Source organism: Myotis daubentonii, chromosome 12 (assembly GCF_963259705.1).
Source record: "Myotis daubentonii chromosome 12, mMyoDau2.1, whole genome shotgun sequence".
Lineage (NCBI taxonomy): Eukaryota > Metazoa > Chordata > Mammalia > Chiroptera > Vespertilionidae > Myotis > Myotis daubentonii.
Window position 1 is genome coordinate 14,141,386 of NC_081851.1, and position 144,179 is coordinate 14,285,564.

The following is a 144,179-nucleotide window of genomic DNA, read 5'->3' on the forward strand; positions in this document are numbered from 1 at the left end:
TGATCTCTTGCTCCCACGAGGCCGCTGGGCACACAGTGATGAGAAGAACTTGGGGTCCGAGGTCCCTTGAGCAACCTTGGACAAGCCTCGCTCCCTCCTGTTTACCTTACAGGCCTCTTAGGGAAGGAAAGGATGCCTTGTTGGGGGAGTCGCCACTGTGTGCGCAGGCGCAGAAAGGTGTCCCCACAGGCAAAGTGCTGCTTTCTCACACCTTTGAGGACAGCTGAGCAGCCCTGCCTGATGCACAGCCACCCGCAGCTGATGGATGGAACCCGCATGGCGACCCCGTCCACCAGCAGTGCCACAGAGACCTGCGCAGGGGCCCGCTGAGAAGTGCCAGACAGGACTCAAATGGTGACCCGTTTTTAATGTTCACATTAATAAATGTTTTAATCTGGAAAACATTGATTCCATGTAGTAATTGTGCTACTATTACTTTCCAAAGTAATAACTCCTAGGACTGTGCTGGTGATGCTATTACTTGGGGACACACATTAGAATCAGATGGGATCGTTGTTCAAGGCTGTCAGTGTGTTTTTGTTAAACATGTGTTAAATTTGTTTGTTTTAAATATGATTTTCAATTGATTTTAGAGAGAGATGAAGGGAGAGGGAGAGAGAGAAACATTACCAGGGTTTCCATGAAACCCCTCAGGTATGACGATTTACCAGAATGATGCACAGAACTCTATTCCCGCAACACGACTGTTCCACTATACACCCCCTTTAAAAACTTTTATTCCTATTCTACCCAAAGTATTTCTCTTCTTTTAATGATACCCTCCTGAACCTTAGGCAAAATTTCCTCATTCAGTGCTACTCTTGAACCTAGTTTGCAGGTCTTCTATTAGGCATTTTATTGTAATTGTAGGTTAGTTGCATGTGCCCCTTAATCGATCATTGCCTTCCTAAAATCAAGGCTTATAATATTTTTGCTCTTTATCCTCTGCAGTGTGTCTTTCATGCACAGGACATATACACTGTGCTTTTCATACACAGAATACATGTACTCCCACATATGTATGTGCATGCATGCATGTGTGTATGCATGTATCTATCTGAATATGTTTGTATGTATATACGTGCGTGTATAATGCAGGTAATTTTTTTGTCATGAGCAAAGGTGCATCCCCTAAAGGAGTCACTCACACATTTGTATGTTCCCACAATGCCAGATTTATTAGGATTAAGAGGATTATTAGATTTAAGAGGATTCTCCACACAGAGGCCTACTCTCCATGGAAAAAGTCTTTACCAGCACATCACCCCATCTAAAAGGAAGGGCATGTATCCATTACCCTCTAGTCTTCCTGTCTCACCTAAGGAGTGGGGAGCCATGAAACACACAGGAAGGTCACAGCCCAGGAATATAGGCTCACTAAAACATTGAGATTTAAGCATAAGATTACATAATGTTTCTCCTCTCCCACACCTTAGCACCACACTAATGGCTCCAGGATAGTAACGTGGATTACTGCCAAACAAGGTACAAGATGCAGGCTCCATCTAAGAGAGAGCTCTTAGGGCAGCTAGAAGTCAAGAGGACAGACAAAAACAAGGGCACTGAAGAAATGTGAACTCTCTGGCACCCACCTACACCAAACATGAAACACAGCCCAACTTTTAGACATATTAACAAAATCTCACACAACAGATCTATTTATCTCGGCTCCTATTATGCAATTAAATATGTCTGGCTTTCAACAAAAAATAATAAAGCCTACTGAAATGCAAGAAAAATCACAACCTGAAGAAATAGAGCAGCATAAAACCAGAATAAGATGACATAGATTTTTAAATCACAACACAGTAAACTTAAAATATCTATAACTAAAGAAGGATTCTGAGAAAGAGTAGACAATATGAAAGAATGGCCTGGCTGGCATGGCTCAGTGTTTGAGCATTGACCTATGAACCAGGAGGTCATGATTAGATTCCTGATCAGGGCACATGCCTGTTGTGGGCTCAACCTCCAGTGTGGGGCATTCAGGAAGGAGCCAATCAATGATTCTTTCTCATCATTGATGTTTCTATCTCTCTCTCCCGCTCCCTTACTCTCTGAAATCAATAAAAATATATATTTTTTAAAAGTGATGGGCAATTTAAACAGAGATATAGGGACTCTGAGAAAGAAGCAAGAGAAAATGATAGAAAAAAACAACAACACTGTAAAAGAAATGAAGAATGCTTTGATGGGCCCTTGGGTAGACTGGATATGGCCAAGAAAAAATAAAATCTGTGAAATTAGCATAGGTCACTAAAAACCTTCAAAAATAGTAGAAAAAAATGTAAAAGAACGGATCATTCAAGAACTGTGAACAATTTTAAAAGGTATAATACATTTTGGAATACCAGAAGAAGAAGAAATAAATAACAGAGCAGAAGAAATATTTGAATTAATAATCACAAACAATTTTTGTAATGACAGACACCAAACCACAGATCCAGAGGCTCAGAGAACATCAGACAAGATAAATACCAAAAAGTCTATACCAAGACATATTTCAAAGTGAAAAAAGAAAAATTAAAGGCAAAGAGAAAACCTTAAAAAGAGTCAGAGGTGGGTGAAACACCACAACAATACAGGAATAAGGATAAAAATTTCATTTGATTTATCAGAAACTATGCAAGCAAGAAGAGAATTGAATAAAAAAGTTAAAGTGCTGAAAGAATAAAACCATTCTTCTAAAATTCTATATCCAGTGAAATTATCCTTGAAGAATGAAGGAGAAATAAAAACTTTCTCAAACAAAAAGTGAGAAAAATCACCATAAGAAAGTAGATCTTGAAAGTTGTGTTAAAATAATTTTTTCAGGGGGAAGGAAAATTATATAGATCAGAAACTCAGACCTACATAAAGAAAGGAAGGATGTCAGAGAAGGAATAGATGAAGGTAAAGTTTTTTTGTTTGTTTGTTTTCATCAATCCACACCCAAGGATATATTTTTCTATTGAGTTTTTTAGGGAAAGGGGGAGAGAGAGAGGAGAGAGAGAGAGAGAGAGAGAGAAACATCAATGTGAGAGAGATACATCAATTATTTGCCTCCAGAACACACCCTGGTGGGGCCAGAGTTTGAGGCTATAACTGAGGTATGTGCCCTTGACCAGAATGAAATCGTGACCCTTGAGTCCGCAGGCAGATGCACTAACCAAACTAACTAGGGCAATAAAGTCACTTTTTAATTTTTTTCTTATTCTTACCTAGAGGCCTGGTGCACAAAAATTTGTGCACTCGGGGAGGAGGGGGGGTCCCTCAGCCCGGCCTGTGCCCTCTTGAAGTCTGGGACCCCTTGGGAGATAACGACCTGCTGGCTTAGGCTTGCTCCCGGGTGGCAGAGGGCAGGCCAAATCCCTAGGTGCAGCCCCTGGTCGGGCTCAGAGCAGGGCTGATTGGGGAGTTGGGGCGCCGCCCCCTGTCATGCACAGAGCAGGGCAGATTGGGAGGTTGCGATGCCACCCTTAGTCATGCTCAGGGTAGGGCCGATTGGGGGGTTGGGGCACCACCCTCTGTCACACTCAAGGCAGGGTCAATGGGGAGGTTGCGGCGCCACCCCCTGTCACACACAGAGCAGGGCCAATCAGGGGGTTGGGGCTCCTTACCCTGTCACGCACAGAGCAGGGCCAGTCAGGGGTTTGGGGTGCTGCCCCCTGTCATGCAAAGAACAGGGCGGATCAGGGTGTTGGCGCGCCACCACTGTCACACTCAGGGCAGGGCTGATGGGAAGGTTATGGCTCTACCCCGTCACACACAGAGCAGGGCCCGTGGGGGGTGGGGAGCTGCACCCTGTCACACACAGAGCCGCAGGGCAATCAGGGGGTTTGGGCGCTGCCCCCTGTCACACTGATCCTGGTGCTGGGAGGCTTCTCAGCTCCGCTGATCCCGGTGATGGGAGGCATATTACCCTTTTACTATATAGGATTTGGCCTGGTGCATGGGTGGGGGCCAGCTGGTTTTCCCTGAAGGGTGTCCTGGATCAGGGTGGGGGGTACTGCTTGGGTGCCTGGCCAGCCTGCGTGAGGGGATGATGGCTGTTTGCAGCTGGTCACACACCCTTCAGGGTGGGGGTCCCCACTGGGGTTCCTGGCAAATCTGGGTGAGGGGCTGAAGGCTGTTTTCAGGCTGGCGGGTGACTGAAGCTCCCAACCGCTCCTTTTTTTCTTTTTCTTTTTTATATTCTGGGCCAGCTTTAGCTCTGGCTCCAGGTCTTAGGCCTCCACTTCTGAAAGCAGTTATCTGGTTTGTTTAGGTTCTATAATGAGACTCTGTATCAACTCCAGCTCCGAGATCCCGGCCGGCTGAAAGCTGGTTTCTGGGGTTTTGTTTAGCTTCTATATTTGTTACAATGTTTCTTAAACTGCAAGCTCTGAGGCCGGCAAGGCAGGCAGGGAACGTTGGAGCCCTCCGTCACTGAAGCAAGCAAGCCTCATGTTAGCTTCCAGCTGCCTGGCTGCCTGCCGCCATCTTGGCTGGCAGTTAATTTGCATATCACCCTGATTAGCCAATGGGAAGGGTAGCGGTCGTACACTAATTACCATGTTTCTCTTTTATTAGTTAGGATTGATGTAAAATGTAACTGTTTAAAGTAGTAATAGTGAAAACTTACTAGGTGCTTATACTAGTAGCCTATGGATATGTGAAATGAATGACAGCAATGTAATAAGGAACTGGATGGAGGAATTGGGAATTCCCTGCTATAAGGAACCTGCACTACTCTTCAAGTGATGTAGAGTTTTTAGAAAGTGAATTTAGATTAGTTGTTAATATATATGATAAACTCTAGGATAACCACAAAATTAATTTTTGAAAGAACTGTAATTAATATGCTAACAGAGGAGATAAAATAGAATCATCCTATATAATAAAAGGGTAATAGGCAAATTGACCCTAACAGCAGACGACTGGGAATGACTGGTCACTATGACACACACTGACCACCAGGGGGCAGATGCTCAATGCAGGAGCTGTCCCTTGGTGGTCAGTGTGCACCCACAGGGGGAGCTCTGCTCAGCCACAAGCCAGGGTGATGCCTGCCAGCACAGTGGTGGTGAAGGGAGCCTCTCCCGCCTACTCAGCAGCACTAAGGATGTCCGACTGCAGCTTAGGCCTGCTCCCTGCTGGCAAGTGGACATCCCCTGAGGGCTCCCGGGCTGCCAGAGGGATGTCTGACCACCAGCTTAGGCCCGATTCCCCAGGGAGCAGGCATAAGCCAGCAGGTGGACATCCTCCAAGGGGTTCCAGACTGCAAGAGGGCATAGGCTGGGCTGAGGGGACCACCCCCTCGCCGAGTACACACATTTTTGTGCACCGGGACTCTAGTCCTATATAATAAAAGGCCAGCCACCATAAGCTTAAGGACTGGAACAACCAGAGATCACAACCACCATAGCCTTCACCCGGCTGGCTCTGCCCCCAAGCAAGCGGTTAGGGGTGGTCAGGCAGGCAGGCAGCGTGGTTAAGGGTGATCAGGTAGGCAGACCAGCAGACAGGGGCAATCAGGAAGGCAGATGGTTCCTCACAGAGCTGGCCCTGCCCCCCAGCAAGCAGTTAGGGGTGATCAGGCAGGCATGCAAGTGGTTAGGTGTGATCAAGTAGGCAGATGGCCCCTTGCAGGGATGGCCCCATCCCCCAGCAAAGAAAGAGGGAGGCTCAGGCCACCGGCGGCAACTCTGTGGCAGGTGGGCAGCCAGCCAGCAATTGCCCCGCAGAGGGGGGCCTAGGCCAGCCAAGACATTGCACCCCACACCTGTCCCCAGCAGAGGGTGGCCACCAGAGGGGGGCAGTGCTGCACAGGTGGCAAGCAGTGGCAGCAGCGGGGAGGGGGCCAGCTGCCTGCAGCCGGAGGAAGGAAAACCCCAATAGGCCCTGATCTCAGGCCAGGCCTATGGACTCTACCCAAGGGTTTAGAGCAGTGGTTCTCAAACTGTGGGTTGTGACCCCTTTGGGGGTCGAAAGACCCTTTCACAGGGGTCGCCTAAGACCATAGGAGTACACATATATTTTTGTGATTAATCACTCTGCTTTAATTATGTTCAATTTGTAACAATGAAAATACATCCTGCATATCAGATATTTACATTACGATTCATAACAGTAGCAAAATACAGTTATGAAGTAGCAACGAAAATAATTTTATGGTTGGGGATCACCTCAACATGAGGAACTCTATTAAAGGGTCACGGCGTTAGGAATGTTGAGAACCACTGGTTTAGAGGGTGCAGGCCAGGCTGAATGACCCCCCAAATTAAGGAATTTTTGTGCACTGGGCCTCTAATATTAAAAATATATATATATGAATTGTCTTGGAAGGTTTACTGTATTGTATCTTTTAGAAAATTGTGTTAACTAAGACATTCCACTAAAGAAATCATACGATAAGGGACAGAAGAAAGGTAGGTATTGATGTAGGTGTTGCTGTATCAATTTCATCATATCTATTGACTGTGAAATTATAGAAAGCTCAACCTAGACCATGCATTTCCCTCATTTTACAGGGAAGAAACTATGGGACTAATATGTGAAATGACTTGTCTATATTTAATTATACTGAGGAAATGGATCCACTACCTATATCCTCTTATCTTCCTATTTGCCACATATAATCATTGGGCAAGATTTGATTCTATTCCATTCTATTTTTGTTAGCTTGTTAACAAAGATTAGACATAGGTGCCATGACCTTTGTGGCGGGGTTCAGAATCTGAAGGAGGGGCTGACGCACAAATGAAAATGTTACACAAGAAATATGAATTTAGAAGGCATTGGGGGCCAGGTGGAGCCTCTTTATTGAAGAGACACACCTACTTCTGGCCTAGTTCGCCTTTTATTGACTTGAATACACATTTGCCCTTTAGCAATGCCTACAGGCATATCAAAGGTAAAGTTTGGTAAATAGTAAAAGGATTATCAGGTTAGGGAATTGCCTTGAGCCAACACTATCTCAACAAGAACAATCATGCTTAGCATCAGCCCTGCTAACGCCCAAGGTCCATTGGCCTTCCATGTTCCTTGGTGCACTCTCATGACAGTATCTGCAAGCAGTGGCTTCCCGCCCATAGGTTTTGTGTGTGTGTGTGTGTGTGTGTGTGGTGTGTGCAGGGGCATGATGGACAATCAAATTGTTGTGTGTGTTTTTTTGTCAAATACTTATTTTCTTTAATTTTTATTTACATTGTATTTTTATTTTATTGTTAAATACACACTTTTTTAAAATGTGCTATTTATATAAATCTGATATTAACTACTAATTTTTTCAAAAACAATGAATAAAATTTTCCAATATTTTAAAGAATGTTATTCATGAGTAATGACCTCTTTCTATCTTCTATAAATAAACACTTTGGAAAATAACATTTGAAGAAACATTTAAGCCTTTGGATTTTTTCTTGGTGAAGCTATTTTGTGATATGTGTAATGTAGTTCTTGTGATTTCTGATGCATTAAACTTTAAAAATAGAAATGATTTTCTTGCTATTACCCCCAGAGTAAGAAGGGAAAGTAGACAGCAAGAAGAATACATTAGAGCCCATGAGTGTCTCCCCATCACTATTTAAATGCCTAACAATGTAAGCACCTATGGCTAAAAATACATTTAAACAAATCAATAGAAAATTCTTCAGGTCCTCAGTAAGTATCACTAATTTCTCTGGTCCTGGCCTGAGGCAAAAAAAATGAATAGCTGAGTGTAGATTGTGAAGATAGGTCACAAGGAAGTAGAAATGTTTGTCAGCTAAAGATAATCATGAATACATGATTCAAATAAGAGTGTAAACTGAATGGAAGCTAAAAACCCATACTATATTTTTTATTACATTTGGAAACCTGCGACTATTAGATCTCACTAAAATATAAATTATTTTTAAACTAAATATAAGATCAAGAAAAAGTAGCTACTGAATGTTACCTATTCAAATGCATTTCATTGCAATAGATTATAAAATTATGAATATAGATGATGATTAGGATTTTGTTTTCTTAATGAAGCTTTGAAAGTTATAAAGCTGCTATTACACACTTTTTGAGCTTTCAGTACTGCCCTAGGTAAGCACTCAGAGGTTTTATAATTGCCTTCATGTCTAGATATTTCTTAAACATAAAATCTATACAAGAACCTATTATGCTAGTGATGATACTAAGGTTTATTTTGAATAGTCTTAGTCAACTGAAAAGTGACTTCATTTACATAAAACAATGAATACCAAAATAAGGACCAATGGCAAAAATGAAGTCTATGGGATAGACCAGAGTCCTACCGAGGTTCAGAAGGAAGAACAGCTAACCCTGGGTTTATAATATAACTATATCCTGTACAGGTACAGTATAGAATGGTGTGAGGCAGGAGCCCCTTTTGGGTTACATAGGTGTTATAAGTGGTTTTCTTCAGAGAGAGGTCAATTGTGTCTACTGACGTCGTATTACAGAATGGAGTTATCATCCCTGCATATCTTCAGGGATGGTAGTAACAAGAGGCTCTTATGTGGAAATAGGCTCAACTGAAACTAACTACTTCCTGTCAAGCAGTTCCCGAAGGTGGAATCAAAGAATTCAAAGGAAACTGCATTCAAGAGGTATGATCAATGGAGACAAGAAATTGCATTTGAACGGGGGAAAAACACCTGAAAGGGACTTGATGCCCACTGTCAACTTCTTGAGATGACTCCGGTGTTTTCAGTTAAATTTATCTAATTAGATTAGCTCTTAATTTAAATTAAACTCTCTAGAACGTTAAATATTTGATTTTGAAATGTATTTAAGTTCACAATTTACTAATACATTTAAAACACTGGGATTCACACTTGAAAAGCCATGAAATGTCATATAGCAGCCATAACATATTTCATCAGAGATCAAAGTGAGCAAATCTTACAGACTATAGAGACCTGAAAGTTAGTTTTCCAAATGTGGTAAAAAAAAAAAAGTGTTGTGTTTTAGCTTCATTCAGTTTATATTTATTATAACTTTAAAAATTAAAGTTTATTTAAACTAAAAAGCAAAAACAAAAAAGCAGTTTGCCCATACGTTTCTCCCAACCTGCCCAGGAATCAGAGGGTTACACAGAGTTCATCCCAGCCTTCCATCATGGTGATGCCAGGAAGGTGACACATGTCCCAGAGCCCACCACTGTCATGACCTCCAGTCTCACCCATGCTGACAGTACCTTCTCTCTTCTGTCTCTGCCCCTGCAACCCTGCTCTGGACTTGGCCCCACCCAAACATGACTCTTCTCTCCCTCTTCCATCAGGAACCTATTGTATGTAGATTAGGGACCATCAGGGCTGAGAAATGAGGGTGAATGACAAATTCAGTCCTTCAGACCATCCTCTCAGCAAGGACCAGAGAGGGCCCAGGGAGGGCAGCACTGTCCCATGGCACAAGACAGGCGAGGCCCCGACTGGACATGGTGTCAATTCTAGGGGAAGGCAGGAGGAGAAAGAGGGAAAGTTAAATGTCCTGGAGTCAAAGGATTTGTACAAGAGGAACAAGGTTCCCTCTGGGCTCTTTCATTGCCATCTAATGACCCTAGCTGGGCCAAAGTATCTAAATTGATTATAACACTTCATCTGTAAAATGGGCCGACATTGCTACTGATGTCTCTTCCCAATGAAGTTGTGCATCTGAGAGGGAGGTTGTCCAGGTCAGAGGGGTTGTGCAGGTCATACCCGGGACTTGTGAGGATCACAACCTGCTTTATGGCGTGAAGGGACAGAAACAGGCAGAGAGGAAATGAAAAGCTGCTCCAGTTGGGAGAGACGCAGAAACATAAAATGTGTGATTCATGCTGGAGGTGAGGCTGAGTGAGAATACAATATTATTTTCCTAGAGATATGACTCCTTTAATTTTGCTGGAGTTATTTGCTTTGTACAGTAAACCAGAGACTATTTTTATCAACCTAGGGGAGGAAATGAGGGCCCAATCTCTGGGTTGCTGACTGGGAAGTGATTTATTTGAAACAAAGTTTGACCCTTTGCTGATAACAGAGTCTGAAGGGGGCCTTGGGCCCTGCTCTTGTCTGAGCTCAGCACCTCAGTCCTCAGTGACATGGGGACAGCTGAGGGCACCTGGGCTCCACTAAACCAGGCCCAGCCACACAAAAGAAACCAACACCGGGCCGGGCGGGAAGGACATCCTCTCCAGCTTTCCTGGGCCACCAGACCTCCGGCCTGGGGTCACAGAGTCCTAGGTAGCACCACCTGAACTGCCAGCGAGCACAATGGACACTTTGTGCCTGACGTCCGCCCAGGCCTGTCATACACTTCCCATTCAGGGTCACATGGTGCAGGACTCATCAAACAGACCCATCTGCAGAACAGTTGTATTTGGATTTTCTCAACACAGCTCACACTGTTTGGAAGACACAACTCATCTCTTTGCAGATTTACTGTTTGATTTGCTGGAGTTTCCTGACCAAGAAACAGCCCTTCCCTATGGACAGCATGTCTGCCTCTTCTATTTCCAAAGCATCTGCTTTCTTAATTCCAGGGGGACCATCCAGACACCTGACATCAGCCTCTCCCAGAACCTCTAAGGCAGCCAGGAGAGGAGCTGCCATCCAGGAGGGGTAGCCGGGCAGCAGGCCAGTTAGTGGGGGGCTTTGGGAGGGGTTGACCCACACTACCTGACCCCCTCTCCCTGCAGGCTTGAAGCCAGGAGCAAAGAGCATGGGGCTGCCCCACATTCAATGGTCACAATTCCTGGTCCCCAAGTAAGAAATGAATCAGAGCTCAAGGATTAGGATCATCAGAGCATGCACAGCCCTGAGATGGGGTCCCCTGGCACCACCGAAAGTAGTACCAGGTGGGTGAACATGAGATGAGGTGTCAGGACCACTGCCAGTCAACTGGCCACCAGAGGCCTGAGGGCAGGCTAGTGGGGAAAGGTGGACAGGAGGCACATCCTAGTGTGAACCGGGTCTGCTGTCAGGATCCTCTCCCCCTCTGAGGCAGCTCACAGAGCAACTACTGCATTTCTGAACCAAAAATCAACACACAGGTTTTGACAAAAATATTTTTTTGTCATTTGTGAATTTAGATATTTGGGATGTCCTAAAGAGGTTTTAAAAGTCATATGTAGCCCTAGCTGGTTTGGCTCAGTGGATAGAGCGTCAGGCTGTGGACCAAAAGGTCCCAGGTTCGATTCTGGCCAAGAGCACATGCCTGGGTTGCAGGCTCCATCCCCAGCACGGCGTGTGCAAAAGGCAGCCAATCAATTATTCTCTTTCATCATTGATGTTTCTCTCTCTCTCTCTCTCTCTCTCTCTCTCTCTCTCTCTCTCTCCCCCTTCTTCTTTGAAATCAATAAAAATATTTCTTAAAAAATAAAAATCATATGTATTTATATGTAAATCAATCAGGTTTATTACAAAAATAACATTTTATAAAATCTGAAAAGAGCCCTTCACTCCCGAACTCATTGAACACATGTGTGCCCCTCCATGTTCCTCCCTGGACCTGGGTCTTTGGGGGGAGGGCCTTCACAGTTTACCTTTCAGGAGCTGAAAGGGGCTGGGAGACAGACAGGAGAACAAGAGCCACATTTTATTTCAGAAGATACCCAAAGCCATGGAGAACACAGGCTTGGTGATATGAAGAGGGGGTGACAGTTACTACATGGGCTCCTATTCCTGCCATAACAACTAACTCAAACGGAGTGGCCCTGTACTGGGCTGCATATCGGGGCACGCTGTACTGTCTGTTTCTGGAACAGACAGATAGGAAGGTACTGACATCAGGTCATTCCTTGAGTTATGGTCTCATGGTCCCTCCTCAATATACTGTGCTCTCTGATCCCAGAAAACATAGATAAGAAGGTGATAATGCTATACTGTGTTGGGAACAAATTGCGTAAACAAGGCTTTGTAACTTTGTAGTTTTTGCAAATAAATAGGCTGTAACGCTTGCAGTCATTGCTGCAGTTCAGCCTTTGCTTTGGCAGAGTGCTGGGACTGCAGACAGCTGGCCAGCTTAATAAAGTTTCCTAAATTTAAATTCTGAGTCGGTGGTCTATCTCGCTGAGCCAACCCATAACATTTGGAGGCCCCAGCGAGATACCCAGCAGGGAGGAGAGGGACCCCTTATTTAGGGCTGGAGGCTCTCCCCCGGCAGGGAGGAGAGGGACCCCCTATTCAAGGCAGGAGGATCTCCCCCACTTGTCGCCGGGCACTCAGCAAGATACCCCACACCTGTGGAGAACGACTACCAAGGAGGCCTCCATTCCACCCAAAACTTTCAATTCGGAAACGGAGCCACCTGGACTCTCGAGAGAGGTAAGGACCGGTCGTTAACAGGAATTGGGACGTCCCACGGAAGGACCTATACGGAGGGCTGGACGCAGCGGTATTCCTGGTCCTAACCCGCTGCCACGACAGTGGCAGGGGTCCCTGGTTAGTGCGGCTGTAGGCTGCACTGGGTTTGACTGTCTGGTATTTGTTTGTCTTGGTATTTATTGTCAAAAAGTTGTTTGCCTCTGTGTACACCCTGCTACAATGTTTTTTGAAAGATTTTCAGGACTTCAAGGAGCGAGCTGCAGGTTCTGGGCAAACTTAGGTTGCATTTGGCTGATTTATTTTGTCTTTGTTCTTTGTTGTCTTTGTCTTTGTCAAATGGGATAGGGTCAGTCATCTTCGTCGACCCCCTATCAATCAGGCCCTCTCCTAGTGAGTGGAAGGGGAGCTTGATCACCTCCCGGGAAGCCATAGAGCTCCCTTAGATAATTAGTCAGGAATTGGTTGGATTGTTTAAACTTTGAATAAACATTTGGTAGAAGTCAAAAACTCGGACTGTCTGGTGTATGAATGTAAGTATGAGAGTCTGTGTGAAGTGAAAGAAACTGAAGTTCTGGGGTAGATTTAAAAGTTATAATGTTAATGCTTTTTGATTTACAGCGATTCTGTGAACAGGAGTGGCCCACTTTCCAGGAGGGGTGGCTGGATACAGGGTCTTTTGATCTGACCACTGCCTACCGGGTCCATTATGTCATATACGGCCGTCCAGGGCATCCTAATCAAATTCCTTATATTCACGTTTGGGTTGACATATTGTCCATGAAACCCCGGTGGATGACGGCATGCCTCCCGAGGGGAAAATTGGGACAGAAACAGACAGTCCTCTTGGCTTTGGCCCAGAAGGACAAAACTCCCCCTGTTCTCCAGGGTCCAAGTGAGGAGGCACTCCCCAGGGTCAGGCCTCCCCCGTATGCTCCCCCACCCGCCGGCCCGACGGTGGCTAAAGACCCTGGCCCAGAACCTCTGCCACCTCCACAGCCGGTTTCTTTTCCTCCAAAAACACCAGTCCAGGACCTGGCTTCGTTCTCCCCTCCTCACACTAGGCAAGGGATAGTGTATGGAGAGAGAGAAGGAGAGGGGGAGAACCTGCAGGACCCAGCGGCATCTGCCAGTCCTGCAGTTCCTATGCTGCCACTATGGCAGGCAGGCCCTTTAGATTTGGTTTCAGACGGGCAACCTTTCATGGTCTATGTCCCCTTTTCTACCAGTGACCTGTACAATCGGAAGAACCAGAATCCTTGATTCCTCCAGAACCCACTCTTTTAGAGTCTGTGTTTTTTTTTTACCCATCAATCTACCTGGGATAATTGCCTACAGTTGATGCAAACTCTTTTCACTTCAGAGGAGAGAGAGTCAAGGCAGAAGGGAGGAGATTTGTACTGGGTCCGGATGGGCAGCCTACCTCTGACCAAGACAGATTAGAGGCTGTGTTTCCCTCCAGGCAACCTAACTGGAATCCCAATAGTGAAAGGGGAAAGGAGGCTCTCTATCAGTATCACCAGACTCTATTGGGGGCATCCAAGCTGTTGCTCAGAGACCCACAAACCTCTCTAAGGTGACAGAGACAGTCCTGACCCTAAAGCCCCGGAAAGTCAAAGGGCTGTCATTGTAGCATTTGTTTCCCAGTCGGCTCCAGATATTAGAAAAAATTGCAGAAGTTAGAAGGCTTTGAGGGGAAATCAATCTCTGAGTTGGTTGAGGTGGCCCAGAAGGTTTTTAACAATCGGGAGGACCCTACAGCAGGTTTAAACACCCAGATGGCCAAGGTCCTCCTGGCCCTAAATGAGGAAAAAGGCCCAAGGGGCCAGAGTGACAATAAAAATAAAGAAAAGACTCGTGGGAGAAAAGGAGTCCAACCCAGGCTTGGAAAAAATCAGTGTGCACTTTGCAAAAAGGAAGGACACTGGAAAAGGGAGTGCCCTGAACGTGCGGGGGAACCGACTCCCGTGCTGGTGGAGGAGGTGGATTAGGGTTGTCAGGGCTCAGCTGGCCCCCAAGAGCCCGGGATAACTCTGACAGTGGGGGGCCAAGAGGTGGACTTCCTTGTGGACACGGGAGCCACCTTCTCTGTCTTGCAACAGCCAGTGGATCCGGTCTCTAAGACCAAAATCGCCATCAAAGGGGCAACTGGAAAAGTGAAATCCTACCCATGGACTGAAGGTCGGATCAGCGACCTAGGAAACGGCTCAGTGACTCACTCATTCCTAGTAATGCCAGAGTGCCCTTACCCTCTGCTAGGCTGGGACTTGCTGAGTAAATTACGGGCCACAATCTCTTTTGAAGGGCCAGGGCAGAAGTCAAGTGCAAGACCCAGGGACTGCGGGGATCTATCTCCTGACATTGCCCTTACAGGAGGAATATTTACTACATGAGGAGGAGCCTGGGGAAGTCTCAGCAGATGCCTATCTCCAACAACTAAGACAGGCTATCTTGGGAGTTTGGGCAGAGGACAATCCGCCAGGGTTAGCTAAACACCGGCCTCCAATTGTAGTCCAGCTGACCAGCAGTAACGCCCCAGTCAGAGTCCAGCAATATCCAATGAGCCAGAAAGCAAGAGTGGGAATTGCCAGGCACATTAAGAGGCTGAAAGAGGCTGGAATCTTGATTCCTTGCCAATCTGCTTGGAACACTCCCCTGTTGCCAGTACAGAAACCAGGGACTGAGGATTTCAGGCTGGTGCAAGACTTAAGGGAAGTAAATAAGAGGGTTGAGACTATCCATCCCAGGGTTCTGAACCCTTACACTCTTCTCAGCCTCCTCAAGCCAGAACACCAGTTCTATACTGTTTTAGACCTAAAGGATGCCTTTTTCTCCCTTCCCCTGGCAAAGCAGAGTCAACCTATTTTTGCCTTCGAGTGGGTGGACCCGACAGAGGGAGAGTCTGGACAGTTAACTTGGACTAGGTTGCCACAAGGGTTTAAGAACTCACCCACTCTGTTCGATGAGGCCCTAAACCAAGACCTCCGGGAGTTCCGTCAGGACCATCCACGGGTGACTCTGCTCCAATATGTAGACGACCTCCTACTGGCCACGGAGGAGTAACAGGACTTTAGACAGGCCACTCGAGAGTTGCTGACCACCCTAGATCATTTGGGGTATCGCATCTCAACCAAGAAAGCTCAGCTATGCACTACCCGAGTAACATATTTGGGTTACAACATAGAAGGGGGTAGGCGAACTTTATCCAGTAGCAGAATAAAGGCCATCTTGTCAATCCCCAGGCCTACCACCAAAAGGCAAGTCCGGGAGTTCCTCAGGGCAATGGGTTATTTCAGGCTATGGATACTAGGTTTTGCAGAAATTGCAAGACCACTATACTCTGGAACGGGGAGAAAGGAGGCTGCCCTGGTCTGGACAGAAAAGGAAGAAGAGGCTTATAAAAGACTGAAAGAAGCCCTGATAAGCGCCCCAGCACTCGCCCTGCCAGACCTAACCAAACCCTTTCAGCTATATGTAGCTGAGAACAAAGGGGTGGCGAAAGGGGTTCTCACACAACCCCTAGGACGATGGAAACGCCCCGTAGCCTATCTCTCTAAGAGACTTGACCCAGTGGCCTCAGGATGGCCCAACTGCTTGAGAGCCATTGCAGCCACCGCCCTCCTGGTAAAGGAAGCCTCAAAGCTAACCTTTGCCCAAAATCTCCAAGTAGTTGCTCCGCATGCAGTTGAGACCCTATTAAGGAGCCCCCCGGAGAGGTGGATGTCCAACGCCCGCATTACCCAGTACCAGGTGTTACTGCTAGACCCACCGCGAGTCAGCTTCCTGAAAACAGCTGCCTTGAACCTGGCCACACTCCTCCCTGACGAGGAGGCAGAGCCCCCTTTGCATGACTGCGAGGAGACATTGACTGCCCTCACTTCCCTCCGAGAGGACCTTGTGGACCAGCCCCTGCAGAATCCAGATGAGACCCTCTACACAGACGGGAGCAGCTTCATACAGGAAGGTACCCGGTATGCGGGGGCGGCAGTGGTGACACAAAAGGAGGTTCTCTGGGCACAGGCCTTAGGACGAGGCACCTCAGCCCAAAAGGCAGAACTTACAGCACTCACTCAGGCCCTCCGGTGGGGAAAAGGAAAAAGAGTGAACATTTTCACAGACAGTCGGTATGCTTTCGCCACTGTACACGTGCATGGGGTCCTATATCAGGAAAGAGGCCTCCTGACCTCAGGAGGAAAGGACATTAAAAATGCTTCTGAGATACTTAACCTCCTGGCAGCCACATGTGGGCAAAAGAAGTGGCAGTAATTCATTGCCGGGGGCACCAGAAGGGTATTAGTCCTGAAGCATAGGGAAATTGACTTGCAGACCAAACCGCCAAGGACGTGGCTAAAAGACCAGTAGGGCCCCTAGAAGTTCTCGTAGCCCTGCCAGCACGAAGGCTCCCAGAGAAGCCTACTTATGTGACGGGGGAGCAGAGGCTAGCTGTGAAACTAGGGGCTCAGGAAGGAGAGGCTGGATGGCTAATCCTGCCGGTCGGGAGGCCTATAGTGCCAGAAGCCCTGGGGCAGACCATCGCTTCCCAGACCCACCAGAGCACCCACCTGGGGAAAACGAAGCTATCAAAACTACTGGGAAGAGAATTTTACATCCCAGGGCTCCAGAAAATATCCCAAGATGTGGCTAGGAGGTGCCAAGTGTATGCCCGGGTAAACCAAGGGCCCCCTGTTGTGGCCGCGCCAGGACAGCGATTCCGAGGACAGAACCCTAGAAAACACTGGGAAGTGGACTTCACCGACAAGGACAAGAAGGGTATAAATACTTGCTGGTTTTCATTGGTACCTTCTCTGGCTGGCCTGAGGCATACCCAACCAAGGCAGAGACAGCACAGGTAGTAGTTAGAAAACTCCTCACTGAAATTGTCCCCCGGTTTGGCCTGCCACTATACATGGGGACTGATAATGGCCCAGCGTTCATCGCCAAAGTTACACAATCCATAGTTAAGGCCCTGAGGGTTACCTGAAAATTGCATTGTGTCTATAGGCCACAGAGTTCTGGACAGGTAGAGAGGATGAATCGGACCTTAAAGGAAACATTAACTAAGTTAAAATTAGAGACTGGGGAAAACTGGGTGTCTCCTTCCTTTTGCTCTCCTCAGAGCTAGGTGCACTCCATACATAAAGGGACTCACCCCTTTTGAAATTATATTTGGCAGGCCACCACCTCTTCTTGCCCACCTAAGGGAGGAAGAGCTTGCCCGACTGTCTACCCGAAATTTGCTTAAGTCCTTACAGGCTTTGCAGAGCAGCGCCTCGTCGGCACGACGGGTGGTGAGAGCCGTACGGGAGGAGGACGTGCTGAGATCCAGTCCAACACAGCCTGCCTTCTCTCTGGGAGATCTCGTTTGGGAGAAGCATCACAACCCTGGCAGCCTGGAACCTAGATGGGCTGGACCCTACCAGGTGGTGCAGAGCACTCCAACCACCATCAAAGTCGCAGGAAAGAGGCACTGGATCCATCATACGCAGGTTAAGAAAGCGAAAGACAGCGTCGAGGGATGGCGGGTCCAGAAGACCGGAGACCCGTTGAAGGTCAGACTCACTGGGTGTTCTTCCTAACTCTCCTCATCTGCCTGCAGCCGGACTGGGAAACCCCCATTCGGCCAGAAATTAATCTTGGGAGGTCACAGGTACTATTGATGGGACTGTTATAGGCTCTGTTGTTGGAATAGGGGCGCCTGTCATCCCGACAGATCTCTGTAAACTCTTTGGAAAAAACTGGGGAAATTCCCGTAGCAAAACTGCATCCACTGGGTAAGGCTCCTGGGGCCATCCCCAGGTCACCAAAGCCAGGGGTTACGGGTGCGGAGAAATAACCCTAGAGCAAGAATTGTGGCACACTCGACATTATGTCTGCCCCTGGGAAGGGGGTAGTAACTGTGGAGGAGAGGGTGCCTTCTATTGTGCCTCTTGGGGTTGTGAGACCCTAGCCCCATGGAAAAAACCTCCCACCGACAAGCTCCTCCGTCCGAACAGAGAGGTTCGACCTGGGGCCCCGAAGAAGAACTGCAGGATCGGAAATTGTAACCTGGTCCTCCTCATGCCTCTCGCCTGGTGGACTGACCAATGGGAAGGAGGAAAGACGTGGGGACTAAGACTCTATGTAAGCGGCCGAGACCCTGGCCAGCTCTTCACCATTCAACGCCGGACTCTTCCCCGGTGGTTCAACCCAATTGGCCCCTTGCGTCCCCTAGACAAGCCAGAGAGGCCGAGCCAGCCACAGTACCCAGCCCCAGCTAAACCTCCTGGTTCCCCTGGGGCACAAAGCTCTGGGAGCCCCAGCCCTACTCCACCTGCAGCCATGACCTCGCCAGCCCTTGGGGACCTACAACAGCTTTTAAATACAGGCGCAGGAAAACCAAACCGGAAGCTACTGGGAACCTTGGACTTAATGTTTTCTTTCCTAAATCGCACCTCCCCAAACCTGACCGCGGATTGCTGGCTGTGCTTCAACCCTGAACCCCCTTATGTTAGGATAGGGGCAGGGGCCCAGCTCGGGAAGGACGCTTCTGCCATCAGGAACCTTTCGGCAGAAAGTCTGCCAGACGGACTGTGTATGTGGGGACACAAACACCAAGGACTTACTCTTGGGGACATCTTAAACCCCGGGACTTGTGTGTACCCTATGAACTACCCCCTTAGCAGTTCCACCTATACAGATCTATGTAATCCATCTATCATACTTCCAAAGAATTATACAGGACAGACCCCCACCTACTTAGTAGCTCCTAAGGGGACTTGGTGGCCATGTACAACTGGTATAACCCCTTGCATCTTCTCTCCAGTCCTCCAGAATCCGATGAACCCTGGACTATGCATTCTAACTCATATCCTCCCACAGGTATATTACTATTCGGGAGAAGGGGGCCGAGAACATTTAAACCTCGAACCCAGAAAAGTTAAAAGGGCCCCCATCCTAGTCCCCCTCCTTATGGGAATAGGACTAGCAGGATCCACGGCCATCGGAACAGCCGCCCTAGCAACTGGCCACCAGAATTATAAAAAATTAAATAAACAGATAGATCAAGATTTAAACTCTCTCGAAAATTCTGTTAGCCAACTGGAGGACTCCCTTGGTTCACTCGTAGAGGTAGCACTACAAAACAGACGAGGCCTAGATCTGCTTTTCCTGAAGCAGGGAGGCCTCTGTCTGGCCCTAGGGGAGTCTTGCTGTTTCTACACCAACCACTCGGGGGTGATCAGGAAAAGCCTTAGCCAGCTGCGAAAACGGCTGGCTGACCAAAAAGAGGCTAGAAAGGCTAAAGGCCATTGGTATGAGAATTCATTTTCCTGGTCCCGCCGGCTAACCACCCTGCTCTCCTCCTTGGCAGGACCAGTCGTTCTGCTCCTCTGAGGGCTCATCTTTGGCCCCTGCATTGCCAGATGCCTCCTCAATTTCATACAAAATCAAATACAGGCTGTAAAGTTAATGGTTTTATACACCCAATACTCCAGAATCTTACAGGAGGACGCTGAAGCAAAGATTTGATTCCCAATAAAACCAGTAGGGAATGTACTGGGCTGCATATCGGGGCGCGCTGTACTATCTGTTCCTGGAACAGACAGATAGGAAGGTACTGACATCAGGTCAGGTCTTGAGATATGGTCTCATGGTCCCTCCTCAATATACTGTGCTCTCTGTTCCCAGAGAACATAAATAGGAAGGTGATAATGCTATACTGTATCGGAAACAAATTGCATAAACAAGGCTTTGTAACTTTGTAGTTTTTGCAAATAAATAGGCTGTAACGCTTGCAGTCATTGCTGCAGTTCAGCCTTTGCTTTGGCGGAGTGCTGGGACTGCAGACAGCTGGCCAGCTTAATAAAGCTTCCTAAATTTAAATTCTGAGTCTGTGGTCTATCTCGCTAAGTCAACCCATAACAGGTTCACAAAGGTAGGTGAGCGGGGTGGATGCCAGAGGTGCCAGGGAGCTGACAACTTGTGGGAGGCAGGCAGAGCAGTTGGCCAGGCCCTGCCAAGACCCAGGGACAAGGGTGTTGGGGGGACCTGGGATGAGGACAGTCAGCTAAGAGGGGCTGGCACATTCCAGATCCAGACCCAGGTTCAGGGGAGCGACCACCTGTGGGAAGTGGAGAGAGGAGGGGTCCAGCCTGCACCCCAGGTTTTGGCTTCTGTGATTGACAGCTGATGGCCTTGAATAAGAAGGCAACCCAGAGGAGTCAGGGACAGTGGAGAAGCCTGCAGCCCGGGCAGGGGGTCTAAGGCAGCGACCTCAGGCCTGAAGCTCAGGAGCGGTCAGTGCTGGGGAGCAGTGGGCTCAGCCCTGCAGAGGGGCAGGGAGGGGGCTGCCTCCACGATGGAACCCAGGAGCGAGCACACAGGGAGCTTCAATGAGTGTTTGTGGAAAGGATGAGGGGCGACCCAGGGACCGGCCAGTTGCGCCCTGAAGAGATGTCCCAGACGGGAGAGAATCAGGGGACAGAGGCTGAGAGCTCCCAGGGGTGACCGGTCAGGTTCAGACCCTGCAACAAGCAATGGCGCAGGGGAGGCGGCCTGCAGGGGTCCACATGCTCAGTCTGGCTCCCAGCTTTGGGGAAGGCAGCTCGCGGAGGGGGCAGCTCCCCCAGGGGCAGGGCCTTGGAAAGAAGGGGAAAGGAGGCCACAGGAGGCACCTTACAGAAGAGGCTGGTGAGGGAGCAGGGACACGCAGGCGGCAGCTGGATGGGCCGCCATGAGGTCAGGTCAGGGGGGATCTTCACCTGCCGTCCTCCTCCCTCCTCAGCCTCTTCCTAGTTGAGTGGCCTTGGAAAACCCAAGGATCATTTTAAGCTGAGCTCCTGCTGTGATATAAATCCCAAATCAAAATGGGATTCAACTTAGAGGGACTTAAAATACACCAAGGCCTGGGAAGATCGGCTGCCTGGGAAACAGGAAACCTGGCTTCCCATTCTCTGGCCTCCTAGCCAAGGGATGTCTGTGTTCCAGGGGCCCAGGACCCGGGGGCGGACGTGGGGAGCCCGGAGCCCGGACATCACTGCCAGTGTGGAGCGGTGAGGAAATCCAGGACTCAATTCTACTCCAACTCATTTTATTAAAAACCCTTCCTTGTGTTCCAGAATCAATAGGTATTTAATATATGTGTCAAAACACTCAGACACAGAACACATTAGCACACCCAGTTCTTACTCAGCACATTAACTCCAAAGGAAAACCTCTTTATAGAACCCCAGTCCCCAGGCTTAGCCCATCCCAGGAGAGCACCTTAGTAAACACGAAACCATGTGTCAGGAAACCAGCCAAATTCACACTATAGCTGAGACCCCAGGAGAAAGATTGATGTCAATTGATGTCAATATAGGCTGTTTCCCAAAAAGATATAGAGAGGGCAGGCTGTTGATGGACAATGAGTCCCCATTGAATGTAAATATAGTTTGTCCCCCAAAACAGATACAAAGAGGTCAGACACGTGATAGAAAATGACACCAACAGAATGTAAATATAAGGTGTCCCCCAAAAACAAGTACTAAGAGGCCAGACACATGATGGACAATGATACCAATGGAATGTAAATATAAGGTGTCCCCCCAAAATGGTATAGAGAGGTCAGTGAGGAGTTTGGCTCTGGTTGTGAAGGACACAGAAAAGGGTGTCACTCCCAGAGGACTGCCAGGACGGAAGTTATGTTATGAGGCAGGTGCCAGTGACACAGCCCCCAACTCTGAGGGCCCCAGCCAAGTGGTGGGGCCATCTGAGCAAGTCACTGCGGTGTGGTGCTGACAGAGGTCGAGGGCACAACCCCTTGTCTCCTGAGGGACATCTCCATCGCGTGCCCGCCACCACTTTGAGCCCAGCACCATGGCACAGATGTCCTTCATTGCACATTATTAGAAGATAACCCCTCCCTCAGTCCTCTGTCCTGGTGTTTCTCACACGGAGCAATGACTTACAGTTTGAAACTATGAATACAAGATTTTGTTAAAGAGCAGATCTTTCTTTCACCTTTGTACCACAGTCAGCCATTTCTCTAGCCTTCTGAAATCCAGTAGTTGTTCCGGCCAAAGACCAAAGTGCCCGACGGTGGGACGTTGGTCACCCCCAAGTGCACCTACTATGTGCTAGGCAGCGTGAGAAAATACACAGAGAAAGTGAAATGTTACCCTTTTCCTGGAGACATTACCAGAATGGGGGTGGTATTTTTGATGCTCAGGTGCCTTTATCTTTTCATTGCTGTGTATGTGACCAACCCTGACCATCCACAGGCACCCATCTCATGGCAAGGAAGGGGGTGGTTTTCTTACCTGGGCAAGAGGAATGTGTGTGGTTAGGACTCTGAGAGCAGAAAAGAAGGATACACATTTGGAATTCAGCTTTTGAGTGCTAACACAGAATTAACAAGACAGTATTTTGAAAGTCATACCTTATTAAGATGTGAAGTAGACATTCCCTAAGTGCCAGTTACCATAGGAGAAGCCAGACCCACCTGACTTGAAGTGAGAGCCTAGCTCTGCATTCACTGCCATCAGGGGACCAGGCTTCTGAGAGTGGACACACTGTGGCCGCGTTTCCGGGGCTGCGGCCCTCAGGCCAGCAGGGGGCGTTACCCCGGCCCTCCCTGCTCCCTGCTCTCCCCAGGAAGTCCCGCCCCTCCCTGATCCCTGCTCTCTCCAGGAAGCTCCGCCCCTCCTGCTGCCTGCTCTCCCCAGGAAGTCCCGCCCCTCCCTGATCCCTGCTCTCCCAGGAAGCTCCGCCCCTCCCTGCTGCCTGCTCTCCCCAGGAAGCTCCGCCCCTCCCTGCTGACTGCTATCCCAAGGAAGTCCCGCCCCTCCCTAATCCCTGCTCTCCCAGGAAGCTCCGCCCCTCCCTGCTGCATGCTCTCCCCAGGAAGCTCCGCCCCTCCCTGCTGACTGCTCTCCCCAGGAAGTCCCGCCCCTCCCTGATCCCTGCTTTCCCCAGGAAGCTCCGCCCCTCCCTGCTGCCTGCTCTCCCCAGGAAGTCCCGCCTCTCCCTGATCCCTGCTCTCCCAGGAAGCTCCGCCCCTCCCTGCTGCCTGCTCTCCCCAGGAAGCTCCGCCCCTCCCTGCTGACTGCTCTCCCCAGGAAGTCCCGCCCCTCCCTGATCCCTGCTCTCCCCAGCATGCTCCGCCCCTCCCTGCTGCCTGCTCTCCTCAGGAAGTCCCGCCCCTGCTGGAAGTTGGAGTTCCTGTCTCTGGAAGATGGTGGCTTTCCAGTGCTCATGGCCTCAGGCAGGCATGGGCTGGAGCACAGAGGGCAGCGGGCGGGGCCCTGGAGCAGCTAAGCCCTTGGTGAGGAGTCTGTGCTGGGGCCTCAGAAGCCAGCCCCGCGGGGGAGCAGCGCCCATTGCAGGTGGTCCGTTCCTTCCCCAGAAGGTGGCCAGGGCCAGGCAGGGCAGGGCAGGCCGGGCTTGGTCCTCCCAGCTGAGCCCCCGCTCTGTGGGCACCAGCTGCGTAGGGAGCCGCCTTCTAAGGTCGGGATTCCCTCCCTCCTCACCTCGCCAGGCCCGCTGCTCCCTGCAGGGTGTAAAGGAGCCAGGGCCTTCCTCCAGCCCATGTGGATCCAAGTTTCCCAGCCCCGCCCCCCCCCCTTGTCAGACTGGGACCCCCCCACAGCCACACGGTTCTGACCAGGACAGGATGGCAGGGAGATGCGGGGACAGCCATGGGCCTGACCACCTAGCAGGTCAGTTCACTGACGGGAACACGGGAGGTGATGGCCACTCCTCACTTCACCTTCACTCGTGGCGTGAAGGGCACCAGCAATGACGGTTCCAGGGAAGCCATTGCGGCGCCTCAGCCCAGGGCAGCCCCTGAAGCCTGTGCCCAGCGAGGAGCTCTCCCGACGCTGCGCCCATGGAACTCCAGTTCTGTGGGGCCAGGAAGGGCCTCCCGGGATGAGAGGGGCACGAAGCCCTTGGCGCCAGTCACTGAGTGGCCCTTGAGTCACTTAAAAATAAAACCAGGTCTCTGCTGATTTGTGTTAAAATCCCATCGAATGAATGTATGTGCTTAAATAACTTCACTAACATAAACGGCATTGCTATTTTTAAATGTTATATTAAGTTATATTTATTTTGAAGACATCAAATGAATTTAAAATTTGATAAAATTTGATATAATAAAATAATACCATTCCTGTGTTCAAAACGTCCAACCTGAGTGGCTTTTATGCATGATTTTTTCTTGATATCTAAAGAATTCTAATTTCTCTTTTTTAAGTTATATTTGAACATAATATAGTGGCACTTAAGGTTTATCTTTAGTGAAGGGACTCAAATGGGGAGTTTACTGGTTACATTTATTTATTAACTAAAGAATATTCCAAGTCTATAGGAGCTGGACTCTGTGAAGTCATTGTACCATCCTGCCCATCGGTGCCTTTCTCTGGGGTCTTCTAACATTTAGTGTTTGCATTTTGTCAGTGACACATGTATATACTGTTGAGCTCACCTGCACCCACACTTTAACTAGCCCCCACTAATCTGCTCTCCCCCCATTTTCTTTTTCCAGCTTTTGTTCCCCAACGTTTAAACCTTCCCATCAAGTGTCTGAGTGGCTGGTCACACCTGCTAATTGTCCGGCACAGCTGTGTTCCTCCAGGTCTGGGTCTCACTTCCTTACTGGACCGTTGACATCCATCCAAGTCATCCTACTTCTACCTCCTCCTCCTCCAGTCTCAGCCTGCAATTCAGAATGAGTGCTGTTAGATATGCATTGTTGTGCAGCGTTACAGACAGAGATGCGTTTGAACACTTCTAACAGTGCTATTTTGCCAGGGGACCAGATGGCTGCTGGCCAAAGCACACCACCTTGTAGGAGACGAGGGGGTGTACTTACAGGGGAGATTTGAGAGCTGTGGCAGATTGCTCTGTGCTTCATTCACCAGTCCATGCTGTTGTGCATCAATACTGTACACTCAGACTGGTTTGCAAAGATTATGCCCTGTGGTAGTGTACATCCTATCATATGTATACCTATGTGTTAATTTTAATATATTTTTGTTGACTTCAGAGAGAAAGGGAGGGGGTGAGAGAGAGAGAAAGAGAGAGAGAGAGAGAGAGAGAGAGAGAGAGAGAGAGAGAAAGAAACATCAATGATGAGAAAGAATACATGATGGGTTGCCTCCTGCATGCCCCCTATTGGCAATTGAGCCAGAAACCCTGGGCATGTGCCCTGGCTGGAATTGAACTGTGACCTCCTGGTTTATAGTTGAATGTTCAACCACTGAGTGACACTGGCCCGACTTATGCATTAATTTTTAAAGTACTGACTCTTTCAACATAAACATCTAATTTTGTTGAAAAGAAGGATCCCTGAGAGTAACTTGCCAGCATGATTGTCAAGTGTGTGCTTGCAAGGTTCATTGTTCCTGTGCTGGGCCCTCCCCAGTCACAAAGCTGACTGGCAACCATATCTGAGTTTCCATCAGTGTGGCTCTCACTGTTTTCTCCACCCTGGTTATTCCCTGAGACCTCACCCCATCCAATTTGCAGCCCTACCCAAGCTGTTTGTAGCCAATTTTCCATATGAGTGGCCTATCCTGGCTCAGGCTTCAGACTTTGCTAGAATCTCAAACAAGCAACAGCTGGCATCGAACCTATCAATAAAAGGCCGAAGACTCTGTACTAGCACCAGCCTGTTTTGCTTTACAGCTGGGTCTTGCCTGGGCACTTCCTAGCCCAAAACAAATAGCAGCCATCTGCAGATACCTCTGTAGCTCCTGCTAGGTGGCCCCAGGCAGTGGCTGACTTTGCACCTCCTGGAGGCCCCAAAGCCAATGAATCTGGTGGACAGCTTCATATCATAACAGATTACAGCTCTGCACATCCACAAGCAACACACTCAAGGAGCTGACTCAGTGAGCACCAAAGCCCCACTGAAACAAGTCCTGTTCCATATGGGTGTCTCCTGCACAGAAGCTCTTCCATTTGGGATGCAGCTGGTCCTCACAGCCCATCAGCCTGGAAATCAATTCCTCCCAGTGATGCCAACAGCAGTCAATTATCAACTACAACAAGACTGTGCACACAGCCCACACAGGAGCAGACACAGAGTGCCCTGCTCAGGTGACTGGGGAGTCTGAACCGTGACTAGGCCCTACAGGAAACCTAATATACAAGTTCTCTCTACCAATTCCAGGAGACATAGTAGTTCTACCTAATACATAGAAACAAATACAGATACAGGGAAGCTGCCAAAATACAGAGACAATGAAACATGTCACAAATGAAAGAAATGGAAGTAAGCAAACTCCTGGAGACAGTGTTCAAAACAATGGTTCTAAGGTCACTCAAGGATCTTAATGAGAGGTTCAAGGGACTTAATGAGAGCTTCAAGGGAATTAATGAGAGATTCAAGGGACTTATTAAGATGTTCAAGGATCTTGGTGAGAATGCCAAAGACATAAAAATAGGACCAGTGAGAAATTAAGCATATACTAACTGAAATAAAGAATAATTTACAAGAATTCAACAGTAGAGTAGAGGATTCTGAGAATCAAATAAATGATTTGGAACATGAGGAAGCAAAAGGCACCTAATAAGAAGAACAAAAGGGAAAAGAATAAAAAGGTATGGAGATAATGTAAGGAGCCTCTGGGACAACTTCCAGTGTACCAACATTCCCATTATGGGGGTTCTAGAAGGAGAAGAAAGAGAGAGCAAGATCTTGAAAAATTATTTGAATAAATAATGACAGAAAACTTCCCCCACATGGTAAAAGAAATCGTCTTACAAGTTCAGGAAACACAGTAAGTCCCAAACAAGATGAATCCAAAGAGGTCCACATCATAATTAAAGTGGCAACTGTTAAAGAAAAACAGAGGGTTTTAAAAGCAGCAAGAGAAAAGCAATTAGTTACCTACAAGGGAGCACTCATATGACTGTCAGCTGATTTCTCAACAGAAACTTTGCAGGCCAGAAGGGAGTGGCAAGAAATAATGAAAGAGATGAATAGCAAGAACCTATAACCAAGATTACTCTACCCAGCAAAGCTATCATTTAAAATTGAACATCAGATAAACAGCTTCACAGACAAGAAGAAGCTAAAGGTATTCATCCCCACCAAGCCAGTATTACATGAAATGTTGAAGGGTATTCTTAAAGAAGAAGAGGCAGAAGAAAAAAAGAAAAAATATGAACAACAAAATGGCAATAAATACATATCTATCAGCAACTGAATTTAAAAATCAAAATAAATGAACAAGAAATCTTACGAACAAAATAAACTGATGAATAAAATAGAATCAGAAGCATGAAAACAGAACAGACTGACAAATCTCAGAGGAAAGGAGTGAGAGGGGTATGGGAAGATATTCAGGAAAAATCTTATATGCATATATGCATTACCTAAGGACACAGACAATAGGGTGGTGAAGGTCTGGCGTGGGGTGGGATCTGGGTGGATGGGGGCCCTGGAGAGCAAAGGGGGGCATCTGTAATGCTCTCAGCAATAAAGATTTTCCTAAAAAAAAAAAAAGGGATATTTAGATGTGCCCCGACTGTAATCAAACTGAGACCTCCTGGTGTCATAGGTAGATGCTAATACGTATATTAAAACTACTTAATTATGATATATACATATATAAATAAAAATAAAATATGGTCTGTGTTTCATTTATTTCTTTTTAGGTGCTACAATAAACAGTAATCACAATAGAATTTAGCTATATTATCCTAGTCTATTATATCATCCTATCTAATAAAAGGCTAATATGCAAATCGACCTAATGGCAGAAAGACCAAGCTATGATGCTGTGTCCCGCACTGACCACCAGGGGGCAAATGCTCAACACAGGAGCTGCCCTCTGGTGGTCAGTGGGCTACCACAGGGGGAGCAGCTCAGCCAGAAGCCTGGCTCACAGCTGGCGAGTGCAGGGGCAGTGGCAGTGGCAGGAGCCTGCCTTTGCAGCAAAGCTAAGGCTGTCCAGCTGCCCACAGGGAGCCCCAGACTGTGAGAGGGTGCAGGCCTGGCTCAGGCCTCTAGTAGTTCATAAAATATGACCTACAAAATTTCCTGTCTCCCACCAGAAACTTGCCTGTCATACCTTTTCGATTTGTTGTGTTTGTTCTGTGGCACTATTGAACACATGGCACCAGATACTGTCAGAGGCGGAGATTCAGGACATGACAAGGTATGTTCTGTTTTTGACACATCTTTATATATCGCTATAAACTGTATAATAAGAATCGTAGCTAATAACTTAGGTAGAGTTTTTAACAGAGTCCTCTTTCTGGTGTTGCCTTATCTTTACTTTTTCTCTCCTTTGCTTTGTATACATGAACACATTATGGTATCTAGGGTTGTGAGGGAAAAGATAATAGAAAAGTTAGGACATTCTGGATTTCCCTTTTTTCAAGGGTTACTGCTGAGGATCATCTTTTGTTTTATAGAGTAACACTTTGTTAAAGGAAACTTCAAAAGCAACTAATTCTTCATATAATAATTTTTACGTTATCTCCATGAAAAGAATCTGTATCTTGAGCAAAGTACCAGTGGTAACTCTATATAAAACCAAAATCATTCATTTTCTGTTGCATGGGGCCTGCTCTTTTAGGACTCAGCTGAGCCACAGCACAGGGCAGAGGAGTCACTGAATGCGCAGACTGTCCACTGCTCCTGTCTGAGTCGCGCGTGATGATTTTGGACAGCGCTTTTTGGCATTATTGATTTTTGTTAGAAAAATACACGGGACATATCGTTGGCTGTGTCACCTTAGGTTGATATTTGCTTTGTAAGAGGGCATTGAAAAAGGAATCTTTCCTATTTTTCATTTCCAATTGTGCTTTTAACTTTGTAGACATACTGGAGACTTTGTTGATTATCTCTCCCACAGAAATAATCATTGGAACACTCCTTGGAGAAAGAAAATCCAAGATAGTCTCTGTTCTCCTAAGCCCTCTAAAGCAACAGTCACCAACCAGTGGCCCGCAGACCACTGGTGGTCCGTGAGGTCCAAAAGGTTGGCGACCGCTGCTCTAAAGAGCTCAATTTTTTCCTTCCCACTTTCTTTGTATTTGCAAAATGAAGGCTGGGAAGAGGCTTTCTAAGTAATTATGTTATAAAATCTAGGTCACATATTTTTATTTCATGAATGAAAAGGTACACACCTGTCCAGTTCTTTATCTTTTTAAAAAAGTATATATTTTATGGATATTGCAAAGAGGAAGGGAAAGGGACAGAGAGTTAGAAACATCGACGAGAGAAAAACATCAACCAGCTGCCTCCTGCACGTCACCTACTGGGGATCGAGCCTGCGACCAAGATATATGCCCTTGACTGGAAACTAACCAGAGAGGGATCCTTTAGTCCGCAGGCCGACTTCCATCCACTGAGCCAAACCAGTTAGGGCTGTCCAGTTGTTAACACTTTTGCTTTATTAATAACTTTCTCCAAGTAAGGGATTCTGACTTTTTTGTTTCTCACCTCCCCTCTTCCTCATTCCCTTGCAAAATCCCACATGTACAGTCCACATATCTTAAGTGTAGAGGTGTTTGCTAATGTCTCATCGTATGTTTAAAGACTATTATTCAACTTTTCCCAACTAGGAATCTGATTGTAGAGCTGTATCTATTGATTTCCAATCCAACGGCAGAACGTTCTGAGGGTCTGACTCAGATGGCAGTAAAACTGCTTGTATAATAAAATAATTGAATTGTTGGTTTAGTTCGAGTCAAGGCATTCTCTGTAACTATTGGAAATTTTGATAGGAATTTATAACTATTAAAATTTGAAAATTACTTTCTAAGTTTTCTAAGATTTAATAGAACCATTTTCTTTTCATCCTAACCCTAGGATATGCTTATTGATTTTAGAGGGGAGGGGGAAGAGATAGAGAGACAGAGATGGAGAGAGAGAGAGAGAGAGAGAGAGAGAGAGAGAGAGAGAGAATCATTTAAGTAAGAGAGCAACATTGATCGGTTGCCTCCCATATACACCCTGACTGGGGATTGAACCCACAACCTAGGTATATGGCCTGACTAGAATCAAACCCACAACCTTTCAGTGTATGGAATGCTGCTCCAGCCAACTGAGCCATAGCAGCCAGGGCATGGAACCGGTTTTCAGGAAAGAAAACCTTATATTACTCCTAGAATTTCTGCATACCTGAGGTCCAAAGTTCAGCTAAGTCAGTAGGAGTTGATGGAACACCTGGAGGCCTTTGAGTTGATTGAATGAGCTATAATGTGTGCAACGTGCTCATCACTGTGCCTGGCTTGCACTCACTCTTGTGGTTTCAGTCTGCCTGACCCTGTTTTCTATGTCACTGTTACGTGTTTTCTTTAAAACAGTTCTTGTCCCATAAATTGTGCTGCATTTCTCTGAAACCTTGGCCCTGAAATTTGGAAGCAGAGAGTTTAAAATTTTAGTATCCAGTTAATATCTCATTGGCATAAGCTCATATAATCAACCGTTATTCAAATCCTGATTTGCATAATCATTAAAGAAATTTATCAAGAATCTCTAAGTTATATGTAATGTGCTGTGTTCTCAGTTCAGGTAACTACATTTATAAATTTGTTTCCCATTTCGGTCACATTTTGTTTTGCATTATTTTAAATCTCATCATGCTTCTCACAAATGAAGGCTATTAGACTTTTGGTAGGTTTTATAAGAGGAATTGATTTAGGTGAGTATGAAAAAATAACACCTGTAGGTGGGCTTTTTTTTTCATTTTTGTTCTTTGACTTTAGGGAATTTGTAATATTTATTGGAGCTGGGTAGTTACTAAAAATGCTAACTGGTACTTTGTCCCCCCTCTATCATAAGTCCAAAGATTTCATTTACTTAAAAAATTAAATTTATTTTAAATCAAAATAAAATTTTTAGTTAACCAAAATAAAACGATTACTAGTTTAGAAAGTAATTAAAACACTTCTAGTTCATTGATTGACAACCTAGATGTTTAAATTTGTTCTGACATACCTGCATATCTGTTCTCTAAATGTCTTTCTTGCATGTGCTAGTTTAATGCTCCTTGCACAGAAAGCTATGCACAGGCTCTTTTTGTTAAAATATTTCCCAAATACGCAGCTTTATTTTGTTCATTTTTCTTTCCTCTAAATTACTTACTAGTTAATATTCTATCAAATCGTTTTGTAGGCAGCTAATTGGTGGGTTTAGGTGTTGTAATGTATGAACTACCAACTGGAGGGTCTCCGTTCACTGTGATGGGAAAGAGAACTCCCAAGCTGAGCTACTAGGTCAGACTTAACAAAATAAAACGAATGGTTACTTCAAAGGAACTGATCAAATTTCTGCAATTTGGCTGATGGAAAAAATAATTAAAAATGGAGATTGGCAAAATTATGTTGAAGTGGTTAATTTACATTTATAAGTACATAGGATGTAGACATAGACCTTTTATATTTCCTCATATTTTATGTGCCCAGAATGATTTTAAATTTCACAGGGAGTGTGTCATAATTTTTGTGTATTCCAAAGCACTTAGCATTGGCCGGGAGCTGCCACAGCCTCTGACCCAGCTGTGTTCCCTGCTAGAGCCCTTTGGAATATGGGTCCTAGAGCTGTTAGGAATACACGCTCAAGAGCCGTTTAGAATTTGGGGAAAAGAGCCTTTTTCGAATGTGGAGCAAATAGCAGTTTAGAATGTGGTGCAAACAGCAGTTTAGAATGTGGGGTGATGAGCCATTTGGAATGTGGGGCGAGTAGCCGTTGGCACTGCTTGGCGCAGAGCTGGTGGGCTCAGAGACGGTGGGCCCAGAGCCTGTGTGCATAGCGATGGACGGTGGACACAGCCTCAGGATGGACGTTACTGTACGAGAGCTCATGGAGCTCTTTCTGCAGAGCACGCTGGTGGCGGGGGTGAGTGCACCTGCCTCCCTGTCCCATTGCGGGTGCCCTGGCTCTTCTCCCGCCCCCCTGGGGTCTCCACAGACCCCACCCTCCTGGACACTAGCAGTCCTGGGACTCAGGGGTCTTCACAGGTTTCCAAACTGGGGGCGGGGGTCCTGGCCTGGGAACCTGAGGGGTTTCCTACTCTGGAGCCCATGCACCAGGTGCAGGACCCCCTGGCGCTTCCAGCCCTGGACTGAGATGAGTTCACTGCTCCTGCCAGCGGGCTAGGCTGCGGGTCCAGGCTCTAGATGGTTTCGCTCAGTGGTTTAGAGTGTTGGACTGCCGACCAAAGGGTCACAGGTTTGATTCCCTGTTAAGGGCATGTCCCTGGGTTGAAGGAGGTGATGTCGGCAGGTGGAGGAGAGGCTGCCCAGTGAGGATGAGGCCATGGGCCTGCGCTCACACCCGGCAGAAAGGGGAACCAGGTGGTCCTGTGTGGCCAGTGGGGATGAGATACAGGCTCTCCTGAGAAGTATTTCAGGTTATGAATGGTTTCCTTAAAATATAAGATTGTCATGGACCCAACCTTCTGACATAATCGCTCTGATATTTTGCCATCTTCGCGTTAGATTTTATTTGCAGAATAAGATGCCATCCCTCCTGACCCTCCCCTCCCAGGCTTACCCTCTTTGTGTGACACATGGGTGGTGTGCGACTGAAATCCCTGGGACAGTTGAGGGAGCTCCCACACTGGGAGGAGTGCTGTCCGGTGGGAAGTCAGTGTCCTCCTCGAGCTAGTGTGACAGCAGCAGTGGTGTGTGAGGAAAGAGCTGGGCTGCAGAGTGTGGCTGCACTTGCTGAGGAGCCTGCCCGCCCCCACAGGAACTTGGTGGCTGAGGGTTAATAATGTCAGTGAGGTGGGTCAGCTGTGGGAGAGTGGGCCTAGGTCCCAGGGGGCGTGGCCTTGGGAGGTGGGTGCTCTCGGGGACCCCAGCGCTGCTCCCTGCCCGACCTCTGCAGCACCTTACCCTTGTGTGCCCTCAGGTGACCCACCACCAGGAGACCCTGTTTAACTTGCAGAGGTTGGAGGCCCCAGACATGGCCCTGGAGGAGCTGGAGTTTCTCTCCAGCAACATGACCTGTCGCCTCAGGAGGCTCTTAATTGAGCAAGACAGTTACAGGGAGGTGTGTTTGCATTTGCGGGTGGCTCAACAGCCTGGGGGACAGTGGGGAGGGGCCTGGGTCTGGGGCCCTAGTTATGGTCGCGCTCCTCATCCTGACTTCCCCTCAAGCTTGCGCACTGTCTGTCCTCCTGGCCCATTTCCGAGGGGGCAGGGTGTGGGCACTTTCCCTGCAGGGCACAGTCCCCTGAGACAACTGTGTGAGCTCAGAGGTTGAGCTTGGGGAGCCTGCTCCATTCCCTTGGCCCTTCTTTCTCACTAAATATATCCTCACTTCTTAAAAACTCCCCACTTTCTCCTGCCTCCCTCCTGGCTTTGCAGTCTCGGCTGCCATCTTCTCTTTTACTTTCTTCCGTCTTTTGGTCATTCTTCACCACGTTCTAGTGCGGGCACTGTGCCGGGCACAGGAGCACGCTGGTGAGACCCCTCTGTCTGCCCTGCTGTAGCTGGTCGTGACCCTGACCCAGGAGTGGAACACCAGCAGCCGCCCCAGCGAGGACACGCAGCCCCTGGCCGTGGAGCTGGCGGACACCAAGGCCACGCTGCGCGGTGTCAGGCAGGAGCTGTGAGTCCCCCAGTGACCCGGTCTTTCTGCTCTTGTGCCCTGTGTCACCTGCGTTGCTCACACATGTGGTTCACTGCCATGTGGTGCAGCAAAAGGGGCAGCTCTCACAGTGCCCTGGGGTGACGGGGCTCTGCTGTGAGCTGGGTCCCTGTTGGGCCCTGGGCTAGCCCGCTCCCTCCCCTCCCCGGGCCTGCACAGCAGGGTTCTGCGGGGCCTGTAGGGTTCCGGCCAGTCCAGACCTGTCAGACTCAGAGCAGCAGCCTGCCGCTCAGCCTCTGGCCCAGTGTGGGTGCTCTTGGCTGGAGGGAGGATGTGTCTCTCCCATCCCATCCAGTGGGCCTGCTCCCCCTTTCCTGCAGCTGGTGATGGCACCATGCCCACTTCCTGGGAAGCTGCCCCCTTCACCTCCCTGCCAGGGGGCCTCCCTGCCTGCCTGACTGTGGAGGGAGCAGTGGCTCTGGGGGCTCCTTCCCTGTCTGCACCTCAGAGGAAAGCTCAGGTCTGTGGTGTAGTCTGAGCGCTGCAGTGACAACTTAAAGCTCACCTTGGACTCCAGAGCGTTATTGCAGCCCCACGTGCAGAAGCCCTCCTCACTCCTAGAAGCCAGGACCCCCTCTTTCACCGCTGTGGTCTCCCAGGTGGTGGGCTTTCCGGGTGCTTCTGAGGAGCCCTCACCACGTGTTCTCATCGCCCGCAGGGAGGAGAAGACGAAGCAGCTGGCGGACGCCAGGCATCAGTTGTACCAGCTGGTGCTGGAGCTGCAGGAGGCCCGGCGCAATGTGAGCAGGAGGCCTATCCTGTGGGCCGGGGGTGAGGGGCTGGGACGCCACAGTCACCGGGACCCCAGGTCCAGGAACGTGACCTGGGACACCTCTCCCTCCTGCTCAAAGCAGCGCTGCCTGAGAGCCAGCTGTCCTGGGAGCTTCTGGGGGGTGACATGGTGCAGTGACAGCATGTGGGGCCCCCACACAGGGGCCTGCACATGGACCAGCTTGGCCGACCCTGGCTTCTCCTGGGGCTGCAGGGACTTGGGCCTTTCCCCAGCCCCGAGGGTGCTCTGAGCCAGGTCCCCTGCCTTTGCCCACCTCCCAGAACATGGAGTTGGCAGCCAGCGCCCAGGCTGCTCCTGCCCCCTCCCTGAGCTGGACTCCCTGAGGGAGAAGGTGAGGCGCGTGGAGAGGCTGGAGATGGAGGCGATGGGCCTCAGGCAGAAGGAGAAAGACATAGACTTCTATGCAGCCGCATGGAAGTGACCCCAGCAGGGTCAGGCAGCCCGCAGGCACTTGTTTCCTGGTAGAGAGGAGAGGGGCCATGATGCCTCCCCAGTTGGCCCTCTCCCTGCACCCCAGACTGTCTGCCAGTCCCCTGGGCTCCCTCTGGTAGTGGAAGGAATAGGATTGGGATTGTGGCTGAAAGGCCCTGATTCTTCTAGGACTTTCCCTTCTCCTCCTTCATGCTATAGTGATGACTTTCTATTCACTGATCTTTTTCTTTAAGACTCCTTGTAATCTCTATGGCTAAATCTTACCAGGACTGTTTCCTCATCTATAAAACAGAGATAACTGTACTAGTCTGTGAGGTTTATACAATGAAAGAGGTAAAATACCTGGTATTTGGGCAAGTCCCATATGAAGCTCTCCGTGGTGTAGCCTACTCAGATCCCGAGGTTATGGGCCTGTTCAGGGGAGGGTGTCAGGGCTGAGGGGGGATGGAGACCAAGACCCAGGCAGGGTTACTGATGCTCTGACCATGCACCCAGCTGCCTCATGTGAGCAGTGGGTTCAGGACCCTCTCTTCCAGTCTTGTTTGCTCCTCCCACCTACTCAGGGAATGGTTGTTCCCACAGGAATGTTGGTGGCTCACTGCTCTGCCCCCTGGGGAGAAGGCACCCTGGGTGCTGTGCCCAAGCAGCCCGGCCCAGGACGGGTGGGGGTGGGAGGCCAGCTCTCGGCTTTGTCCTGGAAATGGTCCCCTGGCCCTACTGGTGATGAAGGGCATCAATCTGCAGCACAGACAGGTGTGGGGCACGGGCACCCTCACTCACAGGTAGGAGGGTTGCGGAAGGTCATGTGCAAGCTTCCCCAGGCTGCCGCCTCCGCAGCCTCCTGCACACGGGGAACCTAAGGCAGGCCCACATCTCAGCCAACACTCTGCCCCGTGGATGGGGGTAGGTTTCAGGGCTCAGCCTCTGTCTCCGTGTCTTTTCCGGGCCTGTCCAAGCAGCCTCGCTCAGTCATGCAGACGCAGTGACTGAAGGCCTGTGTGGCGCCAAGCCCTGCGCCAGGAGCAGGGGATCTAACACAAAGCGAGACTCACTCCTGGCACTGGGGAGCTTCTGGGCTTTTGCAGGGTTTCCTGTGGGAACCCCTGTTCCGTGTTCTCAAGGTGCGTGCCTCTGGATAACAGCAGCAACATTTTTAATATCCTATTTAATAAGAGCCTAATATGCAAATTGTCCCCTTGGATGGGAGTTCCACAGGGAGGCCAGGAGTCCGACTGCTTGCTATGACATGCGCTGACCACCGGGGGACGGCGTGGAACATTGCTGGCATTGGCAATGCGCTGCAACCTCTTGCTGGCTAACCCGGAGCGGGGGTGACAGGGATGGAGGTGCTGTAAGAATGCGAGCTCGTTCTCACTCCCCCTGCAACCCTCCCCCGGGACGCCAGGGCTCGCCCGCCAGGGAAGCCCCTGAGCTCAGGTGCTGGGTGCCCAGGAGGAGCCCACCCTGCACCCGCACAACCTCTTTAAGGTGAGCCAGGCCACAGCAGCCGGGACCACAGGGGCCTGTGGGGCTCCTGGTGGGTTCGAGCAGGAGCTGGTCTGCAAGGCCGGCCAGGAGAGAGCGTGCTGCCCGCCGTGCTTCCGGGGGACACCACTGGGTGGACCAGAGGCCTACACTGCTCTCCGGCCCACAGTGTCTGGCCTTGCTCACCACATCTCCGTATGGAGACTTGGGCACCATGACTCAGGTATGGGGGGGAGGGGGGTGCATAGGGGCCAGGGGCCCAGAGGTCAGCTGTGACCTGCCCTTCCACACCAGGCGCTCACACTTCGATCTCCGGCCAGGCCTAGGGACCAACCCAGCAGGAATTTCATGCACCAGGCCTCTAGTCAATTAATCATTTTGCTGTGAAACTAGTAATGCCTTACACTTTCCATTAGTAAATGAATTACAAGAGAAATAGAGAGGTCCATGGAGACCAGGCCACATAGAGGATGAGTCACACTGTTCTCCAAGGCCCGTGTGCCAGGGCCCAGGGAGCAGCGAAGACAGAGCTTGCGCCCACATGCTTACATCACAGTGGTGCCAACAGCCCTGCAGACTGTGCAGAGCCTCCAGTCAGCCCTGCTGGACCAGGTTTCCTGTGTGCAGCTTGAGCCCCTGAGGGCAGGGGCAGGGCCTGTCTGACTGCATGCCTGGGCCTGGCACACACAAGTCACTTGGTAGTGACCTCACAGGCCAAGTAAAAACACATCTCAGCATGAAAAGACTTGCAACCTGGGGAGAAGGATGGAGGAATCAGAGGTGTTGTCTCCTTCGGACGGTGACAGTGTCGGGTGTGATGGGCAGCAGAGCAGAGAGCCAAACACGACTGTCACGTGGACACCCACCACTCTTGGCCCTCCTATGGGTGTAGGGGGAGCCACAGACGGCCTGGGTGGCCGTCCAGTGTCGCCACTGAGAAACATAAAAGGGGAGGGTGTCAGTGCCACAACCTGAGGAGACAGGCCTGGGCGCCCCTAGGCACAGCTGGGAAGTGGGGGTGCACCAGGGGATCCTTGACTTCCGTCTGCAAACGCTCATCCCACCTCTGCTGCCAGGGCCCGGGGTGGAGGACAGAGGCAGAGAGAGAGTGCCTGGAAGGTCCCGCTGGTCCCATGCTTTGTCCTTGGCTGAAATTCCCACTTCCAGAGCGCAGACGTGCGGGTGCCTTGAGGGTCCTGAGCAGCTGAGGGCCAGCTGGGCCTGTCTCTGCCCCTCAGAGAGGGATAGGCACTGAGCTTCCTGGGCAGGTCTTGCTCCCAGAGGCGGCGGAGGCTCCGCAGGGGAGTCCCAGCTCTCACTCCACTTGCTGGGTGTGGAGCAAGCCTTGTCCCCATCCATCACAGAAGAGGTGGTCGAGGCACCTCTGAGCCCCTCGTGCCCTGGCAGCGGGTGGCGTCGATAGGAACACGTTTCTAGTGAGCTTATAACGTGACGTTCTGACCACAGATGGGGCCCCTGGATCCGATCGTGCAGGGAGGGGCAGGGCGGGTGGTGGCAAGGCAGGTAGGAGCTGGGTTTAAGATCGGGCCCCGGGGCAGGTGGTCTCACACTCTCTGCCTCCTCCAGGCCCAGCCTTTGCCACTTTAGGACTTGGGCACAGCTTCTCGGGGTCTGGTCTCTCACTTCTGCGGTGGTGGGGTGTGCAAAGCAGGTTTAGATGTTTCTGCTGCCTGATACATGGGGAAGGCTGACACCCCCAGAAAACTGAGGCCCATTGGAAGAATAGCTGTAAATCATTTCGTTCCATGCTGTACTCTGCTTCTGGACACTTGTCCATCCTGCCTTTCCCCAGGTCCTTCAGGGCCCAACTCACATGGCACCTCTGACTCCCCCTCATGGTATGATTCAGCTGACAAGTGTCTTTGAACACTTCTGGGGGCCCCATGCGAAGAGGAGTGGCATAGTCCTGCCCTGCAGGAATAGCCTTGCGGGGGGCGGGCTCACAGGCCAGTTCAGTGTTGCCTCATAGTGGGCATTCTGGGTGCCCAGCATCTGACTCAGTGGGTGGGATAGAGTGGAGTTGAAGTCCTCAGAGTGGGCAATTCCGGCTGGGTTTTGAAGGCTGAGTAGGAGTTGGTTGTAAGGATGACTGAGAGGCTGTGCTATGGGATCCTTCAGGGCCTGAGAATATGGTGAGACTGGTAAGTACTGGTGGGTAGACACAAGATGAGAATTCTGGGGGCAGTGGCCAAGAGGGGAGAGATGGGCCTCCTTCCTGTAGAAGCCCCTCCATGAGCTCTGGCTCACAGCTCTGATAGTGGTTGGGGCTCCTTACCCACGCGGGCTCCTTAAGGATAAGGTGCAAGGCTGCTGAGGGCAGTGAAGAAACAGGACTGGACCTCTCCTGCCTGAATACAAGCCCAGCTTAACCTCTGGCTGGCTTTGTGACTTGGGGTTCATTCCTTAATTGACCCAAGTCAGCCTCTTCGTGTGTAGGAAGGGACTGTCCCTGCCTCCCTCTGGGGGCTGTTGTGAAGAGTGAATGTGGCAGAGACAGAGAGCACCTAGTGCAGGGCCAGGAACAGGCAGGAAGGGGGCTGCGAGGTTAAGCCAGAGTCACTGACCAAACCCTTCCAGCTGCCAGGCTTTGACCAGAACCGTGTCCACTGGTGGTAGGTGCACGGTTTCCCCTCTACCGAGAATCCGGGGTTCTGGCCCGTGCGGGGAAATGAACACGTGATGGATAAGCAGGAGCTACTGGCCCGCTCCCAGGTGTTAGAACCCGTGAGTGGGGCAAGCCTTGGAAAACAGCCCGCCAAGAGAAATGGGCATGTCCCCGTGGATGCGTGCTTGCAGACTCTGAGTGCATTCAGGGGAGACTCAGTCGCCCTGAGACTGAGTGGCGCTGGGAGGGCTTGTGGGGGTGGGGCGGGACCAGAGATGAGGGGGATGAGCTGAACAGCTCCCCGGTGTGTGCTGGGCACTGGGACAGGAGTGAGTGCAGTGGACGCCTCCCGTGAGGTTGCCTGTAGGGGCCCCACCATTGTGTTCCACCCCCAGCATGTGCCTGGCACACAGAGGCCATAGTACTGGTTTGCTTGTTGTGTCTTACAGACCCTCATTGCCGGGAAACTGCCCAGAGCTGTTGTTTCTCTAAGAGTAGGCGTGTGACATGTTCAAATAGGACCTGCTATTGAACAAAAGCTCCTCTGAATTTTGTTCCATGACCCAGATCAGTGGAGTGACTGAGAGAGGCCTAGACTCGGCCCTCAAAGCCAGGACAGACTCTCAGCCCCACCCCTTCCTTGTTTAAGAAAGTGGCTCAGCCACATCCCACACCTGTCAGCAGGTGCACGCATCCAACCACAGAGGCTGTACATGTCAGACACTCTCACAGTGTTCCCTTCCCGAATTTAAATAGTGTCTTGCTGCGGGGATTTTTCCATCTGGCCTGGCCTAATGGAGAAGGGCAGGGGCTCAAAAGTGGAGACAGAGCTTCCCGTGGCAGCAGGGTCATCCCTAGGTTGTTGGTTTGGGCCCAGTGACTGGAAGAGCTGTTGTCATGATCAGGGGCCTTAACCTGATGGCTCTCATGTGTGTTCTTGCTGACCAGGTGCCGACTGGAGACGATTATTTTTCCATGGACACTGAGAGCCATCTCCAGGACCATTGGATTTGGTATTGGATTGATAAGCTATTCGAGCGGGAGGAGGAGAATGTGCAGCTGAAATCGAGGCTGCACCACCTCCAATTGGTAGGACAAGCTGTGGTCACCACGTGTAGCAGAGATGGGGGCAGTTTTAGGTTCATGTTGTGCCCTTCTCTGATGTTCAGCTACTGGGTCGGTGCTGCTGCCAACACAGTGACGCTCTGAGGGCGGAGAGTCGCTTGCTAAGCTCAGTGGCTTGAGTGGGCAACACTGAAGCCTCCAACACAGAGAGGGCCTGATGCTATGTTGCTTTCCTGTGAGGATGGAGGGGTTGGGCCTCTGTTGCAAAAAAGGGTCTCCCTGGCGTTTATGATGTGGGTTGAGCTGTGATGTGCGAGTCCCTACGGCCTTTCCAAGGCATTAGGCCTGCTAAGGGGCCACAGAGCTGCCGTCACCATAGCACTTGCTCTAAAGCCCTGCGCTGTACGTCACTTTGTTCAGACACCCCTCAGAGACCTCGGGTGTCTTCATCCCCTAGGTCACTGGGTCAGCATACCTTTTAGTGGCTGTAAGTCTCACCGCTGGGCCATGTACTGGAGTCATTTCTGTGCAGCTGTGTTTTTGGAATTGAGCAGGGGCATGGAGGCCCTTCATCCTGAGGGAATGAGGACAGATGCACAGGGGCCCGGGCTTTTCCAGAGCGTGCCCCAGTCCACATCCTCACCCCCCACCCCCACTTCCTGCACTAGGCCCGGGACACAGACCAGAAATGCCTTGAGGAGCTGCGGGAAGAGATCATGGCCCTCAAGACTGCACAAGGGCAGAGTGTGGAGGAGTCCGCCCACCTGCACTGGGAGCTGGAGCAGCTGTCAGAGGGTAAGCAGCAGCCCCTGGTGGCTGAGAGCCAGCCTGGCTGTGGATCCTCTCTTACCCAGGGAGCTGAGCCCTTGGCTCTGAAACTCATGTGTCAGCCCTTCCTCTACCCAAGTAAATAGGGTTTTATTGAAGGGCCATTTGGAACTGTGTCATTGCAATTCTCCCCAAGAACATGAAGGGCCTGGCCACCTTGAGTCAGGCCGCGAAATGCGAAGGAAGTGCTGCCAGTTTTCTCAGCTTCCATTCAGCCAGTGCCAGGAGCTTCCAGGTGACAGCACGCTGATGCCCAGGGGGGTCTTCGATCTGTCGGGGGAGGAGTGGAAGCTCGGGATGCAGGAGGCGTCCCCAGTGGTCACTCGCCTCCATGATAGTTGTACCCGGGGCATGGTTTCCTCCGTTGATTTCATCATCGGACAGATGGGTATGGTCTGCTCTCCGTCTTCCTGGGCTGGGGCTGCTCAGTGGCTGCTGTTCAGGGGACCCAGGCCTCTTCCACTCCCTCTGGTGTTGGCCCCCTCCCAGCCCCCAGAGGAGGTGAGGGGGTGGCCAGGAAACGTGGGTGTGGTGGCCGGCAGTGCAGCAGGAGCCTCAGCACCCGGCAAACAACAAGCCAGTTCCTGTGTCCAATAATAGCACACGTGCACCTGAGAGTGCAGGTTAGGGTTTGCTTAGAGCTCTGCAGAGCCAGGAGGGCCTTAGGCTGGTTTGGGGAGGGGCTGCTTTTTCAATTCTGAGCAACATTCCTCAGCGTCATGGAAAGGCTGTTGAAAGCAGCTGGGGATTCCTTCTCTTCAAGGCGTCCCATCCACTCCAAACCTAAAATCAGTTCACTGAACTGCGAGTCTGTGTGAGAAGTTAGTTCTTTCCTTGGTTTGGTGTCTCCCCAGTCCTGGGTACCCAGGCTCTGGGAGTTCAGGTTCCTGGGGAGCACACTGCCCCCTGGTGGGACACAGAAGTGGTGCCAGCTGGCAAGGCCTGGCTCAGACCAGATGTGCTTGTTAGAGACCAAGGTGGCTGATGGGGTTGGAAAGCCTCCCTGATCCAGATGCTCAGTGCAGCTTGTGAGGCCTTTCACTGACTGACTTCTTCTTCGTGTTCCCAACTCCTACTGCTCAGCTGGCAGCTCACGAACAAAGCGTGAACGTACTTTGTGTGGTTGGGGTGGTGGCTTCTTGAGTCAGAAAGGCCTGGTTTAAAGTCCTGGCTCCTATACGTGTTAGCCAGGTGACCTCTTCTGCACCTCAGTTTTCTTATCTGAAAAATGGGGGTAATGAAGCTGCCTCACAGGATTGCTATGGGTATCTTGTGAGAGGAGGCAGTGAAGCATTAGGCTGTGCCTGGCCCACGGGGCGCCAACAAAGGATCCCTGTTCTCCTCGCCCTTGTCTTATCCAAAGATACCCATTGCTCTGCTTCTTGGGGTGCTCGTGAGCAGCCCTACTAGCAGTACAGTGTGATAAGGCTCCCAGAGCTGAGTGTGTGGCCTGGAGGGACAGGCGAGGGTCAACCCTGACCCCTCAGACAGTCATGTTTTCCTCCTGAACAAGCCCCGGGACTTTCCCAAAGTCACACACCTGCTGGCGGCAGGGAGGGGCCAGGAACTCCCATTCTTCTCAGGTCTGTGCTCCCTTTCTATTCCGCATTGAAGCTGTTTAATAGCAAAGGAGGACATTGCCTTTTTCTACCTTATGTTTTCATCTCACTTAGAATTTTAAAAGCAATTTGGATACACTGTCTCATTCTCTTTCAATGCAACTGTGAAAGTACAAAATGAAATCTCTGACTGAAGGACCTTACCCAGAGATGGCGAGTACTGGGCATATGCGCCCCACAGCCTCTTCCACCCACAGACATGCGGTCAATGATCGTGTCCCCGCTACACCCTCGGCTGAGCCACCTGGATTCCCACCACTCTGAGTCTGGCACAGAGAGCTCACTCTCTTTGCCATCTCCGTTAGTCTCTGAAATCCTTGGCTTGACGGTCAGGTTAAAACGTGGCAGAAAGTGGTGCCAGCAATTCCACTGTCTTGAACGTTTGCATTGGCTCCTCTCTACCATCACCTGCTTTCTTCTTAAGCTCTGCTTGCTCCCCTAACAAACCCAGCTGAGCCAGCAGAGGGGCCATAACCGCCCGAGGAACCCTCAGGTGCAGACAGCAATAGCGCCCTTGGAAAAAGGAAGGGCACCCCGCTGACCATCCCAGACCCTCAAGCCTAGGGCTCAGGGTAATGGCCATCTCAGCGCCGGGGGCAGAGAGCAGAAGCTGAGGCCCCTGGAATATGGGCTCTGACTCCACTTTGCTCTTCAGCCTCCAGCTGCTTCCTGAAGCTGGACAAGGAGAAGCAGAGCCTCCATGACACCGTCCAGGGGCTGCGCGACGCCTCCCTGGCCCTGCAGGAGAGCAGCCTCCAGCGCCGGGAGCTGGAGAAGGAGAACCAGCAGCTCAGAAAGCAGGTACCCGTGGGTGGTGTCCAGAACATACAGGCATGAAAGTGGCCAGGGGGAGCACCCAGGTGTCGGTGAGCATGCACAGTTGGGCGACAGGCAAAGTCCAGTGCAGCCACTGTTATGGTAGGGGGACAGGAGGCCTCCTGGAGAGGCGTCACGAGGCAGCATGAGGAGTCCCTGCAGCAGTGAGACCGCACATGATGGACCTCTGTGTGCCTCGTTGCCCTCATCTGTGAAATGGGGTTAGCGATGCACCCACCAGTAGGTGTGGTGAGGATGGTGTGAGTTAGTGCAGGCAGAGGGTCCAGCCCGTGGTGAGTGCCTCATGGAAGGAGAGCAGCGCCCTGTTAGAAACCATCAGGCGGGCCCGGGAGAGAAGCAGCGATGGAAGACTCGCTCCCGTGTGGAGACCATGGATGGGCCGTTTCAGGGCTTGGCTGCTGGTGACAGGAGCACAGTGCCCACTCTCTACTTTCGGTCGAGGGGATGAGGAAGAGGAGATGGCTGGACTGCATTGCCTTTCTGGACAAACCAGGTCTTCCCAGTAGCACAGTAGAACAGACATCTGGGAGGACAGACAGGCTTACCAGCCAGGTTCATCCTACAGTTACCAGGACTCCATTCACATGGCAAGAAGGGCCCTGAGAGGCTAGCAACAGCCTCCCTGTGCAGGTCATTCTGGGTCAGAGGGCCTCAGTCCATGTAGCCAACACGGGTGACACAGCTGCATCACGGGCTCTGAGCACACCTTGACGGGTGCCCGGATTCCGGGTGAGGAAGGCGCAAGGTCACTCTTGCTTGCTGACCACCTGGCAGGACTGGTGCTTTCAGGTGTCTGGGTGTCTGTCCCGACCGGCCCAGGGGCTCTGCCAGCGTCATTTGCGGAGGCTGCCCTGGCAATGGAAGGGACGTGGGCTGCAGACCGGAGACCTGGGTGCCGCTGGTCACAGCTCTGCTGGAACTTCATCTCTGGGTGAGGCTGGGACCGCCCCTCCTCCTGTGCAGTGGTTTCTCCAGGCCTCTTGTGGGGCGTCCGAGGTTCCATGACTCAGGCTTCTCGTCCTTTGAGGCTCCGTGCGCCTAGCAGCAGAGCAGCGGCCAAGCAGCGTGTCCTCTCCCTGGGGGCCCGGAGGAAGGCCCTCCTCGTACCGCGTCACTCTGTGCAGCGCAACTCAGGGAAAGCCACCAGACAGCCTGGGTTTTAGATTCATGTGGGCGGGCACAGTGAATGTCTCTGTAAATGGCAGCTCAACCTCTGCCGACATAGAAAGGCTTGACCTTTAGAAAGATGAGAACCTCCAACGGGGCGGGTCCTCGGGGTGAGCTGCAGAGGCCTGCGCTGTAGCCTCTGGCCCAGCTCCCAGCAGGGCTGAGAAATGATCTCTGATGCTTCTCCTGCCCTCGGCGTCCACTCCGGTCCCTCCTCCGCACACACAGGACAGGTGGTGGCTGCCGCCTCCCCACATGACTCCTTAGCCCTGTCTCTCGGGTCCCATCCCCACTTCCTCTCCTGATCAGTTCCCTGTAGGACCCCAGGGCAGTCCTGCCACAGCCCTCAGAGACCTGTCTTGGCTCTGAGCCCCTGGTGGGAGGGAGGGGCCACAGTTCCCAGACTAGCGCTGTCCCTTGTTTGCTGCCAGGAGCCCTGCGAAGGCGGCCCTTCTGCTCTCCTCCCTGTCCTGCTCAGCCCGCTGGGGCCTGGCTGCATCATGGGTCCTCCCTAATGTTGGATCGATGGTGCATCTGGGCCATCAGCTAAAAACCACAGGGGACGTGGCCTGACATTGACCTCCCTGGAGCCAGGACAGGCCCATCTTGGACACGTCCAGACAACGTGGCCCTCTGGGAGGTGTCTGAGAAGAAGGGACCAGGGTCAGCCAGGACAGGCGGCTTGGAGTCCCAGGCCCCCGGTGCCAGCTCGGCTCTCCCACCACCCAGTGTCGCCCAGGATGTAGGCTCCCTTCGGTCTGTGTAAACCTTAGTTCCCGAAGTTCACGTCCTTCCCTGTAACTCATGACCTTTCTGTGGACCTTAGAGAGGGTGCGCCCCCCACCCTCACTTGGCACTGACATCCTCAGACTGCATTCCTCTTAGGAAGAGGGCAGCCCTTTGGGGCCTATCGTGGGAACACAAGCGCAGCACAGGGGCTGATGGCAGGCCCCTGGCACCCGCGTGCTCTGGGGACCTGGAGCCTCCACACAGGAGCCCGCGGCCCAAGCCTGGTGCTTTGAGGAAGACAGGAAACCATCTCAGCCCAGTGAGCTCTCAGAGTGGTTCTCAACCTTCCTAATGCCGCGACCCTTTAATACAGCTCCTCATGTTGTGGTGACCCCCAACCATAAAACCATGTTCATTGCTACTTCATAACTGTAGTTCTTCTACTGTTATGAATCGTAATGTAAATATCTGATATGCAGGATGTATTTTCATTGTGCGCGACCCACAGGTTGAGAACCGCTGCCCTAGGGCCTTCAGGGAAGGACAGGAGTGAGAGATCCAGTTCCATGGCAAACAGAAGCAGAGAAAGATGGGGGTGTCCAGCGGGTGGGGGGTGCTGGGGGGGCATGGGGCAATCACAGCTTCAGACAAGAAGCAGCCATGCCAGATATGTAAAGGTTGGACATAACATTCCTTTCACTGGGACAGATGGGGGGCAGCGGGGAGAAGGATTAGCAGTAAGACAGGGAGGTGGGTGAACAAGGCAGGAAGTTGGGGGGCACACACCCCAGGCCCCGTCTGAGAGAGCAGGCCTGGGGTCGGCCCACTGCGGTGCGTTCGGCTCTGCCGCATCCTCACTGTGGGGCTCTGGGCAGATCACTGGACTCCCTGGGCCGGTATCCTTCTCTGAATGAGGGGGATTGACAGCTGTGCAGGGCCTTCCCCCTCAGGGCCAGCTCCAGAGCAGGCGCTGCCATCAGGGCAGATGCCTGCTTCCTGCTGAGCCCAGACCTGGTGCTAGGAAGTGAGGCAGCGATCAGGAAGGAGAAGAAAGGTGTTCTCACTTGTGAGAAAGACTCAGACACATAGCTCCTTGCAGCGCCTTTTGCTGTTGACCCTGGCTGGGTGGGGCTGCCCCGTCCTCGGGTCCCCATGTTGGGGCAGGGGGCTGGGTGTGCCCACAGGGTGCTGTGAGGGCACGGATATGAGCCCCACTGTGCCTGGCCCTCCCCCTCATGGGGAAGAAGCTCCCTGCCTGATACTTCCTAGGAGTCTGGAGACAGTGCCCAGACCTGTGAGATAAAGGCAGGGCGGCCTCGGCCCAGGAAAAGTAGGCAGAGCTGGCATTAGAGCAGCGATCCTTCCAGGAGTTTGTCAACCTGCCTGTACCAGGCCACCCCCAGCCCGGTGAATGGAGCCGGCTCTCGGTCCTGCTGCTCACTGGGTTGCAGGGTGTCTGAAGGTCCTGCCCCCAGAGGTTCTAGTCAGTGGCCTGAGGTCTCAGGTGTCTAAAAGCTCTGAGAGCCACCTGATCTGGATCGTGGGGCTCCTCTGTTTTAGCTTTAGAGCCATCATCCCAAACCAGCATCAGGGTCAAAAGTCAAATGCAGGCTCTTGGGCCCCAGCCCAGAATGACCATGTCAGAAGCTCTGAGGGTGGGGGGGGCCTGGCGCTCTCAGGAGGGGTCAGCTCTTGTTGTACCTGCCCCCTGCCAGGTGTGAGCTGAGCATGTCACCCTGACAGAAGCTGGCGCCCATGCCTGCTGCTTGCTGGCACTGTCAGTTAAGGACACCTGCTCACAGTCACATCGTTAGCAGGGAATGACCCTCTTCCCGTCCCCTGTGGTCATGAGTTTGTTGTCAGTGGGAAGGGACAGCAGCACGGGCCTCGCCTGGGAGTCGCACCTCAGGGCCCACCCTGAGTCTGAATCTGCATCCATCACGGTGTTCAGGTGTCAGGCACAGAGTGTGGGACTTGCAGGTCCAGGCAGTTCATGTTCAGGGAGTGGGCACTGGTGGTTCCCGCAGAAGAGCTCCGTGTCGGGCCGCTGATTGGGCAGTCGTCCAGGCAGGACGGAGCTGGTCTGGCCTGGGCGCAGTGGGGTGTGGAGGGGGAGCCACATGGGGAATGAGGACAGGCCTTGGTGGTCCATTTACTTGGAGGGGAGAGGAGGGAGAGAGATAGCAGAGGACCCCTGAGAGCAGCTGGATGAATAGGAATGTCACCAACTGGGTGAAGTCCCTGTAGGACATCCAGTGGTGGCTGCTGGCCCAGGAATGTGGCCTGACCCTCAGGACAGTAGTGGACACGGCCTAAGACGGAAGCATTGAGAGTGAGCAGTGGAAAGCTGGGAGGGAAGCTGACCGATGGGTGTCCATGGCCTTTTTCTCTACCATGAGCTGGAAGTACACACCATGGGCTGAGAGGTGATGGTCCAGGGTATGGGGAGCTCACTGCACAACTAGGCCTGACCTGGGCAGCGGCTCAGGGACTCCACCCAGGAGCCAGGCTTCTCCCTTCCTGCTCTGCAGCCTTGGCAGTGGCTGATGTACCTCCCCAGGAAGTGGGCAAGAAGGTTTCCCTTAAGAAAAGGCCTGATAAAGTGTTCTGTGGGGCTGACAGGTTTCGGGTTTGCTTTAAAACACAGTTCACTCCCTGAAACGGACTTTTGCATGGGCTGGGTCTTTGGCTCCGCAGATTGAAGACTGGCAAGTCCAGATGGAAAGAGAAAAGCAGACCAGCCGGGATCTGGCGACTCTCTGTGAGGAGCTGGTGGAGGAGAGAGAACAGCTGCTCCGTGACATCGAGACCCTGAAGGCTGAGGAAGCCCAGGAGGTAGGCCCTCCAGCGCCATGCCTCCCCTGGCGCCCCTGCCTGCAAGAGGGAGAGTCCAGGACCATAGGCTGTCCTGGGAATCCAGCAGTGATTCCCGGGTTACCAGTCTCTTCCCTCAGCTGCAGCTCACACCAGCAATTCCAGCCACTGCAGGGGCGCGGGGACAGATATTGCTTCCCAGGGACACTGGCAATCTTTTGGTTTTTTCAATCTATTTTTTATTTATTTCAGAGGGGAAGGGAGAAGGAGAGAGGGATAAAAACATCAATGATGAGAGAGAATGATTGATTGGCTGCCTCCTGCATGCCACCTACTGGGATTGAACCAGCAACCTGAACATGTGCCCTGACCGGTAATCGAACCGTGACCTCCTGGTTCATAGGTTGATGCTCAAGCATTGACCCACACTGGCTGGAGATCACTGGCCATCTTGTTCATGATTGTCATGACTTGGGGGAGGAGAGGGGAGGTGCTCCTGGCTGTGCTCCAGGCTGTGGTGGGAGAGGCCAGAATGCTGCTAAATGTCCTGCAGCTCATGGGACAGCCCGTAGGACAAAGATCCCCCTTCAAATGTCCAGCTTCACACTCAGAGCCTTGGATAACCTCCAGGGTTGACCTGCCTCACCCCACAGGAAGTCCTGGGGTAGGCAGCCCAGTGCTGGGGCAGCGGCTCAGGGACGCCACCCAGAAACCAGGCTTTTCTCTTCCTGCTCTGCCAGTCTTGGCAGTGGCAGTTGTACCTCACCAAGAAGTGGGCAGGAAGAATGTGGAGTGTGAAGAGACAGAGGGAAGGCCTCCCGGGATCCTCTGTGGACATCTCATTGGCCACACCTGACACATGACTAACCCTAGCTGCAAGGGAGGCTGGGTATCAGGCACTTGAGTTGTTCAGCCTCTCTAGTATTGCAGAAAAGGGGCTTGGGGAGGTGCTGTGTAGACTTAAGAGGCATGCATCTACCCTCCCCCAATACGGCTTCCAGTCTAGGAGGTGGAACGACAGGTGACTTGAGACGTGTGCTATTGAGGGAATATACGTGGGTCCAGGGAGAGTCTTATTAGGTGGAGGACATTTAGAATCACGGTGCAGGGCTTCCCTGAGTAGCTGTCAATCACACTGAGCCCTGGAGGATGAGAAGGAGCCAGTGATGCTGGAGGCCGCGGGTGGAGGCAGGTGAGCATTCACAGCAGAGGGAAGATCATGTGCAATGTCTGCAGGGGAGAGTGGCGTGAGGGGCGGCCACAGAGGTGGGCGGTCAGCTCTCGAGCCATTGTGAACCAGGGTAAAAAGCACCAAGGAAATCACTTTCATTGTTTTAAGAGAAGATGTGGTTTTTGTTTCTAAGTCATTTGGCTTCTGTGAAAGTGTTTAGACTGGAACTGTCTGGGTGGGGATCTCCGTGCCTTCACCTTCTGTCCATATCAGGCCTTTGGGAAACGTTAAGACGTCCTTTAGGTCCATGATGAAATGGGCATTCCAGGCCTACACTTTAGGTCTCCAATTTGGACCGAAATCACGCCTGTGTCATTTCCATTGTGTCTTCCTGCAGTTCAAGGATCTTAAACAACTGGTGCGTTCACTGCGGGATAGTTCACAGACCAGCAGCAAGGCCCGCATGAAGGGCCAGAAGACTGAGAAAAAAGTGCTCCTCCAGGCGGTGACAGACACCAAAAGGAAAGTGACCATGATGGAGTGGCAGCGGCGGCAGCTGTGCCGGGACCTGGAGCAGGTGAAGGCGCAGGCGGCGCAGGCACAGGAGCTGGAGCACAGGAAGGTGCGGGTGAAGGAGCACGTGGTGCGGACACAGAAGCTGGAGCAGGAGCTGCATCGCCTGCAGGAGGAGATCGAGAAGCTGGCCATGGAGGTCAGCGCCCTGACGACAGCCCCCGAGAGGGTCCACGCCCTCGAGCGGGAGAGCCCGGACCTGTTGCTGGAGAACCAGAGGCTGCAGACGTCTCTGGACACCCTGCAGCCCGAGGGCCTGGAGCAGGACAAGCAGCTGGACACCAGGGTAATTCTTGCCTCAGAATGAGTTAGGACGGATTCCTCCCCGGTCAACTTTCTGGTGGCTTGAATTCGGTTGGATGGGTGTTGTGTAAATATCGGAGAAATGGGTTGGTAGTGCTGTTCAGGTTCTCTATGTCCTCACTGATTTTCCATGCACTTTTCAAAGTGATCAGAGAGGGTACCCAAGGAGCTTATGCAGAGAAAGGGCACAAATTGCCAAGAAAGGTCACATGTGCAGAGAGGGGCCCAGGAATAAGCTTAGGCCCATGGGGCAGTCCGTTTCTGCCGTGGGCCTTCCCAGAGCAGCTCCTTGAGTGCAGGGAGAACTGTCCTCAGCACGGCTGGGTGCTGCCTCTCCTGAGGGTCCTGCTATTTTGGTGTCGACACTTGACCTGCTCTTGGCCCCTCACTCCGTGTGGGGACGTGGGGATCCGGAGTCTGTGGTCCCCCTGGGCCTGCACCTGGTGAGGCATCATCCCCTTCTCCCTCCCGGCAGGTGGAAAATTCCACTCTGAGCTCCCAGAGCGCCTCGCTCACTGCGCTCACAGAGCAGAACACGCAGCTCCAGCACCAGCAGCTGGCGGCAGCCCACAAGGCCCTGCAGCAGGAACACGCGTGCCTGGGCGCGCTCCACGAGCGCCTGGCTAGGGAGCACGAGGCCCTTCTGGACAAGTACCGCCGCCAGAAGACACTGCTGAGTCGGACCCTGAAGCTGGAGAGCAAGGCTTTCAGTGACAGGTGGGTGCCTGAGGCTGGGGGTGAGGGACAGGCTCCCCGGGCTCCTGTCCCCCCTTCACTCTGGCCCCTCATGTTTCCTCTGGTCCCGCTGCTTCACAGCGAAGAGAAGTAAATCCACCTTCACCCTCAGCGATGTGGAGTTGATGTGGCTGGAGACTGAGGGGCAGGAGGGTCCCCCAGGGGAGAAGGGTGTGCCCACTAATCCCGGTTCAGGGAAACCAGGTGTCAGCATTGGGGTCCCAGCTCCTGGGGGATTCCTACCCCCTCTTCCTTTCCTCTCCAAACCAAGGACCAGGAGGAGAAGTCACCACAGCTGCCAATTTTCAGGGGCGTGCCTTATCTAGCTCCCAGGCCTTTTCCCTGTCCAAGTCTCAAAGTCTGCACTTCTGATTTTCTTTTTTTACTTTTAATTTTGGAAAGTTTTGAATATATGGACGTGTACAGACTAGTATAGTGAAAACCCCGTGTTCCCCTCACCTGCAGCAGCATTACCAATACTCTGCCATTCTCATGTCATCTTTACCTCTGACTCTCCATATACCTTTTTAAGGTAAAATTGATGTACCTTAAATGCATAAATCTTAACTTTGCACTTTTTCAAAATCAGGGCTTTGTGTGCATGTTGTCAGCCAACTTCGTCTGAGCTCCTGCCAGGCAGATCCCTGATTGCAATGACCCCAGCAGGTGCACCGGGACCCAGAGCCTGGGGGAAGTGAGATGTACAGAGGACTCCAATGTGGTGGGGAGAGAGAGGGAGAGATGCACTAAAGAGAGGCTCTCCCACACTTGGAGCAGCCCAGGAGGGAGCTGTCCACTTCCTGTGCTTGTGAGTTGTCCCTGCTGAGTTCTTCCCAGGCCTCTGCCTCAGCAAGATGCTAGGCAAAGGCTGGGGCTCCCTGGGAGCAGCTGAGGTGCAGGGATTTGGCATCACAGGGACCAGGAGGGCACTGAGCCTGCAGAGCCTGCGGAGGGCGCCTGCTGCTGCATGAACTTGGGGGAGATGACATACATTTACACACTCACCCAGTGCTTCCTGTGGACTCTCCCCAGAGCCTTCCACCCCTTTCTCCACCCAGATGCCCATCCTTCGGGGGTGCCGAGATGTCTGCTCCTATCAGACTCTCGTTTCTTCCAGCCAGAATGAGCATCTTCTGCCTCTTGGCATCTCCATCTCTGCCTCCTCCGCACCCATCCTGTGTTCACGAGATGCTTAGTGAGCACCCACTGGGCGCCTCGTGCTGTCTAACATGGTTTGAATGCACCCAGCTGACTACTGATGGGAGCCTCCTGTGGTGCCCACCCCTCACCAGGTGCTGCGGGCCCTACCCTCAATGATAACCGTGTGGATATATTCTTATGGCTGTTAACATGGGAAGGTTTGTACAGGTGGCATTTGACTGGTCTGAGGGAGGAGTTCATTGCTCTGCCTATGACTCCTTGCTTGGTGGACCTACTGTGTGATTCAGTGGTTTTTGCTGGTTGGACAGATAGCTGGAGGCCCTTGGTGTGTCTGCAGCAGGGCTGCAGGTTGGAGGTGGAGGTGCCTGGAACACTGGCCGGGGGCTCTGTATTCATTTCACCTGACACTTAACTGAGACACTCGCTCCTTCCTTCCCCTGGTGCACATGCACTGGGTGTCAAGCCTCGTACCCGGGATTCAGTGGGGAGAAGCACTCGCAGTTTCTGCCCTGCAGGAGGGTGGTCACTGATGGTTGCGATATGCTTGATCCTGTGCTTTTCCAAGACACAACAGGGAAGCAGGAGGTGGGGACCCTAATGGTCCATAGCCCTGTTTGTCAAACCTGGATGAGAAAGATCGCCGCCCTGAAAGCCCAGCAGAGCCATCACCCCCACCTTCCATTTCCCATGTCTGGGCAGCCTCCACTTGTGGCTAAAGGCCACAGGAAGGAATGTTTGTCTTCCAACAGCCGACCAAGCAGGTGTGTGTGTGTCTGAGTCCGCACAAGTCTTGGCTCCAGGCAGATGGTACAAGTACAGCTGATATGGGGTGGGCTTGGATGGAGGGCTGCAGGCAGGGGCTGAAACCCTGGAACTTGGGTGGACTCTGTCAGCCTGTCTCTGGGTGTGGACACCTCAGGAAGGGGGTCTGGAAAGGGTTTTGCCTGCCTGGGGAAGATTGAAAGGTGATGACTCAGTCTCCACCTTGGACCTGGGGAGGCCCCTGAGTCTCCTGAACAGGGAAGGTTCCTGCAGGAGGAGGAACAGCCTGGGGCTGGTCAGGGGCTCCCTCTTGTGCTCTGCTGCCCTCCGGAGAGGCTGTGTGGGACCCTCTGCAGACTGAGACAGGAAGGAAATAAAAGCCCGAGCTGAGGGGGAGGCTGTGGGAGAGCAAGGGCAAGGGCTGGACTGGGGGTGCCTTGAGGAGCCATGAGGGTGTGCAGTTGCCCATGATGGCTGCTTGGGCCCCACCAGGCAAGACTCTGGCCCCCAAGCTGCCTGGATCAGAGCAAGAAGAGTCGTGTTCCTGAGCTGGGGCGGAGGGCTCACCCAGGGCCCATTGAGGGGGATCAGCTGTTATGGGCGGTGGAATTCTGTTGTGTTTGCAGTGGTTTCTTTGAGAAGGGCGTGGAGTTCATAAAACAGTGGTTTTGTTCCCAGTGGGATGAAGGAGGGAGGCTGCTTTGACAGGGACTGGAAGGGACCATGGAGACACGTCGGGTGGGAGGAGGGAGGACTTGCCTCCTGGGCTGGAGGAGACCCCCGGAGGTGGCCCAGTGACTGTCCCCTCTCTCTGTCCAGCCCTGTACCATGCGGATCCCCCTCTCCCTCAGCTCTGCAGAGAGAAGCCGCTCACCCAGGCTTTGAGGTCTCCCTGGGTTTCCATTCCTAGCGGGTGTGTTTCCCTTCAACAGATACAAGGACCAGCTCCAACATAAGGCGGCGCTGGAGCAGCTGGGGACGCTCTTGACCACCGAGCGGGAGGCTCTGCAGCAGGAGCAGAGGACGAGCGCCATGGCCGCCGAGGAGAACCAGAGGCTGCAGCGAGAGCTGGACAGGTAACCACCAGTCCCCCTGCAGCGCCTCTGCCAGGATGTCATTCAGACCCACTCACTCAGCACCCACTGAGCTGAGCTCAAGTGAGACCCCTGGTGATGGTGCATTTTTACCAACCCTTCCCTGGAAGCCCCTGGTGGGAACAAGGTAAAGGGGCCTCCAGCTGGTGGCTGGAAGGAAGGACTCAGCAGCTGGGATGGGGCATTGTCTCGGTTTGGACAGTCTCCCCTCCCACAGTTATGATGCTGATGACTGTCGGGCAGGGGTACCTGCATCCTCTCACACCAGCGATCCCATGAGGGAGGGGGCGTGGTCCTCAGCATTCACGCATTCCCATTTGTGAATTCACATCCTGGCTGAAATGCACTGGTGACCCCCAAATCAGTGCCCGTGGCCTGTCATGGACGTGCCCAGAGTGGGAGATACTGGAGTTGCCTGATGTGCACATTTGCAGCTGAGGTTGAACAAGGCCTTTGACCCCAGACTTGTTTCAGCTCTCACCTACCAGCGTCCTCTTCATGGGCCACTGAGTGCCATGGTGTTCTATTTTGTGTGCTTTGGAGGCGATTTCGCTGTTTGAAATGGCCCCCAAATGGAGTGCTGAAGTGCTGTCTAGTGTTCCCAAGTGCAAGGCTGCGCTGGGCCTCACGGGGAATATTCGAGTGGCACACAAGGGTCATCCGGGCCCAGGTATGGTGCTGTTGGCTCTGAGTGTATTACACGAGGCGTCTTTATGTCTTGATGAGCTGACAAAACGTGACCAGAGACTCCCAGGAACCGGTGGGAATAGTTTCAGTACTCACTAATTCAGGGTTCACGTGGTTGGGCAGAACATTATACTGTGAATCACAAGAATTGACTGAGCTATTGTTATCCTTTAAAAAATCCACAGCAACAGAGGAGGAAACAGGCTCAGGGAGATTAAACAACTTGTTCCAGGTCAATGCTCCTAGTTAGTGACACAGGCAGGATTCGAATCCAAGTCTTGCCTCAACCCAGAGGCGTGACCATATGAACCCTTCCTTCCTACAGCCCTGAGTAAACTCAGCTGCCTGCAGTGGCCGGGCAGGTCCAGCAGGTGGGGAAGGAGAGTCAGCAATAGACCAGGCCCTGGTGGAGAATACAGCCCAGCTATAGAGGCTGTCAGCTGGGAGGCAGGCGGGGCTGCCAGGTCTTCCTTCTGTATGTTTGTTGTTGTTGTTTTTTTTGTTTTTGTTTGTTTTTTTGTTGTTTTTTTTCCCTGAGAAGAAGATATCTGAATGTTGATGGGTACCTTAAAAGATATCTGAATGTTGATGGGTACCTTAAAAGTTTGGAATGCTGATACAGTAATTATTTTTTTGTTTTGTTTGTGTGTTTTATTAAATCTGCTTTTTTGGGCAGGACAGAGGAATGGGAGGACCTGGAGACATATTTGAGTCCAGGGACCCTTAAACCTAACCCGCGAGTATTCACAGGACCACAATGGCGAATCTTTTTATCTTGTTCTGTTTCTTTTTTATGTTACTTTATTTTTTTTTAGTTGTCTTTATTGGAGAGACATCAATTAATAAAATCATACACACTTTAAAATGAAATAAAATAGAATAAAATAAGTAAATGTTAAAAAAAAATTAAAAAGCTGTGTGGGCCAAACTTCACACACCTGTGTTCACATTGAGTCCATGAGCCTCTGGTCATATGATCTTTTTTGGTATAATCTACCCCAAGGAATCCCAGGTAATGGTGATGATGATGATGATGATGATGATGATGATTTAAGTGGATATAGGTAACACTCCAGAATCTTCTATTTTATTTATCTCAGTAGTTGAAATTAGAAAGGGGCTTGGAATTGGGGAGAAGAGCTGGATATAGACACAGAGTCTTAGAGCAGTAATGTTCTGATTCAGTGTTTAAATGTTTGAATCAAAGAACCCTTTTTCCAAGTAGGCAGATGTGCCAAAGCCTCAGATAGAAAGGACTTTAACAGGGATGCTCTGTTGCCGTGGTGTCCGAGCCTGCCTGTCGTTCTACCCCAGCTGGCAGTGGGGTACCTGGGGTAGCCTCCTCGAACCCCAATGAACAGAGTTTGAAAACCGCTGATTTTGTTCAACCCTTCATTAACACATGAAAAAAACTGAGGCCCAGAGAGGTTGCAGTTTTGATTAAGGTTGCACAACTGGGACAGTGCCTGGGAGTGCGCCTCAGCCCTTGGCCTTGTGTCTCTCTACCCCTAGGGCCAATTCCCTGCACCAGCAGCTGAAAGGGGAGCAGGAGGAGCTGCAGACCCACACTAAGAAGCTGCAGACCTCCCTGAACGACACCCAGCTGCAGGTGAACTGCTGGCAGGCCCAGTGCAACTGCCTGAGGAAGGAGCAGGAAGAGCTGCTCACAGACAACAAGGAGCTGCAAACCTCCCTTCATGAAAGGCAGCTGGAGGTAAACCACTGGCAGGCCCAGTATGATGGGCTGAAGGGGGAGCAAGAGGAGATGCACACACTCACCAAGGAGCTGCAGACCCACGCCAGTGAGCTGCAAACCTCCCTTCATGAAAGGGAGCTGGAGGTGAACCACTGGCAGGCCCAGTGTGAGGGGCTGAAGGCGGAGCTAGAGGAGCTGTACGCTCTCAACAAGGAGCTGCAGGCCGACGCCAATGAGCTGCTCACAGAATACAAGGAGCTGCTCACAGACAACAAGGAGCTGCAACTGTCCCTGAATGACACGCAGCGGGAAGTGAACATCTGGCAGGCCCGGTACGAGGAGCTGAAGGGGCAGCAGGAGGAGCTGTACGCTCTCAACAAGGAGCTGCAGGCCGATGCCAATGAGCTGCTCACAGAATACAAGGAGCTGCTCACAGACAACAAGGAGCTGCAACTGTCCCTCAATGACACGCAGCGGGAAGTGAACATCTGGCAGGCCCGGTACGAGGAGCTGAAGGGGCAGCAGGAGGAGCTGTACGCTCTCAACAAGGAGCTGCAGGCCGATGCCAATGAGCTGCTCACAGAATACAAGGAGCTGCTCACAGACAACAAGGAGCTGCAACTGTCCCTCAATGACACGCAGCGGGAAGTGAACAGCTGGCAGGCCCGGTACGAGGAGCTGAAGGGGCAGCAGGAGGAGCTGCAGACTCACAGCAAGAAGCTGCAAACCTCCCTGGACAACACGCAGCTGGAGGTGAACCACTGGCAGGCCCAGTACGAGGGGCTGAAGGCAGAGCAAGAGTCGCTGTACGCCCTCAACAAGGAGCTGTACACCCTCACCAAGGAGCTGTATGCTCTCACCAAGGAGCTGCTCACAGACAACAAGGAGCTGCAACTGTCCCTGAATGACACGCAGCAGGAAGTGAACAGCTGGCAGGGCCGGTATGAGGAGCTGAAGGGGGAGCAGGACGAGCTGCTCACAGACAACAATAAGCTGCGAACCTCCCTGAACGACACGCAGCTGCAGGTCAACTGCTGGCAGAACCAGTGCAACTGGCTGAGGGAGGAGCTCCAGAGCACGGACATCTCACTGACCGAGCTGGACAACCGCTGCCAGGTGAGGCCTGGGGCTGGAGGGCCTCAGGACCCTGGGTGGGCCTGTTCCCTGGGCTGACGCCTTGGGCTCAGCCAGGTGGGAATGGGTCCTCATTGGCATCTCTGCTCAAAGGGTGTGTGTGAATGTCACTCAGAGGCAGAGAGGAAGCCAGAGGCAGTTGACTGGGACGAACACCATGACTGGCAGGGGTGTGCTACAGAACACCTTTCACCTGATTTTTGCTTTTTGTCGGGGAGGTGCATGGAAGCATCCAAGTACCGTTTCATCTCCATCCTCTCGACTGAGCACTCTGCTCTCTGTGTCATCTCATTTAATTCTCACAATGATCTTGTGAGCTGGGGTTCCCATCCTTGTCCCTCTGAAGTAGTGGGTTGGAACCCCGTTTGTCTGAAGCCAAAGCTTGGGACTTTCCTGCTACACCAACCACGATGATGTTCTAGAGCAGGAGCTGGCCAGCCTCAGCCCAAATTTCAGGTCCAGCTTCACGCCTGTTTGTGTACAGACAACTTTCTAGTAGCCATATTCAAAAAGTAAGAGGAATCAGGTGGGATTAATGTAGGGGTCTTTTTTATTTAACCCTTATATCTAAAATATCACATGTAACCCCAAAAGCTTATTAATGAGATTTTTTAAAATAATATGATTTTTTATTGATTTTTTGAGAGAAACATCCATCAGCTGCCTCCTGCATGCCCTCTACTGGGGAGTGGAGCCAGTAACCCAGGCATGTGCTTTGATCAGTGTGGGGCGCAGCTACAGTGTTTGGACAGGTTCAAGCCTTGGACTGATGAAAGGGCACAATCCTCTCATTGCGACGTGCAAGGCCCAGCTTGGAGGGCAGAGCCTTCCCAGCACAATTATAGCCAACAGCTACAGTGGTAAGCTTGAACCTGTGGTCCGAACACGTGGCCCCACATGCCTGAGTGATAGAGTTCATGTGCATGTAGTTGAGTAGGACTGAAACCCACGAGAATGTTGTCAACATCTTGATCACGCCCTTCCTTTGCCTCGTGGCATCTGCTATAAAATAAAGACACGGCTTGTGGACGCTGGCGCTGTCTCTATGTCAGAGGAGCAGCATCCCACTGAGACCCAGCTTTCATTCTCTTGCTGTCTTTTCTTAATCCTTCACTGACCCCTCTCAGGGTCACTGAACCAGGCTGAGCTGGCCTGGCACATAAGGCAGCCTGGGGCTGAGTATGCCATGGCCGTGCCGGCTCACCACAAATCAGAAATTACACTGGTGATTTCTTAGTGAATGGGACACTCAACCTACTGAGAAACACACACACCGGGCAGCTTATTAATGAGATACTTTACATTATTTTTAATTGTTATTAAGTCCTCAGAACCTATTATATATTTTGCACTTATGGCTCAGCTCAGACTGGCTGCGTTTTCAGTGCTCAGCAGCCACACGTGGCCAGTGGCTGCCTGATTGGACGGTGCAGCGGCAGAAGGCTTGGCCATCCCCATGGCATTGGCCGTATTGGTCATGCCAGCTGACGTAGATCATACCAAAATGACCATCTTTGTGCACGTGGCCTTTTTCTCCTTTTGGATGTCGATTCCCAGCAGTGGAATCACGGGAGCGTGTGGTGTTTGAGACATTGTCCATCTGTGTTTTAGCTGGTCTCCCGCCTCAAGGGCAACTTGGAGGGAGAAAAACGTGACCTGCAGAGCCAAATCCAAAGGCTGAAAGAGCAGAACCAGAGGCTTCTCCAGGAGGACATGGAGGACAAGGACCAGCACCAGGAAGAGCAGCAGCAGTACGTGTGAGGGGTGTGGGCTGACGGACGCCCGTCAACAGAGGGGCCGTGGCTTCCAGCTCCACGACTAGACCGCACCATTCTGGGCAGCAGAGAACCCCTGGGTGCATTGGTGTCCCAGGCAAGGGGACGGACCATCCTACCAGCACATCCTTCTCTCGTTTTCCCAGGAATGGTTCTAGATTTCTGCAAACAGGGGCGGTTGGCTTTGTAGGCTTTTCAGAGACACTGCCCCCTGCCAGACGCTTCTTAATCTTCTTTTGGGATCAAGTTCACTTGAAAAATACAACAGTGATAAAGAGAGGCTCCTAGGGAAGGACTTCAGATCACAGGCTGAGTCCTTTCTGCGTCGGTTTTTCCCTTAATGGGCTGCAGAGTGGGTTGTTGGTGTGCAGTGGCTGTCCTCCCTCTGCGGACATTGTGTTTGCCAACAGGCCTGGCCCTGCAAAGTGCACAGAACCAGTTACCTGGTCTCCATGAACCAGTAGGAGTGATGGGATGTGAGCAGAGCTATGTGCACACAGATGTTGAGGAGCACCATGGAGGTAGAAGGAAGCATAGTGGTAGGAGTTGGGGTTCTGCTGCTGACATGGATGGGAAGAAGGCTGGCCAGTGTGTGTGGGGGGGGGATAGGGGCAAGAAGGTTGGGCAAGAAGGAAGGCTGGGGGAGGCAGTTCTCAGCTGTGGAAGGCTTCCATGCCTGGCTAATGAGTCGGATTCACTGGGAAGTGGGTGATTAAGGGATGCTGGTGTACAGGGCCTAGGAAGCTGCCAGAAATGAGGGCAGGAGGAAGAGCCTTGGTGCTGGAAACCTTGTGGTTTGGAAGTCAAGTCATCTGAGATGCATCTTGTGGGTCCAGGGTGGTCTTCACCCCTCGGTGCTGTGCTGCTGGGACTGTCCTTCCTTGTGATCGGGAATGGCTGGCCAGTGTGGGACAGAGGGACATGGCCACAGTGACCACTGGGGCACTGTCCCAGCTCCCCAGGGTGACGATTCTGCTCACTGTTCTCCCGGATTCGTCTGCTCATCTACAGGGGGCTCAACACCTACCAAGGATGGTTGACATGGAAAACCTCACTGTACTTTTGGGGTAGAAGTGAGAATTTGTACCCTGAAGTGGGCTCTCTATAACGCAGCTGCTAAAAATTACCAGCAGAGCTTGGGCAGGTGCAAACTAGAAGAGTAGGGACCTGGTACCCTGGGGGATGATCTGGAGATGGGTTTGCATTAGAAAGTGTCTGTAGGAGGTCAGAGAGTGGGCAGGCTTCCTGAGCCTGCTCCAAGCGGAGTCTTCCCCAGCCCTGGGATAGCTAGGCCATGAGTTTGTGGGGCTAGGGGACGGCTGTGGGAACAGAATAACACAGACTAGAAGAACAGAGTCCGAAATGAGGGCGCTGGGAGCAGAGCAGGTTCGTGGCCAGGGACCCAGTGGTTTGCAAGCGATCACTTCTCGCGGGTGCTCACTTTGTGGTGAACTCGAGGGAAAGCCCTTGGATTAGGGGGCCTGGGCACCTTCTTGACTGAAGGAGCCCGAGCAGCTGCCTGGATGCCGAGGACTCATTTTCAAGCAGGGAAATCTGGGGTCTGAGATGTCAAGGCCACATGGGTGAGGAGAGGCAGGAACTGGACAGGCGCCGGCGGCCCAGTGGGGGGCGCTGTATAGCGAGCACTGTGTGCATGGCTCCTGGACCAGTGATGGCGTACCTTTAGAGCTCGGCATGTCAGCATTTTGAAAAACCCTAACTTTACTCTGGTGCTGTGTCACATGTAGAAAAAATTTTTTTAATTAAATCTTTATTGTTCAGATTATTACATTTGTTCCTCTTTTTTCCCCCCCATAACTCCCCTCCTCCCAGTTCCCGCCCCACCCTCCGCCCTCACTCCCCACCCACTGTCCTCATCCATAGGTGCACGATTTTTGTCCAGTCTCTTCCCGCATCTCCCACACCACTTTCCCCCCCAAGAGTAGTCAGTCCATTCCCTTTCTATGTCCCTGATTCTATTATAATCACCAGTTCATTCTGTTCATCAGATTATTTATTCACTTGATTCTTAGATTCACTTGTTGATAGATGCATATTTGTTGTTCATAATTTGTATCTTTCCCTTTTTCTTTCTCTTCCTCTTCTTAAAGGATACCTTTCAGCATTTCATATAATCCTGGGTTGGTGGTGATGAACTCCTTTAGCTTTTCCTTATCTGTGAAGCTCTTTATCTGACCTTCAATTCTGAATGATAGCTTTGCTGGATAAAGTAATCTTGGTTGTAGGTTCTTGGTATTCATCACTTTGAATATTTCTTGCCACTCCCTTCTGGCCTGCAAAGTTTCTGTTGAGAAATCAGCTGACAGTCGTATGGGTATTCCCTTGTAGGTAACTGAGTTTCTTTCTCTTGCTGTTTTTAAGATTCTCTCTTTATCTTTCGCTCTTGGCATTTTAATTATGATGTGTCTTGGTGTGGTCCTCTTTGGATTCCTTTTGTTTGGGGTTCTCCGCGCTTCTTGGACCTGTAAGTCTATTTCTTTCACCAGGTAGGGGAAGTTTTCTGTCATTATTTCTTCAAATAGGTTTTCAATATCTTGCTCTCTCTCATCTTCTGGCACCCCTATAATTCTGATGTTGGTACGCTTGAAGCTGTCCCAGAGGCTCCTTACACTATCCTCGCATTTTTGGATTCTTTTTTCATTATGCTTTTCCGGTTGGGTGTTTTTTGCTTCCTCTCATTTCAAATCATTGACTTGATTCTTGCGCTCCTCTGACTGCTGTCGGGAGTGTGTATAATAGTCGTTATTTCAGTCCGTGTATGCTTAATTTCTAGTTGGTTCCCAAATATAACATTGAGGGTCTCATTAGTTTTCTTGTAGATCTCATTAAGTTTATCGGCGGCTTCTAAACAGTTCTTGAGAGACCTTAAAAGTGTGGTTCTGAACTCTATATCTTCCATTGACAATTTTGTCCTGTTTCTTTATCTCCGCATTTTGTTATGCTTCCTTGGTGCACCCCCTAGTGGTCTTTGTTCGCAGTCTTATAGTTAAACCTTGATTGTTGTAGCTAATACCAGGGAGAGTTTGACCTCCAGGCCAAGTGGCTATGAGAATCAGCTGTGTCAGCAGTGAGAGAACTTCTGTCCTCTAGGGAGGTGCTAATCTAGCCTTTGCCTGAGGCTCTCCGGCAAATGGTTCTGCGCTGGGCTTTGGCGGGGCAGGTCGCACAGGATCAACAGGGTGGGCCGGAGAGAGCAGTTATGGCGGCTCTCAGTCCTGTCCCCAGGGGCTCTGCCTCTCTGAGTCCCAGCACCCGCTGCAAAGCTGGGAGAGAAAGCTGCACTCGCTCTGACCGAAGCCAGACAGTCCCACTTCTCCGGTTTGAGTCTGGGTCCCTAAAGACTCGCCTGTATCTGGAGCTCAGAGTCTGCGAGTCCCTCCCGATTGAAAACGCCAACCGCGCCCTCTGCCGCCAGCCTGCTCCATGCACTCCGCACCTCAGAATTTGACTTCAGCACTGCGCCTCCTCTGAGTGTCCGTATGCGTTTCTCTTTCCTCCTAGTTGTAGGACTTCCACTCAGCCAGCGTTCCTGTGGTTCTGGGTGATGTCAGTTCCGTCTTTTAGTTTCACTTTTGAAGTAGTTGTTCAAAGCAGCAAACTCCGGCATTAACCTATGCCACCATCTTGGTTCTCCCACATGTAGAAATTTTTTGATATTTACAAACATAGTAAAACAAAGACTTATATTGTTGATATTTATTTCATATATTTGAATGCCATTTAACAAAGAAAAATCAACCAAAAAATGAGTTCGCGTGTCACCTCTGACACGCATGTCATAGGTTCGCCATCACTGTCCTAGACAGACAACAGGAAAGCATGCCATGCCCTCTGCTTCAGGAAGGCCAGGCTCCCTCTCCCAGGAGCAGGGGTGCCCTCTGGCAGCCCAAGGTTTAAGAGGTGTCTCTCTGGTCCTTTCTGTGTTTTTAAAAATGTGAACTGACTTCCCACGTTTAGGAATTAAGAGATTGTGCTTCAGAGCCGGGGCTTCTGGATCCTTCGGGAAAAGCTGTCAGAAGCTCCGCCACATGGAGAGCGGCGCTTCGTTTGCAGGCCCCGCGTTAGGTCCCAGGTGGCACCAAGCGCTCAGCCTCGCCGTAGCCCCCACTCCTCCCTCAGGTCCTCCCAGGCCGCTTTGCTCCTGATCTTATCTGTTTGGCTCCCAAAAGGCATTGAGTTTGCTTCACTAGAAGTGTTAGCAGAAGCCCAACATTGGAGTGGGCCCTGGTCGGAGGTCTGACTTTGCTAAACTGACCTTTTTAACCTGATGCCCATCTAAGTCACCGAGGGCAGATGCCTCCCCACACTAAAGGTATCGTTGGGCTGCACCCGCAGGAGCTAGCCTAGCCCTCGGTCTGACCCGAGTGCCCAACGCCCTGAGCTGACATGGCTGGGACCCTCGGGGTTTCCCAGCTTGAGTGTCAGATGGTTCGGGGTCTCTCTCCTGAGGTGACGTCCAGCCTGACCCTCGGTGTTCAGCCGTCTCCTCGACGTGTTAGGCTCCTGGACCCACGTCACATGCTTCCATCCCCGTATTCCCAACTCAGGGGTCATGGTGGTCATGAGCACCGTGATGTCTGAGTCCCAGAAACACACTGGCTCCTCTGGGCCAGGTCCCAGGCAGGGTGATGCGTCAATTTATGTGTTTTATTTTAAAAAACAGACTGTTTTTCTCTCTCTTCTGTTAGAGACAAATTCAATGCCTTACAGAGACAAAATGAAAAACTGGAAGAAAAAAGCATGGCTCAGCACAAGTTCCATGATCCAGCGCCAAAGAAGTGAGTTGATTTAAGCGTCAGTAGCTTACACCCAGGACAGAAAGCTTGCTTTTTCATGAGTGGGGGAAGCTGTAGCACCTAGAGCAGCGGCCAGTTTGTTGGGCCCGTACCTTCCACTGTATGGCAGGTCCCTGTGTGCAGGTCCCTCCCAGCATGGAAAGAATTTAGAGTTTCTTTCAGTCCCGCCCTCAGTTCTCAGGGTTATCCTATGAGGGATGGTGAATGCTGCTGGACAGGAGCCTGATTAAGGGCAGAGTCTGTGCTTTTAGAGCCACTAAAGCAGGCGTATCAGCTTTTGTCTCAAGATTGCCGGACCTAGAAAATCATGCTTCTGTTTTGGGAAGGAAGCTTGGGGCAGATGCCTGGACCAGCACACCTGTCTTCAAGCACAGGAACCTTTTGTTCTGCCCTCCATTCCTCTGGGTTCACTGGACCCCCTCAGGGCAGGTTCACAAACACATTCCCTTCCCCAGAGAGCAGCAGCCCGGTGGTGGGCCAATTTGATCCCCAGGACTGCCGGCCTCCGTCCAGCAGGGCTCCCCCTGGGCCTGGGCCTGAGCCCAGGAGCAGGGCCTTCCCATTGTCCTGTCCCAGCCCAGGCTTGAGGTCAAATCACCATGAGTCCCGCATGACCTCTCTGTAGAAATCACAAAATTTCAGAACCTCCGCCTGACCCTTCTGTCGACAGGGAAATTGAGGCGCCGATGAGGAAATTGAGTGGCTTGTGTAAGCACAGTGCTGTTTCATGGCAGAGCCAGGACCAGAACCCAGCTGTGGTCCTTGTTACATTAGAATGCTTCATTTCCTGTTAGCTGCAATGAATTACCTTTTACATTCACTATTTTCATTTATTTAGTTATTTTTCCAATCCTCACCCGAGGATATTTTTCCCATTGAGATTTAGAGAGAGTAGGGGTGGGAGGAAGGGAAAGGGGAAATGAAAGAGAGAGGCAGGGTAGGAGGGAGGGAGGGAGAGAGAGAGAGAAATAGAGAGAGGGAAGGAGAGAGAGAGAGAGACATCTATGTGAGAGAGACACATCAATTGGTGTCCATCTTCATACACCTTGACCGGGACCGGGGATCAAACCTGCAACCCAGGTATGTGCCCTTGTTGGGGGATCAAACCCACCACCCATCAGTGCTCAGGCCGACGCTCAACCACCAGGCAACACCACCCAGGGCTCACTGTTTTTAATTCAAACGGCCCACTCTCCTGCCCTCTTCCCCTCACCCAGATTCCTCAATGACGAGAATGGGCAGAGTATGCCAGCCAATTTCATGTATTATTACACCTAGCAGAAAATGTGGAGGTCCCTGACTCTTTCTGAAAATGGCGTTTTGGTGGAATTTTGCCAACCAGCATGATTAGGTCAGCATGGCACCACTTCCTGCCCTTGGCACAGTAATCAAGAGCTGAGAGCTGGGTGTGAAGTTCTGTTTTCCCGAGGGGCTAGTGTGGGTTCCTGCCATTTGAAGGCCTCCAACCACCCCTGGGTCTGTGCAGATTAACTGCACATTGTGTGCCACCTCCTGAGCCCCAGGGGGGATGAGCATGGTGATGGAAAAGAGCACCCTCATTCTGAACCAAATTAAGCGCCACCTTCTCAGGCTGGTGATGGAAATCCCAGCTTGAGTAGGGCACCCAGACACCTGCTGGAGGGGCAGTGAGGCTTGGTTGTGTCCTAAAAACCTACTTCTTACAGGAAAAAGCACTGGATTGGAGCCAAAGTCTTAGTCAAACTCATCAAACTAAAGAAAGGGGGATCCAGAGAACGACCAAAGTCAACCCCACAGAGGCCTCCCTGGCCGCTGGGGTCCTCAGACCAGGCCTCGCCCAGTACTTCTCAGCCTCTTCAATCGCAGCTGGAACCCCTCGAGGCCACCCCATGCTGCTCAAAGGTGACAGAAGAGCAAGACACCTGCAGGGGGCCCAGGGGAAAAGGTAGGAAGGGCTTACCTGGCTGCAGGCGGGAAGTGTTGGGGGGAGGATCTCAGGTCTCCCTCAGGGATGGGAGAACCAAGGAGACTGCGTGCTAGGTGTGTACATGTGTGTGTGTGTGTGTGTGTGTGTGTGTGTGTGTGTGTGTGTAGGAGACTGAAGGGGGCATGCTACACACACCACATCTGTCTCCTTTGGTATGTGAACACCCAAGTAGGAAATATAAACCCCCGTCAGTGTGGCTGCATGTTCTCCCAGAACAATTCAGGTCCTTCAGCATGAGGAGCCTCACAAATCATGGACACTGTGGTAGGGACTCGAATATCCAGAACTGATCTCCACACAGTTCCTGCAGAGATAGCTCCACAGCGGATGTTTCCTCCAGGCCACTTCTGTAGGGAGATCCCCGGTGCATTTAACACGTGATGGACAGCTGCAAGGTCTTCAGCGAGGCCTCCTGTGGCTCTGATCTTCCTGTCACTGTGACAAGCGGGTCCAGTTTTCTTCTCTGACTTGATCTGGCCTTGAGTCCTGCCACCACGGTGTGCACTGTACCTCATCATTCAGGGTTGTCATGTGGAATTTCCAGAGCTTTTGAAGTGGATTCCTACTTGCATGTGCTGTATGTATTTCATCGAATCTAAGAGGCTGTCAGACAAGGGTGCTCACATAAGAAGAAGATAAATGGGTTGTGGCAGTGACGATTTTGTCACAGTTGCCACCTGGTCGACAGTGACTGTGAGACAGGCTCGAAGCTGCATCCTGATTTCAGAGATGTTAAGGTTTGGGAGAGGGGGAAAGTGCATCTTACTTGCCTTAAACATGGCTTAGTTTTCAATTTACTTTTAAATACCATGTTCTACATGACTTACCTATAAACCTGCCAAACGTGCACCCTGAGCATTTAAATTTTATGAAGGACACCAGGACTTCCTGAAGACCAACCCAGGCCTGAGACTCATGCCCTTTCAGGGGCAGCTGTGACAGCACCAGGGCCCATGACAAGCCGCCTCTTGAGTGTGACCTGTGCACACGCCTTTCTGGGTGACATTCACCACTTCGGGACCTGGTGTGTCCCTCGAAACTCAAAAAACACAATGTGTACATGCATCCATACTAGTGTTTGGGGACTAATGCTTGCATTCCAAGTCTTTACAGGAGGTGAATTAGGTAAAATCCTCACATGCAGGGAAATGATAACAAACTTATTAACATTTATCTAGAGGTATCTGTTGCCTCTGGTTTTCATACAGGATACATAATTTTTTTTCACACTCACACCTCCCCTTGTGTTATTGTCTAAGTTGAGTTAATTAATGATAATCAGCCGAATTGACTTAGCAACCCTTTCAGAGAAAAGATGCTTGACTGCCCAGGCTGGTTTTTCTCAGTGGTTAGAGCATCATCTCTAATATCACAGAGTCCAGGGTTTCAGTCTGTTCAAGGGCAAGTACCTGGGTTTCAAGCTCAATGCCTGGCCCGGTCAAGGTGTGTGGGTGGCACCCAATCAATGTGTCTCTCTCACAAAGATGTTTTTCTCTCTGACTCTGTGCCTCCCTTCCACTCTCTGAAAAAATATCCTCAGGTGAGGATTAACAAAACAAAAAAATAGAAGTAAGATGGCTGTTGACAGGACTGCAGGCTTCTAGATAGTGTGAGAGTGAGAGAACGAAAGGAGAGTGCATGGAGTATCAGTATTTGTGAGTGAGGGACAGCTATACTCCAAGGGACTGTTGGGACTGGCAGACTGGCCGCCCATGATTGGGCAGACTCTACAGCAGCTGAAATCTCTTCTGGAGTGGCCAGCTCTGCTGTAGAGACCAAGCCATCTTGTAGGGGAGATGGCTGTGATTAGAGACGGACTGTGATCAGAACCCCAGTCTTACCTTCAACTGGGGAGATCTCAGATGCTTCCTGGGACTTTAAAACCAAAACTTCCAGGGACCAGTTATCTCAGCTGCGAATCTAGGAATGCCAGAACTCCAACCTCCCCGACCACGGGCACCTGGCAGGTTTTCTCTGAGGGAGACAAATGTGCGAACTCACGGACAAGCCCTGTGCCTTGTCACAGAGCAGAAGGAACAGCTGAATCAAAGAGCACTCACCTGGAACTGGCAAAGTAAACACAGCTGGCATTGCCTGAAGAAAGTCAGTGCAGGAGACAGAGAGCTACATAACCAGAAGCACTGAGAGGAGAGATCATGGGGAGACAAAGAAACAGCCCGCATACAAAAGAAAGGAGGACTAACCAGAAAAGGAAGGAAATGAAATTTAGGCAAGCAGTATGACAGAGAAAGAATTCAGAGAAGTGGTCATAAGGTCACTGAAAAGGATGGAAGACACATTCAACAATATGTGTAGGAACCAAGAAGAAATGAAAAGAAGCAAGAACAAATGAAAAAATGACATTGCTGCAATAAAGAACTCAATAGAAAGCATCAACAGTACACTAGAAGAAGTGGAGGACCACATCAGTGAGCTAGAAGACAAGATAGGAAAAATGCCCAAGCAGAGCAGCATCTATACAAGAAACTTAAAAAATAGGACGAGAGCCTAAGGGAACTTTGGGACAACACAAAAAGAAACAACATCCGCGTAATAGGGGTGCCAGAAGAAGAGGAAACTGAACAAGGAATAGAAAATCTGTTTGAAGAAATAATGACAGAAAACTTCCCTGATATCGGGAAGAAAAAGCTCACACAGTCCCAAACAAGATGAACCCCAAAAGATTGATAACAAGACACATTATAATTAAATTGGCAACACCAACTACAAAGTAAGAATCTGAAAGGCTGCCAGAGAGAGACAGAAAGTTACCTACAAAGGATCTGCCATCAGACTATTGACTAATTTCCCAACAGAAACACATCGGCCAGAAGGGAATGGAATGAAATATACAAAGTCATGCAAAGAAAGGGTCTGAATCCAAGAATACTGTATCCAGCAAGGCTATCAATTAAAATTGAGGGTGAAATCAGGATCTTTACAGACAAAAAAGGACTAAGGGAGTTTATTACCCCCAAACCAACAATGCAACAAATGCTAAAGGGTGTGCTATAAAAAGAAGAAATAGGAAGGGAAGAAGGAACACAGGCATAAAGAATAAAAATGGTGACAAACAAGTACCTTTAAATGTAAATGGATCAAATGCCCCAATCAAAAGACATAGGGTAGCTGAGTGGATAAGAAAACATGACCCATATATCTCCTGTCTACAGGAAACTCATCTTAGAACAAAGAACTCACACAGACTGATGGTGAAAGGTTGGAAAAGGTTTTTTCAGACGAATGAAAAAAAAAAAAAAGCTGGGGTACCAATACTTATATCAGACAAATTAGATCTCAAAGTGAAGAACATAACAAGAGATAAGGAAGGCCACTTCATAATACTAAAGGGAGCAATTCAACAAGAAGATATAACTCTCGTAATCATAGAGGCTCTCAATAGAGGAGCACCCAAATACATAACAAAACTTCTGGAGGATATCAAGGGAGAGATTGACAGCAATACAGTCATAGTAGGGTGTTGAGTGTGTTTCCTTCCACGACCCGCGTGGAGTAGGGTTCTGTACCTGAAAGAGGAGCCGCACAACAAATGAGAGAAAAGACACGAGATAATTTTGCAATATCGGAGGTCCAGGCGGGCAAGTCCAACTCAAGGAGAGGGAATTCCACCCATGCTCAGGCTGCTCCAATCTTTTATTGATCTGGAGTAGCCCTTAGGCAGGCGACCCCCCAGTAACAAGCAGACTAGCCCATCAGCAAGGATTTACATAATAATAAATGGGGGAGTAGTTTCAGCTACCACTGTCTGGACAAACAGAGGTGGCGCCTAGCTCCGGGCTTTGCTAGGGCTTCAAAGGCACCCAGCCTTGGGGGGGGGGGGGTTTCAGGGAGTGCTCTGTCTATGCTTATCAGATAGTGAAGGCAATAAACAGTTTCCCACAGTAGGGGACTTTAGTACCCCACTAACACCACTGGACAAATCCCCTAAACAAAAAGTCAGCAAAGAAACAGCAATCCTAAATGACTCACTAGATCAGATGGAATTGACATCTTCAGAACATTACACCCCAAAGCCACAGAATATACATTCTTCTCAAGTGCACATGGGTCATTTTCAAAGATAGACCACATATTGGGGCACAGGTAAAGTTTTTTTCAAATTCAAGAAGATAGAATTCATATCAAGCATCTTCTCAGATCACAATGGCAAAAAAGGAGAAATCAACTCAATAAAAACAATTAAAAAATCAAAACCTGGAGGCTAAATAGAATGCTTTTTAGTAATGATTGGGTTACCAAAGAGATCAAAGAAGAAGTGAAAAAGCATCATGGCAACAAATGACAGTGAAAACACAACTTCCAAAATCTATAGGACACAGTGAAAGCAGTCTTGAGGGGGACGTTCATAGCTTTGCAGGCCTATCTCAAAAAAACAAGAAAAAAATGGTAATAAATTATCTAACCCTACAACTCAAAGAATTAGATGGAGAGCAACAAGAAAATCCCAGTGTAAGCAGAAAGAAGCTAATAATAAAGATCAGCATGGAGATAAGTGACATAGAGACCAAAAAAACAATAATAAAGTTCAACAAAACCAAAAGCTAGTTCTTTGAAAGGATAAACAAGATTGATGAACCTCTAGCCAGGCTCACCAAGAAGATAAGTGAGAGAGCCCAAATAAAATTAGAAATGAAAGAAATGAAGTAACAACCAATCCCACAGAAATACAAATGATTATGAAAAAGTACTTTGAACAACTCTATTCCAACAAAGTGGACTACCTAGATGAAATAGACATATTCTTTGAAAAATACAAGCTCCCAAAACTCAATCACGAAGAATCAAAAAACCTGAATAGGCCAATGACTCCCGAAGAAATTGAAGCAGTGAGCAAAAATCTTCCAGCAAACAAAAGCCCTGGTCAAGATGGCTTTACAGGGGTGTTCTACCAAGCATTCAAAGAACTTCAACCTGTCTTCCACAGACTATTTCAAAAAATTCAAGAGGAAGGCACACTTCCAAGCTCTTCCTATGAAGCAAGCATTACCCTAATTCCAAAACCTGATAAAGACACCACAAAAAAGAGAGCTACAGGCCAATATCCTTGATGAACATAGATGCAAAAATCCTCAACAAAATTCTAGCAAATCGAATTGAGCATTACATTATAAAGATCATACACCATGACGAAGTTGGATTTATTCTGAGGATGCAAGGATGGTACAATATCCACAAATAAATAAATGTGATACATCACATAAACAAACTGAGAGACAAAAATCACATAATCATATCAATCAATGCAGAAAAAGCATTTGCCAAAATCCAACACCCTTTCTTGATAAAAGCTCTCAGCAAAGTGGGAATAAAGGGACCATACCTCAACATAATAAAAGCCTTAAATGACAAACCTGCAGGCAACATCAAACTCAATGGGCAAAAACTAAACTCATTTCCCCTATAAATGGGAAGAGGACAGGGATGCCCACTCTCACCACTCCTGTTTGAAATAGTACTGGAAGTGCTAGCCATAGTGATCAGACAAGAAAAGGAAATAAAAGGCATCCAATTGGAAAAGATGAAGTAAAACTGTCCTTATTAGCAGATGACATGTTACTATATATAAAAAACCCCAAAAACTCCATTAAAAAACTACTGGACCTAATAAGTGAAGTTGATAAAGTAGCAGGATATAAAGTTAACACCCAGAAATCTGTGGCCTTTTTATACACTAATAATGAACTCACAGAAAGAGAAGCGAAAAAAAAAATCCCATTTACCATTTCACCAAAAAAAAAAAAAAATTAAGATACTTAGGAATAAACTTAACTGAGGACATAAAAGACCTGTACTCAGAAAACAACACAACATTGAAAAAAAGAGAGAGAGGAAGATATGAACAAATGGAAGAATATACCATGTTCATGGATTGGTAGAATCAACATCATTAAAATGCCCCTACTACCCAAAGCAATCTATAAATTCAATGCAATCGCCATTAAAATACCAATGTCACACTTCAGAGATCTAGAACAAACTCTCCAAAAATTCATCTGGAATAAAAAAAGACCCCAAATAGCTGCAGCGATCTTGAGAGAGAACAATGTAGGAGGGATCACAATACCAGATAGCAAGCTATACTACAAATCCACTGTTCTCAAAACTGCCTGGTACTGGCACCAGAACAAACATAAAGACCAGTGGAACAGAACAGAGAACCCAGAAATCAACACAAGCCAGCATGCTCAATTAATGTTTGACAAAGGAGGCAAGAGCATACAATGGAGACAAGAGAATCCCTTCAATAAATGGTGTTGGGAAAACTGGACAGATACTTGCAAAAAAATGAAAATAGACCACCAACTTCCACCATACACAAAAGTAAACTCAAAATGGATAAAGGACTTTAAGATAGGAAACCATAAAAATCTTAGAAGAAGCAATAGGCAGCAAAATAGCAGACATTTGTGGTAGCAATATCTTTACCGATACAGCACCTAGGGCAATAGAAACTAAAGAGAAAATAAACAAATGGGACTACATCAAAATAAAAAGCTTCTGCATATCAAACAAACACACACACACACACGCACACACACACACACACACAAAACTATCAATAGAACAACAAGAAAGCCCACTGCATGGGATAAAGTATTTGCCAATGTTATCACCGATAATGGTTTAATCTCCAACATGTACAGGGAACTCATACAGCTTAACAAAAGGAAGATAAACAATCCAATAAAAAGTGGACAAAGTACCTGAATAGACACTTTTCAGAAGGGGACATTCAGAAACTAAGAGACATATGAAAACATGCTCCAAGTCACTAATCATCAGAGAGAGGCAAATTCAAACGACAATGAGGTATCATCTCACACCTGTCAGAATGGCTATCATCAACAGTTCAACAAAGGACAAATGCTGGCGAGGATGTGGAGAAAAAGGAACACTCGTGCACTGCTGGTGGGAATGCAGACTGGTGCAGCCACTGTGGATAACAGTATGGAGTTTCCTCAAAACGTTAAAAAGGGAACTCCCATTTGACCCAGTGATCCCACTTCTAGGAATATATCCCAAGAAACCAAAACCACCAACCAGAAAGGATACATGTACCCCTATGTTCATAGCAGCACAATTTACCATAGCTAAGATTTAGAAACAGCCTAAATTCCCATCAGCAGATAAATGAATTAGAAAACTGTGGTACATCTGCACAATGGAATACTATGCTGCTGTAAAAAAAAAAAAAAAAAAAAAAAAGGAGTTCTTACCATTTGCAACAGTGTGGATGGACCTGGAGAGCATTATTCTAAGTGAAATAAGCCAGTCAATGAAAGAAAAATACCACATGATCTCACTCATTTATGGATAATAAAGAGCATTATAAACTGGTGAACAAAAATAGATACAGAGGCAGAGCAGCTTGGAACAGACTGTCAAACTACAGCGGGAAGGCTGGGGAGGGTTGGTGGGGGAGGTAAGGGATCAACGGAAGGACTTGTATGCATGCATATAAGCATAAACAATGGACTCAAGATACTGGGGGGTAGGGTAGGCCAGGGGAAGGTCAATGGGGAAAAAAGGAAACATGTAGTACTCTTTGTAATACTTTAAGCCAGTGGTCGGCAAACTGCGGATCCGCGGGCCGCAGCTCACGAGCCACATGTTGCTCTTTGGCCCCTTGGGTGTGGCTCTTCCACAAAATACCGGCTCTTTCACAAAATAACCGACTTCTGTGCATGGGCCACAAAGTCTCAATCGCACTGTATGTGCATGCCCGCACGTGGTGTTTTGTGGAGGAGGCACACTCGGGGGCTGGAGGGGAAGGGCAGGGAGCTGCGTGTGGCTCGAGAGCCTCGGTTTGCCAACCATGGCTTTAAGCAATAAAATAATTTTTTTTAAAAAAAAGATAAAGAAACAACTGTTTGGATCCATGAATGAGCAGGTCAGTGGTAGATATTAGTAACAGCAGCCATGTAATGGGGGCTCTTTCTGGGCTCAGCACCCTTTAGCTAGTTTCACACTTTACATCTCTCCTTTAGTTCCAACTGCCATGTGAGGCAGGTACGAGCCGGACGCCTCAGCCAGAGGGGTCCTGAAGGGGCAGGGGCGGAGCCCGAGCGATCGCGGCTTCCTTCCCCCCCCGCCCCCCCGCTGCCACTGCAAGTCCCCGCTGCCCGGGGCTGGACGCCTAGGCCAGAGGCGTCAGGCCTGGGCAAGGGGCCGATCCTGCGATTGGAGGGTGATGGGGGTCAACGCCTGAGGGCTCCCAGTATGTGAGAGGGGGCAGGCTGGGCTGAGGGACACTCCCCCCACCACCCAGTGCACGAATTTCGTGCACCGGGCCCCTAGTATAAAATAAATATCAAAAATATAAGTCTTTGTTTTACTATGGTTGCAAATATCAAAAAAATTTCTATATGTGACACGGCACCAGAGTTAAGTTAGGGTTTTTCAAAATGCTGACAGGCAGAGCCCAAAAGGTTCACCATCACTGGTAGTGGGTTCCTTCTCCTGTGGTGTGAGCTGTGTCCACCAGGTGGTGCTGTGGAGAGAGAAATAATGGTGGACCTGCTATGAACTTGAATCCTAAGTCAGAAATCAGATAAGTCAGTTACGCTCATGTACATGACATGTTCAGGAAGTTAGGCCAATTGTCTGCTCTGATGAGACTCCATAATTTAAAGGTCATGAAGTGTAGGTTTGCAGTAGAAGATGCGTAGGGATCGAAATGGGAATAATTCTTGATGTTGACAGTATTTTGGTCTGAAAAAGATGAATTTCAAACTCATCCTTCCATGAGAGGCTGTTTGAGATGCACAAGGACTATTAGTGAGCAGTTCAGGTGGCCTGTCCCGTTGAAGCAGCCAGAAGCACACCAGGAAGTGTCCCAAGGTGTTCGAACAGGAGCAGGAGTTAGTTGTGTGAGAGCCAAGTTGCCAGGGATCTTGTCACTAGGGTGGAGGACTAAGAAAAACTGGGTCCTAAACCAATAAACATTCTTATTTAATAATTTAACACGTTGAAATTGAAAAATAGTCTAAGGTATTGGCTCCTAGAGCAATATAGAATCCTCCTCACGTGCTAAGTAAAGTCTGGGCACAAGGATGCCACTAAATTAATTAAGTGGGGTCAGAGCGTAATGGTTCATCGAGTCCTGATTCTGATTGTGCTGTGGGTATTGTTTCCAACTCTCCTGGGCAGGACAGGACTCTGATTTCCCAAGAACATTTAGCTAACGCAGTCATTTGTTATTCATTTCATTTATTTGCTGTTTTGTTTTGTTTTTCCTTCCTCTCTTGGGTTATCGGGGGATCACAATTTAGCAACTCGGCACATAAAGAGTCGTTTTTGCAGAAGCGGAAGTGAGGACAAGGCCAAGTCTTCATCAGCCGGGCCGGCTTTCTGTAAACGCCTGAGGTTCTGGACCTCCTCTGACATCAAACCTGCTTCTCACTAGCCCCTCCATTTCTCAGACAGTGGGGATTTCAAATCCATCAGTGTCTTCACAATGTACCTGCCTTCATGTCTGAAATTCAAAAAACAAACAGAAAAACAGTAGCTAAAGGCCAGATGACCCATAGTGGACCCCTCCTCCTGACCCAAATTCCAAGCCAAGCTTAAAGTAGCCAACCTGGATTTTGACTTTAAAGGAGACCAGTGGTCCCAGCCTCTGGACCTGACTCCAGCACAGCGCAGTGTTAGGGGAGGCTTGGGGCATCCATGCCAGGTCCCTGGGCCAGGGTGTCAGTGCTAAGTGAGGCCCCGGGCCCAGTGCCGCCCCCTCTGTCGCACCTGCAGGCTTGTAGACCTGTGCAGCGCAGAACTCATCAGAGGTCGCTATGCTTCCGAAACTGCACACCTCCTGTCAAGTGAGATTTTTCAGACTCATTTTTGGGCCGCTAACTTCAAATCTGCTGCCCTTGTCTCCACCTTCTGAGTCAGAGCACAGAATCTTGGCTTTTGCAGAGCAGTCCATTTTTAGATGTGTTCTGTGTTTTGAAGAATTTACTGCTCCACTCAGCATCTCAAATAATCGGATCGAAGTTGCTCAGCGGGGTTCAGCCCTAAGCGACGTTTTAGGACTGTGCTGAGGTCCTCTGACGTCTTGGATGCTGCTGTGAGGGCAGCAGTGGACAGACAGGACATCAGCTCACTGTCACCATCAGCTGGGAGCCCTGGTCCACAGAAGCCTTTAGCTACTGCATTGTTTTCTGTCTTCAGCCATCCTCATACCATCTCCATGATTTTGCAAAGTCTATTTCACCTGAGTGATACTTACATACTTCCCCTTGAATTGACTTGCAGTTTCCACTTTATTTTAAAAGATTGTTATCCGTACCGTAAATGGAAAACCACTATCATATAAACACAAGGTCACTGTAAAAGTAAACGGGTGATTCTCACACTGCTCCTGTCAGTTGATGTGGCACTGACTTTGTCACATGCATCCCTCTGATTCCTGGGCTGCCGTGTGCTGGTCCCCTGCCTGCCTGCCCAGCATGCTGTTGGAAACGCGCGCTCTCTGCCCTGGCTGCTGTCTGGCGCATCCGCCTCCCGGCTACTGCTCACTCTGACTTCACGCAGTGGACGCCTTTCAGATTCATCCCACCAGACTTGAATCTTGCTTCTCATCAAGGTTATCTTTCAGAATCCAAATCTCCCCTTGGTTTCAATTGAAAGGCGTGGGTGCTTAAAACTTCCCGGTGAGTCCAGACACTGGGTGGCTGAAGGGCAAGGGCAGCAGGTCCTCGGAGAGTGGAGAGCCCAGAATCCCCACAGTGGGCGTGGCTCCGGGACCATAGCCCTCTGGCTGCCTGGAGCAGGACACTGTTCAAAACAGCCTTGTCCTGATGCTCTGAGGAACTCCAACCGCATTCGTTTTTCATTTGTATTTGGAGAGCCATCCCCTTTCCTACTACGAGGTAGTCCAAGGTCTTTTAGGTTTGTTTTTGCTCCCAATGTTGCTGTTTTCATTGGGGTTTCCTTTAACTTGGACAAGAGTATATGTTCACAGTAGAAAACTCAGAGATTGCCAAACATACAAGGTAAAACTCATTCTTGCAATCAGTCACCATGAGAGATGAAGACTTCTTAAACAGATGATTATTAGGGTGGCAGTGAACATCTTTCTCCAATCAGAAGGGAAGCCCGTTTGCAGGGTGCACATCCCGGACCTTGAGGGCCTGGCCCCAGGTCGGGAGTGGTCCTGAGCAGCCACAGGCCAGGTCTACTCACTAGTGATCAGGGATTGAGGGACACGGCAGGGGGGCCAGTAGTTAATGTGTTGGACTTTTACCAACATTTTTTTCAGCTTCCTGAGCGCACCCTTTATTTCCTCCCGGCTGCTGGGGATTCACACTGTGAGCCATGGTTAGAGCCAGAGCCGGCATCCTGGGGCCTCCAACTCAGGCTGCCGCCAAGGCCCCCCCTTAGACCACAGACCATGAGGCACACAGCCCCGCTTTTGTCCCTGGGCTCCCTGGCCCTTCTGCCTCTGCTTTTAGGCCTCAGGTGATCGCCCCAACTTGGCATGGGATATTGCAGCCTCATTTCTCACTGTCCCTCTCTGCCCCAGGCCCTGGGGACCCAATACCAAAGGGAGTGGCCCCACACAGAGGCAGCCTTGACCACACTCGAGGAGATGCCTCCGCTGACCCAGCCACCAAGCCCCGGCCATCAGAGCTGGGCTCCGGGGCCTGTTCATCCTCAGCCATCACTACAGCTCCTTCCACCTCCACCTCCACTTCCCGGCACCCAGGCCGCACCCACGGTGAGTCACGGGTCGCTCCAGAACCAAGAGGGATGAGCATCTCGGCCCGAGGTCCTTCCCAAAGACCCCGGCTCACAGGGGCAGGAGGCGCCTCCCAGAATGAGAGGTGGTCAGCAGGTGGGTGACGCTGTGGACAGGTTTGGCATCCCACAGACACAGGTTCAGAACTCAGCTCCGCCTACAGCTGTGTGACTTTGGGAGGGTAACTCCGCCATCTGGATGGCTGGGCCTGAGCCCTGGGACCCACACCACTGCTCAGAAATTGGTAGCAGCAAGCGGCTCCTGAACGGAGGTGAACCAGAGTTTGGGCTAACTTCAGGCAACATTGGAGGTTTATTCTCCGGGAGGAGACTTGACAGGGTCCCTGCCCTGGAGGCCGGTCCATGGCGAGGAGGGCAGGTGTCCTAGACTGAAAAACAAGGGGATTCGGGGAGGATTGACAGGTTGGATGCCTCCCAGATGCCAGTAGCCTTGCGTGCTCGCACCTTACATGGGAAATTATGGTCCTCTTCAAGGCATCTGATTAGCGGGAGACACTCCCAGCAGGGTAGTCGGGTCATATGTTCCAGGGGGAGCCCATGAGAGGTCAGGATTCCCGGACACCTGAGGAGCGTCTGCAACACCAGAGACAAACCAATGTGAGAGCAACAGGGTCAGTAGGCATTGGGCACAGAGACAAAAGCTTTAAAATGCTCATCATGACAGCAGAGTAAACCACTTTGCACGGTGCAACCAGGGCAGGATGCTATGAAAAGGAGCATCTGGGGATGAGCACTGGGAAATTTAAAATGTGCAACAGATGGGAGAAATACAGCTTAAAACTTAAAAAGACATTCTGCTTATGACCTAGAGATGACAGGATCTGAGGACAGCAGAAGAGCTGGAAATGACCGCCCCAGAGGAGTTAGAAACTGACAAGAAGAGAAGGGGTTATGATTTTTCATCATCTTACCTCCCACTGGACCCTGGGAGCTATGACAAGCATAACTGTAATTTGACAAGCCCAGCAAAGACAGACAGGGCCCCGGCTCTCAACGCTGCCTGGCTCAGCTTCAGGACCTGGCCCCTGGTTTACAAATCAGGAGCACCCCTGGGAGAAGGTGAGGTGAGTGAGCACAGGGCAGGAGGCAGTCCCTCTGTGCTCCTGGACAGACACTGAAACTGCAGCCAGTGACTGTTGGGTGTCGGGGTGCTGTGCCCTGTGCAGCTGGGACGGGCTCGCTCTGTGTTCCTTGTGGCCACTCAGCAGTCGGCCCAGTCTCCCAGGCTCTGCAGAGCGGAAGCCCTGCCTGGGCTCCAGCAGGAACCGGGAGAAACCCCTCCCCTGGGCCTGCCAGCAGGCTGTGTGGCTCTAGCTCCGGCCCTCCAGGCAAACCCTCTGGCTGCCTCAGCCTGGATCCCCCCTGAGCCAGAGCCCAGGCCTGTTCAGATGCCTGCGGAGCCTGCCCCAGGGCCCCCCATACTGCACGCCCAGCACTGCCCACGGCGATTCCTGGCAGCGCAGTACTCACGCTCAGGGGGACCTAGAACTGTCTGCAAAATGGAGACCCTGGTGTCCGTTTGGAGGGGACCCAGGGCTGCTGTCAGAGAGCAGCTGGCAGGCCTGAGGCACAGGGCATCCTAGTCCTTCTCAGGGAAGAGCAGTGACTGGTGGCCCATGGATTCCCGACGTTGCTGGTGAGGAGATGCTGGTGAAGGCTCATTCTCTAGGGAACCCGCCTCCTCCCTCAGGTGGTGGTTCTTTCCTTTACCTTCTTCCAGGCCCCCCCCCCCGCCCCTCCCCGGCTCCGCCGGAGAGCCCAGGCCCCTGGGAGGGGATTGCTCTCAGGGCCCTGCTTTGGGTGCAGCTGGCCCTGGAGGTGGAGGGGCTCCCAGGGTACTAAGTATCAGCTGCCTTTGCTGCATGGCCCTTAGGCCAGGACACTGCTGTCCTTTGGAGTCCCAGTCATTGCGCAGGTGGAAGAGTGATTTAAAGTTAAGTCAGAGAGAGTCCTGAGTGTGAGGCTGTCCCAGCAGGAGAAATGGGAGATATAGGACATGCAGGGCACGTACTCCCTAAGGGCAGGGTCCACCCATCCCTCCCTCCTCCAGGAGCTGGACACGACCACGACTCAGGGCTGGGCCAGAGTCAGAGGTGGCCGTCTGGCAAAAGGCCCAGGTTCCCCGTGGATGTTCCAGGTCCGCTGACTCACCAGCATTATGTTCTCCACGGGCTAGAATTCAGATGACAGCCCCTGTGAGTGGTCCCTGGAGCTCCAGTTCCCCACCACAGGCAGCACGGGGAGTGGGCGGTGCATGGTGCCCTTCAGCCTGTGTTCTCAGACCTGTTTCCATCAGCAGTGCTTTTCCTTCAAGCTAAGGCCTGTGTGCAAGTCCCACGCACAAAGGAGGTGAAAGTGGAGGTGTTATGCTGAAGCGGGAATGGGGACCCGCAGTTCCTCAACACCCCTTCCCTGTCTCCCCGAGGGGCCTAAGCATGCAGCTCCTGCTTCCATCCCTCCGTGATGGGGAGTCACTCTTCTGGAGGCTTGGACTGCCCTTTCCTGAAGGAAGGCCTAGTGGCCCAGGCAGAGAGCACTGATTGCAGGAAGGTCTCACCTTCCTCACATGGATTGGAGTTGCCAGAGCAGCTCCCAGTGGTAAATTTCATCTTAGAAACTGGTGGAAACTCTTGCCATCTCATGGAGGCAGAAGGGAATCAGGGAATGAGACCAGCCTTCTCAACCATTAACAGTCGCTTCGGGTCTTTATAATTTCCGAAGAACAAAATCCTAGGAGGGTGGGGAGCTAAATTTTTAATTAAAACAAAAACTGAGAGCGTTTACATTGGCTTCAGCTTCTGAAGTATCAACAATAAGTGCAGGAGGAGCCCTATCTCCCCCCCCTCCCATTGCCTAGAAAGCTCCATGGTGCTGGCATGGGCTCCTGCAACTTATGGGCAGAGACAGGCTCTGTGGGGGGCAGTGTGACACTGCGGAGCCCGCCCTCTTCACACTGGGTGGAGGGTAACACGACAGGAGGAGTCGGCCACTGTTCTTGGAAGTGTCACCGAGGGGCCAGATTTATGCTGAATCCGCTGAGGAAAGGGATTGTCTTCCTAAGTGTTCTGATTCCTCGAGCTTCTCTCATCAAGAGACAGAGGCAAAGGGGTGGGCAGAGCAGGGCTGGAATGGACGGAGGCTTTGGGAGCCGCTGATCTGTATCACAGTTGCCTTTCAATGACACATCCTTTTCAAAGAGGAAGGTGGGTTTTTTTGTTCAAGTTTTTCCTTCTGAAAGAGGGGGCTCATTCTGCTTCTGTGCTCTTCACGGAAACCAAGTACTTGTTGACTCACCCCCAAACCCCGCTGCTAAGAGGCTTTTTCTCGTGCCTGCTATTTGGGGAGCATGCCAGGGCTGGGGAACTGGGCACCCTGTGCCCCAGTGAGTCCAGAGCAGACTGCTTGGTGGGGCAGGAAGCAGAGCCGCTCCTAGTGTGTCCCTGGCTCTCAGTGCAGTTCAGCTCAACACCAGCTGTGTGCAGGGACGACAAGCACACAGTCCCTGTCCCCAGCTGTGACTGTGCAGTAGGACCAGTCTGATGATACCGGGGGGGGGGGGCTGCGCCGTGGGACTGCGTGTGCTGGAGGCGTGGACCAGGAGGGGAGGTCTGCAGGCCTGGAAGGGACCACCTGCCCTGACCGGGAGGTGCCGCCCTCCCTGCAACAGGTGCTCCCCCTGTGATCCTAGGGAGGCAGGGAGGGCTGCCCTAGGCATGCTCAGGTGGGCACACACCGCAGACAGGAGGGCAGCTGCCCCACACTTGTCACAGGGGAGGTCTGATTCTTTTCCCTTCGGGGCAGATGTCAATTTGAAATGAAAAAGAGAAGGAGCTGAAGGACAGCAAATAGCCATGGAAAGCCAGCACGTTCTTTCCTCCTGAGACCCCAGCACCCGCCCCTCGGACCACCGAGGGCAAGCGGGCCCTGGAGCAGGCACAGGCTACATTGTGCACACGTGGCGCACACACTCTGCCCTGTTCTGCCTCCCGCCCTCACCAGGTGCCACTGTCCTGGTCTAGGCAGGGTGTTTCCATGTGTTCTAGAAAGCTCCATGTGTAGTAAGGGTGGGCTCCACACCCCTCCAACCCTTCGCTTTCCCAGAGCCGCCCTGTTTGGCCTGTACCGGAGTTCTGCGTGAAATTTCCTTTGTTAACAAAATTGTTTGAGCCCAGCCCCAGACCTCACAGACACAGAAACACAGGCTGTCATCCCGTACAGCTCATGCCCACTGTGCACGGGGCCAGGCACTCAGGGGAGGCAGGACCCCTCCTGGGGCGTCTCCAGAATCCGAGCTGTGCTCCTGGGGGTGCTCCCCTGAGCTGTGACAGAATTGCTCTGTTATGTCCTTATTGTCAGACTGGAGGGCTTAGTGTGGGCTAGACTGGGTCATCGGCCCTTTTGGTTAAGAATTGTCCTTTCCGAGAGATTCAACAAGATGGCAGCGATATAGGCTGACGCGTCCCAGGTCGTCTCCCTGAGCAAATGGAGTGAGCAGCTGAAACTAATAACACCCACGCCAAATTGGCGAAACTACTCAGCTGGTGAGACGGTTTGCAGCCGGGAAGGGCAGAGCTCTCCTGGAAAGGTAAAAAACCAGGGATCTGGGCAGGAAAGTTTGCCAGACCTCTGAGCCCAGAGGGTTAGAGGGAGACCTCGTGGCAGATAGCAACGTCCCTTGGGACAGGCACAGCCCCTGACTGGGGAAAGGAGATCCGCAGGATTTCTGGCGCTGCTGGGGGATTTGAGAGCTGGGTTCTGTGATCGCGGAGGACTGAGCCTACAGGGGAGCAGCCTAAAGAGCTGACCAGAGCATGCAGTGCCAGTAATAGAAGAGCTTGTAGAAAGTCAGCCTTCCCAGTTTCCGCGGCTGGCGTTTACTTGTTTATTTTCACTGAATCCTGTTCATAAGACATTCCGGATACATACACTCACCTGTGCTGAAGAGAGGGAGAAGGTGCAGACGAGTGCAATCTGGGGAGAGACTGAGGAGAGAGGGGGGGCCGGGAGAGGTGGCAGCGGATTGAGTCCTGAAACACCCCTGGGCCCAGGATCAGGGCAGCCATTCTTTCCAGAGTGTGGGACTCCCCTACCTAGCCCCCAGGCAAGGAGCACAACCACACCCAGACTCTACCCTGAACGAAATCAAGGATTAAAATAATTTGATCAGTCCCTGGGAGTCAACAGGGTCTGGCCTATAGAGGGATTTTCAATCCCAGCAACAACACAGAGTGGTGCCTGGTACGTGGTGCCTTGTTGTGTTGTATTTTGTGCCTTTAAATCAATGCAGCAGATCCAAACAACAGCAGCCTCCTGAGCACCGCACCCTCTGTCTGAGGAACAGCAGCTGTACCTGAAACCTCCCCCCACCAGCCAGAAGAACTACCACAGCTGTGAACAGCACCCACCAGAGGAGCTGCTGCCAACTGAAGAGCAACTGCTACCACAACCGCCTGAAGAGCAACCACAGACCAAGGAGTCACTGCCACCCAGGGAGCAGCCACTGAATGACTCAACTTCTAGATATGTCAGTGAGGTCAAACATGGGTAGACAAAGAAACCCCCAAAGGAAAGAAAAAGAGGTCTCACCAGAAAAGCAGCTAAGTGATACAGAGGCATGCAACATGACCGAAAAAGAATTCAGAATAAGGGTCCTAGAGTTCATAAACTGGATGGAAGAAAAAATCAATAACATATGCAAGAAGCTAGAAGAAACAGATGAAAAAATCAACAAATTAAGAAAACCCAAGAAGAAATGAAGAGCGATATAGCTGCAATAAAAAACACCATTGAAAGTATCAACAGTAGACTAGGAGAAGCGGAGGACCGAATTAGTGAATTAGAAGACAAGGAAGCAAAACACACCCAAACTTTACTGCAATTGGAGAAAAAAATTAAAAGACAGGAGGAGAGCCTAAGGGAGCTTTGGGACAACATAAAACGAAACAACATCCGAATAATAGGGGTGCCAGAACAACAGAAAGAGGAACAAGGATTAGAAAACCTACTCGAAGAAATAATATCAGAAAACTTCCCTGAGGTGGGGAAGAAAAAAGTCACACAAACCCAGAGAGTCCCAAACAAGGTGAACCCGAAAAGACCCACACCAAGACACATCATAATTACCATGGCAAATGTTCAGGACAAAGAGAGAATCTTACAAGCTGCAAGAGAGACAAGGAAAGTTACATACAAGGGATCTCCCATTAGATTATCAAATGACTTCTCAACAGATACACATCAGGCCAGAAAAGAATGGACGGAAATTTACAAAGTGATGCAAAGCAAAGGACTGAATCCAAGAATACTCTATCCGGCAAGGCTATCATTCAAAATTGAAGGGGAAATAAGAAGTTTCACAGACAAACAAAGACTAAGGGAGTTTATCACCACCAAGCCAGCAATGCAAGAAATGCTAAAGGGACTGGTGTAAAAAAAGAAATAAAAAGTTCTGAAAGAAAACAGCCACACTAAAAAAGAAATGGCTACAAACAAGTACCTTTCAATCATAACTTTAAACGTAAACGGACTAAATGCTCCAATCAAAAGACATCGGGTGGCTGAATGGATACAAAAACATGACCGATACATCTGCTGTCTACAAGAGACCCACCTCATTAGAAGGGACTCACACAGACTGAAAGTGAAAGGATGGAAAAATATCTTTCAGGCAAATGGAAAGGAAAAGAAAGCTGGGGTAGCAATACTTATATCAGACAAAATAGACCTCAAAGTGAAGGCCATAACAAGAGATAAGGAAGGCCACTTCATCATACTAAAGGGATCAATAAAACAAGAAGATATAACTCTGGTAAACATATATGCACCCAATGCAGGAGCACCCAAATTCATAAAAAAAACTCCAGGAAGATATCAAAGGAGAGATCGACAACAATACAATTATAGTAGGGGACTTAAATACACCACTGACATCACTGGATAAGTCCGCTAGACAAAGAATCAGCAAAGAAACAGCAATCCTAAATGACTCACTAGATCAGATGGACTTAATAGACATCTTCAGAACACTTCACCCCAAAGCCACAGAACATACATTCCACTCTGATGCTCATGGGACATGTTCAAAAATAGACCACATATTGGGTCACAAGCAAAGTCTCCCCAAATTCAAGAAGATTGAAATCATAAAAAGCATCTTCTCAGACCACGATGGCATAATATTAGAAATAAACTACAATAAAAACAACCCCAAATACTGAAACACTTGGAAGCTGAATAGCATGTTATTAAATATTGATTGGGTTACCAATGAGATCAAAGAAGAAATCAAAAATATCCTGGAAAGTAATGACAATGAAAACACAACAATCCAAAACCTATGGGACACAATTAAAGCAGTCCTGAGATGGAAGTTTATAGCTCTACAAGCCTATCTCAAAAAAACAAGAAAAAATGGTAGTAAATCATCTAACTCTACAACTCAAAGAATTAGAAAGACAGCAACAAGAAAACCCCAGAGTGAACAGAAGGAAGGAGATAATAAAGATTAGAGCAGAAATAAATGACATAGAGACCAAAAAAAACAATACAGAAAATCAATGAAACCAAGAGCTGGTTCTTTGAAAGGATAAACAAAATTGACAAACCTCTAGCCAGACTCACCAAGAAGCAAAGAGAGAGGACCCAAATAAACAAAATCAGAAACGATAGAGGCGAAATAACAACAGACCCCAGAGAAATACAAATGATTGTTAAAAAATACTATGGATAGCTCTACTCCAACAAACTATACAACCTGGAGGAAATGGACAAATTCCTAGAAAAATACAACATTCCAAAACTCAATCAGGAAGAATCTAAAAATATCAATAGGCCAATAACTTTGGAAGAAATTGAAGCAGTCATCAAAAAGCTTCCAGGAAACAAAAGCCCAGGACCAGACGGCTTCACAGGGGAGTTTTACCAAACATTCAAGGAAGAACTAAAACCTATCCTCCTCAGACTACTACAAAAAATTCAAGAGGAAGGAACACTTCCAAGCTCATTCTATGAAGCCAGCATCACCCTAATACCAAAACCAGGTAAAGACAACAAAATGAAAGAGACTTACAGGCCAATATCCCTCATGAACATAGATGCCAAAATCCTCAACAAAATCTTAGCAAATCGGATCCAGCAGTACATCAGAAAGATCATACACCATGACCAAGTAGGATTTACCCCAGGGATGCAAGGATGGTAGAATATCCGCAAATCAATAAACGTGATACATCACATAAACAAATTGAAAGAAAAAAACCACATGGTCATATCAATTGATGCAGAAAAAGCATTTGACAAAATCCAACACCATTTTTGATAAAAACTCTCAGCAAGGTGGGAATTGAAGGATCATACCTCAACATAATAAAAGCCATATATGACAAACCCACAGCCAACATCATACTCAATGGACAAAAACTAACACCATTTCCCCTAAGAACAGGAACAAGACAGGGATGCCCACTCTCACCACTCCTGTTCTTCATAGTACTGGAAGTATTAGCCATCACAATTAGGCAAGAAGAAGAAATAAAAGGCATCCAAATTGGAAAAGAGGAAGTAAAACTGTCCTTATTTGCAGACGACATGATATTATACATACAAAACCCTAGAGACCCCATCAAAAAGCTACTAGACTTAATACATGAATTTGGCAATGTAGCAGGATACAAAATTAACCCCAAGAAATCTGAGGCATTTCTATACACCAATAGTGAACTTTCAGAAAGAGAGATTATAAAAACAATCCCATTCATAATCGCACCAAAAAAATTAAGCTACCTAGGAATAAACTTAACTAAAGAGGTAAAAGACGTCTACTCAGAAAACTACAGGACGTTGAAAAAAGATATAGAGGAAGACATAAACAGATGGAAGAACATACCGTGTTCATGGATTGGTAGAATCAACATCATTAAAATGTCCGTACTACCCAAAGCAATCTATAAATTCAACGCACTTCCCATTAAAATACCAATGGCATACTTCACAAATCTAGAACGAACTCTCCAAAAATTCATCTGGAATAAAAAAAGACCTCAAATAGCTGCAGCAATCCTGAAAAAGAACAAAGTAGGTGGGATCTCAATACCAGATATCAAGATGTATTACAAAGCCACTGTTCTCACAACTTCCTGGTACTGGCACAAGAACCGGCATATAGATCAATGGAATAGAATAGAGAGCCAAGAAATCGGCCCGAACAAATATGCTCAATTAATATTTGACAAAGGAGGCAAGAACATACAATGGAGCCAAGATAGTTTCTTCAATAAATGGTGTTGGGAAAATTGGACAGATATATGCAAGAAAATGAAACTAGACCACCAACTTACACCATACACAAAAATAAACTCAAAATGGATAAAGGACTTAAATGTACGACAGGAAACCATAAAAATTCTAGAAGAATCCAAAGGCAACAAAATCTCAGACATATGCCGAAGCAATTTCTTCACTGATACAGCTCCTAGGGCACTTGAAACTAAAGAGAAAATGAACAAATGGGACTACATCAAAATAAAGAGCTTCTGCACAGCAAAAGAAACCATCCACAAAACAATGAGAAAACCCACTGCGTGGGAAAATATATTTGCCAATATCATATCTCATAAGGGCCTAATCTCCAAAATTTATAGGGAACTCATACAACTTAACAAAAGGAAGATAAACAATCCAATCAAGAAATGGGCAAAGGACCTAAATAGACACCTTTCAAAAGAGGACATTCAGAAAGCCAAGAGACATATGAAAACATGCTCAAAGTCACTAATCATCTGAGAGATGCAAATCAAAACAACAATGAGGTACCATCTCACACCTGTCAGATTGGCTATCATCAACAAATCAACAAACGACAAGTGCTGGAGAGGATGTGGAGAAAAAGGAACACTTGTGCACTGCTGGTGGGAATGCACTCTGGTGCAGCCACTATGGAAGACAGTATGGAGTTTCCTTAAAAAAACTGAAAATGGAACTCCCATTTGACCCTGTGATCCCACTTCTAGGAATATATCCCAAGAAACCAGAAACACCAATCAGAAAGGATATATGCACCCCTATCTTCATAGCAGCACAATTCACCATAGCTAGGATCTGGAAACAGCCTAAGTGCCCATCAGTAGATGAATGGATTAGAAAACTGTTGTACATCTACACGATGGAATACTATGCTGCTATAAAAAAGAAGGAACTCTTACCATTTGCAATGGCATGGATGGAACTGGAGAGCATTATGCTAAGTGAAATAAGCCAGTCAGTGAAGGAAAAATACCACATGATCTCACTCAGTCATGGATAAAAAAGAACATTATAAACTTTTGAACAATAATAGATACAGAGGCAGAGCAGCCTCAAACAGATTGTCAAACTGCAGCGGGAAGGCCGGGGGAGGGTTGGGGGGCAGGAGGGAGGGGGGTAAGAGATCAACCAAAGGTATTGTATGCATGCATATAAACATAACCAATGGACATAAGACACTGGGGGGGGTAGGGGAGGCCAGGGGATTGTCAAGGGTGGGGGGGAAAAAAAGGACACATATGTAATACCCTTTGTAATACTGTAAGCAATAAATAAATAAATAAATAAATAAATAAATAAATAAATGAATTGTCCTTTCCTCTCAGGGTATCGACCAGGCATCTTGGAGAGCCCTAGTGATGCGCCCAGTGACCGCTCACCTCGTTGCCTGAAGGGTAAGTCGGCTTTCCTTCTGGGCACTTTCCAGTGCCCTTGGAGCTGGGCTCTGGGCTTTATGTTATTTGTGTGATTTAAAGAAGACAATTCGCAAGTTCTTCACAGCATGATGGGTTTGCCTCCATAGGGCACATCATGCAGTTTCAGGATCAGACCTGAGAGTTTTCACGGATTTGGATCCAGATCCCTTCTCCTCACTGACCAGCTCTGGGCACCTGGGCGAGCCACCCATCCTCCAAGTGTGGGTTCCTGCAGCTTCCAGATGGTGACAGGGCTGGGAGTTCCGGTCCATTGTGGTCAAAGGACACGGGTGAGTGTGATTCCTTTACAGCGTTTAAGTTTGTTAATGGTGCAGAAGATGGTCTGTCTATGCTGTCCCAAGGGCTAAGGAGAGTGGTGCCTCACAGCTGTTGCTAATTTCAGCTTTAGCAGGAGCTCTGTGCTTCCCTCCCACGTTATTTTGTTTTGAAACCCCACTGTGAACTTCTAGAGAATCCCAGCATGTCCTTGACATCCCAGTGCCAGCCTGGGAGAAGTGTGCTCTGGGTTCCCCAGCGGGCCTCCCTGTGTTCCGTGAGCCGGAGGCAGCACAGAGCCCACTGGAGGTAGGTGAGCGAGAGTGAGAGACTGACGTGTGTCCCTCTGTGTCCCCTCGCCCTGACACCAGGTTCCTCCAACCCGGCCGGCTCCACCACAAACCCAAGAGCAGTGAGGACCTGATGCCCAGCAGGGACACAGCACTTTGCCCCGCCCCGCGATGCCAGCACCCCAGGCCACACTACCCTCAGCCTCCAGGAGTACCCGCCACCCAGGATGGGCCTCTCCACCAGGAGGCATCCAGTAGAGGTGTGGGGCCCAGCCCCAGGCCTTGGGGCAGCCCTGGGTCCCCCAGAGCAGAGGATGGTCACCCTGGAGGAGTTCCTGGAGGAGCCTGACCGCGCTCCCCCTATGCTGTGTGAGGCCTGGGAGTGCTCTTTCTTCTCTCTCCCCTCAGATGGACCTGGACCAGAGGGGAGACCTGGACAGCAAAGTCACAGAGAGGGATGGGGTGGGGCTGGTGCCACCTGGCTGCTGAGCTGGCTTGGATGGGGAACATAACCACTAGCCAGAAAGTGACTGTGCTGGCAGCCCACCCAGACCTGGGAGGCTGTTCTCTCCATCTGTGCAGGGAGCGGGCAGAAAGGCCAGCATGGAGGGCCTGAGCCATGCAGTCTCTGTGCAGTTATTCTACGCTGCCGCTGGGCAGGAGGCGGTCCTAGACCATCTGTCAATAAACGGGAAGGCTGTGCTCCAATGACACTTTTGTTATGGACACTGTCCTTTGAATTCTATAGAGTTTTTACAAAAGTCTGTTCTTTAAAAATATTTTGTTTTAATCATTAAAAAATGTAAAGACTGCTTAGCTCACAGGCCATACAAAAACAAGTGGCAAGTCCTAGCCGGCTTGGATCAGTGGTTAGAGCATCAGCCTGTGGACTGTAGGGTCTCAAGTTCGATTCCAGTCAAGGGCATGTGCCTCAGTTGCAAGCTTGATCCACCAGTCTTGGTCAGGGCATGTGCAGGAGGCAGCCAGTCATTGTGTCTCTCTCACATTGATGTTTCTCTCTCTCTGCCCCTCCCTTAACCCCTTCCACTGTCTATAAAAATCAATGAAAGAAATATCCTTGGGTCAGGATTAACACAAACAAAAGAAGGGTGGCGAGCTGGAGTCGGCCTGCACCACCAGTTTGCTGAGCGCTGCTCTGCAGCTCTGACCCCTGGTTGTCAGTGGATTTAGGAAACCCTCGAGTCTCCCTGTAGCTTTCCTGAACCTGCACGTGCACCTGTTACTGAGTTGTTGCCTCCATGCACAGATGAAGGTCACTGCCTGACAGTTGAGACCCTTGGAGGATTTTAGTAATTATCTCCCTCCCCTTAAGCATACACAGTGGAACTCTCTCCGGCCACATAGCGAATTCTCTGGCCTGCATTAGTGGAGCCTGGTGACACGGAATACAGACTATTTGTTCAGTAGATATGTACTGAGTGTGTACTCTGTGTTAGGCAACACGCATGATGCCTGCTCCCCCCAAAAAACAAAGTAAACCAGGTGCCTAGTCAGGTGGGCAGTCCTGAAGGCAATATGTACATGGTCTCTGCCTCCCATCATTTCTGTTTCTGTCTACAGAGCACTGTGCGCCGGGGCTGGAGAGAAACCAAAGCCTTGCCCTCAAGTCCATGGTCTGATGCGTGCTTCTCAGACTGCGGCCTGCCTCACGCTCACCTGGGCTGCCTGGACACAGGACGGACCCTGGGTTTCTGGCTCAGGGGCCGGGGGTGGGGCTCCCTGAGAATCTGCATCACCACCAAGTGCCCAGAGGTCACCTGGTCCTTTTCAGCCTCAGTGAGACCAAAGCAGCCTCGCTGTAGGAGCTGGTTGTGGAAGCTGATACTCCCTCCTGAGAGCCACCTCGCTCCCACTTCCCAGCGTGCTCACCCCACTAACCTGACACCCCTGAGCAGGCCTGAAGAAGTGGAATTCACAACCGTGCCCCTGCCACCGCTCCCTGAGTCTTGGTGCTGGGTGAGGGTGTCACAGATGGGTCCTCTGGGTGGCCAGGGAGGGTGCACTCATGAAGATGGGTGTCAAAGATGTAGAACTGTGCAGAGAGGGGCCGGGTGGTGTGAACGACGGCTGCAGAGCCGGGCAGCTGTGGGTTCAACCCCCACCTGCCACTCTCGAGATGTGAGACCAGCTGGACTGTGGCCTTACCGTTGAAGGTTACCTTAATACAACCTTGCAAGATTGCTTTGATAATTGAATGAGTGGGGGGGGGTGTTGTTTTTGTTTTGTTCTTTTGTAATTGCACCTATAGTTTCTAGCATGGTGCCTGGCACATGGGAAGCAGGTGATACACGGTACCTATTGTATTAGTGACTGCAGGTCTTCCTGGACAAACTCCCAGGGTATATGACTCCTAACTGGCACGTGAAACAGCAGGCTGTGTCTCTGGCCAGTTGAGCATCCAGATGTCTTCATGGGCCAGGGAGTTGGTAGGTGGAGGTGTCTCCTAGGATGCTGAGCTATCCCGCAGACTGATTCTGCCTGACACAGTCTGGTGGCCTGGGTCTTAACCCTGACTCACCTTTCACATGCCCTCCTTCTCTCTCCTCTTCTCCTGGTGGCCTCCACCTAGGAGATACCTGTTACAGAAGACCGGAGAAGAACCAAGCAATGCTGAGAGAGATGGAGTTACATTTTTTATTATGCGTGGGCCCAGAGAAAAATGTCTCTAGAATTCAGGGCCCGCACGTAATAATAAATGTAACTCCATCTCTCTAAGCATTGCTTGGTTCTTCTCCGGTCTTCTATAACATTATTGGTTCCCTGACCAAGAAAACCAACCCATGCTTGGCCTTTTGGCCTCCGCTGATTGGACTAGGTTGGGGACCCAGGGGTGTCGGACAGGCCTCTGAGAGGCATGCACACTGCTGATCTTAGCAGAATTAAACCTGGGAACTCTGAGAACTCCCGCACCTCAGCCCAGGACCTGGCCAGCATCTGGAGAGAGTGGACAGACACCTCTGGACCTGTCGACAGAATTGGTAAGGTAGGGGCCCCTATCAGTCAGGCCCACTCCAAGTGAGTGGAAGGGGGAGCTTGATCACCTCCCCGGAAGCCATTAATTGCCAACAGCTTCCTTAGGCAATTAATCAGGAATCAGATGGACTATTTAAACTCTGAGTAAATATCTGGTAAAGTAAAAAACTCGGATTGTCTGGTGTATAAATATAAGTGTGAAAGCCTGTGTAAAAGAGAAAGCTACTTTGATTTATTCTACATTTCTGTTGATTCGTCTGGCTAAACGTTTGATTTATTAAAGGATGAACCCATGATAATCTGCAAAAGTTTTAAGCAGTGCTGCTGAGTTATTTTTCTCAGAGACGTTTGCTCTCTATCACAGAGGGAATCAGCCCACTTAGCTAATAAAAATTTCTGTCAAGTGGTTGCTCTTCCCTGAGTTGTGAATTTGCTGTATTAAATAGGAATTTTTGAAGTTCTGGGGTAAATTTAAAGGCTTAAACAAAGGCCAGCTAGGTTCCAAGATTGCTTGGTTTTGAGATTGCTTGTAAGAAAAGCAAGAGAGAAGTGTTTTCAAGTTAACTATTTGCAACAAAGAAGTAAACTTCAAAAAACAAAAACTTGTTATTTATGGCTTTTCTTATCTCTTTTGGTGGACAGAGACTTCCAGGGGCAGGGCTTACAGCTCCGCAGGGCAGAGAGATTTACGGGCCCTGCCCCTGCCTGTGACATCATAGTCCAACATGAGCCACCTGAGGCGGAACTAAGTCTGAAGTTATTATTAACTGTCTATGGACCCCATTAACCTTGTTTGTGTGTCTTGTGCAGTCTGTTGTCTTCGTGGTTGTGTTTTTTGTTTGACTTGCTGTTTTCAGTTACTTATTAGGCTCCTCATAGAGGACATATCCTGGTCTTTCCCTTCCTCCTTCATCCTGATTCTGACAACATCTGTAACTGGATTAAAGATCTTTTCTTTCAGGAGGCCCTCCAGGCTTTCAGTTGCAAGATCTCCCTACACACCCTTATCCTCATCTGCTATCTTTCCAGGCTGACTAAAAGTCATTTTTCTCCACAGGTCGGACCCCAGCCTCCAGGAGGGAGGACTACTACAGTGGTAGTCTGTGGTTTTCTCCACAACTCCCACTGTTTCTATTTCCCCCCTCTGTAGGAATTGTCTTCCTCTGACTCAAAATAGGAGAGGGAGACAAGCAACGGGCCCTGGGCTGGGGGACAAGGGGGGTGTCGGCTGTTAATTATGAAGCAGGGAAAGGTAGGTTTTTGTTGATTTTTACTGGCTGAAGACCACTCTGCTGGTGTAGGGGTCTGGTCCGTAGCCTACTAGGTGTCTTATCAGAACTTCAGTAGATTCAAGGTCGCAAGTTTTCTGCAAGTACAATTAATCTTTCTCTGCCCCATTTTATTCTTTTTAACCCTTCGAATACTAAATTAGACCGATACAATATACTTTAAGTTCATAAATATTAATCTAAAAATGCTGACTAGGATGATGACACATTTGTAATTCCTTAACTAATAAAGAATTTAAAGATTTAAAAAAATAATAAATAAATGCTGACAATTCACTTTTGGTAATCATTATAGGATTGACATTTCTAAGAATAACGAATTCTAATACATTAAACACACACACACACACACACACACACACACACACACACACACACACACTAAATTCCCAAGAGCCAAGTGGAGGAGAAATGGAGCTGAAGTCCGCAGCTGCCCTGGTGATTTAGAACTGGTTGCTAGGCAGACTCAGCCCCAGAAAGCCAGGTGAAAGAAGCGGGGGTAGGGGCTGGATTCGTGAGCTGCCTGCAGCAGCTCTGGAAGAAGCAGCAGCAGCTAGAAAAGTGGAGGACAGCAGACATTTACCTGATACTAGAGCTGCCCCACTGCCGCCTAGTGAGTAATGAGTGTTTTGCAACAAGCAATACAAAACTTAGGCCTTTGGATTGCTGGCTACAGCAGTTAAACCAGAAGCCAGTGACTGTTACTAGCCTTCCTGCAGCCCCAGGAATAGAGCAGTGAGCTCAGGATCTGTGAAAGCAGAAGATAGAGCTGGTGAAAGCTCCCTGTTTGCAAATGTACTGAAAGGGTTCAGTACCTGTTGCTGCTGGAAGAAGAGGGGCTGATATCCCCTTACAGTGCACTCCCTTGGGAGAGGCCTGTTTGCTGCTATGCCACAAAGGGGACTGGTTGGAAGACAAGGGGCCTAATACCCAAGTCACTGCCACAGGAGTGTTTTGCAATATGCAAAGCTGTTTCTAACTGCAACTCTGGCTGTTTTGGACTGGCAGCTTAAAGTCAAAGGGCCAAGGAAAGACACTCTCCCTGGACTGGGGAGCCTTCAGGACTTTGAGATTCTCCAAGAGAGGAGGAGTCTGACTGAGGGACTGGCTGAGGTCCCATTGGGTTAGGAGAACCGGAGTTTGCATATTGAACTTATAAACTACAGTTTTCTAGACAGAGGTCCAAGCCCAGTTGTATAGTGGTTAAGCTGCCTGTGTATAGCAAAACAACTCAGAATACATTTTAGGGAAATTGGACAGACAGTGTTTGTGGCTAGAAAAAAAAGGAACTGGCCACCAAACACATCCCTGACAGTAGCCTTCAGAAAACTGTATAATAGACTTCAATAATGCCTGCATCTTCATGGACATGACTCCAGAGAGACAAGGACAGTTTTCCTTTGTATGAGAAGGTCAAAAATAGAAGGTCACCTCCCTAAGGTGTTTGTATAGCTCTACCATGTGTCATGTTTAGTAGTAAAAGATTTAGCTGTCAGAAGTGGCCGCAGTGCCAATGTTATACTTCATTATGGGTATGTAAGACAAGGGCCATAGCCAAAGTGGTACTCACCCAGAGTCTCATCCCCTAGAAAAGGCCAGTAAGCTATTTGTCCAAAGGACTTGACCCCTTTACATTTGGGTGACCTACTTGCCTCTGGGCAGTAGCAGCCACAGCTATGCTTATCAAAAAAGCAAATAAGTTAACCATAGGGTAGGAACTAATGGCCCACATGCAGTCAAGACTTTACTCCAGAACACACTGGAGCGCTAGATGTCAAAGCTCAATTCACCCAGTTTCAGGTGCTCCAGCGGGCAAAAGAAAAATCAGTAACAATTTATAATGGTAGCAGGTACTCCTTTGCAATGGCTCATGTACATAATGCTATTTACAAGGTAAGGAGACTCCACAGAAGCAAGAGGGAACCGGGCCACAGACAAAGCGGCCTGGGAGGCTGCCCTAAAACCACTGGGGCCTCTACAGATTCTAGTGACTCTTTCAGACGCTGACCTGCCCAATCTAGAAAAGCTGAAATCCATAACCAATCTTTTCTCAAGTTCTTGCAGGCTTTACAGTCCACCCAGAAAGCAGTCCAGAAGCACGTCCAAGATGCTCTGCCTGTACCAAATTCTGATCTGGTCCATCCCTTCCAACCTGGTGACTCTGTTTAGATAAAGAAATCTGCCACCCAAGGACTGACTCCTACATGAAAAGGACCACCCCCATGGCAATCAAGGTCGACGGGATCCTGAAGTGTCTTCATCACACCCAGCTTAAGACGGCCATGGAAAATAGAGAGTCCAGGACTCTTTGGACCCTCTAGAGATTATTCCTGGCCCTCATTCCAGGCCCTTATAAGCAAGCCCACTGACTTTATTTGGCAGAGAATTAATTCTATTAAGCTTATAGTCCTCAGGTGTCAATATAACTCCCTCCCCAACAATGACCCAAAAGAGTCAATGATTTGACTCCTGTATAGAAAACCAGTGGGGAATGAAGTATCCATCTTCCCCAGACAAAGTTATCAGTGCTGGCACCAGGCCAAGCCTTTCGTTGAGGTCTCAAAGACCCAGCACATAGGGGCTTTTTAAGACTCACAAAGGGGACCAGAAAACCCCATTTTTGGGAGACAAAGAGGGTAAAAAGATACAAATACAGGAAACTTTCTGAGTGACTTCGCCCAGAATTCTAGAGTCATTTTTCTCTGGGCCCGTGTGTAATAATAAATGTAACTCCATCTCTCTATGCGTTGCTTGGTTTTTCTCCAGGCTTCTGTAACACCTGCACTGATTGAAAGATTTAACTGTTAATACTATAATTACAAGACACATTTCAGTATTGGAGATTAAGAACAAGGTCAAGTTCAACTCAGAGCATGGTCTAGACTCTAGAATGACAAAAACAACCACTCAGAGAGGTAGGACAAGTTCTCATTCATTATTACTCTGCTTCTTTTTTAAATTGTAACTTTAAAAAAATATATGTTTTTATTGATTTTAGAGAGAGAGGACGGGAGAGGATGAGAGAGATAGAGAGAGAGAAACATTGATGAATGTTCAAGCCCTCCCCCTACTGGGGATGGAGTCTGCAACCCGGGCATGCGCCCTGACCGAAATCGAACTGGTGACATTTTGGTACACAGGATCACGCTCAACCAACTGAGCCACACTGGCCAGGGCTTCCTACTTCTGGACAATCTGCCACAGCGAGCATGTCCTGCTGGACAGTCAGGGTGTGTCCCAGTCATGTCCCGTGCTGTGTGCCCCCTCTACCCGTCCACCGTGCACCTCTGTAGAAAGGCCCTTTCCTGCCGTCTTCACAGGGCACATCTCCAATCCTTCAAATCCCATTTCAAACGCCCCTTGTCTTACAAGCTAACTCACACATCTTCACTTAGATCAGTGCTTCTCAACCTTCCTAATGCCGCGACCCTTTAATATAGTTCCTCATGTTGTGGTGATCCCCAACAATAAAATTATCTTCGTTGCTACTTCATAACTGTAATTTTGCTACTGTTATGAATCTTAACGTAAATATCTGATATGCAGGATGTATTTAGGTGACACCTGTGAAAGGGTGGTTCGACTCTCAAAGGGGTCGCGACCCAAGGTTGAAAACCGCTGCCTTAGATGAATGCTATGACATACTGCACCAGCTACCTGTCATTACATTTGCATTTATTTACACACTAGAGGCCTGATGCATGAAATTTGTGCAAGGGGCTTGGCCCTCACAGCCCCTCATAGCCTCGGCTGGCCCTTACTTCCCCGGCTTTGTCCGGAAGGTCTTCCAGGTGGTCGTTCTGCTGTTCGGTCTATTTAGGGTAATAGCTCTTTATTATATAGGATATAATTACAACAGCAGTCAATACTTAGAGCTCACACTTTCAGTGTGTTAATGGGTGCCATGCACTATAAAGAGTAGCTAAGTGTTGTATGTGTATTTTCTCATTAAAGCTCATTATAGATGATGGGGTTATATTTCTGCTGTGCCTGTTTTAAAGATATAGACATTGAGACCCCAGGGGAGGCAGTGCTTTCACTTGTCCAAGAGGTTCCTGAGTTAGAAATGGATAAACCTAGATTCTCCTAGTGTAAAGGCTCCCTGCAGAAAATGCCACTCAAAAACCCAAACCCTGGAGAATCCCAAGTGTTGTCAAGAATAACTGGAACGCTCATACACGACTGGTGACCGTGTAAAATGGTGCAGTCATTTTGGAAAACAGTTTGGTAGCTTCGTAAAAACAAACACCAGATGCCCCAACAATCCCACTCCGAGGTGTCTATTACCCATGAGAAATACATATGTCCACCTTAAAAAAAAACTCATACACAACTACTCAGCACAGTTTTATCCATAATTGCCCAAACTTAGAAACAACCCAGATGTCCATCAACTAATGTATGGATAAACACTCTATGGTACATCCTGCCAATGGAACACAGGCCCACCTCACTTTATTGGGCATCACAGATACTGAATTTTTTACAAATTGAAGATTTGTGGCAACCCTGCACTGAGAAAGTATATTAGCCATTTTTCCTACAGGCTCATATAAGGGTAAGCATTTTTAAATTAATATTTATATTTATTTTTAGAGAGAGAGGAAGGGAAAGGGAGAGAGAAAGAGAAACATTGGTGTGAGAACAGAACATTGATTGGCTGCTTCCTGCATGCCTCCTGCTGACGAGGATCAAGCCTGAAACCCAGGCAATGTGCCCTGAATGGGAATTGAACCAGCAACCTTTTGGTGCATGGGATGATACCCACCCAACTGAGCCACACCAGCCAGGTGCCTACTTTAAATTAAGGTATATATATTGTTTTCTAGACATAAAGACCGAGCTCACAGTATCCCCAAGGTGTGCCTGTACTGTTTAGAATGAAAAAGAACAAACTTCTAATACGTGCATCGGCATGGATGAATCTTGGAAGCATTAGGCTGAGTGAAAGCTTGACTCACAAGGCCACATACTGTATGATCTGATGTATAAGACATTCTGGAAAAGGCAAAAGTATTGGGAAAGAAAACAGGAGTGATTGCCTGGGGCTGAGGCTGGGCTGGAGCATTGATGACTAAGAGGCAGAGGTGCTGCTTGGGTGATGGACCCATTCTCTATCTGACTGTTTGGACAGTTACATGACTGTATACGTTTGTCAAAACTCAACAAACAACATTAAAAAGTTACCTGGCCCTAGCTGGTTTTGCTCAGTGGATAGAGCATTGGCCTGCAGACCTAAGGGTCTCTGATTCGATTCTGGTCAAGGGCATATGCCTGGATTGCAGGCTTGATCCCCAGTAGGGGGCGTGCAGAAGGCAGCTAATCAATGATTCTCATCATTGAAGTTTCTGTATCTCTTTCCCTCTCCCTTTCTGTCTGAAATCAATTATATATATATATATATATATATATATATATTATCTGCCCTCGCCCATGTGCTCAGTGTCAGCCTACGCACCCAAGGTCATGGGTCTGATTCCTGGTCAAGGGCACATACCTGGGTTGGAGGTTCAATCTGGGGCCTGGATGGGGCACGTATGGGAGGCAACCAATCAATGTGTCTCTCTCACATCAGTGTTTCTGTTTCTCTCTCCCCTGCCTTCCTTCCCTCCATCCCACTCTGTCTAAAAATCAATGAGAAAAATATCCTCAGGTGAGGATTAAAAAAGAAAAAAAAAAGTTCTCTGAAGATAGGCTCATGGATCAGTAAGCCCAATTAGAAGTTCTCCACACTATTTCTGACCAAATCTATCCTTTGTGCGAAGTAGTAAGTGGAAGAGTAAGCTAATCTGAACTTTATTACCATTCCATTTCCTTAGCGATCTTTGGCAGACGAGTTAATGAGGAAAAAATAACCAACAAAAGGTGACAAGCAGGGAAGCTGGGAGCAGAGATGGCCCACATGCTGAGTGACCTGAGCTCCCAGACAGGCAGGAGCCGCACCAGCTTCACAAGTCTCTTGATCCTCTGTTCAAAGACCTCAGTGTTACCAGATGCTGCTGGCTGCCTCCTCCTCATCATCATCTGAGGGAAAACACTGCCATGTGCTTAAAAAAGTTAACAAATGTCACAACTTTAAGTAAAAACACAACCAAGTATTTTCATTTTAATTAAAAAACAAGGTATTTTGCTATAACACAACAAAGTCTTTTCAGCACCAGTGCCATCCCTGGCAACTTCATCATTGTTGCCCAAAAAAAAAAAAAAAAAAAAAAAAGGATGGGGGGAGGGGAGTTTAAAAAGCATATCTGGCCTGGCCAGTGTAGCTCAGGGTTTGAGGGTCAACCCATGAACCAGGAGGTCACCTTTCCATTCCTAGTCAGGGCACATACCTGGGTTGCGTGCTTGATCCCCAATAGGGGGTGTGCAGGATGATGTATCTCTATCATCACTGATGTTTCTCTCTCTCTCTCTCTCTCTCTCTCTCTCTCTCTCTCTCTCTCTCTCCCTCTCTCTCCTCTTCCTTCCTTTCCCTTAAATCAATAAAAACGATATTGTGGGTGTTTTTTTGGCTTTGTGGCTAGAGCATGGACCCTTGCACCAAGAGGGCACATGCTGGAGTTTCGGACTCCATCCCCCGCAGGAGGCTTGCAGGCAATGGATGTTTCTCTCTCATCGATGTTTCTATCTCTCCCTTCCTCTCTCTCTAAAATCAATAAAAATACATTGAAAATATTTTAAAAATAAATAATTACCCTAAAGAATTTTTTTAAAAACCATATCTGACCTTAGGTCCAACCACCTGCATACCAGACCCCAAACTCCTTTCTGTCCCAAGAAGAGGGCCTGGCACGGCCGAGGCAGCAGCAGTGGGGAGGCCTGAGTAAGGGGAAGGTCCAAGGCTGTCAGGCTCAGAGCTGCAGGAGGCACGGACCACCCCTGTCTGACTCTCCATGCCCACTGCCCACGGCAGGGGCTGGCCAGGGAACATACTGGAAGTTGCTCTGTATTTCTGGAGGGCAATCTGCCTGATACAACACAACTGCATGTCTACACCCTTGGACGAGGGATAGATAGTCTCTGGATTAACCTGGTTATGAGTTTAGCGGAGTGCTCAATGAGAAGGAGCAAAGAAAGGCTCCTCACACTTGCTCATTTCCTTCAGGAGAGGCTCAGGTGTGCTGGCAAGAAAAGAAGCACTCAGATAAAGTGACCAAGACTTCAGCATGGAGCAAAACATTTTTAACACGTGAATTTCCTATTTGTGTTAGAACAGGGCCATCTTCTCAGATGCCTCCTGTTTGCTTGATCTCTAAGGCCAGGAAGGGAGTTGCCCCTTGGGAGCTATACCCCTTCTGGAGACTGAAAGATCCACTTCCACACCTTTCCCACAAGGGGTGCCACCATTCAGGGGGAGCTCCTAAGTCCTGCAAAAGCAGGGTGTGCTGTGACCTAGATTTGTGGTGGACACCTGAGTCAATCCCTTTCAGCGCAGATACCTTTGCAGACATTTCTATGTCACTGATGAGTGAGAATGGAAGCTGACCCTTCTGTGGGGGCATCAGCTCAGTAAATAAGTCTCTTTCTTTTCTCTTCTTTTTTAAAATATATTTTATTGATTTTTTACAGAGAGGAAGGAAGAGGGATAGAGAGTTAGAAACATCCATGAGAGAGAAACATCGATCAGCTGCCTCCTGCACACCCCCTACTGGGGATGTGCCCGTAACCAAGGTACATGCCCTTGACCAGAATCAAACCTGGTACCCTTCAGTCTGCAGGCCGACGCTCTATCCACTGAGCCAAACCAGTGACGGCATAAGTCTCTTTCTTACCTGTGAACCGTAGAAATACATTTTCCCACAATAATGTGAGAAAGATTACTGATGTCATTAGAGTATTTTGCCTCTAAGGACTTATTTGAAAAGTATTTTTAAATTGTTTCAAATCATTATTTGAAATAAAGCAATTATGACTTTATTATTTTTAAAATATAAAAGTAACATGTAGAGTGTTGTAAAAATTTGAATGACTAGAAATAAGGAGAAAGTGACAGCCACCTCCCTCCCCTCTAGTTTGGTAGTCCCTCGCCCTATCTTGTTCTATGCAAATGTGAACAAATACATTCCACAGTGAATCTCAAAAGGAAGACCTTTTCTTTGAAAGTTGCAAACTGCCTAGGTGTAGAAGCAGGAGGTAGAAGGCCTCTCTAATCCTGCTTCCAGTCCCCACTCCCGCTCCTAGGGGCAGCCTTGGGAACAGCTCACATAAACCCACCCATGAAGGTGCACAAACGCAGCTCTTCATGGACCAAAGTGGAGTCACAGTACACATCCTATCCTCTACTTCCCTTGTTTATACAATAATATACATGGGAAGTGTTTCTGTACCAATGCACAGGCCTTCACCTCATTAAAACAAAAAAGCTGTGACGGCCCTGGCCCTGAGGCTCAGTTAGTTGGAGCGTCTTCCCATATACCAAAAGATTTCGGGTTCGCCCCCCAGTCAGGGCACACAGCTAGGTTGTGGGTTTGCCTACTGGTCAGGGCACATACCTAGGTTACAGGTTTGATCCTTGGTCGGACTCACGGGGGAGGAAACCATCAATGTTTCTCTCTCACATCGATGTTTTTCTCTCCCTTCCTCTCTCTAAGATTAATTTTTAAAAAAGCAGCTGTGACTTCACTTTAGGAAAGATTGAATATACATATTTTCCTCCTACTGAAAACAACAAAACCCCTGAACATTATTATTAAAACCACCAAATCCTAAGAAGTCTGGGCTTGGATATGTATTGGGGGCAGGGCAGATGGACACAATGAAGTGCCCCCACCCCTTCTGTCCATGACGTCAGAGGACTAGTGCAGTCAGGACTTGTCCAATGTGTATTATTATACGAAAAAAACTAATAAAACTAATAGCAGCGTACAATGCAGACTGTGAGTCCACTTTGGTTCACCCAGAGCTGTGTTTGTGCGCATACGTGTGTGGATTTATGTCGTATGAGGTCCTGTCCACCTGGTGGTGTCAGCAGAGGTGGTGGAGGGCCCGGGGGGAGGGGGGGCTGGTATGACCTGAGTTAAACCTTTGGGGTTAGAAAATATGATAATCCCCATTCTAAAACTGGGGGATGCTGCAACTTGGAAACTGAGTTACACAGACGCAGGGGGACTAGAGCCCTGAATTTTTTGTAAACCAGGGATCTTCATCATCCTCTTCCTGACTGTCCGACTTTATCTCTATGTGAATTTCCGACTTATATCCTAGACTTAGATTTCTGTGTGTGTGCCCATTTTACAGTTAGATTTCTATGTGTGTGCCCATTTTACAGTTAGATTTCTGTGTGTGTGCTCATTTTAGAATTTAGATTGTGTTCTCAAATTTTAAGGGCTCTTTTTATATCAAAGATAGGAATCGTCTGTTAGGTACATATTGCACACATTGGTACCAGTGTGTCTGTCAGTCTCAGGGGTTACATCTGCTCACAGTGGCTGCCAGGCCTGTGTCCCTGTCCCACCTCCAGAGGAAAGGCAGAGTCACTGAGAACCCGGGACCAGGACTCACCTTCCCCCAAATTGGAGGGAACTGGGCTGGTGCAGCACCGTGATGACTGCTAATCCCACAGGAACCCACTGAAGAACATTCTCAGCAGACAGCGGTGCAAACATCTGCCAAAATCCCTTTTCTTTGCATCACTTCCCTCCCTGGCATGAGACTGTACATGCTGAACAGAAAATCAACAATCAAAGCACTCTCCCCACATGTTATTGAAATGCTAACAGAACATACATTCTGAAAACCTGAGTTATCTTGATCCTCAAAACTGAATTTCTGAAAAATTACCCCCTTGGAAGGAATATATTACCAACTTACTTTGCGGGATTAGGAATACCACTGGCGTCAAAATGTTTCAGAAACAGCCACCGCTTAATTCTCCTCTTTCACGGGCTGACTAGGAAATAAAAACCTAGATGAGACAGTCTGAAGCAATTCAGTTTATAAGCACAGACGAGGTCCTTTTAAAGGAACAACGTTAGTGTTCACTGTAGAATAAAACACTCTTCACAAGAAATAAATAGAAGCACAGCGGGGTCCCTGTGTATGGTACTTGCAGAGCTGAAGGTCATGCACAAACCCCATCCAGTTAAATTGCTCCTGAAACTCCCTGCACCTGAATGATGAGGTGGCAGCTGGTGCTCGAGTCCCCTGAGTGACACATGTGATAGGATGAGCTCAAATCCCACCCACAGCACCTGGGCTCAGGAAGCCTTGTGTCCCTGACAGAGAAACAGAGAAAAGAGCAAGTTCAACAGTTCATGGGATTTTCCTGTTCAGAACGTTGTCCAAGTGTCAACTGACAGGCCACTGGGGCCCACTTGGGAATCCTGCTCCCCCCCGCCTCCCCCCCCCCGTCCTGCCTACACTACACAGATGGGTGAATTTGCCTAAGAGAAATGAAAGGACGGTGTACAACCATCCATGTAAGAACTGTGGGCTCTCTGGGATGCCATGAGGCCCACAATATATACCACATCTTTCAAGCTATTAGACTATGGAGAGGTTTAACTACTATCACAGACCCACACCCACTGGCTCAATACTTCACATGATGTTCAGCTAATCCAAGTTTCTGGTGTTCCCTTTAAAAAATTACCACTTGGCCAGATCCCTTAATTAGAATCCACATTCACAAGGTTAACTTCCCTCTATCTCCAGGACAGAGAGAAACCCCAAGGTATATATTGTCCATTACCTGGCACATAACCTTTAGAACCTGAGGTCTGGCTTTGTTTAGTTACAGAACACATGTAGCTGACATCTGATTTGAGATTGTTTTTCTTTTTTTAAAAAAATGGTATTTGTTGTTTTGTTTGCTTGTTGTCACCAATCACTAGCCAATAGTAGGGTTTTCTGGTGTTGCTCAGTAATGCACCATGTTGTTTTTCCTTTTTACCCCTTTAACCATTTTTACCGTCCCCCAACCATGGCAGCCACTAGTCTGTCCTCTGCATCTATGAGGGTGTTTTGTTTTTAATTCCACATATAAGCCAGATCATATGGTATTTGTCTTTCTCTGTCCAACTTAGTTCACTTAGCATCATGCCCTGAAGACCATCTATGTTGTTGCAAATGGCAAGATTTCATTCCTTTTTATGACTGAATAACACTCTCCTGTGTATATGCCCCACATCTTCTTTATCCAGTTGTCTATGGGTGGACACTTAGGCTGCTTCCATAGCTGTGCTCTTGTAAGTAATGTTGCAATAAACACAGAGGCACATACATCCTTTTGAATTAGTGTTTGGGATTTCCTCATAGAACCATAAGTGAAATTGCTGGGTCGTATCATAGTTCTATTTTTAATTTTTTGAGGAACTTTCATACTTTTTTTCCCTAGTGGTTGCACCAATTTATAATCCTACCAACAGTGCCTAAGGGTTCCCTTTTCCCCACTTCCTCAAAACACTTGTCCCTTCTTGTCTTCTTGATAATGGTCTTTCTGGCAGTTGGGAGGTGACATTTTGTGGTTCTTATTTGCATTTTCCCTGTGATTAGTGACCTTATAATTTGATTTTAAATGCTACAGAATAGGCAGCACTATATGTAAAAGTGAAACCACTGCCATCCCCATTCCTCAAGGATTACAATTCTACTACACTAAAAACATCAAGTATTTTACTTGTTAATACAAGCTTTTTTTGAAACCTTCTCTTTTAACTAATACATTAGAAAGCTTTAACTTTCAACTGACATACATTGGGAATATAAGAAATTCTAAGGTCAAATAATATCCCAAGATCTGGAGATGAAGGATTTGACCTGATGAAACAATCACCATCAAGCAAGCATGGCAAGGTGCCAGTAACCTGAAACAATGAAAAAATTAAAGTCACTAATAAAAATTAAAAGGGGGCGGGGAGTGTTCAGCTCCATTCACTTGTAAATGTTTCATGACCTTGTAGCACAGTAAAGGTCTCTTACAGGAAACAAAAAGCAGATGCACTGGTCTCATCTGAACCAATGATTTGAAATGTAAAACTTTAACTTTGTGTTAAAGGGAAATAACTTTACGTTCACTTACCCTTTCCTTAGAGAGGCTAAATAAAACAAGTACTACACCTACACGCCCAGAGGTGTGATGGATGTCATTTGCACATATAAGATCTTTATACTAGCCACAGTTCCTTGTGAACAGAGCTAAAATTAAAGACTTCATACACACATTGGTATGTGAGCCCTGTGAATTTCCCTTTGCTCATTCTCCTCCCGCTCCTGGGACGACCACATACCTCTTTCCTGCCAATAAAACCCTACCATCCTTCAAGGTCTAGTTCTCCCTCCTCTGTGCTTCCACAGCACAGGGGGCTCATAACTGCTGCATTCTGCCATTGAGACAGTTCTAACAGTACCCACCCCATAGGGTGCTCTAAGGATTCCATGAGATAATGCACATGGTTAGAGCTCCATAAACACAGGTGTTTAATTATGTGTGCATAGGTTTCTTCCCTAATACCATGTAAGTTCCCTCAATATCTAGGAAGAGTGCCTTGTACCTCACAGATGCTTAATTTCATTCAACATACTTATCCTTCCAAACAGTTCACCTCTATGTCTGAGAAAACATTAGAAAACTCTACTCCAAACACTTCACATACACAGACATGCCACAATAGGACTATGAAGTGTTGTGCCAAAATACCAGCAGGAGGAAGCTTAGAGGATCACAGGGCCTTTCAGGAATTGTGCTCCAGACACGTGTGCACACACAGCACAGGGCGTGCAGGCACCTCTGCCACACCTGGTGCCCTCTCACTGAACCATTATCCTGCTTTAAGGTCTTTTGATGCCATAAGAGGGAGTTAATGAAGGTTCTTAGGGTGCAGGGACACACGGGAACTAGTGTGGCAGGGAAGTACATACTAAAGCAATGAAAATGTGAGGGAAGAGAAAATAAAGTAAAATAAACCACAGAAAACTAATCTTATCAAAAGAGCACCGACACCTTCATCTTCATTGCTGCCATGCAGTGCTGACTCAGGGGTTGGAAACCACCACGTCTCACTCCAGTCCCTTCATCCCTGTATTAACAGTCCCTGGGCATGATGTCCCAGGACTTAGGCGTCAACCTTGATTTTATCTGAAGAAAGCATAGCTTTCATCTTTGAAAAACACCTCCGAAATGTCATTTTTCTGTTTTCATCAGAGGGGATTTCTTAGACTTGAACCCTGAAAAGCATTGAATGAGATGATTCATAGGAATTATGACTTTGCTGAGTCAATAACGTGAGTAATTTTTATCTACATCTTCAAAGAACATTAAATAATCTAAAGATTTGAATCTGACCCCATATTTTCTAAACATAACCATGCCATTTCAGAAATACACTTTACATTCTCGCCTTAGAAATTAATTGCCTATCAACTGACAGATAAGAGAAGTTCACCTTCCATTGCATTCATTCAGCAGATGACTCACCTGGGGAGAAAGGTCCATGGGCTTTCTAGGCTGCCATGTGGCTCTGACTGCACAAATGATGCTCAGAACCGGAAATGATATTTTCCCATTTGAAGCATGTAGGAAACTCTCTGAAACACCAGGAAACCTCAACACCCCAAACAGTTAACAGGGACTATGCTGTCTGGGGCAGGGGGAGAAGGGTCTTTGACTTCTTTCTTTGTGCAATTCTGTGATTCCTTTTCGTTTAATATCAAGTACATAGGAGAACAGTATGGAGCTTCCTCAAAAAACTAAAAATGGAACTCCCATTTGACCCAGTGATCCCACTACTAGGAATATATCCCAACAAACCAGAAACGCCAATCAGAAAGGATATATGCACCCTATGTTCATAGCAGCACAATTCACCATATCTAAGATTTGGAAACAGCCTAAGTACCCATCAGCAGATGAGTGGATTAGAAAACTGTGGTACATCTACACAATGGAATACTATGCTGCTGTAAAAAAGAAGGAACTCTTGCCTTTTGCAACAGCATGGATGGAACTGGAAGCATTATGCTAGGTGAAATAAGCCAGTCAGATAAAGATAAATACCACATGATCTCACTCATTTGTGGATTATAGAGAACAACATAGACTGATGAAAAGGGACAGATCCAAAGACTGAGAAACAGCGATCAGGCTATCAATCCCCAGAAGGAAAGTTGGGGAGGGAGGGGGTATGGGGAAGAGATCAACCGAAGGACTTGTATACAGGCATATAAGCCAAACCAATGGACATGGACAACAGGGCGATGGGAGCATGAGTGTGCGGGGGGGGGGGGGGGGAGACAGGGGGGGAGGTTGGGGTTTAATGGGGGGGGGTGAGGACACATTTGTAATACCTTAACTAATAATTAAAAATAAAGGCAAGGACATTTAGGCAATGCCAAAAAAAATATCAAGTACATATATCACTTTAAAAATGATTAACAAAAACAAATTTTACAGGACTTATTTATAAAACAGAAAAGGAACTAATAAAATGAACCCAGACTCAGATCTTTACACTAGTAATAAATTACATTAAGTGAGATACATCTGAACTGAACTGGATTGATCAGAAAAGTCAGTGAAATTTCAGATACAAATGACCTTTTAGGACACGTGACCTTGTCAGAGCATTTCACGCATAGCCCCTTACCTGCCCCTCAGACAGACAAGGCAACAGCTCAGATACAGGCTTCCATCTTCTTCAAGGCCCATCCTACATAATAAAAGCCTAATATGCAAATTGACCAAACGGTGGAACGACTGGACACTATGATGCACACTGACCACTTGGGTGCAGGAGCTTTCCCCTGGTGGTCAGTGTGCTCCCACAGGGGGAGCACCGCTCACCGAGAAACCAGCCTCACAGCTGGTGAGCACAGTAGAGGTGGTGGGAGCCTCTCTTGCTTCCGTGTCAGCGCTAAGGATGTCCGACTGCTGACTTCTCCCAAGGACTCCTGGACTGCAAGAGGGTGCAGGCTGGGATGAGGGACCACCCCCTCCCCCATGCATGATTTTCATCCACTGGGCCTCTAGTACATTATATTCTTCCTGCAACTTATTTCTTTTAAAATGCCACTGTAGAACCTAGCCCCACAATATACATAAAACAGTGAAACACAACAGGGGCCAAAACTGTAAAGATGGGTTCAAATTCTGTAAATTTATGGTCAAAGTTGGCATCTTTCAAAGGAATAATCAATTTTTATTTTCAACAAATGTATTTTAGTATAGCACTTCTAAAACTAAGCTTTAAAAGTAATTAGAAATTACCCCAAATATGTCAGCTTAGGTCAAATTCAATCCACTGCCCTCCAAGCCCCTACTGCTAGGCAGATAGCAGTATCTCACAGGCATCCCAGTGGTTTTCCACATACGAAAGTTCCTGTCTCCCTCAACACCTAATACACATGAATTTATTTAAAATCTCCCTAAAGTAATATGTATTATCAACCTGCAGTCTTGGAGTACAAACTCCTTCTGACTATTATCTTGTGTTTAAGGTGAGACTGCATTTTATTTATTCTAAGGTCCCAAGGGGAGGAGAGTTTGGAGCCAGAATGTAATAGAGAAAATAATGGCTGAAAAATCCCAAAATCTGGCAAAAGACATAAGCTACAGATTTAATAAGCTACACAAATCCCAACTAGGATAAACCCAAGAAATCCATGCTGAGATACAACTATTTTACTCCCAGTTCAGATGAAAGAACACCACTTTTCTTGAATCATGAGTTAGATGTCTACAAGGATAAGCTAAGCAAAACCCACCAACCCCTTCAGAGCTTGTCTGCTTTCAGTGTCCTGACCAAAGTGTACATCAGCACCATGGACAGGGCCCATTCTCCTTGACCAGCCACATCTCAAAGGGAGACCTCATCTGCATCTACTAGGGCTGAAAGCAAGCCTGCCCTTTGTTCCAGAGGCTGACGTGCTCTTCCAAAACTGTTCCCTACACACCAAGGAATAAGGGCAGACAGTGCCCCGTGTAAGACAAGCAGAACCATGGGGGAGCCCCAGAGAACTGTCTCCCATCAGGCAACATGTAATTTTCACTTTCAGGAAATTGTGTTATGAATGAGCACCCTCTCCAATAGGAAGGTTCTTCAATACAAGTAAACTAAGTACAGAGAACCTAATTTGATAAAGGACATGGAGTAGTTATTCCTTGCTGTTATCACTAACCTAGTGACAGTACACGTTCCTGGCTATCTGACAGCTTCTGCAGTCAGGAGCAGGGCATGGCATAAGCGGTTCCTCTGATTTGGGGCTCACAAGACCAGGGTTTTGGCTGAGACTGTGGTCTCCCCTGAGTGTCAGAAGGAAAGGAGATGCTTCCAATTTCACCCCAGTTGTGGGCAGAATTCGGTTTCCTGCAGGTGTAGGACTGAGGGTGGATCTCCTGTGGCTGCGGCTGCAGGCGTCCTCAGCTCTGAGAGGCCACAGGGAGATTCTTGACCCGTGGGCCACTTGCTGCTGCCGAGCCCACAGAGCAAAGGGCCAGCAACTCCAGCTGAATGGGCACTGCAGTCTGTGAGGAACCCGTCAATGTGTCGGTACCACCACGGTGGACATGTGCTCTCCTGCTGTCTTCAGATGTGTTCCTGGATGGGGCTGGATGGGATCAGAATCAGTGGGGTGGATGCCAGGGTGTCCTACCCAAAGCCACCATTTGGGGTTGAGTAACAGTGTGTGTTTGTGAGGAGGGTGTGGGCACGAGGTGCCTGTGGACTTAGAAACTTGAGAGAAGTGGCCGCTGAATTGTCATTGAATGATCTGACTGTGTGTGTCTGTGTCCCACAGCCTGACCATTCCCTGACCCAAGGCCCTGACGGACAGCAAGTGGAGCAGGGTCCCAGGACAGGAAGCATTAACTGGGCTTTTCCCCAAAGGCCTTGGCTGGAAGCGCAGCTTCACAGTCCATGGAACCACCAGGGAGAAGGCGTGTTCTCCTGAGAGCTGGGGCTGCATCTGTGATTCTTGGGGGCAGGAGACCTGCAGCTGTGGGTGCCGGGTTTGCATTTCCTCCAGCTCTCACTCTAGCACCCAAACTAGTCATCCCTGACCAGGACCTTCAGGGACTTCCACCCTCTGCCCTGTGCACAGGTGCAGGCCCCGGTTCATGCAGCACAGCCCAGGGCCCTGGTGGGCACCACAGGGAAGTTCCCGTGCCCTTGGAAGGCAATGGGTGAGAACCTGCATGGCAGTGGTGCCCACTCAATCACACAGGACAATCTCCTTGCACCCGAGAGAGAAGAAATGAGACTTCACTGGCTCCTTCCTGCCTTATTCCTACAGATCAAACTTTGCCCCCTCTATCCTCAGGCCAGGGAAATACGTGGATATTTTGCTTTTAGGGAAATGACCATAGAGAACGGCAGCCCACTCTAAATTCTAAGAGTGACTCTGTCTTAGTGTTTGGGCTGCTATGATGAAAATACCATCAACCGCATGGCTTATAAGCAACAATCTATTTCTCATAGTTCTGCAGGCTGGGAAGTCTAAGATCACGGTGCTGGTAGTTTCAGTGTCTGCTGAGGGCCTGCTTTCTGGCTCATTGCCAACCTTCCCTTCACTGGGTCCTCACTTTGTGGAAGGGGAAGGAATGCCAGTCAGGAATGCTCCACTCTCATGACCTAAGCACCTCCTCCACACACCATCACATATAGCATATGGTTTCAACGTTGGAATTCGGGGGGGGGGGGGCAGGGGGCACAAGTATTCAGTCCTCTCAGCGCGCTCATTCTTGGATTGAAGTCTTCTGAGAAGAGGCATTTGAGCTAAACCCTGAGGGCTGCCATTCCAAACAAAGAAATGAGGGTGTACCCAGATCCCAAGACCACAAAGTGCAAGGTGTGTTTGGGGACGCTCAGGAGATGATCTTAGTGCAGACATAGGTTTCAGCCAATTTTATATTTCAGGATAAAGATTTGAACTTGATTTCTTAGGCCATAAGTTGTCTATTGAACATATATATGGGTCAAACTGCAACCTAGGTATGTGCCCTGATTGGAAATCAAACTCACCACCTTTTTTGGTTACAGGAGGACGCTCAACCAATTGAACAACGGGGTCAGAGCTCCACTGATATTTTTTAAAATATATATTTCTTTATTGATTTCAGAGAGGAAGGAAGGAGAGAGAGATAGAAACATCAATGATGAGAGAGAATCATCAACCAGCTGCCTCCTGCACACCCCCTACTGGGGATGGAGCCTGCAACCCAGGCATATGCCCTTGACCTGGGTCGAACCTGGGACCCCTCAGTCCGCAGGCTGACTCTGTATCCACTGAGTCAAGCCGGCTAGGGCTCCATTGGCATTTTTAACCTAGACATCCTATGCAGTGGGAGAGCAGAGCTCAGGAAAGTTTTCTAGTTTCCATCAGTGTGAGATTGTACAGCTAAGTCCATGGAGAGGGAGGGCCGGTAAAGCTGGGGTGCTTCATCCAGGTCTAGGGGTCACCTGGCAGTGTGTCTGTGAAGCTCAGAAATTGCACGCCTTTTCTGTGAGGATCTCCGTGTCTTTCCTGCACTTTTCACAGGGTCTGGCCCTACAGGGTGAAGGAGCACCAGCAGAGAGGAAATCAGTGCGCCCCTCACTGCCCCAGTCCCACAGGGGAGTGAGCAGAACCAGCCTGGAAGTGCGGCAGCTCCCGGTGGAGGCAGCTCAGGCTCATAGTGACAGGACCCAGAGCAGATGGAGAGGCCGGGATGGTCTGGTCACAGCTCAGACTCCAGCTGACCAGGTCCTGCTTCCGGGCTCCAGGCAGCACTGGGGATGGAGGCGGTACAGGCGGGCGGACCCAGCATCCTCCCCCAGGCGAGCAGAGCCTGACAGTGGGCTGTGGGGCGCCTCCCACAAGACCTGGTGCTTCAAGGCCCCGCCCCGAGTCCCCGTGCAAAGCAGGACGGGAAACTAAGGCGGGTCCCCTCATTTGGTTCTACAGCTGGGAGCTAATGCCCGCCATCCTTGGCTGCTGCCTGCAGGTTCTCGGGAGCGGGGGATGGAGGTGGAGGGAACGCTGCAGCGGCGGCGGAGTCCCAGTGACCAACTCTGCTGTGGCCCCGGGGGCGCAGCCGGGCCCAGTGCCTCACGCGTCCCGAGTGACTCAGGCGAGGCCTGGTTGGTGGTGCTTCTGATTGCCGCGTGTCCCTAACCCCGCACCCGACCGCCCTGGGCGGCATGGCCTGGGGGCTGGGCTTCGCGGCGCCCCTCCCAGCGCCACCCCAGCCTCCTTCAGAGCTGAGCATGGTGTCCACCAGGCCTCAGCTTCAGGCGGGCCCGCCCCGCAGCCATTGCTGCTGAGGCCCAGGCTCAGCCCTGGGGTCTCACAGACCCTGAGGCCCCGGACGCGGCCCTTCCGCCCCGACCTGGCTCCGGTGCCTCCTGTGCCTTCGGGTCCCCCCCCAGCCGCCTAGCCTGCTCTTGGCAGGTCCCTGTTCCCAGGAAGCAAGGCTGTGGTCTCCCTGTGAGAGCATCAGTTCAGTGCGGTGCTGTTATAGGGCCCTGGAAGCTCACACACAGTTGGGGCTGCAAAGATCTAAATATGCTAATCAGCACAAATTGGTCATTGTTCTGTGCAGACAATTCTTTAATTACAGATTCTGCGGCTTCCTCTCAGAGTTAATATGTTGGTTATCCTGTTGACTAGAACATAGGAAGGCCGGCTGGATTTTGTGGGTGTTTGGTGTAAGTTTTATAAGGCACTGTGGGGTGCACAGTCCTCTGCCAGGGGCTGTACCCCATGTGGACGCAGGGTAGTAGACAAAGAAGACATGAGAAGACAGAGGCATATAGGAGAGTCTTTTTTAAAAAATATTCATTTTTTTACAGAGAGGAAGTGGGGGAGAGAGAGAGTAGAAACATCAATGAGAGAGAAACATTATCAGCCTCCTCCTCCTGCTCACCCCCTACTGGGGATGTTCCTGCAATCAAGGTACATGCTCTGGACTGTGACCCTTCAGTCCGCAGGCCGAGGCTCTATCCACTGAGCCAAACTGTTTAGGGCAGGAGCCATTGCTAACAAGGAGCCATCAGACAAAACAGTTCTTCAAAGTAGCTTCACACAGTGGCTGCGCCAAGCAGCCCTTGCTAATACAGCAGCAAACAGCAGCCATACCAAGCAGCCACCCACCGGCTGGTTAGTAACACGTTTATACTAACTTAGACACAAAGGCTTCCTGCCCAACAGTGACATCAGTATTTGGGTTATAGTAAGGTACCCCTGCCCAGTGTGTACAGTACAATCTCTGTGTCCTTGTTTAGATTGGCCTTGAACATCCTGATTAGGGTTCCCCTGCTCAGTATGGCCTTGAACATCCGGCATACTCTGATGAGGCTCCCACAGGCACTATCTCAGTCATGGCCCAAGTTTAAGTGTTCTCAAAACTGACATCAGAAGGAGGAAAAAGTGTCATGAATGTGACATAACCGTTATCTCAGGAATAACACTTAATTCACAGAAAACATAACTGCAACCCTAGAGGAGCTGCATGGGAACTACAGGCTCAGATATTTTAGCCAAGAAAGCTGCGGGTGCCAAAAAGACCTCAGAGGAGAAACCAAGTCAAATTAAACAGTTTGTGATGTGAAAGCCATTTCAAACACTGTTTTTACAGGTTGTCTAGTGCTGACATGAATGTTTGTTTTGATTCCTGTATTTGAGGATTGCAGCTTAACCGCTATGCCACAAAACCGTTTTTCATATGAGTTGTCTGAGAGAGAACTGTCATCCACCTTCTACAGTGGCTGAATTTGACTGGCTGTCAGTTACTGTTCGTACAAATGTTCTGGAAGTAAGGGGTGAGGGCTCTTTCCACCCACAGCTCATCCACTTCTTTGTAGTAATAAGCAGAACTGTAGTAGATTATGTTCTTTCAAAGCTAGAACTGTTAAGTTTGCAAACAAGCATGACTGTTCCATTGCCAGTAATTTTATTCATGCCTTGGTCTTTTGGGTTTGCACCAGAAATTGGAATTGCTTGCAATTATATGTTTAGGTGGATTGAGGCTCAAAATTAATGATGACATTTAATAGTTTCTTAAAGCACCAAGTGGTTCAACTTTTGATGAGTTAGAAATATGTTGTTTTTGTTTGTTTCATTTCAATATGCCAGTGATCTGTTAGGTGTGCTTTTTAAATGTTGTTCCAGCATTTGAACAGAAATGCCCTTAAATGTTGAGGGCCATTTACTATAAAGTAAAACTTGTCTAAATCCTTAAATGTGAAATGTGGAGAAATTAGTGAGTAGTACTAGGAAATGTAAGATCAATATTGTCAGACATAAGTGCTTATCTCTAGGCCCAGTGATTTCCTACAGTTGATTTTGTCAGCAACTAACATGTAGCTGTAATGTTAATTATGTACTGATAGTGTAAGGTAACTATGAAATGGTAACTAATTACCTGAAATAACCAGGTCTGGAATGCCCTTTGATGTTATGATTACTTGTACACTTACAATGTGATAGGATTGTATGACACTCATCTAAGGATTAATGGCTCTTTTGTAAACTTCTAGTAATTTTCTTCTCATTTTGATTCCAACAGCTGCCCAGAATGTGTTTGAATTCATACAGAAATAATGTTGATATCTGAAAGCCATGTTGAACTTCTCTGAAGAAAGGGCAACAATGATTGCAGCTGGGGATTTGAAGGAATTTGTTCCTTTTGGTCGAGACCACTGCAGACACCACCCTAATGCTTTGAACCTTCAGCTTCGGCAGCTGCAGCCAGCCTCTGAGTTGTGGTCCTCTGATGGTGCTGCTGACTTGGTGGGATCCTTGCAGGAGGTTACAATCCACGAAAAACAGATGGTTTTATCAAGATTCTCAGTTTGCTTTTGAAATGTAGAGAGATTCGATCTACTAGTAATTTAAGGCTACCCAGATGCAACTGAGAAGTGAGTATGATGCTACTTCTAGTGTATAGGTTAAGATTTGGTCATTTTCATCCAAGCTAAAAATAATGACATTAATTGTATTATAGTGTCCTGGCTGTTTAGACATATAACTCAGGGATTTATAATGAGAGTCACTATGATTATGGTCCATTTAAATCTCTTTTTCTTCACTTAGTATGTGGGACCAGATTTCATGTTATGTGATGGTTAGATAGTCGAGTTAGCAATGGTCCCTGCTGCCAAAAACTTACATGTTTCTAGAGGAGAAAAGAAATGCCACGTAAGTAGATACAGTACTAGTTTTCAAATAGGGGAATGAGAAGCAAGGTCATGTTAAACAGTCAATCTTTCTCATCTTAATTCCATTTCTCTATCCCTTTTGGGATACCAAGATTTCCAGGAGCAGAGGTCTGTAGTTAGGAATACAAACCTTTCTCTGCCCTGTTCATTTTGATGGTTGGCACAAGGGCAGGAAGGTGAATGTATATGCAGTTGTGAAGCAGGGAAGTCTGCATGGTGGGTAAGCTCCCCCAGTGTCCCATGTGCACTTCACTGCCCCCTCTGCTTTACCCCCCATATGCTTAATATGTGTTTAGTCTCCCAAGAATGTTGGTTTAATTTTTGGATATACAGGTAAGGTCTAATTTTTGTTTATTTATGTTTTTGGCAGCATAAAATGGTAATGTAATAATAAAATACTTAATATAGAGAATTCTTGAGGTAAATTCCCATTTTTGAAATCCTGTAAGATACAGTATGATACATACACCCACACCCCCTCCTCTGTTAATCAGTGGCACCAAACCTAAGAGTTGGGCTTGGACTGAGTCTTACTCCACAGACAGAGCAGGAGACTTGTATCTCGATTGCTGTTCAATTTTAATTAATAAATCTTGCTCCATAATGTTGCAAAAGAAATAAAAACCGCTTAAACATGTCTTACGTATGTAAATTTTTAAGGAAAGCTGGCAGTTAAGGAGAGGTGGAAGTGAAATTGGAGAAGTGGATTATGATGAGAAACTCTGTGTGGCTGGAAATATGGTGATCTGGAGCAAAGGAAGTAAAAGCCAGGCATTGGCTCTTTACAAGGCCTTTACAGTTGATAGTCCTGTTCAACAGGTGAGTTGATTTGAATTTTAGTATTTGATTGATTATTGAGTAATTTTTTAAAAAAACAAAGCTTTTATCCTAAAATGTAACAGAAATGATAAAAAATATATAATGATCCCAGTAGCTAGATACATGTTTTAACATGTAGTGAAGATAATGGTAGGGAAATAAACATTTCATTTATTTTCTGTATCATCATTTTTTTGCACTGTTCTTTTTCAATTTCATGGTAATGTTTAAACACTTGAGTAATTCAATTAGTTATTGCCAAAAAAATTCATAAGACTTAAATTTAAGGGTATAAGAATATATTAGCACGTGATTATATTTGGTTGCAAAGTGTTGAATAAATAAAAATCAGGTTCATAGTAAAAATACTCAGAGAGTAAGGGAAAGGAAAAAATAATCTAATTTGCTGTCATTGCACATGCTTGGGTTGCTGGTTTGATCCACAGTCGGGGGCATGCAGGAGGCAGCCAATCAAAGTTTCTCATCATTGATGTTTCTATCTATCTCTTCCTTTCTGATGTCAATGAAAATGCATTCATATATGTATTCATATTTAATAAATTTATATGTATATTTATTTATATGTAAACTACATATATTTGTAACTGATTATAAAAAAAGAATAGAAACAAATAAAACTTAGTAATTAAAGGGAGAGAATTAAGCATTTGCCCTGCCTTTTTAGGAAGCCTTGCAGTTCATCTCCAGTTAATAAAGGAAAACCCTTATTTAAAGAAGAATACCAGCTAATAAATACAGAAGGAATGGTAGAATTTGAAAATCGCTATTCTGTGTAACCTCTTACTCCAGTGTGACCCCTGATTCAGACAAGGATTGTAAATGGGATAGTAATGCCATTGCGTGAAAGGTGTTAGCATGGCACCAAGGTGTCACCCAAAGTGAAGAAACAAATGCATCTCTACTTTGAAGCTGCATGTTGTTCTCCACCTCCACAACCTGGTGGGTTTACCATCACTGATAGGGGACAGAGGACTCTTTTATACCTACAGCTATAATGAGGCATGGAGACATGATGTCATCTACTCAGTTTTCTACCCCCAAATATTTGACATGAATATGTAGACCTAACTTCCAGTTATAGGAAATATGGGGGCTAGAGGATCAGTTTGTAAAATGAGATGAGGAATGGGTGGAGGTATAGATGAAACAAGAACCACCAGAAATTGAGAATTATTGAAGCTGGCTGTTGGAGATTTATTCTGTTACTTTGTTTACTTTGTATATATTTGAAATTTTGTATAATAAAGACTTAAAGAAAAAAACACTATGAGATACAATTAGACAAATCCAGAATACGGGATAGTCTACATTCTGGTCTCCTTAAAGGGTCAGTCATGGAGAGAAACCAAGATGGCCGCATAGGTAAACACTGGAGTTTGCTGCCTCAAACAACCACTTCAAAAATACAAATAAAAGACGGAATGGGCATCATCCAGAACCACAGGAAGGTTGGCTGAGTGGAAATTCTACAACTAGAAGGGAGAAGGAAAGAGAAAACCATACCGAGACTCAGAGGAGTCGCAGTACGGCAGTAAAATACTATGGTGCGGATGTGCATGCAGAACGGGCTGGCGGCTCAGGGTGCGGTTGTCGTTTCCAATCAGGAGGGAGTCTCAGGCTCTGAGCTCCAGTTTCAGGCCAGTCTCTGGGGACCCAGACTCATACGGGAGAAGTGGGACTGTCTGGCATAGGTCAGAACTAGAGGGCAGCTTTCTCTCTGAGGGGCTTGCAGTGATTACTGGGACAATGAGAAGCAGAGCCTCTGAGGGCTGGACTGCGAGTAGCCATAACTGCTAGCCCCGCCCTGTTGATCCTGTGGGAGCTGCCCCGCCCAAGCCCTGCAGGGAAGCTTTTGCTGGATAGCCTCAGGCAAAGGCTAGATTAGCACCTCCCTAGAGGTCCAGGAGCCAGGAAACCCAGAGGTCAGAGTGGGACCATCTAGTTTGCAGCTCCATGGAACCATAAAGGACACACTCGGGGCAGACTCAGTGAGCATCGAAGCCCCATTGAAGCAAGTCTTGCCCCAGAGGGGTGTGTCCAGCACAGAAGTTCTCCCACTGCAGACACAGCTGATTCTCACAGGCAATTGGCCTGGAGGTCAATTCCTCCCAGTGATAACTACAACAATCAAGGCTTAACTACAAGTCTGTGCACAAAGAACACAAGGGGGTGCAGCAAGAGTGTCCTCCTCAGGTAATTGGGGAGGCTGAACCAGTGGGCCCTAGTGGACACTCAGCACAGAAAACCACTTTATCAACACAGGGAAGCATAAAAAATGCAGAGACAAAGAAAAAGGACACAAATGACAGAAATGGAGGAAAGCAAACTACTGTATATAGAGTTCAAAACCACACTTTTAAGGGTTTTCAAGAATTTTCTAGAAACTGCCGATAAACTTAATGAGATCTACAAGACATATAATGAGACCCTCGAGGTTGTGATAAAGGGCCAACAAGAAATTAAGCATACACTGAGTGAAATAAAGAATAGTATACAGACTCCCAACAGCAGACTAGAGGATTGCAAGAATCAAGTCAACGATTTGAAATAGAAGAAGCAATAAACACCCAACCAGAAAAGCAAAATGAAAAAAGAATCCAAAAATACGAAGATAGTGTAAGGAGCCTCTGGAAGAGCTTTAAGCATTCCAACATCTGAATTATAGGGGTGCCAGAAGAAGAGAGAGAGCAAAATATTGAAAACCTATTTGGATAAATAATGACAGAAAACTTCCTCTACCTGGTGAAATAAATAGACTTACCAGTCCAGGAAGCGCAGAGAATCCGAAACAAAAGGAATCCAAAGAGGACCACACCAAGACACATCATAATTAAAATGCCAAGAGCAAAAGACAAAGAGAGAATCTTGAAAGCATCAAGAGACAGAAAGTCAGTTACCTACAAGGGAGTACCCATATGACTGTCAGCTGATTTCTCAACAGAAACTTTGCAGGCCAGAAGGGAGTAGCAAGAAATATTCAAAGTGATGAATGCCAAGAACCTACAACCAACATTACTTTATGCAGCAAAGCTATCATTCAGAATTGAAGGTCAGATAAAGAGCTTCACAGATAAGAAAAAGCTAAAGGAGTTCACCACCAAACCAATATTATATGAAATGCTGAAAGGTATCCTTTAAGAAGAGGAGGAAGAAGAAAAAGGTAAAGATACAAATTATGAACACTAAATACACATCTATCAACAAGTGAATCTGAAAATCAAGTAAACAATCTGATGAACAGAATGAACTGGTGATTGTAATAGAATCAGGGGGCATGTAAAGGGAGTGGACTGGCTATTCTTGGGGGGCAAAGGGGTGAGGGGAATGCAGGAAGAGACTATAAAAATAGTGCACCTATGGATGAGGACAGTGGATGGGGAGTGAGGGAGGAGGGTGGGGTGGGAAATGGGTGGAGGGGATTTATGGGGGTGGGGAAAAAGGAACAAATTTAATAATCTGAACATAATGATTTAATTAATAAAAAAAAGAACAGTAGTTAACAGCAAAAAAAAAAAAGAGTCATAGAGGGGGAAAAAGTTGGGGCCTATTCTAGGTTAAAAGAGACTAAAGGACATCACCAGATGCAATATTTTTTGCACCATTTTGAATGAACTTTGATTGAGTCCTTGTTCTAGAAAATTGTCTTAAAAAACATTTTGGGGAAAATTTGAAAAAGTTGCAAATGGACTGAATATTAGGTGATGTTAGAAAAATTTTTTCTTTGGCAAGATGATGGTTTTGTGGTGTTTAGGAGAGAATATTTATTTTGGGGAAATGCATGAGGAAGTCATGATGTGGGGGATTTTCAGGTAGTAAGCACCCCCCACTCAAATCCCTCACATGCACATAAGCAGATATGGCAGAATGGTAACCACAGTTAGATTTATTTGTTTATTTTTAAAACATTTTTTATTGATTTTAGTGAGGAAGGGAGAGAGAGAGAGAGAGAGAGAGAGAGAGAGAGAGAGAGAGAGAGAGAGAGAGAGAAACATCATTAACATCAATGGTAAGAAGAGAATCATTGATCGGCTGCCTCCTGCATGCCCACTACTGGGGATTGAGCCTGCGACCTGGGTATGTGCCCTTGACTGGAATCAAACCCAGGACCAGTCCGCAGGCCGATGCTCTATCCACTGAGCCAAACCGGCTAGGCCTTAACAACTGTTAGATTTAGACGAAACAGGTGTTCACTGTATTATTTCAACTTTTCTTACTGGATATTTTCAGAATAAAAAGTTTTGGGGCGGGGGAGAATATATTTATAGCAGTTGAATTAATTGTTGGGCTATTGACCAGAGATTTCAAGACTTTTTGACTAATGTTAAATTCCTTAGTGGTAAGCACTGCAATCTTGGTACCTAGATATTGCTTTTTTGTGTGTTCCCCCATTAATTGTTTCCTGATGAACATTGGACCCTTCTAACAATATACTGGGAACGATAAACTGAATTATTCCTAAACTTGAGGGCATGTGTAAAAGCATTTCTGTCCAGGAGTGTTGAAGCCAGTGACCATTTTTTTAAAAATATATTTGTATTGATTTCAGAGAGGAAGGGAGAGGGATAGAAAGATAGAAACATCAATGATGAGAGAGAATCATTGATCGGCTGCCTCCTGCACGCCCCCTACTGGAGATTGAGCCCGCAACCCGGGCATGTGCCCTTGACTGGAATCGAACCTGGGACCCTTCAGTCTACAGGCTAACGCTCTATCCACTGAGCCAAACCAGCTAGGACGCCAGTGACCATTTTGATGATATTTCCACCCCCCACCCCACCCCATGTCAAGATATGGTCAGTGTAGTTGTGAAAGTGGCATGACAATATTCAACAAGTGTTTGTTTGTTTTTTAAATATCTATTTCTATATTTCAGAGAGGAAGGGAGAGGGAGAGAGAGATAGAAACATCAATGATGAGAGAGAATCATTGATTGGCTGCCTCCTGGGGATCGAGGCTGCAACTCAAACATATGCCCTGACCTGGAATCAAACTGTGACCTCCTGGTTCATTGGTCGATGCTTAACCACAGAGCCATGCTGGCCGGGCTCAAACTAATTCTTTGCTTCTATGTTTCCATCTTAAATTCTCCAAAGGATGATTGCATGTTCACTAGATTCCATGGATGTGCAATTAGATGAATTGTCTCTTTTGTCTCCGTTATAAGATTGCTTGTAAATAGAACAATAAGATTTTTAATTTCAGTCATTTTGGTCTGGAAAACATATTGTTCTTTAGTCTTCTTACTATATGGGGGAAGATATTTTATATTTTGGTTAGGAATCAATACCAGGTGTATGTGACTCAGATTTAGTTGAATGAATAAAAACAGATAACTAAAATGCTGTATGCAGATAAATTAAAATGCCATGTAATACCTGTGTGTCCACAGTGTGGTGAGAGTCAGGGGACTGGCTCTGAAGGAAGGATTTCTCAAAGAAGTTGCTGTTTGAACTGGAAGTTGGGAAAAGAAGGGCATTCTAGGCAGAGCGAATCAGCCAAATGATTTATGGAAAAACATGTTTTCTAAGTTCAGAATGGATGTACACAGGGTTTGGGTGTGGAGAGATGCTTGCAGGTGCTGAGTGGATCCAAACTGAAGGGCCTTGTTTGTACCTGGGAACTTGAAATTTAAACTGTACACAGAAGGAGCCTGTCAAGGATGTTAAAATGGAAAGTACATCTTCAGTTCTGTATTTTGAGAAGATATGACTTTGGTGGCAGTGTGTAGGATCTGTCGGATTGGCTGGAGAGTAGAGAGAATGTTGTCAAGGATACTGTTCTATGATAGTTCAGGGGAAAAAGATTGGCTCTGAAGAGAGAAGACAGAAATGAGAGACAGAGTTGAGGGAAGGTGCAAGTCCTGAGACATCAGGAGTAAGGGAGAATATGAAAATACTATTGGGGTGGGGATGGAAGTGGCCCGGAAGAGATTAATGCGGGGAAAGGAGAACATATGTAATACTTTCAACAATATAAATTAAAAAAATAAAAATAAAATAAAATACTATCTGCTTTTAGAGACTGGGAGGATGGGATTTCATAAAAGGAAGCTGAGTCAATAATAGGTACAGCGTAAATTTGGGACATTTCAGGTGGGAGTGCAGCTCTAATGCCGGTTTTTCCTAAATTCAACAACCACAGATCAGACAATTCAATTTAAAACTGGACAGAGGGCTTTAACGGACATTTCTCTAAATGGCCAATGAGCTCATGAAACAGTGCTCAGCATGTTTAATAATTAGGCAAATGCAAATCAAAACCACAGTGAGATACCATGTCATACCTACTGAGATGACTGATATATTAAACAATGAAAAAAATAAGTGAGGATGTTGAAACTGGAACCCTGTGATTACTGGTGGAAAAGTAAAAAAAAAATGCTACTGTGGGAAACCATTTGCTGTTTCTCAAAATATTAAACCTAGGCAGGGTGGAGGGGATCAATGGGGGATAGAAAGGGACATCTATAATAATTGCAACAATAAATTTCAAGATAAATTAGCGGGGGGGGGAGTTAAACCTAGAATTACCATATGATCCAACAATTCCCCTTTTGAGTATATATATACAAAAGACAGAAGCATCGATCAGATGCTCAAACCTCAGAGGGAACATAGGGGAGGGTGGGGGTAAGGGATAGAGGTCAACCAAAGGACTTGTATACATGCATATAAGCATAACCAATGGACACAGACCTAGGGGAGTGAGTTCATGAACGGGAGTGGGGTGGGGGGCAATGGGGGGATAAGTACATATGTAATAGCTTAATAAAAAAATGTTGAAATAAAAAGAAAAGATTTGAAAGCAGGGACTCAGTCGAACACCAGTGTTCATAGCAATATTCACAATAGTTGAAATTGGAAACAACCCCAATGTGTATGGAGAGATGACTGGATATACAATATGTGGTATATGCCTACAATGAAAAATTTAGCCTTTAAAATGAAGGAAATTCTGAGATGTGCTACAACATGGATGAACCTTGAGGATGTTATACCCAACATAACATAAATACTGTATAATTCCACCTTCATGGGGTACTTTGCTTTGAATAGGTAAATTCATAAGAACAGAAAATATAATAGAAGCTGAGGGAGGGAGAAAGGGGGAGTTGTTGAATTGGCAGTTTCTGGTTGGGATAATGGAAAAGTTCTGGAAATGGATAGAATTGAGGCTACACAACTTTATGAATGAATGTATTTAATGGTACTGAATTTGTACACCACAAAATGGTTAAAATGGTAAATTTTACATTATGTATATTTAACCACAATTAAAAAACCCATAAAATACCATTAAATAATTTCAAGTGATTGTTAGGCATGCTAGTGAAAGTTGAATGGCATTTCCTAGTTTTTGTTTTGCAAGATGAAAGGGAAAGTTTAGTTTTTCTAAAGATTTTTTTCTGACTGTCTAAGAATGATAACATCATTAAGAAACCTGTAGGTTATGAATAGCTCTTCTGGTAATCTTTAGTTTTATAAAGGACATAAGGTCAATACTGGTTGAGCCACGGTTTGAGGTCACTTTTGTGGCAAGGCTTCTATCTAGTAGATTTTTAAATTTTTGTCTACTCTTTTTTTAAAATTTATTTACACACATAGTTTATCTTTTCTTATAATATTTATCATTAATTTGTTTAATTTTATTTTACCTTTTTTAGTTCCCATGGTGCATGGGTTGAGCTGGTGATAAGGTAGTATATAGCTATATGTCATAATTATTTATTTATTTTTAAAATCTTTCCTTTTGAAAGTATTATAGATGTCCCCCCTTTTTTATTGTCCCCTTATAGCTCACCACAATTTTTATTTAGATATTATTTGTTAAGAGGCTATTATTTAGATGCAATTCTTAGATAAGCATTTTGTTTTAATTTTAGGTATTTATCATATCACAGGGTAAGTGGGGAAAAGCCTACAATAAGTTTCTTTTTGGAATTTTATTGAACTTTTTGATTCCAAATGTATACCTCTTTTTTTCTTGTTCAAAACAAAATGAATAATTGTGGTTTTTGTCTAAGCATTTTTATATTATTTATTAAAGGAAGAGTCCCACATCTCTTTCCGGAGAAGGTGCTGTGGAGACTGTGGAAATGACAACAAAGAGCCTCAAATCTCATGGAGAAAGTGCTTTGGAGACTGGAAATGACAACAGAGGATTTACAAGATCACTAAAGTCATTTAGGTTTTTTGATATTCCTTTCATTTTTAGGCATTGTGATTACTTAATTTTTAAAATGTTTTAATTGCTTTTAGGGCCAGGAAGGGGGAGGGAGAGAGATAGAAATATCCTTGATGAGAGAGAATCATCAGTTGGCTGCCTCCTGCACACTCCCTCCTGGGAATAAAACCGGAAACCTGGGCATGTGCCCTGGTCAGGAATTGAACCATGACCTCTTGGTTCATGGATTGATGCTCAACCACTGAGCAACACCTGCTGGGCCAGCATTGTGATTTTTTTTTCCATATTCTTAGATCAACTTAATGTGAAAATGGAACTTGAATTGCTTTAATTTTTATTTTTTATTATTTTTTTTATATACTGCCCTTGACTTCAAGGAGCCCACAGTCTAGGTCATGATTTTTATTTTGTAGTATTTAGCAGTATTTTTAATAAAAGGGCACTATACATGGACTCAGAGAAGATAACAGGTGAAAATGAGGACTCTGGACTGGAGGATCTTAAAGGTTCCTTTCTCATTCATAATCTCTGATTCTTTTTTTTTTATTGCTTAAAGTAATACAAAGGGTATTACATATGTGTCCATTTCCCCCCACCCCCGCCCTAGACAGTCCCCTAGCTCCCCTATCCCCCAGTGTCTTATGTCCATTGGTTATGTTTATATGCGTGCATACAAGTCCTTTGGTTGATCTCTTACCCCGCTACCTCCTGTCCCCCAGCCCTCCCTGGCCTTCCCGCTGCAGTTTGACAATCTGTTTGAGGCAGCTCTGCCTCTGTATCTATTATTGTTCAAAAGTTTATAATGGTCTCTATTATCTATGAATGAGTGAGATCATGTGGTATTTTTCCTTCATTGACTGGCTTATTTCACTTAGCATAATGCTCTCCAGTTCCATCCATGACGTTGCAAATGGTAAGAGTTCCTTCCTTTTTACAGCAGCATAGTATTCCATCGTGTAGATGTACCACAGTTTTCTAATCCATTCATCTACTGATGGGCACTTAGGCTGTTTCCAGATCTTAGCTATGGTGAATTGTGCTGCTATGAACATAGGGGTGCATATATCCTTTCTGATTGGTGTTTCTGGTTTCTTGGGATATCTTCCTAGAAGAGGGATCATAGGGTCAAATGGGAGTTCCATTTTCAGTTTTTTGAGGAAACTCCATAGTGTCTTCCGTAGTGGCTGCACCAGTCTGCATTCCCACCAGCAGTGCACGAGTGTTCCTTTTTCTCCACATCCTCTCCAGCACTTGTCTTTTGTTGATTTGTTGACGATAGCCAGTCTGACAGGTGTGAGATGGCACCTCATTGTTATTTTGATTTGCATCTCTTGGATGATTAGTGACTTTGAGCATGTTTTCATATGTCTCTTGGCTTTCTGAATGTCCTCTTTTGAAAGGTGTCTATTTAGGTCCTTTGCCCATTTTTTGATTGGATTGATTATCTTCCTTTTGTTAAGTTGTATGAGTTCCCTATAAATTTTGGAGATTAGGCCCTTATCAGATATGACATAGGCAAATATGTTTTCCCATGCAGTGGGTTTTCTCATTGTTTTGTTGATGGTTTCTTTTGCTGTGCAGAAGCTTTTTATTTTGATGTAGTCCAATTTGTTCATTTTCTCTTTCGTTTCAAGTGCCCTAGGAGCTGTATCAGTGAAGAAATTGCTTCGGCATATGTCTGAGATTTTGTTACCTTTGGCTTCTTCTAGAATTTTTATGGTTTCCTGTCATACATTTAAGTCCTTTATCCATTTTGAGTTTATTTTTGTGTATGGTGTAAGTTGGTGGTCTAGTTTCATTTTCTTGCATATATCTGTCCAATTTTCCCAACACCATTTATTGAAGAGACCATCTTGGCTCCATTGTATGTTCTTGCCTCCTTTGTCAAATATTAATTGAGCATATTGGTTCGGGCCCATTTCTGGGCTCTCTATTCTATTTCATTGATGTATATGCCTGTTCTTGTGCCAGTTCCAGGCAGTTTTGAGAACAGTGGCTTTGTAATACATCTTGATATCTGGTATTGAGATCCCACCTACTTTTTTCTTTTTCAGGATTGCTGCAGCTATTCGGGGTCTTTTTTTATTCCAGATGAATTTTTGGAGAGTTCGTTCTAGATCTATGAAGTATGCCGTTGGTATTTTAATGGGAAGTGCGTTGAATTTATAGATTGCTTTGGGTAGTATGGACATTTTAATGATGTTGATTCTACCAATCCATGAACACGGTATGTTCTTCCATCTGTTGATGTCTTCCTCTATATCTTTTTTCAACGTCCTGTAGTTTTCTGAGTACAGGTCTTTTACCTCTTTAGTTAAATTTATTCCAAGTAGCTTAATTTTTTTGGTGTGATGGTAAACGGGATTGTTTTTATAATCTCTCTTTTGGAAAGTTCACTATTGGTGTATGGAAATGCCTCAGATTTCTTGGGGTTAATTTTGTATCCTGCTACATTGCCAAATTCATGTATTAAGTCTAGTAGCTTTTTGATGGAGTCTCTAGGGTTTTGTATGTATAATATCATGTTGTCTGCAAATAAGGACAGTTTTACTTCCTCTTTCCCAATTTGGATGCCTTTTATTTCTTCTTCTTGCCTAATTGCAATGGCTAACACTTCCAGTACTATGTTGAACAGGAGTGGATAGAGGGGGCATCCCTGTATTGTTCCTGTTCTTAGGCAAAATGGTGTTAGTTTTTGTCCATTGAGTATGATGTTGGCTGTGGGCCTGTCATATATGGCTTTTATTATGTTGAGGTATGATCCTTCTACTCCCGCCTTACTGAGAGTTTCCATCTAAAATGGGTGTTGAATTTTGTCAAATGCTTTTTCTGCATCAATTGATATGACCATGTGTTTTTTTTCTCTCAATTTGTTTATGTGATGTATCACGTTTATTGATTTGCAGATATTGTACCATCCTTGCATTCCTGGGATAAATCCTACTTGGTCATGGTGTATGATCTTTCTGATGTACTGCTGGATCCGATTTGCTAAGATTTTGTTGAGGATTTTGGCATCTATGTTCATGAGGGATATTGGCCTGTAAGTCTCTTTCATTGTGTTGTCTTTACCTGGTTTTGGTATTAGGGTGATGCTGGCTTCATAGAATGAGCTTGGAAGTGTTCCTTCCTCTTGAATTTTTTGTAGTAGTCTGAGGAGGATAGGTTTTAGTTCTTCCTTGAATGTTTGGTAAAACTCCCCTGTGAAGCCATCTGGTCCTGGGCTTTTGTTTGATGGAAGCTTTTTGATGACTGCTTCAATTTCTTCCATAGTTATTGGCCTGTTGAGATTTTTAGATTCTTCCTGATTGAGTTTTGGAATGTTGTATTTTTCTAGGAATTTGTCCATTTCCTCCAGGTTGTCTAGTTTGTTGGAGTAGAGCTGTCCATAGTATTTTTTAACAATCGTTTGTATTTCTGTGGGGTCTGTTGTTATTTCACCTCTATCGTTTCTGATTTTGTTTATTTGGGTCCTCTCTCTTTGCTTCTTGGTGAGTCTGGCTAGAGGTTTGTCAATCTTGTTGATTCTTTCAAAGAACCAACTCTCAGTTTCATTGATTTTCTGTATTGTTTTTTTGGTCTCTATGTCATATATTTATGCTCTAATCTTTATTATCTCCTTCCTTCTGCTCACTCTGGGGTTTTCTTGTTGCTCTCTTTCTAATTCTTTGAGGTGTAGAGTTAGATGATTTACTACCATTTTTTCTTCTTTTTTGAGTTAGGCCTGTAGAGCTATAAACTTCCCTCTCAGGACTGCTTTCATTGTGTCCCATAAGTTTTGGATTGTTGTGTTTTCATTGTCATTAGTTTCCAGGATGTTTTTAATTTCTTCTTTGATCTCATTGGTAACCCAATCAATATTTAATAGCATGCTATTCAGCTTCCAGGTGTTTGAGTATTTTGGGTTGTTTTTATTGTAGTTTATTTCTAATATTATGCCATCGAGGTCTGCGAAGATGCTTTTTATAAATTCAATCTTCTTGAATTTGGGGATACTTTGCCAGTGACCCAATATATGGTCTATTTTTTAATATGTCTTATGGGCACATGAGTAGAATGTATATTCCCTGGTTTTGGGGTGAAGTGTTCTGAAGATGTCTATTAAGTCCATCTGATCTAGTGAGTCATTTAGGATTGCTGTATCTTTGCTGATTGTTTGTCTAGAGGACTTATCCAGTGCTGTCGGTGGTGTATTAAAGTCCCCTACTATGATTGTATTGTTGTCGATCTCTCCTTTGATATCTTCCAGGAGTTTTTTTATGAATTTGGGTGCTCCTGCATTGGGTGCATATATGTTTACCAGGGTTATTTCTTCTTGTTGTATTGATCCCTTTAGTATTATGAAATGGCCTTCCTTATCTCTTGTTATGGCCTTCACTTTGAGGTCTGTTTTGTCCGATATAAGTATTGCTACCCCAGCTTTCTTTTCCTTTCCATTTACTTGAAAGATATTTTTCCATCCATTCACTTTCAGTCTGTGTGAGTCCCTTCTAATGAGGTGGGTCTCTTGTAGACAGCAGATGTATGGGTCATGTTTTTTTATCCATTTAGCCACTTGATGTCTTTTGCTTGGAGCATTTAGTCCGTTTATGTTTAAAGTTATTATTGAAAGGTACTTGTTTGTAGCCATTTCTTTTTTTGTGTGGCTGTTTTCTTTCTGAGCTTTTTAGTTCTTCTATTTATACCAGTCCCTTTAGCATTCCTTGCATTGCTGGCTTGGTGGTGATAAACTCCCTCAGCCTTTTTTTGTCTGTGAAGCTTCTTATTTCCCCTTCAATTTTGACTGATAGCCTTGCTGGATAGAGTATTCTTGGATTCAGTCCTTTGCTTTGCATCACTTTGTAAATTTCCGTCCATTCTTTTCTGGCCTGCTGTGTTTCTGTTGAGAAATCATTTCATAATCTAATGGGAGAGCCCTTGTATGTAACCTTCCATCTCTCTCTTGCAGCCTGTAAGATTCTCTCTTTGTCCTGAACATTTGCCATGGTAATTATGATGTGTCTTGTTGTGGGTCTTTTCGGGTTCACCTTGTTTGGGACTCTCTGGGCTTCTGTGACTTTTTTCTTCCCCACCTCAGGGAAGTTTTCTGATATTATTTCTTCGATTAGGTTTTCTAATCCTTGTTCCTCTTTCTGTTGTTCTGGCACCCCTATTATTCGGATGTTGTTCGTTTCATGTTGTCCCAAAGCTCCCTTAGGCTCTCCTCCTGTCCTTTAATTTTTTTCTCCAATTGCACTACATTTTGGGTGTATTTTGCTTCCTTGTCTTCTAATTCACTAATTCGGTCCTCTGCTTCTCCTAGTCTACTGTTGATACTTTCAATGGTGTTTTTTATTGCAGCGATATCACTCTTCATTTCTTCTTGGGACTTACTTAAGTTCTTGTTTTTTTCATCTGTTTCTTCTAGCTTCTTCCATATGTTATAGATTTTTTCAGCTGTTTCTTCTTGCTTCTTGGAGAGGTTGTCGATTTTTTCCTCCATTCGGTTTATGCACTCTAGGACCCTTATTCTGAATTCTTTTTCTGTCATGTTGCATGCCTCTGTATTACTTAGCTGCTTTTCTGGAGAGTCCTCCTTCTCTTTCCTTTGGGGGTTTCTTTGTCTACCCATGTTTTATCTCACTGACATATCTAGATGTTGATTCGTTCATTGGCTGCTCCCTGGGTGGCAGTGACTCCTTGGTCTGTGCCTGCTCTTCGGGTGGTTGCGGTAGCAGCTGCTCCTCAGTTGGCAGCAGCTCCTCTGGTGGGTGCTGTTCACAGCTGTTGTTGCTCTTCTGGCTTGGGGGAGTAGGCTTCACGTACAGCTGCTGTTCCTCAGCAGAGGGTGTGGTGCTCAGGAGGCTGCTGTTGCTTGAATCTGCTGTGTTGATTTAAAGGCACAAAATACAACACAACAAGGCACCACGTACCAGTCAGTAAACACAAATATATTCACGATATTAATAACCCCAAATAAAGGTGACCACCTGAATTAAGAGAATTAGGGGATAAGGAAGAAGAAAGAGAAAAAGATAAAAGAGAAAAAAGAAAAGAAATGTAGGGACCAAAAAAAGGAGTGCAAAAATGAAATTGGGAAAAAGGAGGGGGGAAAATAAAAGCGAGAAAAGAAAAGAAAAAAAAAAGAGCGAAAAGAGAGAATGAAGTGGAAGAGGGGAAGAGACTTTTTATATGAGGAGAATACTCCTATAGAACCACCACTAATCCCAACAAATTCCAGCAACAGCTCCCTGGAGATGGATGCAAACTAGAAACAACTAATAATATAACGATGAAAATAGAATGGAGGACACTAATCCCAAAATAAAATAAAGAAAAAATAAAATGGCACTTTAAAAAATGGTAAAATAGTAGCAGTAATAATACTGGTTAAAGATTAGAAGGTAGTAATTAAAAGGGTAAAATCAGGTGATGGAGAAAGAAGAAAAAAAATGGAAAAAAATAGGAAAAAATTGGTTTCTTAGTTAAAAGGTGAAAAATGAAAAAAATAATTTGCAGTAGTGAAGGTCCTTCGGTTCTTCTATTCTTCAGTCTGGCTCGCCTTTAGTCCTGCCAGGTATTCAGGAGAGTGTTGAGTTTCCCTGCGATACACTGTTCCTCTGTGTTGTAAACCACAGTTCTTATTTTAAAGCAGGTCGTATTTGTTTCCCAGACTGCCTTATTTTGTGTTTAGCAAAGTGTCAGTTTGTGGCTCAGCCTCTGGGTGGCAGTGTTCTGGGGTTGGCCTCTGAGGTTATAAGGCTTCTCTATCACATTTAAAACTGATTTGGAAGGTCAACTATCCAGAGCTGGTTCCTTAATAGTTATCCGCTCTGTGTTGTTGCTGGGATTAAAATCCCTCTATTGGCCAGACCCTGTTAACTCCCAGGGACTGATCAGATTATTTTAATCCTTGATCTCCTTCAGGGTGGAATCTGGGTGTGGCTGTGCTCCTTGCCTGGGGGCTGGGGGGAGGAGACTCACTCTCCAGAGAGAATGGCTGCCCTAGTCCTGGGCTCAGGGGTATCTCAGCACTCAATTCGCTGCCACCTGTCCCGGCCCCCCTTCTCTCCTCAGTCTCTCCCCAGACTCCACTCCTCCGCACCCTCTCCCTCTCTTCAGCACAGGTGAGTGTCTGTATCGGAAATATCTTATGAACAGGATTCAGTGAAAACAAACAAACAAACGCTGGCTGAGGAAATGGGGAAGGCTTGGTTTCTGTAAGCTCTTTCCTTACCGGCACTGCATGGTCTGGTCAGCTCTTCAGGCTGCCACCTTTAGTCTCAGTCCTCCGTGATCACAGAACCCAGTTCTCAAATCCCCTGGCTGTGCCAGGAATCCCGTGGATCTCCTTTCCCCAGTCAGGGGCTGTGCGTGTCCCAAGGGACGTTGCTATCTGCCATGCGGTCTCCCTCTAACTCTCTGGGCTCAGAGGTCTGGCAAACTTTCCTTCCCAAATCCCTGTGTTTTTTTTTTGTTTGTTTGTTTGTTTTTTTTTACCTTTCCAGGGGAGTTCTGCCCTTCCCGGCTGCAAATGGTCTCACCAGCTGAGAAATTTCGCCAATTCGGGGTGGGTTTTATTAGTTTCAGCTTCTCACTCCATTTGCTCCCTTGAATTGCTTTAAATGAATTTTTTTTTATTGTTTAAAGCAGCAGTTCTCAACCTGTGGGTTGTGAGCCCTTTAGTGGTTGAATGACCCTTTCACAGGGGTCGCCTAATACCATGGGAAAACACATATATAATTACATATTGTTTTTGTGATTAGTCACTATGCTTTAATTATGTTTAATTTGTAACAGTGAAATTGGGGGTCAACATAACATAAGAAACTATATTAAAGGGTCTCAGCATTAGGAATTTTGAGTTTAACACTGGTTTAAAGTATTACATATGTCTCCTTTTCCCCCCATCGACCCCTCCTTGATCACTCCCACCCCCCTAAGTACAAGAAGGCATGGCTTAAAAAATCAATATCTGTTTCTTCTTCTCGGGATTGGGAGTATTTACTGAATTCAGACCACCACCAGAAGGTTGAGTCTCACCTTTCGAACAGATCTTTATGTCTGAATCCTTTGGAAAGTTTCTCAGATAAAGGATGAAGACTTGTCACAGAATCTCAGTCTGGATTCTTCTACACATCTCTCACATACCTGCACTTTTTCCTACTTCACTGGGTCTCTGAGGAGGCTAAATGGAATACTCTGATGGGAGAAGGAATTCATTCACTTGTTGACCCCCGTTGTTCAGTTGGCAAGGTAAATACTGTGTGTAGAGTGAAAACTTCCAGGAGTGCTCAGGTGACTTAGAAATTGGCCTTAAGAACCCAGAGCATTTTTTTGCAAAACGCAGAATTGTTTGAAGATACTGGCTATGTAAGGGCTTGTGAGTCATCTTTGTCCCAAGATCAGCAAGAAGTCAGGAAACATGGTAAACACTGGGAGTGACCCGAAGAGCATTTCATGTTGACAGGCTGACTACCTGCACTGTGCTGGAAGGTCTATAACAATACCTGCTATGCTGTAACAATACCTACATTCTAGTAGTGCTTTCAGTTCAGAGAATTGCAGTTTAGCTACATAAATTGTCAACAAGGCCAGGGAATCATGATCCCCATTAGTGATGAGAAAACCTGTCAGAGTGTGTTTCCAAGACCATGACACTTGGTTAGCTGTGGGCTCTCTGCTGCACTTGTGCTGTTGCCTTCTGTGTCTGTCAGGTTCCTAGTGGATCTACATTTAAATGGTGCTAACACTGCACTTTCACAGCCTTGCCAGAACTTTGTTTAAACACCGAATTCTAAAGGTCACACACTTGGGTATTGTGACCCTTCATAATAAAATTGAATGGAATAAAAATATCAACGTCTGAGTTAATATTACAGAACATTTTCTAATTTTTGTGATCTTCCTTGAAATAAAGAAGTTGTATTCTGAGACATGGCACTTTTAATTTTTTTATTTCTCTTAGGACAAATCATTACTATGATGAAAACTGTTTTATAATGAAATGATTTCCAGCCCTAATAACGGGCTCTGTTATTTTTCACATATTTTATTTAATTTTAAAACTTCACAGTGAATTAACTAGTATTTCTCCATTTTCTGGAAGAAAATATTGAGGCTCTAGAGATGGTTTGTTGAAAATCAACAACTAATAGGTAATGGAAGAGAACCGAGATCACAGTGTATTTACAGTAGTTTCACCTACATAAAATTTGTCTAGCAAAAGTAGTTGAGGTTGCACTTACAATACTGGCACAGGAAAGTCCAGAAATAGAATAAAGAGGCTCTGGATTTGATTACCTTTTTTCTCATGAGTATGTTTTTAAATGGGAAAGTTCTACTGATGAATGCTAACAGTTGGGGGTGAATATTGTAATACCTTCCCAGTTATTTGTATTTTATATGTTCTTGTTGTTGTAGGGACTTAAAATTGGAGTTTCACTTAGATCATTACTGCAAGGAATACACAATGCTTTTCAGAACAACTGAAAAAGTATGCACACTTCATCAAGGTAAGCATCTGTTTCATTAAAAGTTTTGTGAACAGTATGGTGATATTTGCTTGTATTTCTCTTATGTTTGGACTCTATGTCATAAACTCGCTTCTAAACAACATAGTGTACAGCCCAGCTGATGGGGTGTCAGATCCTGTCACTTCTCTGGTACTGTAGTTCTTGAGGTCCCTTCCTTCCTCTCAGCCTCTCTCTCCCTTTCTCTGTCTGTGCCACTGACCTGTTGTTCTTTATGGAAGCTGAGTCCACACCCGTTTCCTTACCACTTTTGTAAAGCTTGGTTTTAGTAAGTTCTCCACTTTGTGCTGAGAGTGTCTTGGTCTGAGAAAAGATACGGCATATCGTGCTACTTTATTGTAACTTCTAGACATAAGCTGTCAAGTCCCATGAGTGGGATCGATTTCCACCTTGACATTCCTGATACGGCGATTCTAGTGTGAAGCCATCAAGGTGAGCAGCAAGAGTACTAAGCCACATTGACTTCAGGGCCTCCTGATCCCATGTGTTCTCTGTGACCTGTCAACCTCTAGTATCGCCAGGTCCCTAAGCATTCTCTACCAGCAGCCCGAAGGATCTTTTGAAAATGTCAGTATGATCATGTCTCTTCTGAAAACTGACAGTGGTCTCCTATGGCCTTTAGAAATGAGTCCCAAATCCTTAGTGTGTCCGTCCAGGCCCTCCATGGTCCGACCTTAGCTTCTTTTGCAGTCTTGTCTCTCCCTCACCCCTTTTCTGTGGTCACACTTTGAGATCCTCATTGGCATCACACTCTGCCAGCCCAGCTTAGTGCTGTGCCATGCCCTGTATCCCGACGTCTCCCTCTGCAGTCGGTGGAAGGCTGATGTTCTTTCCAGCATCTCCCATCTTTCCCCGGTCCTGCTCTCTGCTCCCATTGTTTCTTTGTTTTTGTTTTCGTGTTTGTTGTTATTTTTTTTGTAATACCATGAAATACTAGAACCTTGTCCACCCTCAGGGGTTTTAAGGGTTTCATTCAGTGTGGAAGCTGAGAATTATAAGCAGCAGAATAGTGATGAAGCTAACAGTAGGGCCTTGTCTTTCTCACAAAAAGAACAAGTCCACAGGTAGGTGGATCCAATATTGAATTCAGCTGCTCAGTGACGTCAGAGTAAGCTCCCAGCATCAACGAGAGGAAAAAAATCCTCTCCTCGCTATTGTACTTTATATCAGGGAGGAACTTAGTGTCTCAGAAATCAACTATGAGAGTCTTTCGTGAACCCTTGGGCAGCACAGGCCGAATTGCAAGGGACATGGGGCAGTTTAGTGTCAAACTGCTCCTGAAGGAGGTGCCTCAGCCCAGGAGGAGGTGGTGAGGGAAAGGGCAGAGGGGACATGTGGGATGGTGAGCTTCCTGTTTCTACTGTGATCACTAAGGGCCCCGTATATTTCTTCTGTGTGGACTTGTGGAGGGAAGGTGTCCCAAGATTCAGGGATGACTGTTTCACAACGGTTGCCTAGTGTTTTGAAGTACCCTGTCTCATAGGGTCCATATTATCCACATAGAACTGGTTAAACATATATGTTTTTACTGATCTCAGAGGGAGGAAGGGAAAGGGAACAGAGAGAGCAGGGGGTGGGTGTGGGGGCGGCGAGGAGGCTGGGGAAGGGGAGAGAGAAACATCAATGATGAGAGAGCATCAACGGTCCCGTAGCCCCTAGCACGCAACCCCGGAACGGGCCCTGACTGGGAATGAAATGGGGATCTCTTGGTTGTGGGGTCCACGCTCAAGCAATGAGCCACACCAGCCGGGCAGCCACATATCAATTTAAAATGAAATTTTTTTAATTCAAATTTAGTAAAACTTAAAATTCACTGAGACATTTAGGTTGCTCTTGTTGGATACCTGAGGAGTGTTGGCTTGGTGTATTGACCAGCTAGCTGGTTTGCCTTGAAAGCAAATATGAAATGAAAGAAAGGAAATGTGTCTCCCCTCAGAGCAAGAGTGCTGCTCACATGAGAATGATGAGCTTTGGATAATTGGGCCACAGCACAGAATGGATCCCTCTTGCACAGCGTGCCCCCTTTTGAAATACCAGTGGCATGCCTTTGTCCATTTCTGCTTAGAATTTTCTGACATGGTGGTTTTCATTTTAATTATAGATTGTTCCAGTGGTGTTGTCAGTGAACTATGGCCCCTCCGGTAGAACCAGGGCTGCGTACCTTGTTTCCGTACCGTCCTGTTTCAGTGGAACTATTGCCTCTCCCTAAGCTGAGTTTGACTGGTGAGTTAAATTCTGGGCTCATGGAGGAAGGGAAATGATTCAGGAAGTGTTTAGTGGAGGGAGTTGTTTTGAGTTACTCCTGTTGCAACCAAAGCAATGCTCTTGCTATCCCTAGTGATTTTAAGTATTGTTGAGAGCTAGTCTACTGGTTGTTTCTGGCCAAATAGCAAATCCAGCTAAATAGCGAGCGAAGTAGAATGCCCCCCATTAAGTAATTTTTCCTTTCATGAGAACATTTCAAGAGACAAATTGGCACTTGGGAAAGTTTAGATAGATATGATTGAGTCTGGCCAGTGCTGCACGGTGGTCGAGCATCCGCCTGTGAAGCAGGCAGGAGTGCACAGTTGGTTTGATTCCGGGTCAGGGCACAGGTCCGGGTTGCAGACTGGATCACCAATAGGGGTCGTGAAGGAGGAAACCATTCAATGCTTCTCTCTCATGGTTGACTTTTCTGTCTCGCCCTTTCTCCCTCCCTGAAATCAATCAAAGTGTATTTTTAAAAATATATACTGAGTCTAGCCACAGCTGATGGGGCTCATTGGATGGGCATCTGCCCTTGCACTGAAAGGTTTCCGGATCAGCTCCCAGGGAGGGCACGTGGCAGGGTTTTGCGGTCAGTTCCATGGCGGGGGTGGGCAGGAGGCGGCTGGTGCACCTCTCATCTATGTTCTCTGCCTCTCCCTTCCTCTCTCCACTGTCTATCTAAATATTGGAGGTATGATCCTTGTGTCAACCAGAACCTATACATAAAGCAAAATGAGAAGAAACTGTCACTTCTAGTAGTTTCACTTCTGACAGTTCACTAATGTGAACATTTTGGTGTATATATTGGTGTATATATTTCCAGATTTTATTTCCCCATTTTATCAGTGTATACGTAGGTATCAGAAGAAATTAAATGTTTCAAAACTTATTTTAAAACTGTATTATACAGTGAACACCTTTCATGTCAGCATATATTTGTCCGTGTGTGTGTGTGTGTGTGTGTGTATGGAATTATGTATATGTACATGAGAAGACACGGTCTACACGTGTTTTTAATAAACACCCTTATTTAATCAAAAGGAGTATTTAACTTAATGGGACATAGTCTACATAAATAGGTAGGTAATTTTAGAAATTATCCTTATTTACTATTATAAATGTACAGTTGGGATGTATTCCTCTGAATTATTTAAGATAATCGCCTAGAACTCTTCTGACAGCACGAGAGAAGGCTTCCAGTGCAGCCAGTAGCTGGCTCCATAATGGCTTCAGGTACTGCCTCAGGCCAGGCCTGGCCAGGGCAGGGCCTCTCGTTGGACCAGGCTGTGGCCCCTGAGCAGGCCCTTCCTCTGCCTCCAGAGAGCTCTGGAGCTCTGGGTGTGGAACTGGAGCAGGAGAAAGAGACAGATTGACTCACACTCCTGGCTTTCCTGTGACTTAGTGGAGACAGGAAAGATGCCACCGCCTTTAAGGGAACTCAAGCCCATGATCCTGCCCTCCCCCGATGATCTGCCCAGATGATCATTCCGCCTCACTTTGTTGAGTTGCCTCGGTGGGCTCAAGGTGCTGCAGCACGGACCATAGATTTTGGGCGTGGCCCACCAGGTGTGAAGCGGGGGAGTTGAAGGGCACCAAGGCCTGCTCTACCTCGAAGCAGGCGAAAGGAAGGGGCTGCCCCAAACCCTGGACGTGGTCCAGCCAGGTCCCCACCATCACATCAAAGGCCCTGGGGAGAGGCAGGTGGGCAGCAGAGTCTGAGTCCTGGTCTTTCCTTGCACTCTGCCCTCCCATGGCACACTTGTTTAGATCTGAGCCTCAGTGCAGGCCCCCCTTGCGCACCCAGGGGACAGCCCCATGCCACCCCCGGCCCCTGTGTGGCTGTCCTGGTTGTAGCAGTTGTGGGATCCAGCAGGTTCAACACGGAGTCTGTGTCAGACTCTTCTTCCCACTGGCAGCTCTCCTGAAGGTCCAGTGCACTGCCCACCCCCACTCTCCAGGCCCTGGGCATCTGGGCTGAGGACTGAGACAGACTTGTGAGAAGCCTGCTCACCACAGTCCTGTTTTCAGCCTGGCCACCGTGGTCAGGGGAGATGGATATGGAGAGGGGCAGGCAGAGCGGGGTGGGTCTGTGGGGGAGGGGACTGTGAGGGACAACTCAGCACAGCGTCCCCTCTGTGTCTACAAGGCCCGGGACCCCACCCACTGTCATCTTTGACTCCTATCCTCCTGGAATAGAAGACCCCAGAGTCCAGGCCTTTCTTGGGAATCAGATGATGTATAAGATTAGGGTTCTGCCAGGCACTCTCCACCCCCCACCCACCACAGTCCCCACAATGCTGACTCTGGGGGCCCTACCCCTGGACCGGGAGACCACTCACTTTAGGACTTGGTCCTGCGCTGTGTCAGCCCGGTCATTGTAAGCAGGTGTGCCTCCAGATGGAAAAATCACTCTGATTGCATCAGCCCTGATGGATGGTGGACACGACCTGCGAATGATGGACAGCGTGACTGCTGGACCCATTGGCCAGAACTGAGGCCCAGGGATTGTGTCTGCTTCATTCCTGGAATCAGGCTAAGTGTCTCCAAAAGTGTGTGCACATTTTTGAGTAAAGAAACTCCAACCAGAAGCATGCCATACATCTGAGTAGGCCTAGGCTCCTGCTCTCCCCAGAAATCCCCAGTGTGGTCCACCAAGGACCAGGACCGGCTAGGTGAAAACTCACACTGCTTAACAGGTTGCTTTGCATGTGCTTTTCCAACCTCCGATGCCACAGGCCGCTGATGGGTGTGTCAGAGTTCTTTCCGTGGGACAGAGTGAAAGAATTGCCACCAACAACCGCCACACATCCAGCTACCCTGTCTGCAGAGCCAGGGAGCAGGTGAGACCTGCCATGGCTTGTTCCCACAGCAGTGCTATGAGGTTTCCCCCCAGCAGCCCACTTTTCAGAGGAGCATCCTGAGACTCGGGAAGATGTGGTGACGTTTTCATGCCTCACAGCTAGCAGTGGGCACAGTCACGAGTGTGTGCTCACCTAGTTAGAAGCTGGTCCAGGAACCGTTGGGCTCTGGAGCAGGCCAGCGTGGAGACGTGGGGGACGATTCCCCCCGGGAAAGCTGGCACCATGGCCATGGCCACCTTCTCCGAGGTGCCTTCCTGGAGGGCCTGCATCCTGCAGGACTCATGCAGGTTACCATTTCGCTCAGCTGCACACTGGGTGGGAGAAGGAAGGATATCCATGTCAGCTGCGTGACCGTGAATCCCACAAGGATGGAGGTTTGGAGCTCAGTCGGGAGGTCCCAGCCCCACTGGGACGTGTACAAGAGGAGGGTCAGGAATGCCCCGGCAGGACGAGGTTCTAGGTCTTCAAAGTGCCACGGAAGTTCCGTACATGTTCATACAATTTCCACCTTCTCGGCATCTTCCCCCCCCACCCAACCACTTTCCTTAGGCTGAGGATCAACAAACCTCCTTTTAATAATAGTTTATATGAAGAGCCTGGGCCCTGTGAGTCCCAAGGAAGTTCCTTGTTATAGAGATGAGAACACAGAGGCTTAGGAAATATCAGATGCCTGCTCAAGGGCATGCAGGTCAGAACTGGGTACTATCCTGCATGACTTTCCTTCTCAGGTACCAGGGACTTCACTGCTACTGACATGGGTGGAAAAGGTGTGGGAACCTTGTCCCTCCCCAGCGTGGGAACAGTGTACACGGTAGATATGGCCTGTGAAAGCCTTTGACTTCAAAAGAGAAAGTTATGTTTTATCCTTTTACATTAAAGGGCATTTTAAGACCCTCATTATGGAGATGGCAGATTCCGCAAGGTGGCAAATGCCTGGAGACTGCAGGTGGGAGAAAGGCGATCACGGGGCAGGAGTATAACCCGAGGACTCGGGGAGGAGCTAATCCATGTGGTAGGTGTAAAGTTACAGGTGCCTCAGTGGCCCCATGAGGCAATTGCCAGGGATGGAACCCTGTGTTTGAGTTGGACACCTTGATGTCGGCCAGGTGAAAATTTCAATGAGTGAGATTTCCCGGGCCAGGCTGGAGCAAGGCAGCAGCCATCATCAGAAACTGCTGTTGGCAACGTCCCTGCCACAGCCCTTTGGGTTTGGAATCTACCTGCAGCCGTTCAAAGTTTACACGTGCTCGTCCTTCCCCCAGCAGTGGGCGTCCACTTCCAGCTGGGGACATTACATGTCCTGTGGTCTGAATTGTGTACCCCTAATCCCATGACTTTGCAACCCCACGAACTTGATTATGTGTCTGCTTTTGAGTTTTAGTCTTCAAGCAAGTCATTCAGGTGATGTGAATTCAGTGGTGTGGGTCTTTATCGAATCTGACCAGTGTCCTTAGAAGAGGAGGGGAGGACACGTGGCAGCGCAGAGGGGAGTCCATGTGACACACAGAGAGAAGACAGCCATCTACAAGCTGAGGAGTCACCCCCTCAGGAGATACCAGCCCCGCCGACAGCACCATCTCTCACTTCTAGCCTCCGGAATGGTGAGGAAATGAATGTCTGCTGTTAACACCACCCAGTGTGGCCCTATGTTATGGCAGCGCAAGCAAGCAACCTAACACAGTCCGTTCTGACACACATCAGTGTTCCGCGCAGCACTGCTGCCATGGCAGCTGAACTGCATTAGGCCCATGTCCATCAGCCCTGAACGGCCGCATCGCTGGGCAAACATCCTCCCCAACTGGACCAGGTCTGCAAGGACAGTGGAGCTGAGTGCTCCAGAGGATACGTGGCAAGTGTAGTTTAAGCAACACAAACAGCGAAATGCCCAAGTGCTCATGGTCCACTGTGAAGTCACAGGGCATTTCTCTCTCTGATATTGCTACAAATATGTGAGGAGCGTCTCTCTAGCGTCCCATGTAGCTGGAGGGGGACATGTGGGTCTGCATTTCTTTGTCTTGGGGCTGTGGGACACTAGGGAGAGTCCTGGGAGGGTGCCCGGGGAGTCCCCAGATGTGAGTGTGGGTACTGGGCACTGCTAGGTTGTGTTGAGGTTGTGGGTGTAGAGACCCTCGAGGCCAGCTCTCACCTCAGACAGGCACTGGTCTGTGTCATCAACCTGGTGCACCTGCACCCCGACCCCGTAGGTGGTGTAGTCGGGTCCATGGGCCAGCACCTCAATGATGTCCTCCTTGGAGTTCCGCAAAGAAAGAGTGGGTACTGAGCCAGGAGGCATCAGGATCCTTCCACCCAATCCGTGGTCCTGTGTCATGGCAGACCTAGTCTGTGAGGACACGGTGAGGATGTTCCTGGCAGCCCTGCTGAGCTAGCAACAATTGATTTTTGTCAAGGTGGAGCCACAGTGAAAGCCTGAATCACTGAGGACAACTCTGTCCTTTTTGGGAGGATATGGATTTGGGTCAGGCCACAGCTTCTGAGCTGGCCATGCTGCAATGGTTTGTCCTCCTCTGTGAGGTGATAGGTTGCAGAGAAAAGTATTCAAGACCTTAATCCATTCCTATGCCCCTAACCACCACCACCCCCGCTTCCCCCCACCGCTTTTTCTTTCTTTCTTTCTTTTTTTTTAAATACACAGCACTATCAAGTGGGATGATGTGTAAGGCTTGGAGAAGGCCTACAAGGACAGTCGGGCTGGGGCTGGTCCACAGGAAACTTGGGGCAGGGAGTTCATCAGTTGAAAGGAGCATGAGGCAAAGAGAGCAACAGATGCTTTCTCTCTGATCCCAAGAAGCACAGGAAGAAAGACTGCTTTTCTCCCCTACCAGGGAGCTGGTCGGGAGGATTGAAGGTACAGATCACTTTGGGAGTGGGCTTGTGGGAACTTTGAGGCCCCAGATTTGGGTCTGATTTCTGGTCCCACCCCAGTCACCACAGGGTCCTGGGTGTGGGCCAGCTCTCACCTCAGTTTGGCCCTGGACGGTTTTCCTGTCCTGACGCACTTGTCCTTTGTATACATTGAGGGCATAAGTGAACCTGTCAGCCAGCTCCTCAACGCTGCCCTTGTTGGAGCTCTGCAAAGACAGAGCCCGCTACCGTGCCAGGAGGCATCAGGGGCCCCGGGCATTACCAGTGGGGAAGATGCCCACCACCCATTCTGCTCCCCAGATCAGGCAGAGAGGGGCATCTGCAAAGACCTCCAGGCAGGGAGTGAAGTTGATGACCCCTTGAGCACCCCTGTGATTTAACAAGTGGGTAGCAGAGCTCCGACCCCAGCAGTCAGCTTCCCTTCCTGTGAGCCATGACCTGGGCAGTGAATGTGACACACCCTCCAACACCCTTGAGACTCCTGACACTTACCAACCTGCTCCTGAGCCCAGGATGAGCATCCCTCATCCCCCGCTTCCTTCCCCTCACCATCCCGGATACACACACACACACACACACACACACACACACACACACACCCGGGATGAGGGGTAAGAGGTGTGGGGCTCCCCAGGTGTGACCCCTAATTGACGCCCAAGTGTGAGCTGAAAGGGCCTGCCCTCAGTTACCTGTGTGTGCCTTGTGCCAAAGGGCGAGGGGTATTGGTGGTGGCGCTTGCGCCTGTTTCCCCAGCAACAGAAACATCTCTTGCCCTGGGCCTTCTTGTGCCCAGAGCATTGGAAGAACGGGAAGCAACAGAGAGACATCCTGGTCTCCTGACCATTTCCTCTCAAGTGAGCTGGAAAGGCAGTTGTCTCTAGAATGTGGGTATCTGGTTACCACGGTTCCCATTTCTGTTGGGGATCTGTGCCCAGGGAAGTGAGGTCACCCCTTCAAGGTTCCATGACCTGTGCCCCTTCCTCCAATCAGGGCCACCCAAAGGCCCCTCTGGGCTGCTGACCTCTCACCTTCCTGGCCCATGTTATCTCCATACCTGTATACAAGCATCCAACACAGCCCTCCCCCCACGCTCCCTGGGAAGAAGGAGGCCCCCGGTTTTGTGGGAGAAAGCCGTTTACACCTCCTTTTTCTTAGGTGTTCTGTGCCCTGGGGGAAGCCTCTGTGCCTCTCTGGGCCTCCCCCAGGCTCCCAAGCAGCCCAGTGAGGATGATGCTAGGCACCATTTCCCTAGGAAGTCATCAGGTGCAGATGGGACAAGGCCCCTAACAGCTGTGGGCTGGTGTCCCATGAATCTAGTACACAAACCTAGAGGTGGAAGATGACAAGAACGAGTGGCACACAGCATGCGACACTAGACAAAAGAGCCCTGGGCCCAGCCTGTGATCTCAGGGAAGTCACTGCTCATGTGGGCCTCATTTTCAAGTCTGTACCTTTAAGGGTTTGACATGACAGGAAATTCAGATAGGGTCACGCACTGGCCTAAAACCTCACTTTGGTCTCTTGTTATAAACTTAGCCTCAGACAAGTGCCTCATGTGGGTCCAAGCCTTAGGGGCCTTCACAGTGGCTTCCAGTGAGTTCAGCCTCCTGGTGGGAACATCCTTGTGTGTCTGCTGAGTGCTCAGTAAGTGGCTTCTGAACAACATAGAGGACAGCCCAGCTGATGGGGTGTCAGGTCCTGTCACTTGTCTTGTACTCTCTTTCTTGAGGTCCCTTCCTTCCTCTCAGCCTCTCTCTGGCTTTCTGTGTGTGTGTGTGCCTCTCTGTCTGTGCCACTGACCTGTTATTCTGTCTGGAAGCTGAGTCCACACCCTTTTCCTTACCGCTTTAGCAAATCTTGGTTTTGGTATGTTCTTCACTTTGTTCTGAGATTGTCTTGGTCTGAGAAAAGATAGGGCATATTGTGCTACTTTATTGTAACTTCTAGACATAAGCTGTCAAGTCCCATGAGTGGGATCGATTTCCACCTTGACATTCCTGATACGACGATTCTAGTGTGAAGCCATCAAGGTGAGCAGCAAGAGTACTAAGCCACATTGACTTCAGTGCCTCCTGAC

At 48.0% G+C, this 144,179-nt stretch overlaps 1 protein-coding gene across 1 annotated transcript; it reads left to right on the forward strand.

Moving 5' to 3' along the window:
- Positions 1-31,989: 31,989 nt before the first annotated feature.
- LOC132213903 (protein Daple-like) lies at positions 31,990-112,531 on the forward strand. The gene is given in 23 exon segments (XM_059660784.1): positions 31,990-32,073; positions 33,091-33,231; positions 33,674-33,792; positions 34,490-34,571; positions 34,885-34,921; positions 34,924-35,033; positions 36,711-36,764; positions 40,116-40,256; positions 40,901-41,019; positions 41,276-41,448; positions 43,335-43,480; positions 48,110-48,247; positions 49,795-50,019; positions 50,065-50,256; positions 50,749-50,990; positions 53,864-54,007; positions 56,225-56,321; positions 57,435-57,524; positions 59,154-59,299; positions 64,027-64,116; positions 65,820-66,058; positions 77,646-77,840; positions 112,362-112,531. Coding segments are annotated over 23 exon segments (3,174 nt in total).
- The last annotated feature ends 31,648 nt before the right edge of the window (positions 112,532-144,179 follow it).